At 41.8% G+C, this 116,098-nt stretch overlaps 2 protein-coding genes across 2 annotated transcripts; both read left to right on the top strand.

Annotated features, from left to right (window-relative positions):
- Positions 1-12,422: 12,422 nt before the first annotated feature.
- LOC109898820 (ATP synthase F(0) complex subunit C1, mitochondrial-like) lies at positions 12,423-14,046 on the top strand (the record flags this gene model as incomplete). Its single annotated transcript, XM_031835009.1, is given in 3 exon segments — positions 12,423-12,513; positions 12,516-12,639; positions 12,820-14,046. Coding segments are annotated over 3 exon segments (330 nt in total), but the record flags the coding sequence as incomplete, so codon positions are not given.
- A 1,452-nt stretch (positions 14,047-15,498) lies between these two features.
- On the top strand, positions 15,499-69,368 carry LOC109899556 (N-chimaerin). Its single transcript, XM_020494895.2, has 14 exons — positions 15,499-15,588; positions 15,917-15,991; positions 17,723-17,761; positions 17,851-17,906; positions 36,487-36,518; positions 36,612-36,725; positions 38,960-39,248; positions 50,472-50,549; positions 53,076-53,160; positions 61,699-61,872; positions 62,064-62,141; positions 62,495-62,632; positions 62,735-62,840; positions 65,739-69,368. Exons 2-14 carry the CDS (start codon positions 15,973-15,975, stop codon positions 65,908-65,910), a joined length of 1,380 nt encoding a protein of 459 aa, XP_020350484.1. The 5' UTR covers positions 15,499-15,588; positions 15,917-15,972; the 3' UTR covers positions 65,911-69,368.
- The last annotated feature ends 46,730 nt before the right edge of the window (positions 69,369-116,098 follow it).

Raw genomic sequence — 116,098 nt, 5'->3', positions numbered from 1 at the left:
GTACTGCGACTCAGAAACACGATAGTGTTGGTGTTCAAATACTGGAGAGTCGAGACCAAATCACGGACGCTGGACAGAGTGGATTTCAGTTGTAACAAAAGGCAGTTTTAATGAGTCAAAAGATATCTTGTCCTGCAGTTTTACGTGCACGGACCTAGTTCAAATAACTCATTAAGTTAGTCAGGTGAAAAAGGGACCTAGACATTGGTCACAGCAGATTCTATACATGGAATATGTAGGTGGAGTCTTGTCGTGTTGGTCTTCTGACTGGTCCCGAAGGGTTGGAGGCGGACCTGCTCTAGCCAGAGCAGGAGCCCCATTGGTGCACAGCAGAGTCTTGTTCTGAGCACCCAACCAGTAGAGGGGGGTGAGATGTGTGTTTATACAAGGAGATATTTGTGCCTCAGGAAATCTGCTACAGGAGAGCAGAGGGGGTCAGTTTTATGGCTGGGTGTATGTGTTCTTGCGATGGAATGTCTTTGTTTCCTGGGGTGGTAAGAGAACAGAGCTGAGGGGGGGTAGTTTTATTGCTGGGTGAGTGAGCTGGTTCCTGTTTTAGCAGGGGTACGTAAGATGATTTGAGTCAGGCGGTTTGGCTTGGCGCTGTATAATATATGAGCTATGTGTATGAATGTTTACATATATATATATATATAACAATAGCTCACTGGCTAACATTGTCAAACAAGCTCGGAATGAACACCCTCAAGCCGACTATCATAGGCTTCGTTCAACTTACTTTGGCCTACTCACTGAAACGGGAATGGAAGAGCTGTTACTATTCAAACAAATGTTTGTCGAACATGTATCCCACCTTCATTACCTACTTGGGCCGTACAGCCCACGTTGGCTTGCCTATCTTACAACTCAGAGCTTGCAAGCACAGCTTTTGAGGCATCAAAATTTCGCAATGCTAAGAGCTCTGGCAATTCGGTTTTGAAGTTTGACCACTCACTCCAGTTAGAGGGTGTATTATCAGGTATTGGAGCGTTGAGAGATGACGCAGAACAGGTTTCTTCCATGAAACCACGATTCCAATAACAACCGCGGTCGAAATAACTAAAGTATGTAGCCATTGAAACGACTATCGCTACAATCGACCTGTTCCATACGTTCCTTCACCCAACCCACACAGTGTCAGAGTAGGGTAACAAAGGACGATCAAAACGTAGACCAGTGTTCTCTAGAAGTTCCACTATGTCAAGAACTAAAGCAAGAAACATTTGAGAAAAGGGTAAAAGATTAAGGACTAGACGGGGAATTGCCGGACACCGGGTCCGCAGGAATTAACACCCTTAGAAAGGACGTTGAAAATCAAATTTCTCTCACTCGAGACCCTATCCAGGCCCACTCGATCAAGAAACACGCCCATGGGCTTTGACTATAGACTGTTACAAAGGTTGCGAAGAAAAAGCTAAAAAGCTTCGCTAAAGCCCACTCAAAATCCGAAAAGTCTCTGCTTTCACCTTGAACAGAAATGGCACGTCCCATCATTGCGAATGACCACTCCACTTTGTGGGGAATATGTCCACTAAACGCTACTCTAAACGGCCATACCTGGAAACGCTTAATTTGTCCTGTGCTAATTGATTCGGGCGCGACAATATCGCACATCTCTCAAACATTGTTAGATGAACTCAAAAGGTTTTTGAAGCCAACTAAACGTTGGTTAAAAGTGGAACGATGCGACACTACACTTCAGGGGTTTCACGACATCGTCTCTCACATTGAGAGTGATGCTGAAACTACACTTCCAGGACGTATCGCTTGTTCACCCTGTGTATGTTACCAGCCTCGAATCTGAGCCCCTGCTACTCGGAGCCGATTTGATGTATCGGTTATTCCCACTGAAGGATTGGAAAACCAACCATGTATGGTCACAGTGCCTTCTTCTCAGAGACTGCTGGCTCAAAATCATGAAAAGAATGGTCAATCAGCAAACCTGATTGACCATTCTTTTCATGATTTTGAGCCAGCTGTCTCTGAATGAGCGACTTCCCTCCTCCTTGAAGTCGTGCAATACTGTAGTTGAGATGAACTTCTCTTGCCCTTCAGACACTTCCGCAAGCACTGCGGCTTTCGTAGCAAGTAAAACATTGACGTGCAGAGTGCACTCTGCTTCCGATGATACATCTTCCTCTTTGTGGGGGACTGTCACCCCTTACAATGATGCTAATGGCATAAGTCCAGCAACTGACCCAATGACTGGTGAAACACCTTGCGATATCACAGACAGATATCCTTGTCTCAGTTCGCAGGTACTGAAGAGGTTGCCACACGCGGACACTGTGGTGACTGACAGGCCTCGACATCCACTGAGCATTTTGAAGCACAAACACCAGGAGATTTGGTTGAAAGGTTACAGCCATTCTCATAACAATGTGGCCGCTGACAACTCGTACATGGGGTCCAACCTTTTCCTTGGTGCTTCGGATTCTGAACAGGTTGCAGCCTACCTGGATACTGGTTTCTTTCCCTTGGTATGTGCACTTGTGTAAGCACCAACACACACGTACAACAGAACACTTAATGAGAATGTATTTCTTGGATCTTCTGAAGGGTCCGAACAAAATACCAGCCTTAAAGTTGAAAATTGACTCTGAGGCCTTTGACTCTACAGCTACATTACTCACAAGTTTCTCCACGAGGTCATCCCTGCAGACTGCCTGAAACCATAATTAGTCATTTAGGTCAACATTGTATCATTCAGAGATCCTCACTGAACTTCTGGAGAGAGTTTGCTGCACTGAAAGTAAAGGGGCTGAATAATTTAGCACGCCCAATTTTTCCGTTTTTTTTTCTTTTTTTTTTCGTTTGAAATATCCAATAAATGTCGTTCCACTTCATGATTGTGTCCCACTTGTTGTTGATTCTTCACAAAAAAAATACAGTTTTATATCTTTATGTTTGAAGCCTGAAATGTGGCAAAAGGTCGCAAAGTTCAAGGGGGCCGAATACTTTCGCAAGGCACTGTAGATGATTATGGTGTGATAGCTATATTTTGTATATGTTTTTGTTTTCATTCCTTTTTGTTTAATTTCCCTTGACAAGTTCCCCATACAACCATCACTTAGTGCCACAACACCGCTCATTTGGGAAGAAATTTTATTATATATTTCATGAGTGTGCGTTGTTAATATCTTCCTAAGTTACTGCCTAGATCCACCAGCCTGGACGACCAGACGACGGGTCCGGAACGTCGATCCCAATCGGCCTGCTCCATTTGCAGAAATCCTACCCGGGTTGACCACCAGAGGGGGACTGTAACGACGTTCATCAACCGGACATCCACTGGCCATCCTTGTGGTGGACGACTTCACTTTCAGAGAGCTTACCAAGGGAAACCACCAGAGGGGGACCGCAATGGCGATCATTAATCGTACATCCACTGCCCATTCTTGTGGTAAACTGCTCCACTCTGAGAGCCTACCAAGGTCGACCACCAGAGGGGGACTGCAACGCTGATCCACAACCAGGACTTCACATGGTCGTTATTTTTGTCGGTTTGCAACTTGCAGGATAATCACAAGATTGAACCCACCAGACTGTCACGATGTGGCCCTTTTGTGTGTATATTGTGGATCCCCCCTCTCCCACCACAGGTTTTACAACTGTCATAAATTATTGGTAGAAACTCTCTTTGTTGCCATGGAATATGGAGTGAGAGAGCCTATGGAGAACAAATACATTTTTCTTGCCCAAAACTCTTAATCCCCAAAATTGGAGAATTAAACAATATTTCTATTTTTGAGAATGTGGGAATTGTCCGGGGGTATTTAAAGAACAATCCTGTTGAATTGGTTTAATTGTGTGACATAAGGAAAGACAGTAGAACAATATACGGTGCCTTGCGAAAGTATTCGGCCCCCTTGAACTTTGCGACCTTTTGTCACATTACAGGCTTCAAACATAAAGATATAAAACTGTATTTTTTTGTGAAGAATCAACTACAAGTGGGACACAATCATGAAGTGGAACGACATTTATTGGATATTTCAAACTTTTTTAACAAATCAAAAACTGAAAAATTGGGCGTGCAAAATTATTGGGTTGTGCAATGGGACTCCCAATCACGGCCGGTTGTGATACAGCCTGGAATCGAACCAGGGTGTTTGTAGTGACGTGACGCCTCAAGCACTGAGATGCAGTGCCTTAGACCGCTGCGCTACTCCGGAGCCCCAAATATATGTCTTAAATATCTTTATTTATATATGCGTTATCTAATTTAGATTGGACTGTGGCATCTGACCACAGTACCCGTAGGGCATACCCATAAAACTTAGCGGTCAAAACATGGAAATGGTTCCAATTGTTTTTCCACCATTAATTTCCACCATAGGGGATTTTAGAAACACTTCAATTAAGGGGTGTTTAGTGTAGGCTTGCTCTGGCGTGCTAATTTGATAACCATGTAAATCTCTCTTGGACAAGGTGATTTTTATCCATATATGTGGCTCTATTTACTCTCTAATTTGAAAATGCTAATTAGCATCAAATAAGTTATCATGCAAAACTACAAATCACTGCATGCTCCTGCACGTCATCTCGAGCTGACACCTTTGCTAACAGGTATTGTCATTTTAAAACTTGCACAAGACAGTTCACAGAATTGTCCATTTAAATAAATGTTGCCAATTTATTCATTACTACATTTAACTAACATTAGATAGTTAATCCAGAGATTCTTACCTTTGCCTCAATTAGTCAGTCTCGTCCAGATCATGACATTTGTAGTTAAATTAGTAGCTAATTAGCATTTCCTTTTTGGGGGGGTCAATAAAGGCAAATATATTGATAAGTCACCTTGTCCGAGAGTGGCTATTCCCTAACTGGGGTATGTGTACCTCCGTCGGGGGTATGCCAAAAAAATGTGATTCACATTTTCAAACAGTCCATTTAGATTTTCCAACGGGGCTATACATTTGGCTGATGTTTTTCTCGCCTGAGTAGCCTTGTTTCACTGCCAAACAAAACATTAAACCATCTAGTGTAGAGCGAAATAACAACACAATGTCTAATACAGGTAGCCTAGTCAAATAATTAACATCCAACCGTTACCCTCTCGTGGGAATTCCACTAATAGTCCGTATGTAGCCAAACGTAGCTGCTGCTAATTCCATTTGCTCGAAAATTGATAAATCGTTAAAAAACATTAGACACATACCAGCTGTACTGGTCGTACTGCTACTACTAGCAGTACGACACCGATCGACGACACAAGTTGTTCTGCCTCCATGAGCACGTCCAATGCTAGCATCAGTAATTCTACATTTGTTGCTAGCCCAGCTAGCATGGACACTGACAGTTGTGAATCTGATGCAGCCGAAGAGCTACTGCCCCCTTACCCGGGAAAGCACCGAACAGACCGGGACGTTGGACCATCGAAGAGGTGCAAATATGATGAACTACATTGATTTGGGGTTCAATTATATTCCTCAGCCACAGTGTTATATGTGCAAAAGTACTATCTCACAACTCGATGAAACCTTCACTCTTGCGCAGACATTTAGAAACAAAGCATGCCAATTTGAAAAATAAGCATTCACGGGAGTGAAAAGCATTGTATACTATTAATAAGAGGCTAGAAGCAGCTTATATGGTGAGGTACCGAGTGGCTAGGACAGGCAAGCCCCATACTATTGTGGAGGACTTAATTCTTCCTGCTGCCGTGGATATGGCTGGGGTGAAAAGACGATCAAAACTGTACAGACAATGCCTCCATCAAACAACACTGTTTCACGACACGTCAGTGACATGGCAGGAGATGTTTTGAAATAATTACTGCTTCGCAAAGAAGTCAGTGAATTCTATGCGTTACAGCTGGATGAGTCAACAGACGTGGCGGGCCTGGCACAGCTCCTGGTATATGTCTGTTACGTTTAATGGGGGGTAATTAAGGAAGACATCCTCTTCTGCAAACCACTGGAAACCAGGACAACAGGAGAGGATATTCTTAAACTACTGGATAGCTTTGTGACATCAAATGGACTTTGGTGGTCAAGATGTTGGTATCTGTACTGATGGTGCAAAAGCCATGACGGGGAGACATAGTGGAGTGGTAGTTGCTCCCGACACCACTTGGGTACATTGCAGCATCCACCGAGGGGCTCTCCACCGAGAGGCACTTGCTGCCACTGGAATGCCTGACAGCTTGAAAGACGTTTTGGATACTACAGTGAAAATGGTTAACTTTGTTAAAGCAAGGCCCCTGAACTCTTCTGTATTTTCTGCATTATGCAATGATATGGGCAGCGACCATGTAACGCTTTCACAACATACAGAAGTGTAGGGGCAAAGTATTGATATGTTTTTTTTAAAATTGAGAGACAAGCCTAAAGTTTTCTCTACTGACCATAATTTTCACTTGTCTGACTGCTTGCATGATGAGTTTCTCACACGACTGGCCTATCTGGGTGATGTTTTTCTCGCATGAATGATCTGAAATTAGGATTACGGGGACAACTCAACTATCTTCAATGTGCGGGCTATGATTAAGAAATTGAAGCTCTTGTCTGTCTGCATTAATTGCCTACCGTCTGTAAGCTGTTAGTGTCTTAATGACCGTTCCACAGGTGCATGTTCTTTAATTGTTTATGGTTCATTGAACAAGCATGGGAAACAGTGTTTAAACCCTTTACAATGAAGATCTGTGAAAATACACAAGAGTTCAGGGGCCTTGCTATTTGGATTTTTAGGAATTATCTTTGAAAGACTAATAAAGGGACATTTCTTTTTTTGCTGAGTTTACATAGAGGTCCTCAATCAATAATTTAAACTGCCTGAGTGGCACCAGTACATTTAGCTGCAGTGAACTCTGCATATTGTTCCACAAATTAGGGGGGAAAAAACTAAACACGGATTTTCCGACATTTGTTGAGACCGAAGGGATCTCTAGTGTTATCCATTCCAGTGAACGGGTTTGGTAACTTCTTCTTATCTTAATTAATGAATTTACATGTGGAGGGAGTTTCTGTAAGATTGCTTTGTAAATAAATAAAAGAGAATGCAGCTCTCTTAGACAGAGAGGTCCGTCCCACATTTTTATACAGACTACAATGATGAGTCCTAAAATTGTCCCCTGTGATAAAACATATTGCGGAATGATAGACGTCCAAGACGTTACCGCATGCATGTAAACAGGGAGAAGTGGGGCGGCAGGGTAGCCTAGTGGTTAGAGTGTTGGACTAGTAACTGAAAGGTTGCAAGTTCAAATCCCCGAGCTGACAAGGTACAAATCTGTCGTTCTGCCCCTGAACAGGCAGTTAACCCACTGTTCCTAGGCCGTCATTGAAAATAAGAATTTGTTCTTAACTGACTTGCCTAGTTAAATAAAGGTAAGAAAGTGATGCTTGAACAATCTTTCTCCTATTTTTAATACTAAGGCATGATTTATTTCAATATAAAACACCTATCTTGGATCTTAGCTTCTTAGATTTTTTATATGCGTTACGAAGGATAACTTGTCATCAACCCAGACACCCAGGTACTTATATTGAGAAACAAGCTCAATTTGGGCTCCATTTATAGCGCAAATATGCAGGTCCTCAGGGTCAACATTTTGTAACCTAGAGAACAGCATGAACTGTTACTTGTATTTAGCACTAATTTTCTCTGTATATATCAACGATGTCGCTCTTGCTGCTGGTGATTCCCTGATCCACCTCCGCAGACGACACCATTCTGTATACATCTGGCCCTTCTTTGGACACTGTGTTAACTAACCTCCAAATGAGCTGCAATGCCATACAACACTCCTTCCGTGGCCTCCAACTTCTCTTAAACACTAGTAAAACCAAATGCATGCTTTTCAATATGTGGACAACTACAAATACCTAGGTGTCTGGCTAGACTGTAAACTCTCCTTCCAGACTCGTATTAAAACATCTCCAATCCAAAATAAAATCTAGAATCACTTTCCTATTTCTCAACAAAGCCTCCTTCACTCACGCCACCAAACATACCCTTGTAAAACTGACTATCCTACCAACCCTCAACCTCTGTGATGTCATTTACAAAATAGATTCCAATACTATACTCAGCAAACTGGATGCAGTCTACCACAGTGCCATCCATTTTGTCACTAAAGCCCCTTATACCACCCACAACTGCGACCTGTGTGCTCTCGTTGGCTGGCCCTCGCTACATATTCATCGCCAGACCCACTGGCTCCGGGTCATCTATAAGTCTATGCTAGTTAAAGCTCCGCCTTATCTCAGCTCACTGTTCACCATAGCAACACCCACCCGTAGCACGCGCTCCAGCAGGTATATCTCACTGGTCATCCCCAAAGCCAACTCCTCCTTTGGCTGTCTTTCCTTCCAGTTCTCTGCTGCCAAAGACTGGAACGAATTGCAAAAATCGCTGAAGCTGGAGACTTATATTTCCCTCACTAACTTTAAACATCAGCTATCTGAGCAGCTAACGATCGCTGCAGCTGTACATAGCCATCTGTAAATAGCCCACCCAATCTACCTACCTCATCTCCATTTTGTTTTATTTACTTTTCTGCTCTTTTGCACATCAGTATTTCTACTTGCACATCACCATCACCATTAATTCACTACTATGGCCTATTTATTGCCTTACCTTCTCACGCCGTTTACACACACTGCATGTAGACTTTTTTTCCTATTGTGTTATTGACTGTACGCTTGTTTATTCCATGTGTAACTCTGTGTTGTTGTTTGTGTCGCACTGCTTTGCTTTATCTTGGCCAGGTCGCAGTTGTAAATGAGAACTTGTTCTCAACTAGCTTACCTGGTTAAATAAAGATGAACTAAAAAAATTAAATAAAAAATGTATGATCTGTAAGTGATTTCTGAATTGAATCAAAGTCATGCTGAAGTTCACAAATGGCCAGCTGCACTGAGGTGGCACAGGAATACAAAATGATGTTAACTGCATAGAGATGAATGCTGCAAGAATTAACAGTGTTTCCTAGGTCATTAATATACAAAGTGAACAATAATGGACCCAAAATCGAACACTGAGGAACACCTTTTTAAATCTCAAGAAATTCTGGTTTAGCCCCATTTATCAAGATGTCCTGAGTTCTGTCGCTAATATAATTTTGAAACCTTATACAGGCTGTATATCCCAGGCCTACTCTTGATAATGTCTTTAGCAAAAACAGAATGATAAACAGTGTCGAATGCCTTTGACAGATTAATAAACAAGGCAGCACAGCTCTTTTTAGCATCCAAGGCATTGACAAGATCATTAATAACAACTAGCACGGTTGCTGTGGTAGTACCATGCCCGGGCCTAAACCCTGATTGGTTTATATTAAGAATACAATTATCAGATAAAAAGGAACAAAGTTGTACATTAACCAAGGATTAAAGAATTTTAGCTAAACAGTAGTCTTGAAATGGGGCAATAGCTGTCAAGATCATTTGTAGCCCCACCCTTATGGAGTGGCAATCATTGGAAAATAAAATTGATGACCTATGATTACCCTACCAACGGGACATTAAGAACTGTAATATCTTTTGTTTCACCGAGTTGTGGCTGAACGACGAAACGGATAATATAGAGCTGGAGGGATTTTCAATGCACTGGCAGAACAGAAATGCTCCGTCTGGTAAGATGAGGGGTGGGGGTGTCTGTCCTTTTGTCAATTACAGCTGGTGCGTAATGTCTAATATTAAAGAAGTCTCGAGGTATTGATTGCCTGAGTTAGAGAACCTTATGATAAGCTGTAGACCACACTATCTACCAAGAGAGTTCTCATCTATATTATTCGTAGCTGTCTATTTACCACCACAGACCGATGCTGGCACTAAGACCGCACTCAACCAATTCAAAAAAGGCCATAAGCAAACAAGAAAATGCTCACCCAGAAGCTGCACTCCTAGTGGCCGGGGACTTCAATGCAGGCAAAGTTAAATCAGTTTTTACGTCACGTGCAACCAGAGGAAAAAAACCTCTAGACCACCTTTACTCCACACACAGAGATGCAAACAAAGCTCTCCCCCACCATGGATTACAGGCAACATGGGGCTAAATCAGAATTTCTTGAGATTTAAAAAGGTGTTCCTCTGTTCGATTTTTGCAGTCCAAAACGATGTCCTCTCCGTTCAAAAGAAATTCCTCCATTTGGGAATCAAAGCTATGCTAGCTAAATGAATCGTCCTCCAACAATCTGTCTCACTTTCCCGTGTGTGTACATCTGTATATCTAGACTTAGATTTAGCTTTCCCTGACTTAGTCGCCATACTGATTGATATATAAACAGCTGAAGATGCCGGCTCCTTCCAGTATGAATCTTCAATGGTGAATGACCCTCTTTACGCCGGAGTTTACTACATGGGTTGGTCTTCCAACACATAACCATTACATATTGCCGTTTACCTCAGCTCATTGGCTATCGACCAAGCTAAATTTCAAGACGATCAGTGGTCAGTGGGTTAAAATACAGTCAATCAACGAAACAGTGGTCATATCATTGGTGCACAATGATGTCATTACTTGTTGTCTTCAAATCGGTTTCTTTCAGTCAATACGTCCCGTGAAATGACCCATCACGTTTGGTTGTGTTACAAACAACCAGTTAATTGCAATGAAACCAAACATGACTGGAAAAGTCACGTTTAGTGTGTGCATTTACATCAAATGTGTTGGCGCAAATTGAATGAGACGGAATTCACGACACAAGCGGTTCACAAAATGTTTCGTGTTAGGCTATAAAAATGGATTTTATCAAACAAAACACCATTCATTGTGTAACAATGAGCATTGGGATTGCAAACAGAGAAAGATAAAGGAAGACAAACAGGAAGAAACTATTTATTTTATTGCAATTTGTGATTTTGTTACGCCTGTGCTGGTTGAAATAGTTTTTTTTATGGGGCTCTGTCCTCAGATAATCGCATCATATTCTTTCGCAGTAAATCCTTTTAAAAATCTGACAACAGTTGGATTAGCAAGATTCTAGGCTTTCGAAACATGTGAGATACTTGTATTTCCATGAATGTTTAATATAACTATTTATGTAGCGATCAACGTATGTTGTCGAATTTAATCCCGCTAACGGGTTCGGTGCGCAGAGAGGTTAACTAGTTGCAAGGTCTTACTCACATCGGCTATGGAGAGTGTGATCACACAGTCATCCGGAAAAGCTGGTACTCTCATGCATGGTTCAGTGTCACTTGCCTCGAAGCGAGCATAGAAGGCATTTATCTTGTCTGGTTGGCTCGTGTCACTGGGCAGCTCCGGCTGGGTTTCCATTTGTAATCCGTGCTAGTTTGCAAGCCTTGCCATATCCGACGAGCATCAGAGCCCATGTAGTAGGATTTGATCTTAGTCCTGTATTGATGCTTTGCTTGTTTGATGGTTCGTCGGAGGATGTTGGTCTCTTTTCCAAATGTGCCCTGTATAATGCATTATAAAATACACATTAAACACAATATAGAGTACCAGTCAAAAGTTTGGACACACCTACTCATTGAAGGGTTTTTCTTTATTTGTACTATTTTCTACTTTGTAGAATAATAGTGAAGACATCAAAACTATGAAATAACACATATCATGTAGTAACGTGCTTCTCCACCTGCATTGCTTGCTGTTTGGGGTTTTAGGCTGGGTTTCTGTACAGCACTTTGAGATATCAGCTGATGTACGAAGGGCTATATAAATAAATTTGATTTGATTTGATTAGTAACCAAAAAAAGTGTTAAAACAAATCAAAATATATTTTATATATGAGATTCTTCAAAAGTAGCAACCTTTGCCTTGTGTTCTCTCAACCAGCATCATGAGGTAGTCACCTGGAATGCATTTCAATTAACAGGTGTGCCTTGTTAAAAGTTCATGGAATTTCTTTCCTTCTTATTGCGTTTGAGTCATCAGTTGTGTTGGACATGGTAGGGGTGGTATACAGAAGATAGTTATTTGGTAAAAGACCAAGTCCATATTATGGCAAGAACAGCTCAAATAAGCAAAGAAAAATTACAGTCTATCATTACTTTAAGACATGAAGGTCAGTCAAAGCGAAACATTTCAAGAACTTTGAAAGTTTCTTTAAGTGCAGTCGCAAAAACCATCAAGTGCTATGATGAAACTGGCTCATATGAGGACTGCCACAAGAAAGGAAGACCCAGAGTTACCATGATTACCAGCTTTAAAGCTGCCAATCATGTTGAGGACAGATCTTTGAGGGAGGTAGGGCATGAAAATAGTAGTTTATAATTATTTCTCTCTCATCTCTTGGTCCATTCATTTCATTTCAAACAACCCTCTGCCTCTCTTCTAAATGATACTGAACCTCTCTGCAATGATCTGAATGTTGTCTTAATCTTACATGTTTGTAATATTTATCTTCAAGCTGTTTTTATGGTCAATTTGGTCATTTTAGTCCCCCCAAAAATATATAAAAAAATATGATTTAAATTTTAAATAATTATTTAAAAAATTATTTAAATTTACAAATATATATTTTTTGCTCCCTGGTTAGTACTGCCCTTGTGCCACAGAGCACCTTTTTCCAGGTAGCACTGAGGGGTTTCCAGACTAGCGCGTGAGCAGAGACATTGACACAGCAGCCAAGTTCATTGGCGCTAGAGCTGCCACAGTTGGAGTGGCCGGTTCTGGTGCTGGAATCGGGACTGTGTTCGGCAGCCTTATCATCGGATATGCAAGGTAAATATTGCCATTAGTAGATATGGTGCCCTACTATATACCCTCAACAATGTGCATCTTTGCTGATTTTTCTCATATGCTTTTTTGACATGTTTAGGAAAATGGTTAACAATTGCTATGGCTGCAAGTCTCTCCCACAGCTTTGATTCATGGATCTAACAAACTTGTTTTTCTCCCCAGGAACCCCTCCCTAAAACAGCAGCTTTTCTCTTACGCTATCCTGGGATTTGCCCTCTCTGAAGCCATGGGTCTGTTCTGCTTGATGGTTGCTTTCCTGTTCCTGTTTGCAATGTAAATATGTCTTCTGCAGATGGTGATCATGATTTTGAAACTACAGCTGTGACTACCTATTTTACTCGAGCAACCAAAATTGTTCCGTGTTGGTCATGAAATTGTACATTTTCCAAGTTTTTGTTGAAGGATGACAAATCAGAAGGCATGTATTGTAAATATGTTACCAATTACAGAAATTTCACTATTTAAAATGTGAGTTATTTTGTATATTTCCTTGCAAAACACTTTCAAAGGAACACCAGATTTTGGATTAAGATGTATTTCTCTATAGTGTGTGCCCTTGAGCTCAAAACAAAGCATATAGTTATGTTAACTGCAGGTTGGTTGCAATCAAGTGAGTTTAAGTAAATTACACTACTTTTGGTTATCATGTGTTTCTTAATTGCAATAAATCAACTTTCACCGGTGTAATACAATTTCCTCTATTGCTGTTCCATGAAGATAAATGGTCAACATGTTTCTGCTTTACATTTATTTTTGGGGCTTTTGGAACTTCCATTTGATGTATGTTAAAGTTGCCCAGAGATGCTGATCTTGGGTCAGTATTGCATTAGAATTGGCGAAGTTGATCTGAGATCTAGGGGAAAATGTATTCTGACGCCATACATTCCTCTCGATCTTGGAAAATATTTTAGAGTTGAGATGAGATTTAGTTCAACTGTTGGATTGCATATGAATAGACACTTCCAATCTCTTTGTAGTGAAGTAGATCACAAACTTGCATTTTGAGATTATAAACTTCTTGAGCGCTATATTAATAGCGGTAAGTAAATTTCTCACAGCGGTTAGATCCTGTGCAGAGACATGAGCACTAGGCTTACTCCCTGTGACACAAGTGCCTGGGCTTTGAATTGACCCCGTGTAGATGGTGCTATACTGCACCACTGTAACTCTGCGTTGTGTGTGGTTGATAGAGACTATAAATGTGGACTTTGGAGATCAGGTAGTTTTAATCAAACAGAACTCACTCTCTGCATCCTGCATCTGCATCCAAAAGGAAATAAAACATTTGTAGAGCACGTATGTTCTGAGAATCGTCGCCTCTTTCTCTCTCAGTGCATCAAAATTATTTTTGAATACAAAAATTAATACACTCTCTCCTTATTATACATAACATATTTTACATAGATAAAACCACATACCTGCATCCAAAAGGAAATAAAATATTTGTAGAGCATGTATGTTGCCTCTTTCTACAACAGATGCACAATAAGGAGGGACTGGGATCATTCGAGGAGCTAGCCATCGTTCACACATACAATAGCCTGCTAATACCTTAGCTAGCTATTAACCACATGTTGAATTCAGAATGTTGATATGATCCTAAAAAGTACAATTACAAGTGCATCTTAACAATACCATCCACTTATAAGTAACCTCTAAATATACATCATTATTCATGAACAAAACACTGTGTGTATGACTTTGTACTTAAAATAATCAAACTTTTCTGGAGACAGAAAAAGTGTGCCTACCTCTCTCAGTGCATCAAAATGATTTGAGCACGAGCACGCAGGGCAAAACGTAAGTACACACTCCCCTTCTCCCAGGATGCAGGCATGCATAACAAATCAACACAACATATTAATATATGAACCTGGTGAAATTCACATAGTACTTTAACAACTGTTACACCCGTATTATCGCTTGCATTGCTTTGTAGTACAGGGATACCCTTTGTTGGAGCATACCTGTTAGCTTTGGCTTGGCACAAAGGAGGATGCTGTAAGACAGGGAAGGGGTGATTATTGTAACTGGCTGTATGTGAGTGGACGGCGAGCTGTGCTGATAAATGGCTTTGGACCTGTCTGATCATGACCCCCCCCCCCCCTGGCTATGACCATTATTCTTCAACCGCTCAGCCCATTCACACTTCCAAAAACAAACTGCTTCGGCTCCCATCCTGATTTTTAACTGTTTTTGTTTAAATACTTATATGCTTTGTATCTATTTCAGCTCTTAGCTGCCAACTACAGCCTACATGTGTAATAAAACGACTGCTATTATGGTATTATGGCACAAGGCCTGGGCTTTATCTGGCTATCCTGCTCATGATCCTACAAGATCGAGTTGGTAGCACACACCTTCCAAAGGTATTTTGCATTTCTGTTCATCTTCCTGGGGTCCAGCAAAATGAAGGCAGTTATACAACTTTTTTAAAACATTACAATGCACACAACAGATTTCACGACATATTAAGTGTGTGCACCTCAGCCCTCTACTCTACCACATATCTACAACACAAAATCAATGTGTACGTGTGTATGACCGGTGGCACAGGAAGTAGTGCTCTTGCCTCCGCATTGCAGGATCTATGATTCGATAGCTCAAACATTGCCTGTACTAGGCAACATTGCACGCATTAGGCTTATGGATCCTCTCCTTCTCACATGGTGGAATTAACTGGATTGCTGCTGATGGTCCATGCTTTCCGGGATCCTTGGGACTTCCCAACTCTGACGTTACTCCGTTGAAGTTGACATTTAAAATGGGTAGGGACATCCTAAGGATCCCAGATAGAACTAACCCTGCCCCATCCTATTCTGAGCAGCGTCACATGGTAACCATGGGAACACTTTGGCCTAAAATTGAGTGTGATGGTCACGTGATATCACAAGATGGCGACTTCGTTATAGATGGATACGGTGATGTGGTGTAAGTACAATGTGTTGGGCTCAACTATATTGTCTATATGCATCGGATAGAGTACATATTGGCTTTATCCCCAATGCAGATAAATTTATGTTTGCATCTACGCCTGTTCGCGATCTTTGTATTTGTTTATTTTTGCCATGAAGTCGGCGGCTCTAGCGTAGCGGTGACTCACAGTGTGAGCAAACGCGTTAACGTTAAGTAGTTAACGCTAGCTAGCCTGGACTGGCTCTGTTATTGTAGTAGAAACGGTTTATACAGTTTAACATTTTCTTGTTTGCCTAATGTTTTCTCGCAAATTAATATGTATTCACTGTATTCCCATTATCAGCTTTCTAAACTGCGGTGGAAATTGTCATCTATTGCGCATCAGTTAAAGCACCAAGAATGGCTCTAAATGTCTTTGGTAAGTTAAGTTCAGCTAGTAAACTGTTCGCTTCTGTCAGTTTGATACATTTCTATTTCCAATGCCAGCTTTAACGTCATCTTCCAAGTAATGCATGTGACAGATATGCAAATGTTATGCTATCGAAATGTGGTCAGTGTTTGGCTATCCAGCTACCTTTTTTGGCCTTGTCGGGAGGCCTGTATAGAGTTCTTTCGCGCGAGATGAAAACGTATTTTGGGTCAGCAGATTTGTAGATACGATGTTGGCTAGCTAACTAACAGTTTAGTCTAGTCATTATTAGCGTTACAGCCCTTTAGGTCATGTCAAAACCTCTTGATCACCAGAGGGCATCACAAGGTGTTGAATGACACACTTTGTCAGCTTGTCTGTGATGATTGGCAAAGGACACTTTTCAAGAGCTGGAATAGTAGACTACAGGCTATTGCCGTGTTTTTTGTTGTTGCATCAAACAAAAAATATTGGCAATTTAGCGACAATGATAGGGGGATGCTATACAGGGGTAGGCATCGACATGTCTGTCACTTTTGGTCCGACTGGGAAAGGGAGATAAAATGCATAAATAAGTTAGGGGACAGGAAATGTATTGCATTTCAAGTTTAAGATAGATCTGACATCCAGGCTGTGGGGGATGAAACGGGAAGCTCTGTGCTTCCGACAGATCCAGTGTATTCTGTTGGAACACGCATGCCATAGTCCTTTCAGGATGTGGGTTGTGGTTAAAAGCACAGTCTGCAGTAGTCTGTAGTGCATTCGTTTTTTGAAGGTCAGAACATCCTTGAAGTAGCCTAATTCAAATCTTTGGCAGTAGTAAAGTAGTAGCTATCTTTTGAAGGTATCCTAGGCAATGTTATTTACCCAAACTGCATGTGCTACAGTAGTGGTACGGTTTAGTATAGAACAGTGGTAATTTTTTGTAAGGATGTGTTCCTATGAGTGGAGACAGAGCGACCATATCAACAATGCCAGACGTGTTAGAATAGTTGTGTTCTGCCTCTTTTTTATGTTTATGCTTCCTACACTGCTATGTGGCTGAGGCATTAAAGGAGAGCATAACTATCCCTTGAACTCTGCTCTATGAGTTAAATGACAACAAAATGGTGCATTTACTGCCAGTCCACCACCAACATGGATGGATGTGCGGAGGCTATGTCATAACTCCATGGCCAGATACTGCGTCTTGGGGCCAGCTGCACCTCCTTTTTAGCGAGATGAGCTGCGCTGAAAAAAGTGTAATATGAAAAGTCAATTCCATGCCCCCATAAAACAGTTTGGTTTGGCACCATGATGTATAAATGTTTTAATGTATGCATGCTCTTACTTCTCTTGTACAATAAGTGTAAGCTAATATTAATGCTAGATTTATTGTGAATGTGCATAAAATCCACTGCATTAGTTTGGTATTGTTGATTAGGCTAGTCTCAAAGTATCTTGCGTGTAGCCTAAAATGAGTATCCTATATTATTCTCAAAGGCAATTCAGATGTGCTAAAGGCCCGCTAGTGTAATAATTTTTTTTTGTAAAAAATATGATGTTTGTGTTACTGAATCTGTTCACTTGCTGTCGATGTAGCAAATCAAATTTGTCAGGGTGGCTTAATCAGCACAGTTTAAGTGTAGTGTGATACAATGGCCACCTGGAGGCACTGTAAATCAGGAAACAAAGATTTTTGTTAGTCTGTCAATGTTGATTTAAAAAAAATATATATATATTATGTTCTTCCTTCCTCAGACCATGATGAATACAGACCACCAGTGTGGAAATCTTACCGTGAGTATAAATGTATTCTAATGATTAAAATATTGTAGGGAGCACTGTAATCATGATGTTTTACTGACTGTGTTCTGTTTTTGCACCAGTGTATCAGCTCCAGCAGGAGGCACCACATCCACGGCGATTGACCTGCACCTGTGAGGTAAGCAAACAGATGGAGAATAGAGACAAATTTCAGCTATTCGTAATAGATTCTCAACCTTAATATAATATTATTAAACAAAATGCTTCCAATATGACAATTTTATATGAACTGAAAACAATTTTCTGCAACAATTTACTGCAACTGTGACAATATAGGTCTGCACAGGACTCATTTCTTCATCCTGCTCCCGCAGCTTTTTTATACCGCACCCACCACTTCCTCCTGTTTTTTTGGTGAACTCCCACCTGCTCCTACAACAACTGGTCCCACCCAACAGCAGTTCCAAAATGTTATTTTAGGCTTAGCTAACTTGGGAGCCCTGGTCCCAGCAATTTTGCCACCCTAGGCAATATCAAAATGCACAACAGCTAAATAAACAGGTTAAATGATATTCTCACATGGCCAATTTTTCATGTTAGGCTACCGGTAGGCTATTATTGGGCTACATATCAGCCAATAGGCTAGGGGTAATTTGAAAGAGATCCAGAGATGGAGAGAAGTAGAATAGATTGGGTACTTGACTTGAGCTACATTTTGCATAATTTTTAGGAGCGGGACGATTTTCAGGCGGAGACGTGTTAATGTAGTAAACTACACTCACTGGCCAGTTAGCAGGTACACCCACCTAGTACTGGGTCGGACCCCCACCCTTTGTCTCCAGAACAGCCTGAGTTCTTCGGTGCATTCTACTAGGTGTCGGAAACATTTCACAGGGATGTTGGTCCATGCTGACACAATGGCATCATGCAGTTGCTGCAGAATGTATGCCAGTACATTCATGCAGTGAACAACCCGTTCCATCTCATCCCAAAGATGCTCTATTGGGTTGAGGTCTGGGGAGTGCGCTGGCTCCTCAAATAAACTGAACATGCTGTCATGTTCTAGCCAATTTTTTACTCCTCAATTATCCAGTGTTGGTGATCGTGTGCCCGCGAGCTGGTTCTTCTTATTTTTAGCTGATAGGAGTGGAACACTGTTCACACCCCTCTTGTTGGGGAAGGTAAAATGTTGCAATTTTAACCTAATTTCGTGCAATTCAACACATTTTGCATGGGGCAGAGATTTTGTTGTTGCTGTTTTTTAAAGCTAATTTTCTGTAATTCTATGGGTTCTTCCACACCTTTTGGGTGTTTATATGATACCAGGTAAGCCCGGTATGTATTGACCCCGTTATGGATCCGGTCCACAGTCCGCCAGTTGATTATGGAGGTCCGAGATAGACACTGTCATGCTTGAAAAACTCGGGAGGGTGGCAGTTTGGCCGGCAGCGACGATCATACCACGCTCAAAGTTGCTTAGGTCACTAGTTTTGCCCATTCTAATGTTCAAACAGTAACTGGATGCTTGTCTGCCTACTTTATATAGCAAGCCACAGCCACGTGACTCACTGTCTGTAGGAGCGATCCATTTTCATGACCTGGGTGGTGTACCTAATAATCTGTTTGGTGAGTGTTTTTACGTCATTTAGCAGACTCTTATCCAGAGTGACTTACAGTTATTGCTCATATTTAGGAAGTTTCAGAATCGCAGAACTAAATCGTATGTAATTGTGGCAGATGCTCAAATGTTCTAGGAGGAGATTGGGGCTTGGCGTATTTAAAGTTATATCTGTATGGATTCACATACCAGTATAGATTTTTACAATACTGTCTATAATGGTATTTTAAAGGTGCAATATGCAGAAATCGCTCCACCATTTCCTGGTTGCTAAAATTCAAATAGTTCTCCTATTTTCAATTTGTGTGACAAAACAAGCGTTTGTACATCTAAACCGCTGTGAAATACAGTATTTTCCATAACCAAAAATATTGTGCTTTGAAGATGGTGTAAAAGACACAAAAACTAAACTTAAGAACATGAAGCATAGAAATAGTGCACCGAGAACAGAAATGGCGCCGGAGAGGAAGGCAGACGTTTTACATGTCCCCAACCGATTGTGTTTTTTTGTTTGTTTATTTGCCTTGTTTGTAACTCATTTTTAAAACTTATTTTGTACATCATGTTGCCGCTACCGTCTCTTATGACCGAAAATAACTTCTAGACATCAGGACTGCGAATACTCACCACGGACTAGCAGAATCCTTTTTTCCCTTTTCACAAGTCTGACGAGCTCGATGCGAAGGATATACTGCTTTCTCGGGAGGCCCTGATCCCCGTGATTTGCGGAGAAAAAGGGGCTGAAGGGCGGGCTGCCTTCTGAGAATTCGTAGGGGATCGAATAAACCACTTGCAATCTTTGGGGAATAAAATCGATGACCTACGCGGAAGATTAAACCACCAATGGGACATTTAAAACTGTACCTTATGCTTCACGGAGTCGTGGCTGAACGACGACACTTAGCTAGCTGGCTGGTTATACGCTGTATCAGCAGGATAGAACAGTGGCGTCTAGTAAGACGAGGGGCAGCGGACTATGTAAATAACAGCTGGTGCACAATATCTAAGGAAGTCTCGAGCTATTGCTCGCCTGAGGTATAGTATCTCATGATAAGCTGTAGACTACACTACCTACCTAGAGAGTTTCTGTATATTTCGTAGCTGTTTTACATACCATCACAGTCAGAGGCTGGCACTAAGACAGCTTTGAATGAGCCGTATTTCGCCATAAGCAAACGCACACCCAGAGTCGGCACTACTAGTAGCCTGGGACTTCAATGCAGGGAAACTGAAATCCGTGTTTACCAAATTTCTGTCAGCATGTTAAATGTGCAACCAGAGGAAAACAAATTCTGGACCACCTCTACTCCACACACAGAGACGCATACAAAGCTCTCCCTCGCCCTCCATTTGGCAAATCTGACTAACAATTAAAGCGTGAAGCACCAGTGACTAGATCAATTAAAAAGTGGTGAGATGAAGCCGATGCTAAGCTACAGGACTGTTTTGCTAGCACAGACTGGAATATGTTCCGGGATTCTTCCAATGGCATTGAGGAGTACACCACATCAGTCATTGGCTTCATCAGTAAGTGCTTCGATGACGTCGACATCTCAGTGACCGTATGTACCCCAACCAGAAGCCATGGATTACAGGCAGCATCCGCACTGAGCTAAAGGGTAGAGCTGCCTCTTTCAAGGAGCGGGACTCCAACCTGGAAGCTTACAAGAAATCCAGCTATGCCCTCCGACAAACCATCAAACTGGTAAAGCGTCAATACAGGACAAAGATGGAGTTGTACTACACCTGCTCTGACTCTCGTCGGATGTGGCAGGGCTTGCAAACCATTACAGACTACAAAGGGAAGCACAGCCATGAGCTGCCCAGTGACACGAGCCTACCAGATGAGCTAAACTACTTCTATGCTCGTTTCGAGGCAAATAACACTGAAACATGCATGGGAGCACCAGCTGTTCCAAGAGACGGTGTAATCACGCTCTCCTCAGCCGATGTGAGTAAGACCTGTTAAACAGGTCAACATTCACAAGGCCCCAGGGCCAGACGGATAACCAAGACGTGTACTGCGACCATGCGCTGACCAACCTGCAAGTGTCTTCGCTGACATTTTCAATCTCTCCCTGTCCGAGTCTAATGCCAACATGTTTTAAGCAGATCACCATAGTGCCTACGCCCAAGAACACTAAGGTAACCTTCCTAAATGACTACCGACCTGTAGCACTCAACTCTGTAGTCATGAAGTGCTTTGAAAGGCTGGTCATGGCTCACATCAACACCATTATCCCAGAAATCTTACCCCCGCTCCAATTTGCATACCACCCCAACAGATCCACAGATGACTCAATGTCTATTGCACTCCACACTGCCCTTTCCCACCTGGACAAAAGCAACACCTATGTGAGAATGTTATTCATTGACTACAGCTCACCGTAGTAGCTAAGGACCCTGGGACAAAACACCTTACCTCTGCAACTGGATCCTGGACTTCCTGACTGGCTGCCCCCAAGTGGTAAGGGTAGGTAACAACACATCCGCCACACTGATCCTCAACACAGGGGCCCCTCAGGGGTGCGTGCTCAGTCCCCTCCTGCACTCCCTGTTCACTCATGACTGCACGACACCAACACCATCATTACATTTGTGATTGACACAACAGTGGTAGGCCTGATCACCGACAACGATGAGACAGCCTATAGGGAGGAGGTCAGAGACCTGGTTGTGTGGTGCCAGGACAACAACCTCTCCCTCAACGTGATCAAGACAAAGGAGATGATTGTGGACTACAGGAAAAAGAGGACAGAGCACGCCCCACTTCTCATCGACGGGGCTGCAGTGGAGCAGGTTGAGAGCTTCAAATTCCTTGGTTTCCACATCACCAACAAACTAACATGGTTCAAGCACAACAAGGCAGTCGTGAAGAGGGCATGACAAAAACCTATTCCCCCTCAGGAGACTGAAAATATTTGGCATGGGTCCTCAGATCCTCAAAAGGTTCTACAGCTGCATCACTCCCTGGTATGGCAACTGCTCCCCCTCTGACAGCAAGACACAACAGATTAGTGCGAACGGCCCAGTACATCACTGGGGCCAAGCTTCCTGCCATCCAGGGCCTCTACCAGGCGGTGTCAGAGGAAGGCCTAAATAATGTAAAAGACTCCAGCTACCCTAGTCATAGACTGTTCTCTCCACTACCTCACGGCAAGCGGTAACGGAGTGCTAAGTCTTGGTCCAAGAGGCTTCTAAACAGCTTCTACCCCATAGCCATAAGACTCCTGAACATCTAATCAAATGGCTACCCAGACTATTTGCATTGCCCCTTCTTCCCCTCTTTTACACTGATGCTACTCTCATTTTGTTATCATTCTTTTATTTTACCTTTGTTTAACCTGTCTAGGGGCAGTATTTTCATTTTTGGGGAAAAAAACATTCCCTTTTGAAACGGGATATTTTGTCAGGACAAGATGCTAGAATATGCATATAATTGACAGCTTTGGATAGAAAACACTAACGTTTCCAAAACTGTAAAGATATTGTCTGAGTATAACAGAACTGATGTTGCAGGCGAAAGCCTGAGAAAAATCCAATCCGGAAGTGCCCCATATTTTGAAAGCGCTGCGTGCCAATGAGTCCCCATTGAGCTGTGAATGTGCCATCAACCAGCTTGCGCTTTCTACGTATTCCCCAAGGTGTCTACAGCATTGTGACGTAGTTTTACGCATTTATGTTGAAGAATACCCGTAGAGGGCTACATTGCGCAAGTGGTCACATGATGCTCCCGGAGAAAATCTTGCGTAAAGTACAGAGGTAGCCATTATTCCAACCACTTCTACTGAGAAACCAATTGTCCCGGTTGATATATTATCGAATAGATATTTGAAAAACACCTTGAGGATTGATTCTAAACAACATTTGCCATTTTTCTGTCGATATTATGGAGCTAATTTGGAATATTTTTTGGCGTTGTTGTGACCGCAATTTCCGGTCGATTTCTCAGCCAAACGTGAAGAACAAACGGAGTTATTTCGCCTACAAAAATTATATTTTGGGAAAAAATGAACTTTGGCTATCTACCTGGGAGTCTCGTGAGTGAAAACATCTGAAGTTCATCAAAGGTAAACTATTTAATTTGATTGCTTTTCTGATTTTCGTGACAAGGTTGCCTGCTGCTAGCAGGGCATAATGCTATGCTAGGCTATCGATAAACTTACACAAATGCTTGTCTAGCTTTGGCTGTAAAGCATATTTTGAAAATCTGAGATGTCAGGAGGATTAACAAAAGGCTAAGCTGTGTTCCAATATATTTCACTTGTGATTTTTCATGAATAGGAATATTTTCTAGGAAGATTTGTCTGTTGCGTTATGCTAATTAGTGTCAGGCGATGATTACGCTCCCGGGTTTGAGAGTCACAAGAAGTTAACCAGGTAGGCAAGTTGAGAACAAGTTCTCATTTACAACTGCGACCTGGCCAAGATGAAGCAAAGCAGTTCGACACATACAACAACACAGAGTTACACATGGAGTAAAACAAACATACAGTACAAAAACAAGTTTATATACAATGTGAGAAAATGAGGTGACATAAGGGAGGTAAATGCAATAAAAAGGCCACGGTGGTGAAGTAAATACAATATAGCAATTAAAAACACTGGAATTGTAGATTTGCAGTAGGTGAATGTGCAAAGTAGAAATACTGGGGTGCAAGGGAGCTAAATAAATAACAGGTACCACCTCCCCAAACAGTTGGGGAGGAGGTAATTGTTTTGACTATTTATAGATGGGCTATGTGCAGTGATCTGTGAGGTGCTCAGACAGCTGGTGAGGGAGATAAGCGCTTCCAGTTTCAGAGATTTTTGTAGGTCGTTCCAGTCATTGGCAGCAGAGAACTGGAAGGAGAGGCGGCCAAAGGAGGAATTGGCCCTGGGCGTGACCAGTGAAAATGGTGGGTGCTGCTATGGTAACCAGCGAGCTGAGAGAAGGCGGGACTGCAGAAGTCAGGGCATTCTTATTTCTTGCCCTTTGCGGAGCAGCACAGAGCTGTCGAGCATAGCTGTTGTGAAGGTAGTGAGTTTGTGTTTATACAGGACCTCCTGCCCCAACCTACCGTCAAACATTCATGTCAATGGGGAGCTATATGGTGCCCTCTGCATTGTTACAAAATTTGAAAGGCGCACAGCGATGCTAAAGAGATCAATTTGGCCTATGTATGCATACATTGGTTTTTAGTTCCCTCTACACCGACACAAACAGTATCCCGCAGACACTAACACACACTGTTGTTCTCAGCCATATTTGTCTTGAATACTTTGGCCTTTACTATTATTAGATAAAGAAGCCCAGATGGGATGATTTCTAAATAATTGAATTGCATGTGTATTATTTGGAATTGAAGGGGCTCAGTCACACAGGCCATTCTCTCAGTGACACAATTGTGCCATGACCCTCTATTGACATTCTGAGGAGATGGGGACTCCATTTGCATTAATTGTATCTAAGAAGCCAGTTTACTGGGTTTGGAGTGGGGGTCAATTATAAATAATTCAGTCAGAACAGTAGCTTTAGAATATAAAGTTGAGAGAGTAGCCTATATTATAGCAATGTGAAGTTTAAAATTAAATACATTTCCTAATATGGGTGATTGTTAATGGGACAATTTATGGCCACAACTATTCGACTAGTCGTTTTTAAAGGATAAAAAAAAAAACTGTTGCAGATTAATGTTCTAAACTTATTGTTCTATTTGTTATCTCAATTCAGGCAATTTATCACAATATAGATTTTTGTCCATATTGCCAAGCTCTATTAAGTAGTCTGCTCTTTTGCGCATACTGTATATAGCACTTTCTCTTGTCTAACACTACTGTATTTTAGTTTGTAATATGCTAAATGTTTTAATCGCAAATTATCATAGCAGACTATGCCTATTGTAGTTTTGTCTATGTTGCTTGCTGCCAGATTGGAAGTGATGGAAAGATTCAGACTTTGTCTGGTTGTTTTCTGCTCATTGCTGTATGTCTGCCCGAAGGTAAATTGTTAGCTGACCTCTCCTGTGGTGTTTTGGAAATTTCCTTAATTACCAAATGATGAGAGAGCAAATCACACACCAGTCAGAGTTATGCTTAATATTCACCTTTAATAATAAGTCAGCTTTTTGACTTTGACAACCCATTCGTTTCTTCCTAGTTGGAATGTTGTTCATTAACTTTAATTACTCCTTGTCCGTGTCTCACAATCCCACCTTATGAACTCACATTGTTAATCAGATATAATAAAACAGAGTATAAGTTTACTTAGTTACAATTCTATTTAAAATGGGGATATTGTTTATTAATTTATTCATAATAATTTTAACAGTCCCCCCTCAATCATCCCTTCACATGGTTTAAAAGATATGTTTACATATGAAGACAAGCCTGCCCTCTCCCCTCTCTGGGGCCCAAGTAACTGAACCCTGACAGAGAAAGGATAACTGCAAACGGCTAACACTATAGTACAAAAAAATACATTCTAAATGGCAAGTATCTCACAAGCATATTATGAAAATTAAACATCTTATCTATGTTACCCAACTAATTCTGATTCATCCCCAACAGTGGACATGCACTCTACTGGGAATGTAAACACATGCTGGTGTAAGTGGAGGATTCAAGGGTGATTACCCTGCCTGTATCTAATAGCTTGTTCTGCCTGCACCAATAGAAATCAGATGCCCTGAAATCAGATGCTCTGATGCAAACTACAACGTCCGTCTGTCCGCCCGCCCAGTACCGGTCAAAAGTTTGGACACATACTCATTCCAGGGTTTTTCTTTATTTTTGACTATTTTCTACCTTGCGTAATAGTGAAGACATCAAAACTATAAAATAACACACATTGAATCATGTAGTAACACAAAAAGTGTATAACAAATCTAAATATATTTTAGATTCTTCAAAGTGGTCACCCTTTGCCTTGACAGCTTTGCACACTCCTGGCATTCTCTCGACCAGCTTCACCTGGAGTTCCCACATATGCTGAGCACTTGTTGGCTCAATTGGGTTGAAGTAGAGTGATTGTGGAGGCCAGGTCATCTGATGCAGCACTCCATCACTCTCCTTGGTCAAGTAGCCCTTCCACAACCTGGAGGTGTGTTGTGTCATTGTCCTGTTGAAAAACAAATTATATTCTCACTAAGCGCAAACCAGATGGGGTGGCATATCGCTGCAGAATGCTGTGGTAGCCATGCTGGTTAAGTGAAGCTTGAATTCTAAATAAATCAACAAAGCACCATCTCACCACCTCCATGCGTCATGGTGGGAACCACACATGCAGAGATCATCCGTTCACCTACTCTGCATCTCACAAAGACACGGCGGTTGGAACCAAAAATCGAATTTGGACTCATCAGACCAAAGGACAGATTTCCACCGATCTAATGTCCATTGCTCGTGTTTCTTGGCCCAAGCAAGTCTCTTCTTATTGGTGTCCCTTAGCAGTGGTTTCTTTGCAGGCATTTTGACCATGAAGGCCTAATTAAACTCAGTCTCCTCTGAACAGTTGATGTTGAGATGTGTCTGTTACTTGAGCTCTGAAACATTTATTTGGGCTGCAATTTTGGAAACTGGTACCTCTAATGAACTTACCGTCTGCAGCAGCAGTTACTCTGGGTCTTCCTTTCCTGTGGCGGTCCACATGCGAGCCAGTTACATCACAGTGCTTGATGGTTTTCGCGACTGCTCTTGAAGAAACTTTCAAAGTTCTTAATGTTCCTCATTGACTGACCTTCATGTCTTAAAGTAATGAAGGACTATTGTTTCTCTGCTTATTTGAGCTGTTCTTGCCATAATATGGACTTGGTTTTTTAACAAATAGGGCTATCTACTGTATACCACCTCTACCTTCTGACAACTGATTGGCTCATCAAATCAAATCAAATCAAATTTATTTATATAGCCCTTCGTACATCAGCTGATATCTCAAAGTGCTGTACAGAAACCCAGCCTAAAACCCCAAACAGCAAGCAATGCAGGTGTAGAAGCACGGTGGCTAGGAAAAACTCCCTAGAAAGGCCAATACCTAGGAAGAAACCTAGAGAGGAACCAGGCTATGTGGGGTGGCCAGTCCTCTTCTGGCTGTGCCGGGTAGAGATTATAACAGAACATGGCCAAGATGTTCAAATGTTCATAAATGACCAGCATGGTCGAATAATAATAATAATAATAAGGCAGAACAGTTGAAACTGGAGCAGCAGCACAGTCAGGTGGAAGTTGAAACTGGAGCAGCAGCATGGCCAGGTGGACTGGGGACAGCAAGGAGTCATCATGTCAGGTAGTCCTGGGGCATGGTCCTAGGGCTCAGGTCAGTTGAAACTGGAACAGCAGCATGGCCAGGTGGACTGGGGACAGCAAGGAGTCATCATGTCAGGTAGTCCTGGGGCATGGTCCTAGGGCTCAGGTCCTCCGAGAGAGAGAAAGAAAGAGAGAAGGAGAGAATTAGAGAACGCACACTTAGATTCACACAGGACACCGAATAGGACAGGAGAAGTACTCCAGATATAACAAACTGACCCCAGCCCCCCGACACATAAACTACTGCAGCATAAATACTGGAGGCTGAGACAGGAGGGGTCAGGAGACACTGTGGCCCCATCCGAGGACACCCCCGGACAGGGCCAAACAGGAAGGATATAACCCCACCCACTTTGCCAAAGCACAGCCCCCACACCACTAGAGGGATATCTTCAACCACCAACTTACCATCCTGAGACAAGGCTGAGTATAGCCCACAAAGATCTCCGCCACGGCACAACCCAGACAGGATGACCACAACAGTGAATCAACCCACTCAGGTGACGCACCCCCTCCAGGGACGGCATGAGAGAGCCCCAGCAAGCCAGTGACTCAGCCCCTGTAATAGGGTTAGAGGCAGAGAATCCCAGTGGAAAGAGGGGAACCGGCCAGGCAGAGACAGCAAGGGCGGTTCGTTGCTCCAGAGCCTTTCCGTTCACCTTCCCACTCCTGGGCCAGACTACACTCAATCATATGACCCACTGAAGAGATGAGTCTTCAGTAAAGACTTAAAGGTTGAGACCGAGTTTGCGTCTCTGACATGGGTAGGCAGACCGTTCCATAAAAATGGAGCTCTATAGGAGAAAGCCCTGCCTCCAGCTGTTTGCTTAGAAATTCTAGGGACAATTAGGTGGCCTGCGTCTTGTGACCGTAGCGTACGTGTAGGTATGTACGGCAGGACCAAATCAGAGAGATAGGTAGGAGCAAGCCCATGTAATGCTTTGTAGGTTAGCAGTAAAACCTTGAAATCAGCCCTTGCTTTGACAGGAAGCCAGTGTAGAGAGGCTAGCACTGGAGTAATATGATCAAATTTTTGGGTTCTAGTCAGGATTCTAGCAGCCGTATTTAGCACTAACTGAAGTTTATTTAGTGCTTTATCCGGGTAGCCGGAAAATAGAGCATTGCAGTAGTCTAACCTAGAAGTGACAAAAGCATGGATTAATTTTTCTGCATCATTTTTGGACAGAAAGTTTCTGATTTTTGCAATGTTACGTAGATGGAAAAAAGCTGTCCTCGAAATGGTCTTGATATGTTCTTCAAAAGAGAGATCAGGGTCCAGAGTAACGCCGAGGTCCTTCACAGTTTTATTTGAGACGACTGTACAACCATTAAGATTAATTGTCAGATTCAACAGAAGATCTCTTTGTTTCTTGGGACCTAGAACAAGCATCTCTGTTTTGTCCGAGTTTAATAGTAGAAAGTTTGCAGCCATCCACTTCCTTATGTCTGAAACACATGCTTCTAGCGAGGGCAATTTTGGGGCTTCACCATGTTTCATTGAAATGTACAGCTGTGTGTCATCCGCATAGCAGTGAAAGTGTACATTATGTTTTCGAATAACATCCCCAAGAGGTAAAATATATAGTGAAAACAATAGTGGTCCTAAAACGGAACCTTGAGGAACACCGAAATTTACAGTTGATTTGTCAGAGGACAAACCATTCACAGAGACAAACTGATATCTTTCCGACAGATAAGATCTAAACCAGGCCAGAACATGTCCGTGTAGACCAATTTGGGTTTCCAATCTCTCCAAAAGAATGTGGTGATCGATGGTATCAAAAGCAGCACTAAGGTCTAGGAGCACGAGGACAGATGCAGAGCCTCGGTCCGATGCCATTAAAATGTCATTTACCACCTTCACAAGTGCCGTCTCAGTGCTATGATGGGGTCTAAAACCAGACTGAAGCATTTCGTATACATTGTTTGTCTTCAGGAAGGCAGTGAGTTGCTGCGCAACAGCCTTCTCTAAAATTTTTGAGAGGAATGGATATAGGCCGATAGATATAGGCCGACTATAGGCCGATAGTTTTTTATATTTTCTGGGTCAAGGTTTGGCTTTTTCAAGAGGCTTTATTACTGCCACTTTTAGTGAGTTTGGTACACATCCAGTGGATAGAGAGCCGTTTATTATGTTCAACATAGGAGGGCCAAGCACAGGAAGCAGCTCTTTCAGTAGTTTAGTTGGAATAGGGTCCAGTATGCAGCTTGAAGGTTTAGAGGCCATGATTATTTTCATCATTGTGTCAAGAGATATAGTACTAAAACACTTGAGCGTCTCTCTTGATCCTAGGTCCTGGCAGAGTTGTGCAGACTCAGGACAACTGAGGTTTGGAGGAATACGCAGGTTTAAAGAGGAGTCCGTAATTTGCTTTCTAATAATCATAATCTTTTCCTCAAAGAAGTTCATGAATTTATCACTGCTAAAGTGAAAGTCATCCTCTCTTGGGGAATGCTGCTTTTTAGTTAGCTTTGCGACAGTATTAAAAAGGAATTTCGGATTGTTCTTATTTTCCTCAATTAAGTTAGAAAAATAGGATGATCGAGCAGCAGTAAGGGCTCTACGGTACTGCACGGTACCGTCCTTCCAAGCTAGTCGGAAGACTTCCAGTTTGGTGTGGCGCCATTTCCGTTCCAATTTTCTGGAAGCTTGCTTCAGAGCTCGGGTATTTTCTGTGTACCAGGGAGCTAGTTTCTTATGAGACATTTTTTTGGTTTTTAGGGGTGCAACTGCATCTAGGGTATTGCGCAAGGTTAGATTGAGATCCTCAGTTAGGTGGTTAACTGATTTTTGTCCTCTGGCGTCCTTGGGTAGGCAGAGGGAGTCTGGAAGGGCATCAAGGAATCTTTGTGTTGTCTGTGAATTCATGAAGTTGGTTGAGAGAACGTGCAAATATGTCAGCAAGGCAAAGGTTGGCTACTTAGCGTAATCGAAAATTGTGTAACACTTTTGGTTGAGCTTAGCTGCATCCTGTTTCCATTGCTCATCCTTGAGATGTTTCTAAAACTTGATTGGAGTCACCCTGTGGTAAATTCAATTGATTGGCCGTCATTTGGAACTGCACACACCTGTCTAATATAAGGTCCCACAGTTGACAGTGCATGTCAGAGCAAAAACCAAACCATGAGGTCGAGGGAATTGTCTGTAGCGCTCCGAGACAGGATTGTGTCTACCACTTCTGGGGAAGGGTACCAACAAATGTCTGCAGCATTGAACATTCCCAAGAACACAGTGGCCTCCATAATTCTTAAATGGAAGAACTTTGGAACAACCAAGACTCTTCCTCGAGCTGGCGGCCCGGCCAAACTGAGCAATCGGGGAGAAGGGCCTTACAATTTTTAAAACATTACAATATATTCACACATTTCACAACACTGTGCACCCTCAGGCCCCTACTCCACCTCTACCACATATCTATAGTACAAAATCTGTGCGCAGAGTGCGTATGTTATCGTGTGTGTATGCATGCGTTTGTTGCTTCACAGTCCCCGCTGTTCAGTAAGGTGTATTTTAGTTTTTTTTAAATCTAATTTTACTGCTTTCATGATTTACTTGATGTTCAGTAGAGTTACATTTAGTCATGGCTCTATGTAGTACTTTGCGCCTGCCTTAGATTTTTCTGGACTTGGGGACTGTGAAGAGACCTCTTGTGGGGTATGCATGAATGTGTGCCAGTAGTTCAAACAGACAGCTCTGTGCATTCAACATGTCAATACCGTTCATAAATACAAGTAGAGATACAGTTAATCTCTCCTCCACTTTGAGCCAAGAGAGATTGACATGCATTTTAATAATATTAGCTCTCTGTGTACATCCAAGGGCCAGCTGTGCTGCCCTGTTCTGAGCCAATTGCAATTTTCCCAAGACCCTTTTTGTGGCACCTGACCACACGACTGAACTGTAGTCCAGGTGCGACACAACTAGGGTCTGTAGGACCTGCCTTATTGATAGTGCTGTTAAGCAGGTAGAGCTTTGCTTTATTATTGACAGACTTCTCCCCATCATAGCTACTGTTGTATCAATATGTTTTGACCATGACCATATACAATCCAGGGTTACTCCAAGCAATTTAGTAATCTCAACTTGCTCAATTTCCACATGATTTATTACAATATTAAGTTGAAGTTTAGGGTTTAGTGAATGAGTTGTCCCAAATGTAATGCTTTTAGTTTGAGAAATATTTAGGACTAACTTATTCCTTGCCACTCACTCTGAAACTAACTGCATCTCTTTGTTAAGTGTTGCAGTAATTTCAGTTGCTGTAGTAGTCATGTATAATGTTGAGTTATCCGCATACATAGACACACTGGCTTTACTCAAAGCCAGTGGCATGTCATTAGTAATGAGTCTAGACAGCTGCCCTGGGGAATTCCCTATTCTACTTGGATTATGTTGGAGAGGCTTCCATTTATAGAACACCCTCTGTGTTCTGTTAGACAGGTAACTCTTTATCCACAATATAGCAGGGGGGGGGGGTGTAAAGCCATAACACACAAGCTTTTCCAGCCGCGAACTATGATCGATAATGTCAAAAGCCGCTCGGAAGTCTAACAAGACAGCCCCCACAATCTTTTATCAGCAATTTCTCTCATCCAGTCATTTGTGTAAGTGCTGTGCTTGTTGAATGTCCTGCCCTATAAGCATGCAGAAAGTTTTGTCAATTTGTTTACTGTAAAATAGCATTGTATCTGGTCAAACGCAATTTTTTCCAAAAGTTTACCAAGGTTTGGTAACAGGCAGATTGGTCGGCTATTTGAGCCAGTAAAGGGGGCTTTACTATTCTTAGGTAGCATAATGACTTTTGCTTCCCGCCAGTCCTGGGGGCAAACACTTTCTAGTAGGCTTAAATTGAAAATGTGGTTATATCGTCCACTATTATCCTCAGTCATTTTCCATCCAAGTTGTGACCAGACAGAAGCCACTCCTCAGTTTTATATATTTTACCTTTATTTAACTAGGCAAGTCAGTTAAGAACTAATTCTTATTTTCAATGACGGCCTAGAAACATTTGGTAACTGCCTTGTTCAGGGGCAGAATGACAGATTTGTACCTTGTCAGCTCGGGGATTAGAACTTGAAATGTTTTGGTTACTAGTCCAATGCTCTAACCATTATGATACCCTTCTGTAAAAGGCACACTAAAGACTCTGACCATGAGAAACAAGATGTTCTGGTCTGATGAAATCAAGATAGAACTCTTTGGCCTGAATGCCAAGCATCACGTCTGGAGAAAATCTGGCGCCATCCCTACGGTGTGCTATGGTGGTGGCATCATGCTGTGGGTATGTTTTTCAGTGGCATGGACTGAGAGACTAGTCAGGATCGAGGGGAAAGATGAACAGAGCAAAGTACAGATATATCCTTGATAACCTGTTCCAGAGCACTCGGCACCACAGACTCGGGCCAAGGTTCACCTTCCAACAGAACAACGACCCTAAGCACATAGCCACGACAACGTAGGAGTGGCTTCGGGACAAGTCTCTGAATGTCCTTGAGTGCCCCAGCCAGAGTCCGGACTTGAACCTGATCAAACATCTCTGGAGAGACCTGAAAATAGCTGTGCAGCAATGCTCCCCATCCAACCTGACAGTGCTTGAGAGGATCTGCAGAGAAGAATGGGAGAACTCTCCAAATCCAGGTGTGCCAAGCTTATAGTGTCATACCCAAGAAGACGTGAGGCTGTAATCGCTGCCAAATGTGCTTCAACAAAGTACTTAGTAAAGGGTCTGAATACTTATGTAAATCTGTTTAAGGTAAAATATATAAAATAGCATAATGTCTGAACCTGTTTTTACTTTGTCGTTATGGGGTATTGTGTAGATTGAAGGAAGAAAATAAAAATAAAAAATCTTAGAATAAGGCTGTAACCTAACAAAGTGGAAAAAGGCAAGGGGTCTGAATACTTTCCGAAGCACTGCATTTTTTAAATATATTTTTTAATGTCCTGCCTTGTGTGCACATTCGGTAGTACTGTATATCCTGGTATGGTACAGAAACGTTCCGAAAATATGTATACCACCCAACTCTAATTGCAACACAATAGTAATACATTTTCAACACATTTTGATATGTGAATTTCAAGTAGGATAGGCCTAGACAACTGCACTCGATTCTCTGTGACGTTGAACAGAATGATAGTCACGTCAGGCACTTCTCGCAAACACTATCATTAATGTGAGGATGGCTGTTCATCAAATAATTACATACCAAATTCAATTACACAATTAAATTAATCATAATTAAGTAATCATCTGTGGCACCATGGGAAATGTATTTAACGAGTTTCCGTTTCTCGAATTAACTCAATATCAGAATATCTCTATACTATCCGTCATCCATCAATCATTTGCTCCTATTTCCGTCTCATTCTGAACGTCGTAATATTCTATAAATCTACACAAACCCTGGTCTACATAATGACTCAGCGATACACAAATTGGCTTAGTTAATTTATTTACTAAATAATCACACAGAAATACTTTAACACACACACAGGAGATATTATACGTTGATTACTAACATAATGCAATGCAAAGTCCCTGGTGGACTTTCCCGAAATGACAGCTGGTTACACAATGAAAGGGTGAGAGGAGAGGCAAAGGAATTCAACTATCGTACATAATATGCTCATTGTGTATATTTAGCACCCTAACAATCGCTCATTCGGATTTAGAAATGCAATGTACATATTTACGTGTATGTCTTTGTCGTCTCTCTTTGTTGAAATCGCCAGGCCTATTTTATGGGCAGTCAGTCGACAAAGTCTTTGGTTGTCCACCAGAGGTCACCATGCTGTTTGTAGTCGTAACTTCTTGGTCTCGGAGTGTCTGTTAGAACCGTTCCTCCAAAGGTGTACCACGCGGTGTTCAGAGATGCTTGTTAGAATAGATCATTTTGAGGTATCTATGGTGGTGAAAGGAATTATATTACATATACACCTGCTGACTGAATGTGTAGTCTAGTTTTCACCGCCACTCGTTGAGAGTTTGAGGGATGTTGTGGAAATTTCCTGTATTTACCAAATCATGAGAGCAAACTACACACAAGTCAAGAGTTAGTTATCACAAAATCCATCTTTAATTATATGAGCTCCATCACAACCCTGTGACTCTCAGATCAATTCAGTGTCTATAAATGAATTCTGTGAGTCCCTTACACATTGCAACTGAGATCCTTTATAGCAAAGACACACATAGCCAGACAGCATTAGGCATAATTTATCGTTCAGCTTTGTCTCCTAAACTATGTTCTTTTCTCAAACTCAGAACCTAAACAAATCCTCCATATCAACAGGCATATATCAAATCCACCCTATCTTGACAAGATCACAGAGACACATTGACTGGCACACAGACATTGTGGAGCCAAGAGATACACGCTTGACCTCTCCCCCCCTCTGCGGCCCAAATAACTTAGTCTTGACAGAGACCAGATAACTGCAAACCCCGCCACAGTATTATACAAAAATAAACATTCTGATGAGAAGTAACTTACAAACATATGATGAATATAAAACATCTTACCTATGTTACCAACTAATTCTGATTATTCCCCAACAGAGCCTTACCATTTTCTGGTCTAGTAGTTTTAAACCATTTTACACGCCAGTAGCAACCCGGCATGTTTTGGTCTGGTGGAGTCTAACCATTCATGATGTTCGGCTCAACACCTTCCGCCTGCTTGGTCTCTAGAGAGAGAACCATTTGTAACGTAACTGGTCCAAATGGTTGATTATTCAGGGTACAGCTAGAACCACTACACACCGGTAACAACCCGGCAGCTTTTGGTCTCTATTTAAATGGCAAGCATTTCAATGTGTAGCCACCGCTCCACGTTTTCTGGTGTCATGTAAATTTCATTAGGAGTCCTTTTTATAAGCACTCTGGAAAAAGGGGTGTTCCATCCTTTTGGCATAATGTCCATGTCCGTGTGGTTACTGACATGGCTAAAATCCCATTTCATCTTCTCACAAATAGTTTCATATTTAATCATAAGTTTTACAACATTTAGATGTAACTCTGACATACATTGTGAAAGCTTGTAAAGTTACAATGTTTCCGTTATAACGTCTTTAATGATATCACAAATGATATGACATAATCATTGTTTGGATCACCACCGACCATTTCCCACATTCTTTATGTTAGGAATATTGTTTCATTATCCATTTTTGGATGTTTAAGTTCTTTGGGCAAGAACCTCTGTAGAACCTCTCACATTCCATTCTTGGATACTGAGAGGGAGAAAGTTAGAAACCATTTGCGACTGGTCGATAAGTCGTTATTCCTCAGGTGGGGGGGCGGGGGCTGCTGCGATCTTTGATCCTCACCCGTGAGGGAAAGTCATGACAGTCTTGTCACTTTTCCATAGAAGGGATGACAGATATTTCACAGATATTTATTTTACTTCATAGCCAGTTGAATATATAAAAGCAAAGGCTTGCATGAGTGTGAGAAGCGATGCAAAATGTGTTCTGTTCTCGCCGCCACATTGAGTATTACATTCCGGCTTGGCCAGTCCCTAGATGGACACCTGTGCCTGCTAGCATTCTCTGACTATGGTGCTTGGCCAGTGACCTTCCTCTGAAACACTAGATGGGCTAGTGGGCATTAGATCCTGTTAAAGTTTGCTATACGTCTTCACAGTAGTCAAGTCGCACAGCATACGGTGGATAATTCTTTACTTTATCCTCCATGACGTTAAATAGTGCCCTACGGTAATGCATCACAGTGTTATAGCTGATGCAAGTAGAGTACTATTGGAATGACTTAGTTCTCATCTGGTTGTCTAACTTTGACAATCCGAAAACGAGTCTGTCTATTTTTTACTTAACAATGGAATATTTATTTGCTTTCAGGTGGATAACCGGCCCAAATACTATGGGAGAGAGTAAGTTGGCTTATTTCCATTTGGAATTTATATACAAAACTAGCTGTTTATCCAGTCAGTATCAGTATTTCCAATGTTCTGTCTTCTCCCCAGGTACCATGGGATGGTCTCCAGAGAGGAGGCTGACCAGCTGCTGAGTGTGGCAGAGGGCAGTTACCTCATCAGGGAGAGCCAGAGGCAGCCTGGGACCTACACACTGGCCCTACGGTTAGGCACACGCACAACCTTTCTACAGATTAACTTTCCAAAAGAGTGTGATTCATGACTTGTTTTTGGTTAGTTTTTAAACTTAATTTTTTTGTTTGTTTGGAGTTTCACCACTTTTTTTCTCCCCAATTTTAAGGGAGGTTTTGGCCGGCCAAACCCTCCCTTAATCCGAAAGACGCAGGGCCAATTTTACGACGCCTCATGGGTGTCACGGCCACCTGTGAGAGAGCCTCGAATCCGGGTCTGTAGTAAATGCCTCAAGCACTGTGATGCAGTGCCTTAGACTGCTGCGCCACACAGGAGGTCATTTTTAAAATGATTAACACATTTTTACAACTTTGTTATTTAACCTCAAGTCTAAGTAATTTGGTAGGGCTGGGGTTCTACTAAGCTAACATATGGAATTGCTTTAAGATCATCATAAAATGAATCATTTCGTTATTTGATTTTGAATTTTAGGAACCCGTTAGGTACGCTATATATACAAAGGTATGTGGACACCCCATCAAATGAGTGGATTCAGCTATTTCATCCACACCTGTTGCTGACAGGTGTATACAATTGGACACATAGACAAACATTGGCAGTAGAATGGCCTTATTGAAGAGCTCAGTCACTTTTAACGTGGCACCGTCATAGGATGCAACCTTTCCAACGAGTCAGTTAGTCAAGTTTCTGCCTTGCTAGAGCTGCCCCAGTAAACTCGAAGTGCTGTTATTGTGAAGTGGAAACGTCTAGGAGCAACAACGGCTCAGCCGAGAAGTGGTAGTGAACGGCCGTGACCGGCCAGTGCTTAAGCGCGTAGTGCTTAAAAATCGTCTGTCCTCGGTTGCAGCACTCACTACTGAGTTCCAAACTGCCTCTGGAAGCAACGTCCACATAATAACTGTTCGTCGGGAGCTTCATGAAATGGTTTTCCATGGCTGAGCAGCCTCACACAAGCCTAAGAACATCATGCGCAATGCCATGCGTCGGCTGGAGTGCTGTGAAGTTCACCGCCATTGGACACCGGTGCAGTTGAAACGCGTTCTATGACGTGATGAATCACGATTCACCATCTGGCAGTCCAACAGACAAACACATAGTGCCAACTGTAAAGTTTGGTGGAGGAGGAATAATGGTATGGGGCTTTATTTATTTATTTTTCGGTCTGAGGCTTCCCTCAAACACTTTCCATCCCTATCTCCTTTGGTCATGCTAAAGCAGAGGTAATGAGTGTTTTGGGCTCTGAGTATTTTTATATACTAGGGCAGCGTTTGAAATTCTCAAGCAATGAGGTTTTGAAATGCCAATAAACCGCATTGCTTCCTCCTGGATATCTGATAGAAGAACAAGAAGGTGTTCTTTTCTCTCTGCTTAAGTGCCTCACCCTTGCTGATTCTCTGCTATAGTTGATTTCCATATATAATCACCTCCTGTGTAAGGGTGGGTGGAAAATGGTGCCCCACTATGGGCTGCCTTGGTTCTGAATTTGGAAAGGTTGTATTTTGGGTTAGGTAATGAACTTTGGGTCTGGTAAGGATTCTTAGCTAGTTCGTTTAGTCCCCTGAGTTCTTTGAAGCATCTCCCCTTATTTCCCATTGACAGATGAGATTGAAATATTGGTCTCTGGCTTCTACCCAATGATGAAGAATTCCTTGCATTGTTCTGGCTCATGTTGTGCACAGTGATGGGATATACTGATTTGTTGTTTGGCTCTTTTGCGGCATGAGAGGCCTTTTTCCTGTGAGATGAGGATGTACTTATTTTTATTTTATTTTTATTTTTTTTGCATTTGCTATACACTTGCTGTATTGACCAGCTCTAATAAAGGTCTCCATTATTTATAACCACTAAATTCAGGGAATAAATTATTTGATCTAGCTGCATTAATGGATATAAAAACCTCTTAGAGCTTTTGTGAAAATTATTTCATTTTGTTTTCCACTGATCTAGGGTATGAGGAAACGGAGGCAGGCAAAGGGATTTTATTCCTTTAGTGTCGGCTCTTCTCAGGTGTGTGTGTGTGTGTGTGTGTGTGTGTGTGTGTGTGTGTGTGTGTGTGTGTGTGTGTGTGTGTGTGTGTGTGTGTGTGTAATCATCCAAAGATTTTCCTTTTTCCACCCAGCTGTACGGCCTCCTTATTCTCCCCGGCTAAGACAGGGTGTAAAAACGCTCTCCTACCCATGGAAACTGATTGTCACAGATTTTTTACAATTTTTTGTCTTCCTCTTCCTCTTCTATCCTGGATCCAGCTTTGGAAATCAAACCAAGAACTTCCGCCTCTACCATGATGGGAAACACTTTGTCGGGGAGAAGCGCTTTGAGTCCATCCATGACCTTGTGACAGATGGGCTGATCACACTCTACATCGAGACCAAGGCAGCAGAGTACATCGCTAAGATGACCATTAACCCAATCTATGAGCACATTGGCTACACAACACTCAACAAGGAGCCCACGCTGAAGAAACACTTGCCCGTGTGCAAGGAGGTTCCCGATGGGCCTGCTCCACAGGGAGAGCGGGTTGACGAGGAGAAAGGGGTAAGGAACAATCTCACACTGTCCTGAAAATGTCAGTATTTTACTGTACTAGAAAAGGAAACAAATGGAGCAGATGCTGAAATGAATCCAATGTGAAAACCAGGCAGAAGTAAAAAATGTTCCATGTCAAGTAATTCCCAGCTCTACTAGAAAAAAAGTAGACAACTTTTGCTGGTGTGTGGTTGTGTGTATACAGTGCATTCTGAAAGTATTCATACACCTTGACTTTTTCCTCATTTTGTTATGCGACAGCCTTATTCAAAAATGTATTAAATAGTTTTTTCCCCTCATCAATCTACACACAATACCCCATTATGATGAAGAAAAAACAAATGTATTAAAAATATAAGACTGAAATATACTATTTACGTAAGTTTTCAGGCCCTTTACTCAGTACTTTATTGAAGCACGTTTTGGCAGCAATTACAGCCTCAAGTCTTCTTGGGTATGACGCTTCAAGTTTAGCACACCTTTATTTGGGGAACCTCTCCCATTCTCCCATACAGATCCTCTCAAGCTCTGTCGGCTTGGATGGGGAGTGACGCTGCAGAGTTATTTTCAGGTCTCTCCAGAGATGTTTGATTGGGTTCACGTCCAGTCTCTGGCTGGGCCACTCACGGACATTCAGAGACTTGTCCCGAAGCCACTCCTGCATTTTCTTGGCTGTGTGCTTAGGGTTGTTGTCCTGATAGAAGGTGAATCTTCGCCCCAGTCTGAGGTCCTGAGTGCTCTGGAGCAGGTTTTTGTCAAGGATCTATCTGTACTTTGCTCCATTAATCTTTCCCTCGATCCTGACTAATCTCCCAGTCCCTGCTGCTGAAAATTATCCTCATAGCGTGATGCTGCCACCACCATCATTCACCGTAGGGATGGTGCCAGGTTTCCTCCAGATTTGGCATTCAGGCCAAATAGTTCAAACTTGGTTTCATCAAACCAGATAATCTTGTTTCTCATGGTCTGAGAGTCCTCTAGGTGCCTTTTGGCAAACTCTAAGTGGGCTGTCATGTGCCTTATTCAGATCCTTTGCTATGAGACTCGAAATTGAGCTCCGGTGCATCCTTTTTCCATTAAGCATCCTTGATGTTTCTACAACTTGATTGGAGTACACCTGTGGTAAATTCAATTGATTGGACATGATTTGGAAAGACACACAGCTGTCTATATAAGGTTGCACAGTTGACCGTGCATGTCAGAGAAAAAACCAAGCCATGAGGTCAAAGGAATTGTCCTTAGAGCGCCGAGAAAGGATTGTGTCGAGGCACAGATCTGGGGAAGTGTACAAAAAATATTCTGCATAATTTGAAGGTCCCCAAGAACACAGTGGCCTCATTCTTAAATGGAAGTTTAGAACCACCATAAGACTCTTCCTAGACCTGGCCGCCTGGCCAAACTGAGCAATTGGGGGAGAAGGGCCTTGGTCAGGTGACCAAGAACCTGATGGTCACCACGACAGAGCTCCAGAGTTCTTCTGTGGAGGTGGGAGAACCTTCTAGAAGGACAACCATCTCTGCAGCACTCCACCAATCAGGCCTTTATGGTAGAGTGGCCAGACGGACAGCCGCTTGGAGTTTGCCAAAAGGCACCTAAAGGACTCTCAGGCCATGAGAAACAAGTAATGGGACTGAATATTTATGTAAATGTAATAAATTAGCAAACAGTAAGAACAGTGAGAACCTTATCAACGGTCAAGCATGGTGATGGTTTGGGGTTGCTTTGCTGCCTCAGGATTTGGACAACTTGCCTTAATAGAACAGAGCATAATTCATGATTATATATTGAGAATTCTACAGGAGAATGTCAGACCATCAGTCTGAACTGAAGCTGAAGCGCAGCAGGGTCATCCAAAACACTATCAAGTCTACATGAAAATGGTTAGTTGCAGCACAAGCTGCAACTATGTAATGATCATGCTGTTTAATCAGCTTCTTGATATGCTAACCCATCCACCTGACGGGTGTATCTTGGCAAAAGAAAAATGCTCACTAACGAAGATGTAAACAAATCTGTGCACAAGATTTCAGAGAAATAAGCTTTTTGTGTTGAACATTTTAACATTTAATGGAAGCCTATCCAACAGAATCCAGGTAAGGAAGGTGGGTACCTGGCTTCACAGTCCAGAACAGACTATGGGAGGTAGACAGTACTACATAGAGCCATGACTACATGGAACTCTATTCTACAGCAAGTAACTCATGCAACTAGTAAAATTAGATTTTTAAAAAATTATAGAAATACACCTTATGGAACAGCAGGGACTGTGAAGCAACACACGCATAGGCACAGACGCATGCATACATACACAAGATAACATACTCGCTATACACACCCGTACACATGGCTTTTGTGTTGTAATTATGTATTGAAGGGGCCTGAGGGCACACACTTAATGTGTTGTGGAATGTATTGTTTTTAAAATTGTATAACTGCCATGATTTTGCTTGACCCCAGGAAGAGTGCAGCAGCTAATGGGAATTTATAATAAATACAAGTTCCTCCACCCCAGAGGTGTGTGCTCAGCCCCCTGCTGTACTCCCTGTTCACCCATGACTGTGTGGCAACTCGATCATGAAGTTTGCTGATGACACAACAGTTTGTAGGCCTGATTACCAACAATGACGAGACAGCCTACAGGGAGGAGTTTAGAGCCCTGGTGGAGTGGTGCTATGAAAATAACCTCTCACTCAACAAAAAAAAGGAGCTTATTGTGGAATACAGAAGACGAAAGAGGGAGCATGCCCCCAACAATGCCTCTAAAACCTCAGGTAGCTGAAGAAACTCAGCATGACCCTCACAAACTTCTAGAGGCTCAGCATTGAGAGCATTCTGTCAGGCGGCATCACCTCCTTGTCCAGCAACTGCTCCGCCCTCAACCGCATGGCTCTCCAAAGGGTAGGTGCGGACAGCCCAATGCGTCACCGGCGCCATGCTGCCTCCCAACTAGGACTACAGCACCCGGTGTCAATGGAAGTACTTTTTGGAGTCGGAAAACGTATGGGAGTAAAAAGTCCATATTTTCTTTAGGAATGTAGTAGAGTAAAAGTTTTCAAATATAAACATGAAGTACAAAAGCTCTAAAAACGACTGAAGTAGGACTTTAAAGTATTTTTTACTTAAGTACTTTCCACCACTGTTCCAATATTACTTGAGATATTAAACCACTAGTCACTTCCCGTTTCACACTTTAAATACTGTATCCCCAAACATAGCTTGTTCTAATATTTCTACTAATGTACATTGTATTTTAGTTACACTGTTTAACCTCTTACAGCTACCCCCCTACTTTTTTCAATTTCCGCCTGAAGACGTAACCAAATCTAACATCCTGTAGCTCAGGCACAGAACCAAGGATATGCATATTCTTGGTACCATTTGAAAGAAAACACTGAAGTTTGTAAATGTGAATTGAATGTAGGAGAATATAACACAATAGATCTGGTTTAGATAATACAATGAAAAAAACATGTAAAAAAAAAAATCTATACTTATTTACCACCATAGTTTGCAAATAAATTCATTAGAAATCCTACTCATTTTGTCTGTCATAGTTGAAGTGTACCTATGATGAAAATTACAGGCCTCTCATCTTTAAGTGGGAGAACATGCACAATTGGTGGCTGACTAAATACTTTTTTGCCCCACTGTATATATAGAGTACAGGGAACATAAGGTTGAATATATTATTATGACCTGCTAGATCTACTGTCTCCTTTTTATATTATGACATTTCAGCTAGATCTACTGTCTCCATTTTACTTTGGCCATTGTTGTGGGCCTGCCCTCCCCTCAACAGCCTCAAATAGGCTATTTTTCATTTGGGGGTGGGGTGGGGTGGCAGACACACACATCTCACATTTCATGACATTACATGTTTATATATTGCTTCTAAAATGTAAAAAAAATCACATAAAATTTTATAATATTAATTTCAAACAAGGGCATTGGCATGATAAGAACTTTTCCAGTCCAAAACGATGTCCTCTCCCGTTCAAAAAATATCGCTAAATGAATCGTCCTACAACAATCTCTGTCTCACTTTCACCAATCAATTAATTCTAAAATTGTGTGTACATCTGTATATTTAGACTTAGATTTAGCTTTCCCTGACTTGGTCGCCATAATGAATGATATGTAAACAGCTGAATCTGCGCGTTTACCAAACAATGCAGTGCGTAATATGTGTTTCTCCTTCCGGTATGAAACTTCAATTGCGAATGACTCACTTTACGCTGGAGCTTACTACATGGGTTGGTCTTGCAACACATAAACATGACCTACTGCCGTTTACCTCAGCTCATTGGCAATCTACCCAGCTAGATTTCAAGACGATCAGTGGTCATTGGGTTAAAAGACAGTCAATCAACGAAACAGCGGGCAAATCATTGGTGCACAATCATGACTGGTTGTCTTCAAATCGGTTTCTTTCAGTCAATACGTCCCGCGAAATGACCCATCAGGTTTGATTGTGTTACAAACAAACCAGTTGATTGCAGTGAAACCAAACATGACTAGGAAAGTCACGTTCTGTGTGGTTTATTTACCTGGAATGTGTCGTCGTCAAATGGAATGAGATGGAATTCACGACACAAGCGGTTCACAAAATGTTTCGTGTTAGGCTATAAAAACAGATTTGATCAAACAAAAGATCATTCATTGTGTAACAATGAGCATTATAATTGCAAACAGACGAAGATCGTCAAATTTAAACAATTTATTTTAATGCAGTTTGTGATTATGTTACGCCTGTGCTGGTTAAAATAGTTTTTTATGGGGCTCTATGCTCAGATAATCGCATCGTATTCTTTTGCAGTAAATCCTTTTTTAAATCTGACAACGCACTGGATTAGCAAGATTCTAGGCTTTCGATACATGTGAGACACTTGTATATTCATGAATGTTTAATATGACTTTATGTAGCGATCACCGTATGTTGTGGAATTTCAGCCCCGCTAGCGGGTTCAGTGCGCAGAGAGGTTAAACACAACACACATTTATTTATATACTGGACTCACTCTAGTGTATCTACTGCTGTGTATATATATAATTCTTAGTTTATCTTGTGTAAATTCCCCTGGTGTTCATACACTATATATGCAAAAGTATGTGGACACCCCTTCAAATTAGTGGGTTCGGCTATTTTCGCCACACCTGTTGCTGACCGGTGTATAAAATTTGAGCTGTACAGCGGAACTATATTTTAAAAAATCAGTTGAACAGCTATGCAATCTCCATAGATGGAACATTGGCAGTAGAATGGCCTTACTGAAGAGCTCGGGGACTTTCCAACGTGGCACCGTTGTAGGATGCCACCTTTTCAACAAGTCAGTTCGTCAAATTTCTGCCATGCAAGAGCTGCCCTAGTCAACTAAGTGCTCTTATTTTGAAGTGGAAATGTCTAGGAGTATCAACGGCTTAGCCGCGAAGTGGTAGGCCACACAAGCTCAGAGAATGGAACCGCCGAAGCGTGTAGCGCGTAAAAATTGTCTGTCTTCGGTTGCAACACTCACTACGCAGTTCCAAACTGCCTCTGGAAGCAACGTCAGCACAATAACTGTTCGTTGAGTGCTTCATGAAATGGGTTTCCATGGCAGAGCATCCGCACACAAGCCTAAGATCGCCATGTGCAATGCCAAGTGTCGGCTGGAGTGGTGTAAAGCTCGCCGCCATTGGACTCTGGAGCAGTGAAAATGCATTATCTGGAGTGATGACACACTTCGCCATCTGATGACAGGAGAACGCTACTTGCCCCAATGCATAATGTCAACTGTACAGTTTGGTGGAGGAAGAATAATGTTCCAGTTAAGGGAAATCTTAACGTTACAGTGTACAATGACATTCTAGACGATTTTGTATTATGGATCCCCATTAGCTGCTGCCAAAGCAGTAGTCCAGGTGCCACAAAACTAGAGCCTGTAGGACCTGCCTTGTTGATAGTGTTGTTAAGAAGGCAGAGCATCACTTTATTATAGACAGCCTTCTCCCCATCTTAGCTACTTCTGCATCAATATGTTTTGACCATGACAGTTTACAATCTAGTGCTACTCCAAGCAGTTTAGTCATCTCAATTTCCATATGATTTATTACAAGTTTAAGTTGCGGTTTCGGGTTTAGTGAATGATTTGTCCCAAATACAATACTTTGAGTTTTAGAAATACTTCGAGCAAACTTTTTCCTTTGCGTCCCACTCTGAAGCTAACTGCAGCTCTGAGTGTTGCAGTCATTTCAGTTGTTGTAGCTGACGTGTTTAGTCATCCACATACATAGAAACTCTGGCTTTACTCAAAGTCAGTGGTATGTCATTAGTAAAAATGTAAAAAAGCAAGGGTCCTGATTTTGACTTGATTATATTTGATAGGCTTCCATTCAAGAACACCCTCTGTGTTCCGTTAGACAAGTAACTCTTTATCCACAATATAGCAGGGGGGGGTGTAAAGCCACAACGCATACGTTTTTCCAGCAGCAGACTATGATCATTACTGTCAAAAGCTGCACTGAAGTCTAAGAAGATGGCCCCCACAATAATTTTGTAATCAATTTCTCTCAGCCATTCATCAGTCATTTGTGTAAGTGCTGTGCTTATTGAATGTCCTTCTCTATAAGCATGCTGAAATGCTGTTGCCAATCTGTCTACTGTGAAATAGCATTGAATCTGGTCAAACACAATTTTTTTCCAAAAGTTTACTAAGGGTTGGCAACAGGCTAATTGGTCGGCTATCTGAGCCAGTAAAGGGGGCTTTACTATTCTTGGGTAGCAGAATGACTTTATCCTCCCTCCAGGCCTGAGGGCACACGCTCTCTAGTAGGCTTAAATTGAAGATGTGGCAGTATAGTCTGCTATTATACTCAGTAATTTTCCATCATGATTGTCAGACTCTGGTGGCTTGTCATTGTTGATGGACAATTATTTTATTTTTTTACCTCCTCCACACTGACTTTACATAATTCAAAAGTACAGTTCTTGTCTTTTCATAATTTGGTCCGATATACTTGGATGTGTGGTATCAGCGTTTGTTGCTGGCATGTCATCCCTAAGTTTGCTCATAAGTAATTAAAGTAGTTTGCAATATCAGTGGGCTTTGTGATGAATGAGCCATCTGATTCAATAAATGATGGAGCGGAGTTGGCTTTTTTCCCCCCAACATTTAATTTAAGGTAATTTCAGTTGTTGTATCTTTTTACTATCATTCTTTTATATAATTGATTTGTTTCATAGTGTAGTTTATTTAGTTTAGTCACATGATTCCTTAATTTGCAGTACGTTTGCCAATCAGTTGGGCTGCCAGAACTTAATTGCCATACCTTTTGCCTCATCCCTCTCAACCATACAAGTTTTTAATTCCTCATCAATCCAAGGGGATTTAGGTTTTTACTCTCATTTTCTTAATGGGTGCGTGCTTTATTAGTAACTGGAATAAGTTGTTTCATAAATGTGTCATGTGCACCTCACTCACCTTACATCCGCATATGAATCACTTCAAAACTTATTGTATGACCTCTTATACTATATCAGGCCCAGCCTATGGAACTTTGTTTTTCCTAGATGGCTATTTATATTGTGATCATTACGTGATTTGGATGCTGCTTTAAAGCAAATATATCTGCAGCGTTTTTAAAAATGTGATCAATACATGTTGATGATTGAATTCCTGTGCTGTTTGTAAAATACCTTGGTAGGTTGACTGACAACCTGATGCAGGTTGCAGGCACTGGTTACAGTTTGACTTTTTTTTTTTCCTTAGTGGGCAGCTTTGATAGCCAGTCAATATTTAAATCACCCAGAAAATATACTTCTGATCACATAAATGATCAAGCCTTTCACTATCCAAATACTGGCTGTTAGCAGTTGGTGGTCTATAGCAGCTTCCCACAAGAATGGACTTTAGGTGAGGAAGATGAACCTGTAGCCATATTACTTCAGCAGTATTTTAACATTAGATCGTCTAAGCTTTACAGGAATGTGGTTCTGAATGTAGACCGCAACACCACCTTCGTTGGCATTTCTGTCTTTTCGGTAGATGTTATAACCATATTGCTACCACTGTATCGTCAAAGGTATTATCTAAGTGAGTGTCAGAGATCAGAATGTGAGTCATCTCACATTCTTCATGGACCTTGTTTCTTAGGCTACATATGTTAGTTATGGGCAATTGTTTTTAGCACTTTTCTTGGTTGCTTGATTGTTTTTAATGCTTTACTGGGAAGATTATCAGAGGTAGACTTTCTTATGTTATTTACATTGGAGCTGATAGTGCAGCTGCATAAAGTGGTCTTCCTACGATTGCACACCACCTCAGTGCTAACAGTGTAACTCTGGTTTATAGGTTCGTGATTTCTGCTTACAATAGCTGTAGGATAAAAGGATGTTTTGGCTGCAATTAGGTGTACATATATTAAATCATGTGCTTGCAACAGTTTGGGGAAGGCCCTTTCCTGTTTCAGCATGACAATGCCCCCGTGCACATAGCGAGGTCCATACAGCAATGGTTTGTTGAGATCGGTGTGGAATAACTTGACTGGCCTGTACAGAGCCCTGACCTCAACCCCGTTGAACACAGTTGGAATAAATTGGAACACTGACTGCGAGCCAGGCCAAATCGCCCTAAATCAGTGCCCGACCTCACTAATGCTCTTGTGGTGAATGGAAGCAAGTCCCCACAGCAATGTTCCAACATCTAGTGGAAGCCTTCCCAGAAGAGTGGAGGCTGTTATAGCAACAGAGGGGATCAAATCCATGATTTTGGAATGAGATGTTTGATGAGCAGGTGTCTACACACTTTTGTATTCTAAGTCATTCAAAGGTTTGTATCCTTCACAACTAAAGTTGCCAAATAACTCAAATTATCACTTTTACGCTCAGTATAGCCACTCTTGCTCCAGAAAGGGGGAAATATGCTTTTTTATTTTATTCAGATAAAAACAAGATTCTCTGGTCTGATGAAACCAAGATTGAACTCTTTGGCATTAATGCCAAGTGTCACGTCTGGAGGAAACCTGGCACCATCCCTACGGTGAAGCATGGTGGTGGCAGCAACATGCTGTGGGGATGTTCTTCAGTGGCAGACACTGGGAGACTAGTCAGGATTGAGGGAAAGATGAACGGAGAAAAGTACAGAGCTCCTTGATGAAAACCTGCTCTGGACCTCCGTCTAGGGTGAAGGTTCACCTTCCAACAGGACAACGACGCTAAGCACCCAGCCATGACAACGCATGAGTGGCTTCGGGACAAGTCTCAATGTCCTTGAGTGGCCCAGCCAGAGCCCGGACTTGATCCTGATCGAAGATCTCTGGAGAGACCTGAAAATACTTGTGCAGCGATGCGCCTCATCCGGCCTGACAGAGCTTGAGAGGATCTGCAGAGAATAGGAGACTCCAAATACAGGTGTGCCAAGCTTGTAGCGTCACACCCAAGAAGACACGAGGCTGTAATCACTGCCAAAGGTGCTTCAATAAAGTAAATGGTCTGAATACTTATGTAAATGTGATAATTATATTTTTATTTTGAAAACATTTTGAAAAACCTGTTTTCTTTCATGTTGTATTGTGGGTAGATTGATGGGGGGGGGGGGACAATTTGCTACATTTTAGAAGGCTCTAACGCAACAAAAAGTCAAGAGGTCTGAATACTTTCAGAATGCACTGTATATCATTTATATTGGATCATTGTTTATTCATAGCAACCCACCTTCTAAATCCAACTATTATATGTGGGAACTGAGTTTTCCACATTGTAGTGGATGCAACAATCCACAGTCTAGCACTCAATTTCATCATGATGACCTTATATTCCCATTGAGACTAATTCTGTTCTGCCACATTGGACTGGAGTGGAGCAGCACTGTCTGATTTGAGTGCCATTTTGAGTGGATGGCTGCTCAGTCATTGAGGCATTTTAAACAGCACCACTTTGCATTATAGCCCTAGATCAACTGTAATAATAATATAATAATTAGGGGGTGCTTATATAGTCCTGTTTCACTTATTTACAAATGGGTAACCTGTACAGGTGTGAAATGTAAATGTTTTTCCATTTTACACCTCACACAGAATGGGTTCGTTCACAGCCAGGGGATCAGCCATTATTGAGCAATTACGTGGAGAACACTAAACACTAACACATTTGTTTAAAATTATATTCAGGGAATGCATGGTGTTCTTTAACTAATAGAAAGGAAGCTCTGTTGTGTAACATGACATTTTTTGGTAAATAGCTGTTTTGAATACATGCAGATCCGATATGGTTGTTTTTCACTCTGAAAGTTACAACCATTTAGGACTTAGTAGATTGCACCATATCCTAACATTTTGGGATTTGTAATGATTTTTTTCTGTATGTGGTAGATGTGTTTTTGTAGCATTCAGATTATTAATGCTCAGTCTCAACCCTGGAACGACAGTGGCAGCGTCAAGCAACATTGAGCTGCTCTCATATCTCACTCTACCTGTGGGGTAATAGGAATATACTATAGCACTGTTGATAAAGCCGAGCCTGTTCTTTTCTCTGATTGGACTTTTCTTAATGTGAGACAAATTCCACAGTGACACAATGCTCCACCCGCGCTCACTCTCTTGCTTTCCCCCCCATGGCCTGTATTCACTCTGGGTTTTGTCTGAGCACCAGTGACAGTATCACTGCAACATAGAGAGGAGCGGGTTAACTCCTCCACACCTCCTCTGCATAGATGCACACAGTCAAGCTGGATTTTTTTAGGAATAATCTTGTTTCAAACATAACCCTGTGCTGGTCAGGGTAAGGACAAAACTATGTGGCACTGTTATTTAAAGGAATACTCCAACTACTTAAATTTTTTTCCTTTCAGATCTTTGCATTCTTAGTGGATTCTACCTGCTGCTGTTGTGATAATGAGTGCGTTGGCTTGTTTTGGTTTACCTGCTGCATTGATTTTAATGATGCCAGCAGCGGTGCTGAGTACAGGCTAGCTCTGAGCTGCTCCGAGTTGACTTCTCTGAGCTTGCGCTCCAGTTCTGTCAGTCCTCCAAGTAGGCATCACTTCAGCTGTTCTCTGAGAAAACAGGGGGAATTTCTCTTTTAGTATCCACCCACCATGTTGTACATAGTCAGGGAGGGGAAGACGTCTCTGGTACACAAGGCTAAGAATGGTGCGCAGAATGACCTTCTGGCCACAGCATGGGTTTGAGGATGGGGTCAGGGACCCAGAAGTCCCCTGCCACCTTCTGGAAACCTCTCAAACTGTTTGCCTTTCACAGCTCACCTCGCTGGTACGTCGAGCCACCCTGAAGGACAATGTCCACACGACCAAGTATGAGAAAGTCCACAATTTCAAGGTAAGACCTGAACCTACCTGTTCAGCGCTTCTTACTTTTCCTCTTCCGCTCTTCCTTTTTCACTGCCTTTACGGTGGTTGTATCACATTTGAGGATTGTTTGATTGGCATATTCTACATTTTTGGAATGACAGAGGTGGAGAATTGCCAGGAACTTAATAAAAAAATATATCTGATCGGCTTTCCGACCAGTGAGCAGGATTTTGAATAGTCGTGAAGGAGGAGGGTTTGTATTAGTCCTCAGCAACTGTCCTCAGTCTGACTTGCTACCGGACCTGTCGTGGGTAGCTCATATAAATGTGGAGAGGGCGAGGTAGCAAAGCTACCTGACAGAACACAACACAGCCCTTATTTCCATTCTGCCTAGGCAGATGCTTGGGAACCCTCACAGAATTCAGCCTCATCTTGCTAATCACGTCTCTTACCAGTCAAACGCAACAACAACAATTCTCCTAAAATAATCTCAGCCATCAGCCAGATATAATTTCACTAGAGCAGTGGTTCCCAAACTTTTATAGTCCCGTACCCCTTCAAACATTCAACCTCGAGCACTCTCAAATGTTGTTTGTTGCCTGCCACACACACTATACGATACATTTATTAAACATAATGAGTGCGTTTTTGTCACAAACTGGCTCGTGGGAAGTGGACAGAGCATTTAGAGGACCAGGGCGCACATAATAATCAATAGTTTTGCTCTTTATTTAGCTATCTTACATAACAAATACAAGCTAATTGAAAATTGTGAATAACTCACCACCGGTGAGAAGAGTGTGCTTGGAATCATGCACATAACTCTGCAATGTTGGGTTGTATTGAAGATTCTGTCTTAAATCTTTTCCCCCACACAATCTTTGCCTGTATTTAGTTTTCATGCTAGTGAGGGCCGAGAACCCACTCTCACACAGGTACGTGGTTGCAAAGGGCATCAGTGTTTTAACAGCTCGATTTGCCAAGGCAGGATACTCTGAGCGCAGCCCAATCCAGAAATCTGGCAGTGGCTTCTGATTTAAATTCAATTTTCACGGAACCACTTGTTGCAATTTCGATGAGTCTCTCTTATTCAGATATCGGTAAGTGGACTGGAGGCAGGGGCATGAAAAGGATAACAAATCCAGTTCTTTGTGTCATCCGTTTCGGGAAAGTAATTGCGCACTCAACTCACTCAAGTGCTTCGCTATGTCACATTGTCCGTAAGCTTGAGTTCATTTGCACACAAAAAATCATTCAATGATGGAAAGAACTGTGTGTTGTCCTTGTTAATGCAGACAAAAAGAGCTCCAACTTCTTAATCATAGCCTCAATTTTGTCCCGCACATTGAATATAGTTGTGAAGAGTTCCTGTAATCCTAGATTCAGATCATTCAGGGTTAGAAAAAACATCACCCAGATAGGCCTGTAGTGAGAAACTCCTTATCATGCAAGTGGTCAGACAAGTGAAAATTCATGATCAGTAAAAACTTTAAGCTCGTCTCTCAATTTTAAAAAAGCGTGTCAATACTTTGCACCTTGATAACGAGCACACTTCTGTATGTTGTAAAAGCTCTACATGGTCGCTGCCCATATCATTGCATAGTGCAGAAAATACACGAGAGTTCAGGGGCCTTGCTTTGACAAAGTTAACTATTTTCACTATTGTGTCCAAAACGTCTTTCAAACTGTAAGGCATTCCCTTGGCAGCAAGAGCCTCTCGGTGGATGCTGCAATGTACCCAAGTGGCGTCTTACACGCGCTTTCACTCCACTATGTCTCCCAGTCATGTCTTTTGCGCCATCAGTACAGATACCAACATGAGCAGCAGCTACATACGGACCGTTAGTGGAATTCCCGCAAGAGACTAACAGTTAATGTGATTGGATGTTAATTATTTGACAAGGCTACCTGTATTTGACATTGTTATTTCACTGAACACTAGATGGTTTAATTTTGTTTGGCAGTGAAACATGGCTACTCAGGTGAGGAAACATAAAAAATATGTATAATTTAAAAGGTTTCATTTTCACAATAATTAATTTTGTTTTGTGAGATTTTAAAAAGCAAGACTGCATTAACACCAGTCCATTAGGTTTTCTCATTTGTTGTTTATCTTGTCATTTGCACAAGAGGCCTATCCTCCACGTTCCCATTCCCAAAATAACAATGTAAAACCAGGTGTGATTTTATTATTTATGTTTTTGGGTAATCATGCTTTTCACTGGAGATAAATGTTGAACATTTCTGATTGGTCTCGCCATTACCTGGCAGAACTAGGCATTTGTTTGATGTGGTCTCGTTTTAGATTTCAATGATAATCCTGGCATTGTCAACCATGGTACTCACAAACACTCCTGCCACACTCCAACCACCATTAAGACTTGCCAGTCTGCTTTCTAGCGCTGCTTATCTCTCTCACAGGGATAATTACCAATTGGCTCCTTCAGTGTGCGCAGGCTGTGGAGAGCCAGGGGAAGGCCAAGTATGTCCATCTATCCTTCCATCCAGTAAGAAAGTGACCAAGTTTTCCATCCTTTCTTCCTCTCCCCTGCAGGTGCACACCTTCCGGGGACCCCACTGGTGTGAATATTGTGCCAACTTCATGTGGGGCCTCATCGCTCAGGGAGTGAAATGTGCAGGTAAAGGGAGGGTGGGAAGCGAACTGTGATCTTTGTGTTTTGTCTTTTTACACACAGCTAATTTGAACCTGGTTTTGAGGAGATGTCACATACAGCACCATACAAGTGTCTACAGGGTATTTGTAACTTCACTCTGGTCATCTATTTTGAGTACAGAGCTCTCTGGTGTGAGAGTGGCAGAGCGCAGAATAATTGATGAATTAACCCTCTTGATAACATGAAAATAGTCTAACCAGCTCTGGAAAGATGAGTAAAATGGTCAGTGTGATCTGTTCTCTCATTTTTGTATTTAAAGTAGCTAGCAAGCTAATCAATGTTAGCCAGTTAGCTTGGGTGCTTGACTGCCGTTGTTTTATTTTTGTTTAGCCTTTTATTTTAGGGAAAACAAATTCAAACCAACGGCGCATTCGGAAAGTATTCAGACCCCTTGACTTTTTCCACATTTTGTTATGTTACAGCCTTATTGTAAAATTGATTAAATTGTTTACCCCATAATGGCAAAGCAAAAACAGGTGATTAGAGATGTTGGCAAATGTATTAAATAAAAAGCTGATATCACATTTGCATGGGTAAGGGTAGGCATCAACACATCTGCCACACTGATCCTCAACACTGGGGCCCCTCAGGGGGGTGTGCTTAATCCCCTACTGTACACCCTGTTCACCCATGACTGCGTGGCCAAACACGACTCCAACACCATCATTAAGTTTGCTGACGACACAGCAGTGGTCGGTAGGCCCTTAATGTGAACGAGACAAAGGAGTTTATTGTGGACTACAGGAAAAGTGAGGCCGAACATGTTCCTTGGTGTCCACATCACCAGCGATCTATCATGATCCAAACACACAAAGCCAGTTGTGAAGAGGGCACAACACATTTTCCCCTTCAGGAGACTGAAAATATTTGCCAAGGGTCCCCAGATCCTCAAAAAGTTACACATCTGCACCATCAAGAGTATCCTGACCGGTTGCTTCACCTCCTTGTATGGCAACTGCTCGGCATCTGACCGCAAGGCGCTACAGAGGGTAGTGCATATGGCCCAGTACATCACTGGGTCAAAGCTTCCTGCGAACCAGGCCCTATATACTAGGCGGTGGAAGAGAGCACAAAAAATTGTCAGACTCTAGTCACCCAAGGCATAGACTGTTCTCTCTGCTACCGCACGACAAGCGGTACCTGTCTAGGACCAAAAGGCTCCTTAATAGCTTTTTCCCCCAAGCCATAAGACTGCTGAACAATTAATCAAATGGACACCCGGACTATTTAAATTGACCCCCTCCACCCCCATTTTGTTTTTACACTGCTGCTACTTGCTTTTTATTATCTATTATCTTTACCCCTACCTACATGTACGACTAACCTGTACCCCGCACATTGACTCAGTACCAGTACAGTATATAGCCTTCATTATTGTTATTTTATTTAATCAAGTGGTAAATTGCATTGTTATGAATGGTAAAGCTTTTTTATGATGCCTTTCACAACCAAAATTACTACAACTACTTGTATCTGCTTGGCTGGGTAATTAACCTACTTGTTTAAAAAACGTTATTTGTTTTTTTAATACAACTTTTCACATAACACAACTGTTGATGAAGCCGTCTGTCATCAGGGCAGTAACTCAAGTCAAGCTAATTCTAAATCCTTACCACAACCACAAAGTTGTAAAGCACACCTATTTCTATAATTTGTCTTCTTAAAATGTGATTTTAACCCCGGCCTTAACCACACCGCTAACCATATTCCTAAACATAAATTAAGGTGGTGATCTTGTCTTAGAGTAATGTTATACTATGCTATTACAGTGATTCTTGGGGACCTTCAATGCTGCTGACATTTTTTGGTACCCTTCCCCAGATCTGTGCCTCGACACAATCCTGTCTAGGAGCTCTACGGACTATTTCTTTGACCTCATGGCTTGGTTTTTGCTCTAACATGCACTATCAACTGTGCAACCTTATATAGACGTGTGCGTGCGTGCCATCCCATAACATCAAAGATGATCAATGAAAACAGCATGCACCTGAACTCAATTTCGAGTCTCATAGCAAAGGGTCTGATACTTACAATACCAGTCAAAGGTTTGGACACCGACTCATTCAAGGGTTTTCCTTTATTTTTACTATTTTCTACGTTGTAGAATAATAGTGAAGACATCAACTATGAAATAACACATGGAATCATGTATTAACCAACAAATTGTTAAACAAATCAGATAATGTTAGGTTCTTCGAAGTAGCCACCCTTTTGCTTTTTTATTTGTAATATTTATTTAGGGTGTAGATCAGCTTTAATATTGCAGATTGTTGCTTCCATCAATGTAATTGTCTGCATAACTTCCAATCCCCCATATTCTTTTTACATACATAAATACATATCTATAAAAAAATATTTCCTTTATTACCCTTCCACCCCTCCCCCAATTGGAGCAAACTAGTGAACAACTCTTAGGCCTGTTATTTCAAGCTTTTATGGACAGTATTTTACAATACATAACATTAGTTATCTTGTTGTTATTAGTCCCAACCTTCAGCTCCATTCAACCCCTCCCAAATATCTCTTAACACCATCCATATTGGATTTCTATTTGCCATATGTTTTTCAACTATGCTGTGATGTTTCACAAAAGTTCTGAACCTTTCTCTTCTCATTGTTTCTACAGATTGAAAATAAACGTTTTTACTAAAAGTATTATTATATTATTGACTGACTTTTCAGATCGCCCAGTAGTGCTATCTGCAAGGTTAGCTCCAGGTAAATATTGCAATTCTTCAGTCATTCCTGGACCTGTGACTAAAAACAGGCTACATATGGACAGTACCAAAACAAATGATCTAATGATTCTGTCTCTTCGCAGCAGAATCTGCAGAGCTGGGAATGTTGCATCCTCCATATAAATAACATTCTGTTAGTTGCAAGAATTGTATATCATTTAAATTGTGTTTTGAATCTGGCGTCGTATTACCATAAACCATGTCATGGAATCGGTGAGTCAAAAATCTCTTCCCAACTATTTAGTTATCTATATGCCATGGCTGTCAATTTTTTGGTCCTTACAGTAAATTAAACTGGTATACTTTTTTTTATTTATCACAATTTTCTTGAATCAATTATGGTCTTTAAAGCAGGGCCACCAGACTTTTCCCCACTTCCACTTTCCCCTTACATGTTTGCGGTAATGCCGCAGTTAGTTGGTTGTAATTATGGGTAGAGCAGACATTTTCATATGTTTTAGTTAGCTGCATGTATGACAACTCCACCACTTATACCTTTTTTTTCTTTTCTGGACGATTTAAATTGAAATTGCAACCAACTTTCTATGGCTTGTTTTAAAAATAGCAATATTCAGGAGATTTCCTTTTCAAATTACTGAAGGTGAGAGTTATAATCAGAATAAAGGGGAAAAAGGTGTTTCTTGAACAAAGGATGAGACATTCTTACTAATTTGCTAGAGAACCATTTTGGATTTAAGTATAACTTTTGTATGACAGAAGCCTTTAGTGAGAGGTCTAATGCTTTAACGTTTAATAATTTATTCTCTCCAAATTCATATTCATTTTATAAATAGGCGTGTTTTAATTTTGTCAGGCTTGCTATTCCAAATAAAATGTTAATGTTTTTCCTCATACTTTAAAAAACTGTTTGCTAGGTGTAGGCAAGACCATAAGCAAATAGGTAAACTGAGACATGACTATAGAGTTAATCAGGGTGAGGTTAGTAAAATTATCTAGATCCTCTGAGGCATACAATTTGTGGATTTAAAAGAACATGAATCGGCATATAATGACACAATTGTTTTTAAGCCCTGTATTTCTAATCCCTTCATATTATTGTTGGATCTGATTTTAATAGCTAACATATCGATGGCCATAATAAATAGATATGCCAAACCTCCAAACGAGCTTCAATGCCATAACACTCCTTCCGTGGCTTCTAACTGCTCTTAAATGCTAGTAAAACTAAATGCATGCTCTTCAACCGATCTCTACCCGCCCGCCCACCTAGCATCACTACTCTGGACGGTTCTGACTTAGAATATGTGGTCAACTATAAATACCTAGACTGTGAACTCTTCTTCCAGACTCATATTAAGCATCTCCAATCCAAAATTTAATCTAGAATTGGCTTCCTGTTCCACAACAAAGCATCCTTCACTCAAGCTGCCAAACATACCCTCGTAAAACTGACTATCCTGCCGATCCTCGACTTCGACGTCATTTACAAAATAGCCTCCAGCACTCTACTCAACAAATTGGATGCAGTCTATCACAGTGCCATCCGTTTTGTCACCAAAGCCCCTTATACTACCCACCATTGCGACCTGTATGCTCTCGTTGGCTGGTCCTCGCTACATATTTGTCGCCAAACCCACTGGCTCCAGGTTATCTATAAGTCTTTGCTAGGTAAAGCCCCACCTTATTTCAGCTCACTGGTCACCATAGCAACACCCACCCCAGCAGGTATATTTCACTGGTCATCCCCAAAGCCAACACATTCTTTGGCCGCCTTTTCTTCCAGTTCTCTGCTGCCAATGACTGGAACGAATTGCAAAAATCACTGAAGTTGGAGACATATCTCCCCCACTAACTTTAAGCATTTGCTGTCAGAGCAGCTTACCGATCGCTGCAGCTGTACACAGCCCATCTGTAAATAGCCTATCCAACCAGCTACCTACCTCATCCCCATGTTTTTTTTCTGCTCTTTTGCACACCAGTATTTCTACTTGCACATCTATCACTCTAGTGTTAATTGCTAAATTGTAATTACTTCGCCACTATATGGCCTTTCACCTGCCATATCAATTGTGTTATAGTCTCAGACATTATTGTAACATTTCTAGAAACTTCAAAGTGTTTTCTATCCAATGCTACCAATATATGCATATCCTGGCTTCTGAGTAACAGGCCGTTTTCTTTGGGCACATCAGTCAGGCAGAAATTCAGGAAAATAGACCCTACCTCTAAGAAGTTTTAAATAAAGGTCAAATATTTTTTGTTGTTGTAAAAGACAGTACATATTATGGCAAGAAAAGCTGAAATAAGCAGAGAAACGACAGTCCATGAACCTTCAGTCAATTTGGAAATGTTCAAGAACTTTGAAAGTTTCTTCAAGTGCAGTCGCAAAAACCATCTAGCGCTATGATGAATCGGGTTCTCATGAGGACCGCCACAGGAACGGAAGACCCAGAGTTACCTCTGCTGCAGAGGATAAGTTCATTAGAGTTACCAGCCTCAATTGCAGCCCAAATAAATGCTTCAGTGTTCAAGTAAGACAGCTCAACAACAACTGTTCAGAGGAGACTGTGTGAATCAGGCCTTCATTTTGCAACCGCCTTGTCTTTATGAGACAGAGTTTGTGAAAGGATTATCTCCTCATGTGTGGTTCCCACCGTGAAACATGGAGGAGGATGTGTTAAGGTTTGGGGTGTGCTTTCCTGGTGACACTGTCTATGATTTATTTAGAATTCAAGGCACACTTAACCAGCATGGCTACCACAGAATTCTGCAGCGATACGCCATCTTTTCTGGTTTGCGCTTAGTGGGACTCTCATTTGTTTTTCAACAGGACATTGACCCAACACACCTCCAGCATGCGCAAGGGCTATTTGACCAAGAAGGAGAGTGATGGATTGCTGCATCAGATGACCTGGCCCCCACAATCCCCCAACTTCAACCCAATAGAGATACTTTGGCATGAGTTGGACCGCAGAGTTAAGGAAAAGGAGCCAAGAAGTGCTCGGCACATGTGGGAACTCCTTCAAGACTATTGGAAAAGCATTCCAGGTGAAGCAGATGGAGAGAATGCCAAGAGTGGGCAAAGCTGTCACCAAGGCAAAGGGTAGCTATTTGAAGTATATTAAATACATTTAGATTTGTTCAATACTTTTTTTTGGTTACTACATGATTCCAGGTGTCATTTCATAGTTTTGATGTCTTCACTATTATTCTACAATGTAAAAATAAAGAAAAACCCTTGAATGAGTGTGTCCAAACTTTTGACTGGTGCTTTATCTAAATAAGGTATGTTTTTAATTTAAAAAGTCAACTTTATTTCAGTCAACTGAAATAAATTCATTAAGTCCTAATCTATGGAATTCACATGACTGGGAATAAAGATTGCTGGATATTGGTAGGAACTGGAACACGCTGTTGTACTCATCGATCCAGAGCATCCTAAACATGCTCAATGGGTGACATGTCTGAGTATGCAGGCCATGGAATTGTGTACAGATCCTTGCGACGTGGCTGTGCATTATCGTGATGGTGGTGGATGAATTGCATGACAATGGGCCTCAGGATCTCATCACTGTATCTCTGTGAATTCAAATTGCCATCGATAAAATGCAATTGTGTTGGTTGTCTGTAGCTTATGCCTGCCCATACCATAACCCCACCACCACCATGGGGCACTGTTCACAACATTGACATCAGCAAACCGCTCGCCCACACGACGCCATACACGCACGCCATACACGCTGTCAACCATCTGCCTAGTACAGTTGAAACCGGAATTAATCTATAAAGAGCACACTTCTCCAGCGTGCCAGTGACCATTGAAGGTGAGCATTTGCACACTGAAGTTGGTTACAATGCCGAACTGCAGTCTGACCCTAGTGAGGAAGACGAGCACGCAGATGAGCTTCCCTGAGATGGTTTCTGACAATTTGTGCAGAAATTCTTTGGTTGTGCAAACCCACTAGTTTCATCACCTATCCGGGTGGCTTGTCTCTGACAAGTGAATGTTCGTGATGGAGTGATGAATCACGCTTCACCGTCTGACTGATGAATCTGGGTTTGGCGGATGCCAGGAGAATGCTATCTGCCACACGGCATAGTGCAAACTGTAAAGCTTGGTGTGGTCTGGGACTGTTTATCAAGGTTTGGGCTAGGCCCTTTAGTTCCAGTGAATGGAAATATTAACGCTACAGCATACACTGACATTCTAGACTGTTCTGTGCTTCCAACTTTGTGGTAACAGTTTGGGGAAGGCCCCATGACTGTGCACAAAGCAAGGTCCATACAGAAATGGTTTGTCAATCGGTGTGGAAGAATTTGACTGGCCTGCACAGAGCCCATTGAACATCTTCGGGATGAATTGAAACGCCGACTGCGAGCCAGGCCTAATCGCCTAACATTAGCAGTAATTGTGTGATGGCGGGGGTGCAGGGCTTTGTTCCAAACAAAAAATGACAAGTGTTCTTGCTCTATTTCTTCAAAGTTAATGCTAGGAGAGGGAAAAAAAGATGAAGGCTCTTTCCTTTAGTAATAAAAGTGCTTTGGAATTAGATTGGAGAGGTGTGTATGGCCACTTTGAGACACCAGTTAGACCTCTCACTCAAACCCTTGTAATCATTTTTTATCTTGCACCTCTGTCTCATTTGTTATACGCCGGAACTTTTACAGATGTGTAAGCTGGAGCATTGGTACATTGTGGGAGGCAAAAAGTCTGTCTGGAGAGACTAATTTCAAGGATTAATATAACTGTTTATTACGGCTTTTCCTAGCACGGAGGCTTGCTACACTCACACATGCAACTTTCACTCCGTTGACGGAAGTCTCCCTCTGTGATTTCGGCTTAAGGATATGAGTGATTTGATCTGGAAACTCTTTTTGGGCTGGTGCTCAGTGGGCTAGCCTCTACCAGTATGTACCAGTTTGCTGTGCCCTACTCCTTCAAGACCACACACCTTTAGCCCCTACTGCATAGCAGCCTGTGAGGAACAACACCAAAACGTGTCAAATTAAATGAAAAAAGCTTGTCATATAAACGTGTGTATCTCAAGATCACATGGTGGTCATTAGTTCATTGCCTACTAGCCTTTTCATCATTGAGATGCCATCCTTAAGATGCCAAATCATATCAGAGCATCATCTCACTACTGACCTTGCACTGAGAAAGAAGTTGACGTCACAGGATTTAGACTGCTGTCTGTGTGTGCTGTATTCTAGGTTCTTTATCGGCCAACACAAAATACCACTCCGATAGTAATTTTTCTCAAAGTTGGCAGAATGTCAAGTGCATTCACTAACGCCAGTACATTGGTGCTGGCATAAGTGACTGTAACAACCTAAGCATTATGAAACTTTAATTCTTTCAAATAGCCCTATCGTAGCAAGTTAGCAATAAATGTATGTTTGACACTTTCCCATTTGCCCTCCATACAACAACAACAAAAACTACCACCATCAGCAGCCTTGGCAAACCACCCGACATGCTCTAGTTTTCAATGCCACTTTTAAAGGCAAATTGATCAGAGACCTTAAGAAATGATGTGCATGATAGTTTGGGTACTTACTCTTGTACTTTTCTTGATTAGAAGTATTTGTCTCTTTCTAATGTGTAATTGCTTGATGCTCTTGTAATACAGGGCTCCCTTGCAAAGGAGACTGGTCTCAATGGGACCGCTTGCATAAATAAAGGTTCAATTAAAAAAAGACACAATCTCCTTTTGGAAATAACATTGAGGACAGTCTTTATGCATTGTTAAATTAAATGATACAGCATTTTTGCTAATCCCATCTTTTTTTTTCTCCCCAGATTGCGGTTTGAATGTCCACAAGCAGTGTTCCAAAATGGTGCCAAATGACTGCAAGCCTGACCTCAAGCATGTCAAAAAAGTATACAGTTGTGACCTTACGACACTGGTAAAAGCCCACAATTCCAAGCGACCCATGGTGGTGGACATGTGCATACAAGAGATTGAGTCTCGAGGTGAGCAGTGGAAAATGACCCACTAGGGATGTTTTTTTGCTATAGGGTGATGGTTTGACAACCTCCAGTAACAATATTCATGTTACTTTGTTCAAATTTCCTGATGAGTAATGGAGAGACGTTAATTTGATGAAAATGTAAAGCTGTTTAATTCGTCATTGTCTTTCTCTCCCCTCCTCCTCTAACTGGAGGTGTTCAGTCTGAGGGCCTGTACAGAATTTCAGGCTTCAGTGATCTGATTGAAGATGTGAAGCTGGCTTTCGACAGAGGCAAGGTCCTTTTTTCTTTGCCACCGTATCTCATTCAGTTGCCTGCTTTCTGGGTGGGGCAGTCAGTGGGTATCAATTGGACTTAGGCCTGGACAGCATTTTTCAAGCACAAGATTTGGGAGAACTAGGTTGGACAAAAACTGATTTCATTGTTTATTAATTACAGTTATTTCATTGTTGATTGGCCTTACCTGATAACTGCCATTGAGTGCCTACTGAGTTTATAATCTCTAGACCGACTGCACAACCACAGAACTATGTCATTCTAAGTTATCCTTTTGGATGCTTGGCATCTTTTTAATTAACTGCCCCATCTATAGCCAAGTTAAAATCCTCCCTCTGTCTCCCAATAGATGGTGAAAAGGCGGACATTTCTGTGAATGTGTATGAAGACATCAACATAATCACTGGCGCACTGAAACTGTATTTCAGGGATTTACCCATTCCTCTTATCACGTACGACGCCTACCCAAGGTTTATGGAGGCAGCAAGTTAGTCCTAAACTTAGCACGTTTTATGAATTTTTGTTATTGGGTACTGTATTATGGTTCCTGTACTGCAGACGCTGACTGTGTGCGTTTGTCGGGTTCTAGAGATAACGGATCCAGACAAGCGGTTGGAGGCCCATCATGAAGGTCTGAAGCTGCTGCCACCTGCACACTGTGAAACACTGTGTTATCTCATGGCCCACTTAAAGAGGTGAGACCAGATATCGTTGTATATTATGGTAAAACAGGCATACCAGTTCCTAGTCATTGAGAAGAGACAATGATTAGATGTACAAGTCTATTAACAACAATAAAAACAAAAACATCTGGAGACGTCTGGATTGCATAAATATTTGCGCCCTTGAAGCAATACTTGGTGGAAGCACATTTGACAGCCATTAGGATGTTCGTTTTTTGGCCACAATTTAAAAATGGCTAATATTTGTAATTTTCACACCACTTTGCACTGAGCTGGAGGCAGTATACGTTTTTAAAGCATATACTGTGGCTACTTCGTAGTTTGAAACCTGAGCATTTTATGACATAATATGATGGATGTTTTACCTTGCTTCAATGTAGCCGAGACAAAATCTCACTATCAGTGGACGCAATCATTTTATTACTGACATTAAAACTAGTAGCTTATTTCTCGTGTTCTATTGGTTTTCAACTTTGTTTCATTGTCCGGTAGCCAAATACAAACTTGTGCGTAGCCTACTGCCTTGTGCGTATTGCTGCCGTAATAATGTAAAGAAATAGTTTATCAACGTTTTAAGCTAAACATTCTGATCTGTTGCATCAGATTCATTGCTTTAAAAAATGTATGGCACCTAGGCCTACTGGTTTTATGAATTTGAAATATATCGTCCCACAACTCTCCCAGAGTCTGTTTGGGCTATTTCTTTCTCGACAAGCTGACCAATAGAGTAGAGAAACTTTTCTACTATGGGGGATCGTAGATTTCCTTAAGTAATTTGAATTAAATTGATAAAATAATATTGCCTAATTAGCCTACTCCTTGTCGACAATAATTCAAAATGGACTACTAAAGCATGATTTGGCCACAGAGGATCATTAACTTCAGTCGGAAGGAAAGGCAGTGAGCGCTGCAAATACAAAATAGATGATTGTTGAGTTGCAACTGTCACTGAAAAGCAGAGGCCCAGCCAGGCATATTACAGTATTTCTAAATTCAATCACAGGAAAACATATATTTTGGAAAGCAAATGGCTATTCCTGTAAAGAGAAGCAATGAAAGACAGTAGTATTTTAGCTATCAAAATGTTCAATTTAATTCAGAAACAACAGTAGGCCTATAGTCGATCTTATTGGCACCAGCGGAGAGCATCGGCCACCAGCTGAGAGCATCGGCCATATGAATATATGTACCACTCGAGTTTGTTTTTGGACAATAATTTCCTCCTCCAGTTTAGATGGACGTCATATTCTATTTGTCTCACCTTATCGTTGGCCTATTTTAATGGACAAAGTCGTTTTTATTGCTTGTGAGTTTCAGCAGAGTAGGCTAAATAGATTCTGCTAACGTCTCCAGATATAAAGTGTAGTCGAATTGCATTAAATGTGTTTTTCATATGCAAAGAAAGAAATGTATCTGATATAGCCCAGGCCCTTACACTATATTTGCTCAGCCATGCATTGATTGGTCTTGTTTTGCAAACAGTGATTGCGTTATGATTGAGTCATCACATTTCAAATAGTAGGCTAACTTACACACGTCTGCAAATGTGATGATGCATGGTATTTTATATTATAAAGGTGCATTTTTATGGTGAACATTTGCTTCCCCAAACTTTAAACTCGTAAATTGTTTATTTTACCTTTATTTAACTAGGCAAGTCAGTTAAGAACACATTCTCATGTTCAATGACGGCCTAAGAACAGTGGGTTAACTGCGTTGTTCATGGGGCAGAGCGACATATTTTTACCTTGTCAGCTTGGGGATTCAATCTTGCAACCTTCCGGTTACTAGTCCAACGCACTAACCACTAGGCTACCTGCCGCCACAATAATAGTATAACGTACTGAACTAATTTCTTATGAGATTTTAGGATGATTGTGTGACTGGTCACATTTTTCTCATGTGGTCAAAAATAAAGGTAAAATGAACAATATTAGGTTCTGTAATATAGAATGCTATCATTATGTGACCTTGTAGACATTGATTCAGCTTTGATCTAACTTTATTAAACAAGCATAATTCGCCAGAGTAGCTTGTTCTCTGGGCAGCTGAACGAATAGATCAGAGACTGTTTAAAGTAGAGAATCCAGCACATGCGCAGACGCTTCGGACCTTCAGCTTTCGTGAAGAGGGGTGCAGAGAAGATGGGACTGCAGCCACTCCATTAAAATAAATCTGCAACATCGTCCTCCTTCCCTGACCTTTCCTAAGTATTTGTATTTTACAATGCTCTTAGAAGACAAACAAAATTGTTTTTAGGATGTTTGTTTGTTGTAACACCTTGTCTATTGGCATGTGCCAATAGACAAAATATGTGCATTTATTGAAACAAAACACAGGTATGCTACAGTTAACACCATCTGCTCTAACATTTGCTCACTGTACATGATTCAAAGCAGCACTGTAGGCGTACATAATTGAAGATCTAAATATATTTTCCCATGAAACTGATGGAGATCAAATGGTTGGCATGCAGATGCTGCATGGATGTTTCAATGGTAAAACTTTAAGAATTATCATTCACAATTCACAATTGACAATGAGAAATGTGGTGGGTGACCACAAAAATGTGTGCGTAAAGTAGATGTAAAGAATCACATGCACAACGTGTTTCGGATCTTCAGAGACCATCTGCCAATGGCGGTTCTAGTGTTAAAATGAGTAAATGTTTGTTTAGCAACTTATTGTGTGACCTAGGGAAATTCTTAGCACAAATACTTATGCAATAAAGACCAAGGCCTTTTTTTTAATTATTAAATGTTCATATTTTTTACTAGGCGTGTTATGTTTAACAGTAGGCAATAATTGTTTTATGGTAGAAAACTCAATGGTTTTGAATGAGCATTGAATGAGCATGTCAATGACACTTTTTTGTTTGTTGCTGTTACCCTTTCCTGCTCCTCTTCAAAGGGTAACCCAAAATGATAAAGACAACCTGATGAATGCAGAAAACCTTGGCATTGTTTTTGGGCCCACCCTCATGCGTGCCCCAGACTTGGATGCGATGACGGCACTCAATGACATCCGCTACCAGAGACAGGTGGTGGAGACGCTCATAAAGAACGAAGACATTCTGTTCTGAAAGGGGATGACAAACAATGAAGGAAACTTAAATCATGAATAAGTGATTTACTCATAATTTAGAATGGAGGAAGTGACAATTGTGTTTTTGAATATTTTCCCTTTGTTAAACCAAGACTTTAATAATAATGGAGTATTTGAGCCATTGTATATTCTCTCCCAATCTCAGTGAACCCTGTCTGAAGAGATGTCTGTTGGGTTTGGATCACGTACCTTAGACTTGTCTTTTGCATGTTCACCCCCCCCCATTTCTGTCGGGGGTAACTGATGGAACACACATTCCTTCTGGATAGCTAGTATGTGTTTTGTTTTCAGATATTTTCAGACACCAAAGAGATAGAGGACTCATCTTTATCTCTGACATTATAGTGTCTGTGACAGCATGGGCAGTGCCATTGAAGCTACAAGCCATAGGAATCCCCACCCTGTTGGCTACTTTTACTACTTTAAAATGGTGTAAGCCCTCAATGTCCATGCCAAAACGGGTTATGTCCATGATGAGTCCTATCTATTTTCACAGGTCACACTCACTCATTAACGGCTCTCTCTGATCTTGTACTGTAGATGTGTCTCATTGTTTCATGATGGGGTTATTCTTCTTGTGAATCACTAATGTACCTGGGTATAACATCGGTTAAAAACCTTTTTAATTTTGTTTAATGTTGTTTATGTTCTTTTACATTCAAACACCTTTTTGAGGTGACTTATTTTTTAAGAGATGCAGTGGGATATTTATATAATTTCAGCCAGTAGTCCTAGCACTCAAGCCATAATGGGCGCCTTAAATGTACTATGTCATATTAGCGGTGTGTCCCGGTACATCTCAACGGCATTTACATTATAATGACATGCCACACAATTGGCACTCACTGCCCCTACTGTCAAAGAGCAGCCAATGTGCTCAAGCCTCCCACTTTTACCTTGCAGCATCATTGTATGTGATGGTGCCTTTCAACCTTCCTATCAACATTGTCTATCTGTTTTGGTTGTTTGAAGTTTATTTAACTAGGCAAGACAGTTAAGAACAAACTCTTATTTTCAATGAAGGCCTAGGAACAGTGGGTTAACTGCCTTGTTCAGGGGCAGGATGACAGATTTTTACCTTGTCAGCTCGTCAGACTTGAAACCTTTTGGTTACTAGTCCAATGCTCTAACCACTAGGCTACCTGCCGCCCCAGTGTCTGTGTCCCTTTATTCCCCGGGTCAGACTATGGCAAAATAACTTAAACTGTATATTTCCTGAAAAAAATGTGTGCTTTCTTTAGCTGTCTAAAAGTAGTAGTAGCGACCGTAGTAGTGGTAGGTTTGATTGATTGTAATTAATATCAATAGCATTAGTGACAGTGGGAAGTTTATGTTGAGTTAAATCTGCAAAGTTTGGTCATCATCAAAGTTTGGTCATATGCGCATCCTTAAAAACATAGGCGTTGGGCTAATAAAGAATACTAGTATAGAACAAGAAGGCCTACACACTGTTAAAGCTCCCAATTCACCGCTTTATTGACAACGTTTCGATCTGAAACGGATCTTTGTCAGGTCAAACAAACTGAGTGTTCACATCCCAAATACAGTCGTGGCCAAAAGTTTTGAGAATGAGACATTCATTTCCACAAAGTTTGCTGCTTCAGTGTCTAGATATTTTTGTCAGATGTTACTATGGAATACTGAAGTATAATTACAAGCATTTCATAAGTGTCAAAGGTTTTTATTGACAATTACATGAAGTTGACCCAAAGAGTAAATATTTGCAGTGTTGACCCTTCTTTTTCAAGACCTCTGCAATCCAGCCTGGCATGCTGTCAATTAACTTCTGGGCCACATGGCAGACACAATGGCAGACCATTCTTGCATAATCAATTCTTGGAGTTTGTCAGAATTTGTGGGGTTTTGTTTGTCCACCTGCCTCTTGAGGATTGACCACAAGTTCTCAATGGGATTAAGGTCTGAGGAGTTTCCTGGCCATGGACCCAAAATATCGGTGTATTGTTCCCTGAGCCACTTAGTTATCACTTCTGCCTTATGGCAAGGTGTTCCATCATGCTGGAAAAGGAATTGTTTGTCACCAAACTGTTCCTGGATGGTTGGGAGAAGTTGCTCTCTGAGGATGTGTTGGTACCATTCTTTATTCATGCCTGTGTTCTTAGGCAGAATTGTGAGTGAGCCCACTCCCTTGGCTGAGAAGCAACCCCACACATGAATGGTCTCAGGATGCTTTACTGTTGGCATGACACTGGACTGGTGGTAGTGCGTGCTCACCTTGTCTTCTCCGGACAAGCTTTTTTCCGGATGCCCCAAACAATCAGAAAGGGGATTCATCGAAGAAAATGACTTTACCCCAGTCCTCAGAAGTCCAAACCCTGTACCTTTTGCAGAATATCAGTCTGTCCCTGATGTTTTTCCTGGAGAGAAGTGGCTTCTTTGCTGTCCTTCTTGACACCCGGCCATCCTCCAAGTCTTCGCCTCATTGTGCGTGCAGATGCACTCACACCTGCCTGCTGCCATTCCTGAGCAAGCTCTGTACTGGTGGTGCCCTGATCCCGCAGCTGAATCAACTTTAGGAGACTGTCCTGGCGCTTGCTGGACTTTCTTGGGCGCCCTGAAGCCTTCACCACAATTAAACCGCTCTCCTTGAAGTTCTTGATGATCTGATAAATAGTTGATTTAGGTGCAATCTTACTGGCAGCAATATCCTTGTCTGTGAAGCCCTTTTTGTGCAACGCAATGATGACGGCACGTGTTTCCTTGCAGTTAACCATGATTGACAGAGGAAGAACAATGATTCCAAGCACCACCCTCCTTTTTGAAGTTTCCAGTCTTATTCGAACTCAGAGTGATCTCCAGCCTTGTCCTCGTCAACCTGTGTTAACGAGAGAATCACTGACATGATGTCAGCTGGTCCTTTTGTGGCAGGGCAGAAATGCAGTGGAAATGTTTTTGGGGGATTCTGTTAATTTGCATGGAAAAGAGGGACTTTGAAATTAATTTTAATTCATCTGATCACTCTTCATAACATTCTGGAGTATATGCAAATTGCCATCATACAAACTGAGGCAGCAGACTTTGAAAATTAATATTTGTGCCATGACTGTACACATTTCACCTCACATGACCATTGCCGACATGACGCATGGTGGGTACAAAAAACATTTGTATATCTCCAATAATTAAATAACAATGAGATGGGTGCATTTAATTGTTCCATAAAATATATATTTACAAAATAACCAAGTGGGTAACCTGGAAGGCAAAACAAATCAAAGTAAAGTAACATTCACGTAATAAGTGGTCTGATATCAGACCTCTAGGAGAGACAGTACACAAACGGTGAATCAATACAATTCCCTTCTCAATAATAGTTATCGGTATCTCCGCCCATCCTAAGAGTCTTAACACGTTCAATGCCAATGTATCTCAGAGTTAATGTTGTGACGAGCCTCCATGAAATGCGCAGCAACAGGGTTTCTCTGGTCAAGGGTTCTGATATTAATGTTCTGTGTTCTGCCATCCTTGTTTTCAGAGGTCATTTTGTTTTTTTCTAGATAGCATATACCACAAATACTTTTGATCGGGTATATCACATTTTTTGAGGAACATGTAATGATGATAATCTTAATGGCCTTGCCCGTAAAATGGTGATTGAACATTGTGCATTTGTGGTTTAGTAAGGTACTCTGTCACCACTTCTTTGCTCCAGACCAGTGCAAGGGGGAGTTAGAGCACTGATTGTGCTTTTGGGTCCTACTGTGTGTCTAACTGAAAATGAATGGGTGACATAAACCTAAATAGAAACTGATAATTGTGCACGACTTCAGTATTACTTACGAAAACTGTTGTTACACTAAGGTTTTTATAATTTTATTTTGTTCTTACTGTAGGCCACTCCCGACCAATCACATTGTACAGCGCCTAAGTAGTGCAACGGTCTAAGACGCTGCATAGCTATGACGCTACAGATGCTGGTTCAATACATGTGCTGGCCTCGACTGGGAGACCCATGAGATGACTGAAGGTTTTTGGTTTCTCTCCCTCTAAAAACATAAATCATTCTAAATAACAAACTGGCTTTCTTTACAAATTATTAACTGTCTCACCCCATTTTGAAGAATTGCATTTTTCTCACTCATTTTATGTTATTTGAAGACGAAATCATATAAAAAATATTGTTGTTTTCTGAACAAAGTGATTATTAATTTAGAATTAAATAAAAGCCCATTGGATATCTCACAGATGTATTATTAACCCTGTTATTAGCAGGACAATATATTGGTCATGGCTTCCGAGTGGCGCACAATGGGCTGCCTTGCAGTTCTCCAGCTGTATCCACTGAAAGCGCACAGGGTTCAAGGCACAAGGGCACGGGATGGGCCGCAGAGCCCCACACAGAAGACTGACCTAGCCCATAGGGGAGGGGGTGGACCCACTGGCACCACTTCAGGGGTCATTGCACTAATAATGGCGCTGACTAAGGACATGTTCCCTCTGTTCTTAGTGCCAGTCTGCACATTCAAACTAAAACAATGTAACTAATAATGACATCTTTATCATTATTTTATTAATGAAAGCATAAAAATACTCTTTCAAACAGCCAATGTTTATTTAGTTATGGATCCATAACGAATTACTATGGGAATAAATATGACTGAATTACAGAAATATTCTCTGTCATTTTTGGCGGAGAGTCACGTCATATTTTTCAATATACTGTAAGCCTACAGTAGTGTTGAGTAATGTGCTGTTAAAAGTGGTGTAGGTCTTATTTATTTAAAGAGCATATTGAAGTTAGAAGCAATAGGATTTGAATTTGCCTACAACTATTTTAGCACCGTTTCGGGATGCTCTGAGACAAGCATTGGGGACTAGTCTTGATAAATCAATGAGATTTTTATTTTCACTGAATCTCCGTTTGGGTGTTGGTTAGACTAGAATTAGATAATGAGGGTGTAGAAATGTTACGCTCTTAGTGTAACCTTTATTTAACTTGGCAAGTCAGTTAAGAACCAATTTTTATTTACAAGGACAGCCTACTCCTTACTCCCCGTCGGGGAATTGAACCCCGGTCTCCCACGTGCCCGCAGGAGATTTTTTATTTTTTTGCTAAATAGCCAGGCACTGTACTCCCGACCGCCACGTTGTACATATTTTCTGTTCCATCCTAACGGAAACACAGGGTTTTTCATTTTCCTTGGAATAGAAACACCATAATATTAATCCAATTAATTAAGAAAGTACCAGTCAAAAGTTTGGACACATCTACTCATTCCAAGGTTTATCTTTATTTTTACTATTTTCTACATTGTAGAATAATAGTGAAGACATCACAGCTATGAAATAACACATGGAATCAGTTAAGGACACATTCTTATTTACAAGGACAGCCTACTTTTCCTCCATTTTGGGGAATTGAACCCCGATCTCCCGCGTGCCTGCATTCTCAAGTACAGCCATTATTGAACGCTATCAAATGCTTCTCAAAGATGCCCTTTGGTGGTCAAGCTAGCACTTGCCCTCTGGTGGTCAAACAAGCACTAACTACCATTAATAGTACCATTGGTTCATACTTAAATAACATGCCATAGAATTCTGCGGCACCGTGCAAGCTGCGCCACAGTACGCTGCAACTTTTAATGGAGGAATGACTATTCTAAGCCTGTAACAAGGTCTGTGAGAGGGTTTTAGTCATGTATGCTTAGTCATGTATGCCATGTATGTTTTTTTGGCAAGAATTAACCAATATCACGACATGCCTTGCTCATATTGCTATCAAAATATTTGATTCCTATCGAATTGTCAATATTGGTGCCCACTACCAATTTTCCAAAATGTAGGGCCCTATAAAATCTACTTTTTTTTTTCTCTTCTCATTTTTTTCCCAAATTCGTTTTGGTTTCAGTTTTTCCCCTTTTTTATTATTATTATTATTATTTTTATTTTTTCGCTCTCAAAATGTCTAGCACTCGTGATTGTAGAGTTTGCTAAACAAATGGCCACTGGATTGATGCAAATAATCATATAATTCTGCCAGGTAGGCATACTGTAGGCTACTTTGTAGTAACATTTAATTGAGAAGGTTTTTGGGAAAGCCTTCCCATCTCTACCAGAAGACGGTTATCATTAGCATCATCGATAACGGCTACACAAAGTGTGGACATAACCTCGCACCACATACATCTGGGGGCATTCCTGTGCTATTTCAGAAAGTTGCAGGAAAATACGAATCACTGATGAATTTTGTTCACGTCTTATTAATTTAGTATAAAAGTTATTCATTTGCCCAAGTCCAATACATTTTTTAACACTGTTGAATTCTGTTTTAATGTTTGTATTCCGTTTCCTTCCACAATCTCCGGAACACAGATTTGATAGAGCCCTAAAGATTATACCAAACCACGGCAAGACTGCCTTCCTCGAGCGAAGAAGTGGGACTTGTGGCGGGATAGTGTAATTAAAATGTTTAAGAACAAACACTAACGGATCAGTTATACTAGGCACTATCTCTAGCAATCAAACTACTGGAAACCAGTCATTTTCTATGGGGGGAGGAGACACGAGGATACATTCAGCTACTTAAGTCGGAAGCTATGATCTCAGAGGAGGGATGGTCTTGCTAGCTTTAACACCGTGCTGGACAGGCTAATCACAAATGTGACGTTGTGCAAAGGAAGATCTTGGTGATTTCAAGTCTTGAAGGGACAATCTGCAGTTGCTACATCCATTTATCGACTTTTAAATGAATGATATGCTCATTGATTCTTCAAGAATATAACTTGTAGATGCCTCATGAACCTAGTTCAACTGTTGAGCTTGTTTTACTAGTTTGTAAGCAATGTAAATGTAAACAAACTGTAGCCTCAATATGATCAAATCAATCAAATCAAATTGTATTTGTCACATGCAGTGTTGCCAACTCGGTAAGGAAAGTAGCTATTGGCTGTCCTAAAAGTCGCAAGAAGTCACTAAATGACATCACCTAATTTGCCATGTAATTGTGATGGACGCTGTAGGAGAGAGGAATAATGTCATGGGAGAGACAAAAAGTTAGTAAAAAAACACCCTAAATATGTTTAGAACTACAAATGAACTTTCTTCTGTCAATTCTTGTTATGTCACAATTCCAACTCTCCTTTATCCAGGCTTGGGACTGGCAAAAGCACTGGTGGAGTTACTTAGTTTTATAATTTCATTTTTTTGTGTTGTTTTCTTCATTTGGTTTGGTTTTTACCATTATGGTCCGCGTAGGAGCCTACAACAAGTCAACATGAACATTTTTAACCATAACATTGTTTACATTTTTTTGTATACACTCTAAATGGACCAAAAAGAGACAATAGAAAAACTGTCAATGGCAATGTGAGAAAATTATGGTAACTAGTCAGGTCCTAATTCAGGTTAATTGTTGTTTTTTCCAGACCCCCCTCCACACACACAGGCTGTGCTGGCTCCACAGAAAGAGTGGGTCATCGTCATTTTGGTCAAGGCTCTCTATGGCAGGTTCAGCAACTGAGGGATCTGACTTAAATGAGTAAGCAGCTGATGTTCCAAAAAGCTGCAAAACATTATCAGGCAGCTGGTGCTCATGGCAAGCCTTACCAGACAGCTTCAGTCCATATCGAATGTACTGTACACATCAATGATGTCGCTCTCGCTGCAGGTGATTCTTTGATCCACCTCTACGCAGACGACACCATTCTGTATATATCACTAGCCACTTTAAACAATGCTACCTAATATAATGTTTACATACCCTACATTATTCATCTCATATGTATACATATATACTGTACTCTATCATCTACTGCATCTTTATGTAATACATGTATCACTAGCCACTTTAACTATGCCACTTTGTTTACATACTCATCTCATATGTATATACTGTACTCAATACCATCTACTTCTATCTTGCCTATGCCGCTCTGTACCATCACTCATTCATATATCTTTATGTACATATTCTTTATCCCCTTACACTTGTGTCTATAAGGTAGTAGTTTTGGAATTAGCTAGATTACTTGTTGGTTATTACTGCATTGTCGGAACTAGAAGCACAAGCATTTCGCTACACTCGCATTAACATCTGCTAACCATGTGTATGTGACAAATAACATTTGATTTGATTTGTATATCTCTGGCCCTTCGTTGGACAACTCTCCTTTCGTGGCCTCCAATTGCTCTTAAATGCAAGTAAAACTAAATGCATGCTCTTCAACCGATTGTCGCTGCCCGCACCTGCCCGCCTATCCAGCATCACTACTCTGGACGGTTCTGACTTAGAATATGTGGACAAATACAAATACCTAGGTGTCTGGTTAGACTGTAAACTCTCCTTCCAGACTCATTAAACAGCTCCAATCCAAAATTACATCTAGAATTGGCTTCCTATTTTGCAACAAAGCATCCTTCACTCATGCTGCCAAACATACCCTCATAAAACTTACCATTCTACCGATCCTCGACTTCGGCAATGTCATTTACAAAATAGCCTCCAACACTCTACTCACAACAAATTGGATTCAGTCTATCACAGTGCCATCCGTTTTGTCAACAATGCCCCATATACTACCCACCACTGCGACCTGTATGATCTCGTTGGCTGGCCCTCGCTTCATACTCGTCGCCAAACCCACTGGCTCCAGGTCATCTACAAGTTTCTGCTAGCTAAAGCCCCGCCTTATCTCACCTCACTGGTCACCATAGCAGCACCCACCCGTAGCACACGCTCCAGCAGGTATATCTCACTGGTCACCCCCAAAGCCAATTCCTCCTTTGACCGCCTCTCCTTCCAGTTCTCTGCTGCCAATGACTGGAATGAACTGCAAAAATCTCTGAAGCTGGAGACCCTTACCTCCCTCACTAGTTTAAGCACCCACCAGAGCAGCTCACAGATCACTGCACCTGTATATAGCTCATCTGTAAATAGCCCATCCAATCTACCTCATCCCCATACTGTATTTATTTATTTATTTATCTTGCTCCTTTGCACCCCAATATCTCAACTTGCGCATTCATCTTCTGCACACCCTACCATTCCAGTGTTTAATTGCTATATTGTAATTACTTTGCCAACATGGCCTATGTATTGCCTTACCTCTTTATCCTACCTCATTTGCACATGCTGCATATAGATTTTTCTACTGTAAAATGTTGCAAAAGGGGTAATGTTTGAAAAACACGTGGTATTGCAGTTAGTAAAACTGATGTAGAGCATGTTCCATACTGAATAAACCGGCTCCGCTTTTGACAATCATAGAAGTAGAGGACGACCCAATTTTTAAAGCGTTTCTGCCCTTGAGAAGTAGAGGAAGATTTTATGCCAAAGTATGTTTGTGTAACTGTTTGTTTAGTGGTCAAAACGATAGTTGTTTGGGAAAGTAATAAATTGCCTTGCTGCTGGCATGATTTACAGACACTTGAAAGAGAGGCGATGGGTTACGAAAACGGCTCTAGTTACAGATTGCTAGCCCCGAATTGAAATCCGACATCATATTTGAAAAGCAGAGACGTTGGGGAAGATTTTTAATTTCATCCTTTTTTTCTCTAAACTTTTGCGAAAGGGGTCAAAGCGGCAGTTGTTTGGTAATGTTTGAAAAAAAAACGTTGTATTGCAGTTAGCAAAACTGATGTAGAGCATGTTCCATACTGAATAAACCGGCTCTGCTTTTGACAATCAGAGAAGTAGAGGAAGGTGTTAAATCAAAATCCCTTTGTCTAACTCTTTGGTTTAGTGGTCAAACTGAAACTTTATTGGAAGTGAATGAATCTGCTTTTTTTCTCTAAAATGTTTTGCGAAAGGGGTCAAAACGGCAGTTGTTTGGGAAAGTTTGAAAAACACGTGGTATTGCAGTTAGTAAGTCTACTGTAAAGCAAGTTCCATACTGAATAAACCTTCTCCGCTTTTGACACGCAGAGAAGTAGAGGAAGGTGATAAATCTAAATCCTTTTGTCTAACTCTTTGGTTTAGCGGTCAAAATGAAAGTTGTTTGGAAGTGAATGAATCTGCTAACTTCTGACATGATTTACAGATGCTTGAAAGACAGGCGATTGGTTATGAAAACAGCTCTAGTTACAGATTGGTAGCCCCGATTTGAATTCCGACAAGTAGGGGAGGATTTTTTATAGGCAAGCCTTTTTTCTCTAAAATGTTTGCGAAAGGGGTCAAAACAACAGTTGTTTGGGAAAGTTTGAAAAACACGTGGTATTGCAGTTAGTAAAACTGCTGTAAAGCATGTTCCATACTGAATAAACGGTCTCCATCTTTTGACAAGCAGAAAAGCAGAGGAAGGTGTTAAAGCAACCGCTATGTCAGATTTCAAAAAAGCTTAAGGAAAAAGCAAATCATGTAATAATCTGAGAACGGCGCTCAGAAAACAAATAAATATATCCGCCATGTTGGAGTCAACAGAAATCAGAACTAACATTATAAATATTCACTTACCTTTTGATGATCTTCATCAGAATGCACTCCCAGGAATCCCAGTTCCACATTAAATGTTTGATTTGTTCGATAATGTCCATCATTTATGTCCAAGTAGCTACTTTTGTTAGCGCGTTAGGTATACAAATCCAAACGCTCATGCCGGTCCCGCATAACTTCAGACAAGAAATTCAAATAATTATATTACAGGTCTTAGAAACATTTCAAACTATGTATAGAATCAATCTTTAGGGTGTTGTTATCATACATCTTCAATACCTAGCAGACCAATTAAGGGCAGGAGAGGGTTGGCGGTTTTTGGGAAGATTAGTGATTCTGAGCTGCATCATTGATAAGAAGTAAGAGATAAACTATATTATACACTGACCATCAAGGATGAGTGACTTACAGAATAAGGAGTCAAAGATGGTCAAGATGTAGGATTTAATGTAAACATAAAAAAATTCCCTCGGAAAGCAAATAACTTTACAGGGATTGTGTTGGCCAGATTTAAGTACTCGGCCAACCCACCTCGGTTCACTTTAACTCCTGATGAGTACCAGTGTTATAGATACAAGAAGGGCACTGAGAACATAGGTGATTTTAACTTCTCTAGGGTAGGGGGCAGCATTTGGAATTTTGGATGAAAAGCATGCCCAAATTAAACAGCTTTCTACTCAGGCCCAGAAGATAGGATATGCATATAATTAGTAGATTTGGTTAGAAAACACTCTAAAGTATCAAAACCTGTGAAAATAATGTCTGTGAGTATAACAGAACTGATTTGGCAGGCGAAAACCTGAGAAAAATCAATTCAGGAAGTAGGATTCTTTGTTGTTGTTGTAGTTTTCTATTCAATGCCATTACAGTATTCATTGATTTAGGACTCTATTTGCTGTTCCTATGCCTTCCACTAGATGTCAACAGTCTTTAGAAATTGTTTCAGGCTTGTATTCTGAAAAATTAGGGAGTAAGAGCAGTCTGAATAAGTGGACCCTGTCGTGTCGAGTGCCTTTCTTGTTTACCTTTTATATTGACAACATTATTCTCCGGTTTAAATATTATAGATTATTTAGGCTATACACAACCTGAGGATTGAATATAAACATCGTTTGACATGTTTCTATGAACTTTACGGATACAATTTGGATTTGCTGTCTGCCTGTTGTGACTGTGTTTGTGCCTGTTGATTACTGAAAAAAAACACTGGAACAAAACAGAGTTTTTCGAATATAAAGAGAGACTTTAAATAAAAGGAACATTTATTGAATAATAAATGAATGTCTTCTGAGTCACCATATGAAGATCATCAAAGGTAAGGGATTAATTTTATCTCTATTTCTGACTATTTTTACACAGTTACAACTATTTTTGTAACTCTTCTACTAAGTTCATCTTTAAACCATTGTAAAATAGTTGAATATTTTCTGAATTTTTATAATGGGTATTTCTGTATTTGATTTGGTGATCTGCAATCTCACTGGATGTTGGCCAGATGGGACAATAGCGTCCCACATACCGTAGAGAGGTTAATTTGGGATAGGGGGCAGCATTTTCACTTTTGGATAAATAGCGCGCCATATTTCAACTTCCTGCTACTCATGTCACAATTCCAACTCTCCTTTATCCAGGCTTGGGACTGGCAAAAGCACTGGTGGAGTTACTTAGTTTTATAATTTCATTTTTTTGTGTTGTTTTCTTCATTTGGTTTGGTTTTTACCATTATGGTCCGCGTAGGAGCCTACAACAAGTCAACATGAACATTTTTAACCATAACATTGTTTACATTTTTTTGTATACACTCTAAATGGACCAAAAAGAGACAATAGAAAAACTGTCAATGGCAATGTGAGAAAATTATGGTAACTAGTCAGGTCCTAATTCAGGTTAATTGTTGTTTTTTCCAGACCCCCCTCCACACACACAGGCTGTGCTGGCTCCACAGAAAGAGTGGGTCATCGTCATTTTGGTCAAGGCTCTCTATGGCAGGTTCAGCAACTGAGGGATCTGACTTAAATGAGTAAGCAGCTGATGTTCCAAAAAGCTGCAAAACATTATCAGGCAGCTGGTGCTCATGGCAAGCCTTACCAGACAGCTTCAGTCCATATCGAATGTACTGTACACATCAATGATGTCGCTCTCGCTGCAGGTGATTCTTTGATCCACCTCTACGCAGACGACACCATTCTGTATATATCACTAGCCACTTTAAACAATGCTACCTAATATAATGTTTACATACCCTACATTATTCATCTCATATGTATACATATATACTGTACTCTATCATCTACTGCATCTTTATGTAATACATGTATCACTAGCCACTTTAACTATGCCACTTTGTTTACATACTCATCTCATATGTATATACTGTACTCAATACCATCTACTTCTATCTTGCCTATGCCGCTCTGTACCATCACTCATTCATATATCTTTATGTACATATTCTTTATCCCCTTACACTTGTGTCTATAAGGTAGTAGTTTTGGAATTAGCTAGATTACTTGTTGGTTATTACTGCATTGTCGGAACTAGAAGCACAAGCATTTCGCTACACTCGCATTAACATCTGCTAACCATGTGTATGTGACAAATAACATTTGATTTGATTTGTATATCTCTGGCCCTTCGTTGGACAACTCTCCTTTCGTGGCCTCCAATTGCTCTTAAATGCAAGTAAAACTAAATGCATGCTCTTCAACCGATTGTCGCTGCCCGCACCTGCCCGCCTATCCAGCATCACTACTCTGGACGGTTCTGACTTAGAATATGTGGACAAATACAAATACCTAGGTGTCTGGTTAGACTGTAAACTCTCCTTCCAGACTCATTAAACAGCTCCAATCCAAAATTACATCTAGAATTGGCTTCCTATTTTGCAACAAAGCATCCTTCACTCATGCTGCCAAACATACCCTCATAAAACTTACCATTCTACCGATCCTCGACTTCGGCAATGTCATTTACAAAATAGCCTCCAACACTCTACTCACAACAAATTGGATTCAGTCTATCACAGTGCCATCCGTTTTGTCAACAATGCCCCATATACTACCCACCACTGCGACCTGTATGATCTCGTTGGCTGGCCCTCGCTTCATACTCGTCGCCAAACCCACTGGCTCCAGGTCATCTACAAGTTTCTGCTAGCTAAAGCCCCGCCTTATCTCACCTCACTGGTCACCATAGCAGCACCCACCCGTAGCACACGCTCCAGCAGGTATATCTCACTGGTCACCCCCAAAGCCAATTCCTCCTTTGACCGCCTCTCCTTCCAGTTCTCTGCTGCCAATGACTGGAATGAACTGCAAAAATCTCTGAAGCTGGAGACCCTTACCTCCCTCACTAGTTTAAGCACCCACCAGAGCAGCTCACAGATCACTGCACCTGTATATAGCTCATCTGTAAATAGCCCATCCAATCTACCTCATCCCCATACTGTATTTATTTATTTATTTATCTTGCTCCTTTGCACCCCAATATCTCAACTTGCGCATTCATCTTCTGCACACCCTACCATTCCAGTGTTTAATTGCTATATTGTAATTACTTTGCCAACATGGCCTATGTATTGCCTTACCTCTTTATCCTACCTCATTTGCACATGCTGCATATAGATTTTTCTACTGTAAAATGTTGCAAAAGGGGTAATGTTTGAAAAACACGTGGTATTGCAGTTAGTAAAACTGATGTAGAGCATGTTCCATACTGAATAAACCGGCTCCGCTTTTGACAATCATAGAAGTAGAGGACGACCCAATTTTTAAAGCGTTTCTGCCCTTGAGAAGTAGAGGAAGATTTTATGCCAAAGTATGTTTGTGTAACTGTTTGTTTAGTGGTCAAAACGATAGTTGTTTGGGAAAGTAATAAATTGCCTTGCTGCTGGCATGATTTACAGACACTTGAAAGAGAGGCGATGGGTTACGAAAACGGCTCTAGTTACAGATTGCTAGCCCCGAATTGAAATCCGACATCATATTTGAAAAGCAGAGACGTTGGGGAAGATTTTTAATTTCATCCTTTTTTTCTCTAAACTTTTGCGAAAGGGGTCAAAGCGGCAGTTGTTTGGTAATGTTTGAAAAAAAAACGTTGTATTGCAGTTAGCAAAACTGATGTAGAGCATGTTCCATACTGAATAAACCGGCTCTGCTTTTGACAATCAGAGAAGTAGAGGAAGGTGTTAAATCAAAATCCCTTTGTCTAACTCTTTGGTTTAGTGGTCAAACTGAAACTTTATTGGAAGTGAATGAATCTGCTTTTTTTCTCTAAAATGTTTTGCGAAAGGGGTCAAAACGGCAGTTGTTTGGGAAAGTTTGAAAAACACGTGGTATTGCAGTTAGTAAGTCTACTGTAAAGCAAGTTCCATACTGAATAAACCTTCTCCGCTTTTGACACGCAGAGAAGTAGAGGAAGGTGATAAATCTAAATCCTTTTGTCTAACTCTTTGGTTTAGCGGTCAAAATGAAAGTTGTTTGGAAGTGAATGAATCTGCTAACTTCTGACATGATTTACAGATGCTTGAAAGACAGGCGATTGGTTATGAAAACAGCTCTAGTTACAGATTGGTAGCCCCGATTTGAATTCCGACAAGTAGGGGAGGATTTTTTATAGGCAAGCCTTTTTTCTCTAAAATGTTTGCGAAAGGGGTCAAAACAACAGTTGTTTGGGAAAGTTTGAAAAACACGTGGTATTGCAGTTAGTAAAACTGCTGTAAAGCATGTTCCATACTGAATAAACGGTCTCCATCTTTTGACAAGCAGAAAAGCAGAGGAAGGTGTTAAAGCAACCGCTATGTCAGATTTCAAAAAAGCTTAAGGAAAAAGCAAATCATGTAATAATCTGAGAACGGCGCTCAGAAAACAAATAAATATATCCGCCATGTTGGAGTCAACAGAAATCAGAACTAACATTATAAATATTCACTTACCTTTTGATGATCTTCATCAGAATGCACTCCCAGGAATCCCAGTTCCACATTAAATGTTTGATTTGTTCGATAATGTCCATAATTTATGTCCAAGTAGCTACTTTTGTTAGCGCGTTAGGTATACAAATCCAAACGCTCATGCCGGTCCCGCATAACTTCAGACAAGAAATTCAAATAATTATATTACAGGTCTTAGAAACATTTCAAACTATGTATAGAATCAATCTTTAGGGTGTTGTTATCATACATCTTCAATACCTAGCAGACCAATTAAGGGCAGGAGAGGGTTGGCGGTTTTTGGGAAGATTAGTGATTCTGAGCTGCATCATTGATAAGAAGTAAGAGATAAACTATATTATACACTGACCATCAAGGATGAGTGACTTACAGAATAAGGAGTCAAAGATGGTCAAGATGTAGGATTTAATGTAAACATAAAAAAATTCCCTCGGAAAGCAAATAACTTTACAGGGATTGTGTTGGCCAGATTTAAGTACTCGGCCAACCCACCTCGGTTCACTTTAACTCCTGATGAGTACCAGTGTTATAGATACAAGAAGGGCACTGAGAACATAGGTGATTTTAACTTCTCTAGGGTAGGGGGCAGCATTTGGAATTTTGGATGAAAAGCATGCCCAAATTAAACAGCTTTCTACTCAGGCCCAGAAGATAGGATATGCATATAATTAGTAGATTTGGTTAGAAAACACTCTAAAGTATCAAAACCTGTGAAAATAATGTCTGTGAGTATAACAGAACTGATTTGGCAGGCGAAAACCTGAGAAAAATCCATTCAGGAAGTAGGATTCTTTGTTGTTGTTGTAGTTTTCTATTCAATGCCATTACAGTATTCATTGATTTAGGACTCTATTTGCTGTTCCTATGCCTTCCACTAGATGTCAACAGTCTTTAGAAATTGTTTCAGGCTTGTATTCTGAAAAATTAGGGAGTAAGAGCAGTCTGAATAAGTGGACCCTGTCGTGTCGAGTGCCTTTCTTGTTTACCTTTTATATTGACAACATTATTCTCCGGTTTAAATATTATAGATTATTTAGGCTATACACAACCTGAGGATTGAATATAAACATCGTTTGACATGTTTCTATGAACTTTACGGATACAATTTGGATTTGCTGTCTGCCTGTTGTGACTGTGTTTGTGCCTGTTGATTACTGAAAAAAAACACTGGAACAAAACAGAGTTTTTCGAATATAAAGAGAGACTTTAAATAAAAGGAACATTTATTGAATAATAAATGAATGTCTTCTGAGTCACCATATGAAGATCATCAAAGGTAAGGGATTAATTTTATCTCTATTTCTGACTATTTTTACACAGTTACAACTATTTTTGTAACTCTTCTACTAAGTTCATCTTTAAACCATTGTAAAATAGTTGAATATTTTCTGAATTTTTATAATGGGTATTTCTGTATTTGATTTGGTGATCTGCAATCTCACTGGATGTTGGCCAGATGGGACAATAGCGTCCCACATACCGTAGAGAGGTTAATTTGGGATAGGGGGCAGCATTTTCACTTTTGGATAAATAGCGCGCCATATTTCAACTTCCTGCTACTCATGCCGAGAATATAAGATATGCATATTATTACTAGATTTGGATAGAAAACACTCTGAATGTTCTAAAACTGTTTGAATCATGTCTGTGAGTATAACAGAACTTATGTAGCAGGCAAAACCCTGAGGACTAACCGTTCAGATTTTTTTTTAGGTCAATGTCAATTCAATGAGTTTTCATTGGGGAACTAGATTTCTAAGGCACTTGTTTGCGGTTCCGACCGCTTCCACTGGATGTCACCAATATTTGGAAATAGGTTGAGGTTATTCCTTTGTGAAATGAAGAAGTACGACCATAGCTCACGCTGACATTGGCTTCGTCCGTAGTTATTATCTGAACCATTCTGACATAGGACCGTCGTCCTATATCGTCAAGGGCTTATATAGGAAGGGAGAGGAGGGCGTGTTTGAAAAGTTTTATAGCCCATGTCCCGTCACAGGGCGGGCCCCTGATTGAGCAGCCCTATCTTATGAAAACCCACATCTCACATTTTAGAAGCTAAAATCACATTTCATACCATCACAAATAATTTCATATTCAAACATTTAAATTGAACAACAATTCCATGTGAATCTGATAACTCTGATGTGTAGACTTTCCACTGTAGAGTTTGTCATCTTATCATTGATGAGAATGTCTCAGATGACAACCGAACTGACATCATATTCATTAAGTACCACCGCATATGGTATTCGGGATTACCAGAATATAGTTCATTTCCCCCCACCTACTGATGTTCCCAGAATCTCTATGTTAACCAAGTGTTTTGCAAATGTAACCTCAGTAGGGTAGAGAGAGGAAAAAGGGGGAAGAGGTATTTATGACTGTCATAAACCTACCCCCCAGGCCAAAGTCATGACACAAGCCACTCAATCAAATAGGAGATTGACCAAGGTGGCATAGCAGTTCAGACGTCTTTTGTCCTCGTCTTGTCGTGTCCTGTATATATATATATTTACAACTTTTTTCACATACATTTTATTTTTATTTTCCATCAACTCATCTTCAAAACACTCTCCTGCAACCCGCCTCACCAATGTATATTTATAAAAAAGTATTATTAACCTCAAATCTGTAATCCTCCAAGAAGCTAGCCAGAAACTCCAAGAAGCTAGCCTGAAACTAGCCAGAAGCTAATCCAGAAGCTAACCAGAAGCTAGTTCAGAAGCTAGTTAGCTCCTTTACTGGCAAATCGTTAGTATTCAGCTAAGTATAGTAGTTATAGTTAGTATTATAGTATTATAGTATTATAGTATTATAGTATTATAGTTAGTAATAGTTAGTATTCCACGGTTTGTGGTCATCAGCTATCCTTTAGCTCGAAAATCTATCGCCAGTTCTGTACGGCGCAGCGCGGCTCGGAACGGAACATACCGGACCAATTTTTCTCTCCATGTCCCTGGATTTCGACTGCTCTCTGGACATTCATACCCGGATCTCACAGCTAGCTAGCTGTGTGACTATCGGCCTTCGTCGATTCCGGAGCAAACATCAATTATTCCGGAGCTAGCCAGCTCCGTCAATCACTCCTGAGTTCCATCAATCACTCCTGGGCTGCAGTCACCTATCCGGACCCGTTGTACTACGCGGAGCCCCACCGGGCCTTCACAACTGGACTGCCGACGTTATCTACCCGAAGGAGTTATCCGGCTGGCTCCTCCGTCACGACGTTACCTGAACGACAATCTGCGGCCTGCTAACCGTTAGCTGTCTTACCGGCTGCTATCTGAATAGACAATCGGACAATTTCTTTATTTTTATTATTATTATGTTTTCTTCTTGGGCCTCTATAACTATATCTATTGTTTTTATTTTTGTTGTTGTTGTGTGATTTGGATTAATCCCCGCTACCACACGGAACCCCACTAATCTACTGACAGAACGCAAGAGGTGGCTAACAACAGACCTCCATCCTATGCTAGCTTGCTACCGATGCCCTGGCTAGCTGTCTAAATCACCAACCCACCTCTCCACTCACTGGACGCTTTTGATCACTCGACTAAGCATGCCTCTCCTTAATGTCAATATGTCTTGTCCATTGCTGTTCTGGTTAGTGTTTATTGGCTTATTTCACTGTAGAGCCTCTAGTCCTGCTCACTATACCTTATCCAACCTATTAGTTCCACCACCCACACATGCAATGACATCTCCTGGTTTCAAAGATGTTTCTAGAGACAATATCTCTCTCTTCATCACTCAATACCTAGGTTTACCTCCACTGTATTCACATCCTACCATACATTTGTCTGTACATTATACCTTGATGCTATTTTATCGCCCCCAGAAACCTCCTTTTACTCTAAGTTCCAGACGTTCTAGATGACCAATTCTCATAGCTTTTAGCCGTACCCTTATCCTACTCCTCCTATGTTCCTCTGGCGATGTAGAGGTGAATCCAGGCCCTGCAGTGCCTAGCTCCACTCCTATTCCCCAGGCGCTCTCTTTTGACGACTTCTGTAACCGTAATAGCCTTGGTTTCATGCATGTTAACATTAGAAGCCTCCTCCCTAAATGTGTTCTATTCACTGCTTTAGCACACTCTGTCCTACTATCCAGGTCTGTACCCAAACAATTTGAACTTCTACTTTTAAAAATCCACCTCTCTAAAAACAAGTCTCTCACCGTTGCCGCCTGCTATAGACCACCCTCTGCCCCCAGCTGTGCTCTGGACACCATATGTGAACTGATTGCCCCCCATCTATCTTCAGAGTTCGTGCTGCTAGGCGACCTAAACTGGAACATGCTTAACACCCCAGCCATCCTACAATCTAAACTTGATGCCCTCAATCTCACACAAATTATCAATGAAACTACCAGGTAACCTCCCCAAAGCCTTAAACACGGGCACCCTCATAGATATCATCCTAACCAACTTCCCCTCTAAATACACCTCTGCTGTCTTCAACCAAGATCTCAGCGATCACTGCCTCATTGCCTGCATCCGTAATGGGTCAGCGGTCAAACGACCTCCACTCATCACTGTAAAACGCTCCCTGAAACACTTCTGCGAGCAGGCCTTTCTAATCGACCTGGCCGGGGTATCCTGGAAGGATATTGATCTCATCCCGTCAGTAGAGGGTGACTGGTTATTTTTTTTAAATGCCTTCCTAACCATCTTAAATAAACATGCCCCATTCAAGAAATGTAGAACCAGGAACAGATATAGCCCTTGGTTCTCCCCAGACCTGATTGCCCTTAACCAACACAAAAACATCCTATGGCGTTCTGCATTAGCATCGAACAGCCCCCGTGATATGCAGCTGTTCAGGGAAGCTAGAAACCATTATACACAGGCAGTTAGAAAAGCCAAGGCTAGCTTTTTCAAGCAGAAATTTGCTTCCTGCAACACTAACTCAAAAAAGTTCTGGGACACTGTAAAGTCCATGGAGAATAAGAACACCTCCTCCCAGCTGCCCACTGCACTGAAGATAGGAAACACTGTCACCACTGATAAATCCACCATAATTGAGAATTTCAATAAGCATTTTTCTACGGCTGGCCATGCTTTCCACCTGGCTACTCCTACCCCGGACAACTGCACTGCACCCCCAACAGCAACTCGCCCAAGCCTTCCCCATTTCTCCTTCTCCCAAATCCATTCAGCTGATGTTCTGAAAGAGCTGCAAAATCTGGACCCCTACAAATCAGCCGGGCTAGACAATCTGGACCCTTTCTTTCTAAAATTATCTGCCGAAATTGTTGCCACCCCTATTACTAGCCTGTTCAACCTCTCTTTCGTGTCGTCTGAGATTCCCAAAGATTGGAAAGCAGCTGCGGTCATCCCCCTCTTCAAAGGGGGGGACACTCTTGACCCAAACTGCTACAGACCTATATCTATCCTACCGTGCCTTTCTAAGGTCTTCGAAAGCCAAGTCAACAAACAGATTACCGACCATTTCGAATCTCACCATACCTTCTCTGCTATGCAATCTGGTTTCAGAGCTGGTCATGGGTGCACCTCAGCCACGCTCAAGGTCCTAAACGATATCTTAACCGCCATCGATAAGAAACATTACTGTGCAGCCGTATTCATTGATCTGGCCAAGGCTTTCGACTCTGTCAATCACCACATCCTCATCGGCAGACTCAACAGCCTTGGTTTCTCAAATGATTGCCTCGCCTGGTTCACCAACTACTTCTCTGATAGAGTTCAGTGTGTCAAATCGGAGGGTCTGCTGTCCGGACCTCTGGCAGTCTCTATGGGGGTGCCACAGGGTTCAATTCTTGGACCGACTCTCTTCTCTGTATACATCAATGAGGTCACTCTTGCTGCTGGTGAGTCCCTGATCCACCTCTACGCAGACGACACCATTCTGTATACTTCCGGCCCTTCTTTGGACACTGTGTTAACAACCCTCCAGGCAAGCTTCAATGCCATACAACTCTCCTTCCGTGGCCTCCAATTGCTCTTAAATACAAGTAAAACTAAATGCATGCTCTTCAACCGATCGCTACCTGCACCTACCCGCCTGTCCAACATCACTACTCTGGACGGCTCTGAATTAGAATACGTGGACAACTACAAATACTTGGGTGTCTGGTTAGACTGTAAACTCTCCTTCCAGACCCATATCAAACATCTCCAATCCAAAGTTAAATCTAGAATTGGCTTCCTATTTCGCAACAAAGCATCCTTCACTCATACTGCCAAACATACCCTGACCATCCTACCAATCCTCGACTTTGGCGATGTCATTTACAAAATAGCCTCCAATACCCTACTCAACAAATTGGATGCAGTCTATCACAGTGCAATCCGTTTTATCACCAAAGCCCCATATACTACCCACCATTGCGACCTGTACGCTCTCGTTGGCTGGCCCTCGCTTCATACTCGTCGCCAAACCCACTGGCTCCATGTCATCTACAAGACCCTGCTAGGTAAAGTCCCCCCTTATCTCAGCTCGCTGATCACCATAGCATCTCCCACCTGTAGCACACGCTCCAGCAGGTATATCTCTCTAGTCACCCCCAAAACCAATTCTTTCTTTGGCCGCCTCTCCTTCCAGTTCTCTGCTGCCAATGACTGGAACGAACTACAAAAATCTCTGAAACTGGAAACACTTATCTCCCTCACTAGCTTTAAGCACCAACTGTCAGAGCAGCTCACAGATTACTGCACCTGTACATAGCCCACCTATAATTTAGCCCAAACAACTACCTCTTTCCCAACTGTATTTAATTTTTATTTATTTATTTATTTTGCTCCTTTGCACCCCATTATTTTTATTTCTACTTTGCACATTCTTCCATTGCAAAACTACCATTCCAGTGTTTTACTTGCTATATTGTATTTACTTTGCCATTATGGCCTTTTTTGCCTTTACCTCCCTTCTCACCTCATTTGCTCACATTGTATATAGACTTGTTTATACTGTATTATTGACTGTATGTTTGTTTTACTCCATGTGTAACTCTGTGTCGTTGTATCTGTCGAACTGCTTTGCTTTATCTTGGCCAGGTCGCAATTGTAAATGAGAACTTGTTCTCAACTTGCCTACCTGGTTAAATAAAGGTAAAATAAAATAAATAAAAATCAAAAGTATTGAAGCCATTCATACATCTGCTGATGTCACAAAGCGCTGTACAGAAACCCAGCCTAAAACTCCAAACAGCAAGCAATGCAGGTGTAGAAGCACAGCGGCTAGGAAAAACTCCCTAGAAATGCCGGAACCTAGGAAGAAACCTAGAGAGGAACTAGGCTATTAGGTGTGGCCAGTCTTCTTCTGGCTGTATAGACTGTTGTCTTTGCTACCGCACGGCAAGCGGTACCGGAGCACCAAGTCTAGGACCAAAAGGCTCCTCAACAGCTTCTACACCCAAGCCATAAGACTGCTGAACAATTAATGAAATCGCAACCAGACAATTTACATTGACCCCCCCTCCCTTTTGTACACTGCCTCTACTTGCTGTTTATTATCTATTATTATTCACCCCCACCTACAAATTACCTCAACTAGCCTGTACCCCTGCACACTGCCTCGGTACCGGTGCCCCCTGCATATAGCCTCGTTATTCTTATCGTGTTACTTTTTATTATTACTTGTTATCTCAGTCTACATGGTAAATATTTTCTTAACTCTTCTTGAACTGCACTGTTGGTTAAGAGCTTGTAAGTAAGCATTTCATGTTGAAGTCTACACTTGTATTCGGCGCATGTGACGAATAAAGTTTGATTTGAGATGTGAATAAATGTTTTATAAGTCCTACAGTTGCCTACGCCTGCATGACGCAAACATGCACAAAGCAAGCTCAGCCCTGTGAGTTCTATTATCTATCAGTTGTTGTCTCTGTGTTTGGGTAGAGGAAATCCCCTTCCTAATCTAGTCTAAATATAATTAATATGAACAAGTATAAGGTTGCTGTAGTTTGACAGTGTTGTCATCCTTCCCAGGGCCAGGAGTTTTCTTTCATAAAAAAAAAAACATGTGACCGGATTAGGAAAAACTGGTGCCATCATAGCCCATATAAAACCTTTTTACAACTGATAAATCACTGTCATACCTTATAGGGTCCAGAGTTTTCCTGGTTTGGTTAAAAGATAAGGAAGAACTCCAAGCCCATGGGGTTAAAAATCCCCCCCACTCTTGGACCTATGGTGCCACCAGTCAACTTGCAGTTATCGTTGGGTATTTGGATGATCAGGGCATTATTCAGGAAAATGTATGGGGCTACTTTGATGTGTCAAGTGGGTGAGATGTGCAGTCTTTGTTTAACTTTATGGAGAAACTTGTTGTTTAAATCTTCAATGGCGCAGCTGTAATAGAACGTTTCTGCTATTTGTATTTCCTGCTAAGTCCCCTTCTGTTCCCTGATTATGAGCTGATGACCACTGCCATTGTCAACTCTCTCCTGACATCAACTGAAGGCACGTCTCATGTGCCCTCTCATTCCCCATAATATTGTACTATACATGTCTTTATTAAATGTTTTAGGTTAAAACAATTACTCTGACAATTTTTGAAATACATTTTGACGTCTCTGTGCATTCCACGCCTATACCGTGGGTCTTCCATCCTCCTCAATTTTTGAAGTCACCAGCTTCCACTGGTGTATACACACGCTCTGTTAGATCTGGAAATAGCAGTGACAGAGCTGCTAGTGACAGAGCTCTCCAAATGTCTGCTCGTTACTGCCCACCTCAGGGCAGAAAGAGGAAGTGCATCTGTGCATCTGACTTGCCATGGAAAGGGAATTCTTCAGCTCAGTTGTCTTTAGTGTGCTCCAGTGCTTAAAAATAGTTTTTAGACAATTTTGTGAAAATGGCCTCAGAAAACATACCTTTTCAGTCATAAGAATAAGCGGTACTTTCAGCCTATAATATTATCACATGAAGTTAACTAAGGCTCCCGAGTGGTGCAGTGGTCAAGGGTACTGTATCTCAGTGCTAGAGGTGTCACTACAGACACCCTGGTTTGAATCCAGACTGTATCACAACTGGCCGTCATTGGGAGTCCTATAGGGTCGTACGCAATTGGCACAGCATCGTCCAGGTTTGGCCTGTGTAGCCCGTCATTGTAAATAAGAAATTGTTCTTAACTGACTTGCCTAGTTAAATTAAAAACTATTTTAAGGTTATTATTTAACATGTTATAAGAAGTTGATTATGAAATGGATTTCAGTATGATACCTTTTTTTTGTGAGTCTAAAGCATTACCTCATCATTGGGTCAGTGCGCTCCAATGTGTAAATGTGTGTGATAAAGCCAGAACAGAACCAAGCAGTGCCTGCTTTGACAATGACATCAGAGACATTGACCACTGGCTGTTTGTTTGTGTGTGTGTATCACACTGGCCCCAAGGAGAGGGATAGGCAGAACACTCTATCACTTTTGTCCAAATACATACAACAAAACACAAACCACTCGATATAGACAAAAGACTCACATTGTGCCAGAGAGATAGACAGAGAGTGAGCAAGAGACAGGAACCCCCCCACGCCTTGCTGACCCCCTTGTGTCTTATGTCTGAACCTCCACCCCCATCCTCCACTATCACATAGCCCAGACAACAGAAGCTTTTAGTGGGCAGAGAGTGCCTGTTTATCGGAGTCCTCATGGCTGACACACACACGCCTCCCTCATGTCATCAAAGAGCTCCAATCAGAGTGGGGACTGCCTTCTCATCCCTAGCTTTAATGGCTTTGACCCCCAGGACCCTGAGGATATGGAGACTATGAAGTCTATCTAGGTTTCCTCTCCACATGATGCAAACAGCCAGGCCCATATTTCATCTAACACACCTCTATATCTGTTCTCTGACTGGGATGCTTTGTGACTGTTGAAGAGTGCTCTGCTCACTCTCTCTCTCCTCCCTCTGCTTTACCTCCCCCTCACCTCTGGTTGCAGACATGACAGTATACCACACCATGGCACCTTCTCGCTAAATGCCTGACCTCATAGCAGGGCTCTCTCTATGACCAGACTCCCAGGATCATATGATTTGTCCTGATGGAGGATGGAGTCGTCGATGAAGAAACCTCGGAGGCATTCTGCACTGTCACTGGAGAATCAGGCTGTGACCTTGGGGCCGTGAGGATGCGTTAATGGGACTGCCTTATCTTTCCTGCTGGGGCATTGGCAGAGTTATTAACAGCCAGGTCAGGTTTGTGTTCCTTACTTCCATGCCATTCCCAGTCTGTCTGATGACCTCCCCCAGGCCAGGAGCTCTGTGCTTGGGCCAGGCGAACTGGCCCCTGCCCTCAGCAGCCCTGGATGAGACAGACTGACATGTTTATACCAGGCCTGCTGATTTATCTTCCCACCATGGATTCAAATCAGTGACAAGGGCATCATAGCACAGACTGGACTCCAGACTGATGAACCAGCTTGACTGGTTTCCAGTGGTTGGCCAAATTAAATTTGTGACATGCGCCGAAAGTGTAGACCTTACAGTGAAATGCTTACTTACAAGCCCTTAACCAACATTGCAGTTTTATGAAAGACAGGTGTTAAGTAAAAAATAGATAAGTAAAAAAATAAAAAATAAAATAATTATAGAGCAGTAGGAAAATAACAGCAGCAAGGCTATATACATGGGGTACCGTTACAGAGTCAATGTGCGAGGGCCCAGGTCAGTCAAGGCAAAAAAGGCAATATGTACATGTAAGTAGAGTTAAAGTGACTATGCACAGATAATAAACAGAGAGTAGCAGTGGCATAAAGAGGCGAGGGAGGGGGGGGGCAATGCAAATAGTCTTAGTAGCGATTTGATTAGCTGTTAAGAAGAAGTATGGCTTGGGGGCAGAAGCTGTTAAGAAATCTTTTGGACCGAGACTTGGCAGAGTTTTTTTTAAATCCAGAAAATCACATTGTAGGATTTTTTATGAATTTATTTGCAAATTATGGTGGAAGATAAGTATTTGGTCACCTACAAACAAGCAAGATTTCTGGCTCTCACAGACCTGTAACTTCTTCTTTAAAACCTCTTGAGCTTAGGGGGGCGCTATTTCATTTTTGGATAAAAAGACGTTCCCGTTTTAAGCGCAATATTTTGTCACAAAATGATGCTCGACTATGCATGGAATTGATAGCTTTGGAAAGAAGACACTCTGACGTTTCCAGAACTGCAAAGATTTTCACTGTGAGTGCCCCAGAACCCATGCTACAGGCGAAACCAAGATGTTTCTGCAACCAGGAAATGAACAGGATTTCTGAGGCTCCGATTTGCATCATCTCCTTATATGGCTGTGAATGCGACAGGAATGAGCCTACCCTTTCTATCGTTTCCCCAAGGGGTCTGGAGCATTGTGACGTATTTGCAGGCATATCATTGGAAGATTGACCATAAGAGACTACATTTGCCAAGTGTCCGCACGGTGTCCTGCGTGGAAATTGGTGCGCAAAACTCAGCTGCTGGTATTTTTCCATGGGATTCTGAGAAAAACCATGCTTCCACGAACAGCATATCAATGAAGAGATATGTGAAAAAACACCTTGAGGATTGATTCAAACAACGTTTGCCATGTTTCGGTCGATATTATGGAGTTAATTCGGAAAAAAGTTAGACGTTTTGGTGACTGAATTTTCGGTTCGTTTCGGTAGCCAAATGTGTAGTAACAAAACGGAGCGATTTGTCCTACACAAAGAATCTTTCAGGAAAAACTGGACATCTGCTATGTAACTGAGAGTCTCCTCATTGAAACATCTGAAGTTCTTCAAAGGTAAATTATTTTATTTTATTCCTTTGCTGGTTTTTGTGAAAATGTTATGTGCTAAATGCTACGCTAAATGCTAAGCTAGCCATCAACACTCTTACACAAATGATTGATTTTCTATGGTTCAAAAGCATATTTAGAAAATCTGAGATGACAGTGTTGTTAAGAAAAGGCTAAGCTTGAGAGCAGGCATATTTATTTCATTTCATTTGCGATTTTTAGAAATCGTTAACGTTGCGTTATGGTAATGAGCCTGAGGGTGTAGTCACGCTCCCGGATCCGGTATCGGTAGGATCAAGAAGTTAAGAGGCTCCTCTGTCCTCCACTCGTTACCTGTATTAATGGCACCTGTTTGAACTTGTTATCAGTATAAAAGACACCTGTCCACAACCTCAAACAGTCACACTCTAAACTCCACTATGGTCAAGACCAAAGAGCTGTCAAAGGACACCAGAAACAAAATTGTAGACCTGCACCAGGCTGGGTAGACGGAATCTGCAATAGGTAAGCAGCTTGGTTTGAAGAAATCAACTGTGGGAGCAATTATTAGGAAATGGAAGACATACAAGACCACTGATAATCTCCCTTGATCTGGGGCTCCACGCAAGATCTCACCCCGTGGGGTCAAAATAATCACAAAAATCTCAGAACCACACAGGGGGACCTAGTGAATGACCTGCATAGAGCTGGGACCAAAGTAACAAAGCCTACCATCAGTAACACACTACACCGCCAGGGACTCAAATCCTGCAGTGCCAGACATGTCCCCCTGCTTAAGCCAGTACATGTTCAGGCCCGTCTGAAGTTTGCTAGAGAGGATTTGGATGATCCAGAAGAAGATTGGGATGTTGTCAGATTAAACCAAAATATAACTTTTTCGTAAAAACTCTACTCACCGTGTTTGGAGGACAAAGAATGCTGAGTTGCATCCAAAGAACACCATACCTACTGTGAAGCATGGGGGTAGAAACATCATGCTTTGGGGCTGTTTTTCTGCAAAGGGACCAGGACGACTGTGTAAAGGAAAGAATGAATGGGGCCAAGTATCGTGAGATTTTGAGTGAAAACCTCCTTCCATTAGCAAGGGCATTGAAGATGAAATGTGGCTGGGTCTTTCAGCATGACAATGATCCCAAACACACCGCCTGGGCAACGAAGGACTGGCTTCGTAAGAAGCATTTCAAGGTCCTGGAGTGGCCTAGCCAGTCTCCAGATCTCAACCCCATAGAGAATCTTTGGAGGGAGTTGAAAGTCCGTGTTGCCCAGCAACAGCCCCAAAACATCACTGCTCTAGAGGAGATCTGCATGGAGGAATGGGCCAAAATACCAGCAACAGTGTGTGAAAACCTTGTGAAGACTTACAGAAAACGTGTGACCTCTGTCATTGCCAACAAAGGGTATTGAGTATTGAGATAAACTTTTGTTATTGACCAAATACTTATTTTCAACCATCATTTTCAAATAAATTAATAAAAAATCCTACAATGTGATTTTCTGGATTTTTTTCTTCTCATTTTGTCTTTCATAGTTGAAGTGTACCTATGATGAAAATTACAGGCCTCTCTCATCTTTTTAAGTGAGATATCTTGCACAATTGGTGGCTGACTAAATACTTTTTTGCCCCACTGTATATGTTTATTATACCTGTTGATACAGGGCTCATATGTTAAACTATTCTAACTGAACATTTTCTTTCACAGTGGCACTGACTCCGACTGGGAGCCCCCATTGCCAACTTGTCTATCCCCCTCTAAAGCTGGTTCATCCAGCTGTACCCCTGCTGTCTCTTGCTCCACACCTCCCGGGCCATCTAGAGGTGTGAAGGCACTGACAAAGAAGCGTAGGAGGGGAAGTGTGCCACCCGCTAACAGAGGGACAGAAGGGCGTTGGCACACCGTCCTAGAAGATGATGTGGAACCACCCCAACCAACTTTTAGGCCGTAAAGGAAGCCAGGACCTCAGGTGAACCCGACCACAACTTACACCCCCCTTCAGCTTTTTCAGCTGTTTTTCACACAATCTGTTGTCGATTCGCTCGTGACTAACACGAATAAGTATGGGGAGAGGAAGCAAGCAGGCAAAAAGGTAGCATGGAAGGCCATATCCATGTCAGACTTTTTCTGCTACCTTTCACTGGTCATCTACATGGGGCTGGTGAGGCTGAAAAGCCTGAAGGACTACTGGAAAACGTCATCTCTCTACCAACTGTCTTTCCCCATGACTGTTATGTCCTGCAAAAGGTTTCTGGTTCTCTCACAGGCGCTTCATATCAGTGACCCAAATGTTGATGAAGAGAATGAGAAGAAGAGAGGCACAGCAACGTTTGATAGACTACAAAATCAAACCTCTCTACCACAGCATTGTTGAGGGCTGCAAGACGTACTTTCAGCCAGCCCAGAACGTGTCAATCAATGAGAGGATGGTAGCCTCAAAGGCCAGAATTGGCCTCAAACAATACATGAGAAACAAACCAACCAAGTGGGGTTACAAGCTGTTTGTGTTAGCTGATTCTGTGTGTGCCTACATGTGCAATTTCTTTGTCTATGAGGGGAAGAACAGTTTTGCTACCGGTAAGGGACTTAGCCATAATGGAGTTATTGGATTTTCAACTGCTAGGGAAGGGCTACAAACTGTTTGTGGATAACTTCTACACAAGCCCTACAAGCCCCACAAGCCGATTGTTTGCAGACCTAAGGAAGCTGGATGTGTGGGCTTGTGGCACCATTCGTACCAACAGGGTGGGCTTTCCAAAGACGAAGGTGAACGACATGCCTAAGCGGGCTGAGCGGGGGACCATGTGACGGATCCGTGAAGATGGCCTGCTTTTTTAAAGTGGATGGACACCAGAAAGGTGGTGATGTGCACAACAATCCACAAGTCCTTCAATGGGGATCATGTTGTCTGGCGTGTGAAGGACAGTGCCGGGGTATGGACCACCAAAAATGTCCCCATTCCAACTGCAGTAAAGGACTACAACAAGATCATGGGAGGTGTGGACCTGTCAGATGCGCTGATATGCTATTACAATGTTCTACATAAGACAATGAAATGGTACAATACCTTTTATAATTTCATCGACATTGCTGTGGTGAATGCATTCATCCTACACAAGGAAATGGCTAAGAGCTGTGGAAAGCCCTTCCTCTCACAGAAAGCCTTCAGAGAGCAGCTCATCAAGGAGCTTGCTGGCTACAGAACCACTGCACCATGCCCTGTCCCTTCTGCTACTGCCACAAGTGTTCATCTGCCCAAATATATTTGTGCAGGCATGGATGTGCCTAAGGGCCAAAAGGGCACAGCATGGAGGGGAGATCCCAGATCTCCCCTTCTGGGGACAGCAAGTAGTCATCATGGTAGGTAGTTCTGAAGAACTACCTACCATGATGACTACTTGCTGTCCCCAGTCCACCCGGTCTTGCCGCTCTTCCAGTTTCAACTGTTTTGCCTGCGGCTATGGAACCCTAAACTGTTCATTTTTACTCTTGAGGTGCTGTCCTGTTGCACCCTCTACAACCACTGTGATCTCCACCCGGCACAGCCAGAAGAGGACTGGCCACCCCTCATAGCCTGGTTCCTCTCAAGGTTTGTATAAATGTATACCTTCACCAATTTGGCCACTTGGGTACATTTGGGCTACTTGTGTGGGACACCTGGGTGACTTCATGATAAATGTCATGTAAAGCACACTCATTTTGAAAGTTATCATTCTGAAACTTTGCACAAGTACTGTTGCCCGGCCTCCCGGGTGGCGCAGTGGTTAAGGGCGCTGTACTGCAGCGCCAGCTGTGTCATCAGAGACTCTGGGTTCGCGCCCAGGCTGTGTCGTAACCGGCCGCGACCGGGAGGTCCGTGGGGCGACACACAATTGGCCTAGCGTCGTCCGGGTTAGGGAGGGCTTGGTCGGTAGGGATGTCCTTGTCTCATCGCGCACCAGCAACTCCTGTGGCGGGACGGGCGCAGTGCGCGCTAACCAAAGTTGCCAGGTACACGGTGTTTCCTCCGGCACATTGGTGCGGCTGGCTTCCGGGTTGGATGTGCGCTGTGTTAAGAAGCAGTGCGGCTGCTTACCACGAAATTGGGGAGAAAAAAAAGTACTGTTGCCCTCGCAGCATTTCCACTTTTGGATAAATAGCGTGCACAATTTCAACTTCCTGCTACTCATTGCCAGGAATATATTATATGCATATGATTAGTAGGTGTGGATAGAAAACACTCTGAAATTTCTAAAACTGGTTCAATCATGTCTGTGACTATAACAGAACTTATGTAGCAGGCAAAACCCTGAGGAAAAACTGTTCAGATTCTTTTTTTTTGTGCCTCTGACCGTTCTCTCAGTTGTATTTGCCAAGGGATATTTGATAGCGACCATTTTACAGTTCCTACAACTTCCACAGGATGTCACCAGTATTTGGAATTGGGTTGGAGTTAATCATTGGTGCAACGAAGAAGAGGCACATCCTGGAACAACGTTACACTGTTGAAAGTTACGCAAGAGGGAAAAAGGGGCATGTTTTGTTTACTTGCTCTATTGAATACAGATTGCCCCATCTACAATTTGATTGATTATTAACGTTTAAAAATACCTAAAGTTGTATTACAAAAGTAGTTTGAAATATTTTGGCAAAGTTTATAGGCAACTTTTGAACTGTTTTGTAGTGACGTTGTGTTTTGGCAGGCAGTTTTTTTCCGGATCAAACCTGCTTTATAAATGGACATTTTGGAAATACATGGACGGAATCGAAAAAAAGGACCAATTGTGATGTTTATGGGACATATTGGAGTGCCAACAAAGAAGCTCGTCAAAGGTAATGCATGTTTTATATTTTATTTAGTTTCGTTGCGTTTTGTGTAGCGTCTGCTACGCTAGTTATTTTGTTTACAACTGGTTCAGGTGGGTGCATGCTATCAGATAATAGCTTCTCATGCTTTCGCCGAAAAGCATTTTTAAAATCTGACATGTTGGCTGGATTCACAACGAGTGTAGCTTTAATTGAGTATCCTGCATGTATCCTGCATTTAATGACATTTTGCGCTCTGCATTTCCCAAGGCTATTGGCCACTTGAGACGCTACCGTCTCACTATCCCCAAGAGGTTTTAAGTATGTAGTATACAGTATTTCAGTATGGGTATTCCAACACAACTCTGGAGAAGGTAGTTTCTTAACAGCTTCATCCCATCTGTCTTTGAATCAGCTGTACAACTTTGTCCAGTCTGGCTTCCGTTCCTTGCACAGCACTGAAACAGCTCTGGTGAAAGCTATCAATGACTTACGGATGGCTGCAGCTTCTAGGTCACTTAGCCTCTTCCTACTCTTAGATCTCAGTGCTGCTTTTGACTCTGTTGACCACAACATCCTCCTTCGGCATCTCAGAGGGCACACTGCAGTCTCTGGAACTAGTCTGAACTGGTTCTCCTACCTCTCCAATGGGAAGCAATACCCTGTGCCTGTGCATCGACTACTGAAGTCTCAACGTCATCAAGGATGAACCGCTACCCACTACCTCTCATCTCCTTGACCTTCGAGCCACTTCAGGGGGCCACCATGTTCTCCGAGCTGGACCTATCGAACGCCTACCACCTGGTGCGGGTACGGGAAGGGGACGAGTCGAAGACTGCCTTCAACACGGCCATCGGCCACTACGAGTACCTGGTCATGCCCTTTGGCCTTACCAAAGCCCCTGCTGTGTTCCAGGATCTGGTTAATGATGTTCTCCATGACATGCTGAACCGGTTAGTCTTTGTCTACCTCGATGACATCCTCATCTTCTCCCGCGCCACCATAGAACACCTGCTCCACGTCCAACAGGTTCTGCAACACATCCTGGAGAACCAGCTTTTTGTAAAAGCAGAGAAATGAGAATTCCATCGTTCCACCATCCCCTTTCTGGGATACATCATCACTGCAGGGAGCGTACAGTTGGATCCTGGGAAGGTGAGAGCGGTGGTCGATTGGCCCCAGCCTACGTCCAGATTACAGCTACAGTGGTTCCTGGGTTTCGCCAACTTTTATTGCAGCTTTATCCAGGGCTTTCCCCCCTGTCTGCATTCACCTCTCCCAAGGTTCCATTTATGTGGTCCCAAGCTGCTGATCGGGCATTCTGGGATCTCAAACATCGCTTCACCACAGCTCACATCTTGGTTCATCCTGACCCATCCCGCCAGTTCGTGGTGGAGAGCAATGCTTCCGGTGTCTGGAGTGGTGGCTGTCCTTCACAGCCGTCACAGCCGTCTGCCCTGGACCTCAAGTTGCATCCCTGCGCCTTCTTCTCCCACCGCCTCAACACCACGGAGAGGAACTACGATGTGGGGAATCGTGAGCTTCTCGTGGTGGAGATGGCGTTGGAGGAGTGGAGGCACTGGCTGGAGTGGGTGGAACATCCATTCATTGTGTGGACCAACCATAAAACCAGGAATATGTCTGCACCGCCAAAAGCGCTTCAATTCCAGGCAGGCTCGGTGGGCCCTATTATTCACCCGGTTCAACTTCTCTCTCTCTACCGGCCGGGATCCAAGAATGTCAAGCCGAGCCGAACAGAGCAGAGTGGCAAGAGAGAGAAAGCCCTGCAGTATTCTAGCCTCCTGCAGCTTGCTTCCCTCCTTCCTCTCCCTCCTTGGTGAAGAGATGTTTTATGAAATGCTCCAGTGAAGAGGAGTTTCCAACCAGGGGCGTTTGGTCAGGAGGGGAACATTTTAAGTCAATCACCACACTGTGAAGCATCAACTGTTATGTGGTGCTGGTGGCGCTCATAATATGCCTGTTAGAAAGCCTGTGGCTTGAGTTCCAAATGGCACCATATTCCCTGTATAGGGCTCTGGTCGAAAGTAGCGCACTGTATAGGAACTGAACAGTATAAAGTGCCATTTGGGACACTGTGATTTCATATTGCTGGTGTCACTGTTATTTTCCAATATGAGGACCAATATTGAAATGTTCACTCAGACAACAAAGACTATACAGTTCAAATCTATTTCCAAACATTCACATTCAAGTATATAGTCCAAGTTTGAAAGACAACTGAAGAAACACCTTGGGTGTCAGACAATTCTTTTGATCCAAGAAGAGAGAAAGAAAGAGAGACAGGTGACACGAGTGAACTATATGTGAAAGAAAATTATGGATGCTGCTGCTACTCGCTGTTCATTATCTATGATTTACCCCTACCTACATGTACATATTACCCCAATTGCCTCAACAAACCAGTACCCCCGCACACAGCCTCTTTATTGTTACTCTTTTCTTTTTTTACTTTAGTTTATTTAGTAAATATTTTCTTTAGTCTTATTTTTCTTACAACTGCATTGTTGGTTAAGGTCTTGTAAAGTAAGCATTTCATGTTAAGTTCTACACCTGTTGTATTCAATTTGATTTGACAATGATATTATCCTAACAAACTAAGAAACTGTTGGATGGGTATATTGACTGTAGGAGATGAGGGGTGAACTATGTTGTTGTTTTTGCCTCTCTCGCTGTCGCTTTTCTGTTATAATGAGTAACTTGCATAGTTTGCTGTGCCATAGTGTGCTATCCATGGAAACAGAATTGTATGGGTTGCTGTGCTTAATTAACAGTGCTACAATGGAAACAGAATTGTGTGATTTTGTATGCCAAATTTTGGATTTGCTGTGTTTTGGAATATTTACTTTTTGGCCATGAATTTGCCATTTCTTTTTTGATTTACACTGCCTGCTTTTACTTCTGGTCAGGGATAGTAAATAGGGCCTCTTTAGGACTGTTTTTGCCTCTGGACTTGTCTGTGCGCTTGCCAGGGTCAGTTCTTACTGCTGTAGGCCCCAGGTGGACCTGCTGTTCATGTCTGTTAGTTTTGATTTGATCTACCAAGGAGTACTGACTATGCCCTTTGTATGGATTTACTAGCTACAATAAAGATTGTGTATGTAAGTGCAACCTTTTGTGCTGTATAGTGTGTTCTGAGGATTGAAATGGACCTGGTGTCACTAGACAAGAGTAACTTACCTAACTAGTTATCCCCCTGACACAGATGATGCAGGAGGGGGTAGGCATGGAGAGGAAAAAGGGAGGAAACAGGAGGGAAGGTCACACTGTAAAAGTTAGAATACCTACTCTCCTTTCTTCTCTCCTGGCAACTCCTCTCCAATGTGTCGGCACAGACCCCAGATCTCATATGAATCAAGCTGCAGATAACCCCATCCTTCTCCTGTCTGTGGTATTTAACATAAGCATTTGAAATCACCATGCTCTCTCAGACAGAGTGAAACTCTGCACCCGCTTCCGTGTCAGACACTATACCCCTCATTCACTAAACAGTAAGGGTGGGGCTGGAAAAGGGACAAGGAGATGACAGTGGTGTACTGAGTGCGTGTCATATTTTGTCAGTCGGTAGAAGGGCTACAAAGCAGAGGCTTGTGTGCAACAAGACAATTTTATTTCACTGTCTATATTCTGCCTCCCTCCAACTGTGCTGAATAAGACAGGCATCTCCTGCCCTGGATATTATGAATGTTGAATTGTTTCTGTTTTCATTGAAAATTACAGTGATCTTTATTTTATTTATATTACACAGGTGTAGAAACAGCTTGATTTGTTTCATAATATTCACATATCATGGGATTAATCATAGGGGCTAATTAATGGAGGTTCTGTTCCATGTCAAGTTTACACTGAGCTAAAGCAATTACAGGAACGTTACTGTTTGGAATACAGTGTCAAATACATTTTATATTCTTAGCAGCACTTAAAGAGAGTAATAGTTTATCCATAGGGATGTGTGTGTGTGTGCTCCTGATGTGTGAACGAGATAAAGACTTGCATGGCAAAAGGAGGCCCAGGAAAAATGCCTCTGACTACTCCAACAGCATGTCTCTTAGCATTTGCTTCACTCATATGTGACTGACATTGCTTTTAAAATGTTGAATACAGATATTGTTTGGCGGAGTGAGGGAGAAAAAAAGAGGGGGTGGGAAGAAAAATACACGCATAGGGTAATAATTCTGGTCTTGTGACCAGAATTATTACCCTATGCGTGTTGCCTCGCTCCGCTTGCCTCGCTCACAAGGCATTGCAGCAAATCAAATGATCTGACTTATCTTGGAGTTATCGTTGCATTCCACAGTGTCTGTGTGTGTTTTAAAACTGCGGCATTTGTGGGCAACTAGCTCTCACAGTCTCACGTCAGGATTAGATGTTCATCCATATTTTTCAAACGTAAAATGTCAGTATTTATTTTTTTACCTTTATATAACTAGGCAAGTCAGTTAAGAACAAATTCTTATTTACAATGACGGCCTACCCTGGCCAAACCCTAACCCAGACGAAGCTGGGCCAATTGTGTACCGCCCTATTTGTGGAGAGAACATGGCGGTCGTGTTTAATTTTTTTAATAATAACTACAATGTCGGTCTGCGAAGGTGAGAAATGCCTGGCTTGGCTGTGTGTGTGTGTGTGTGTGTGTGTGTGTGTGCATGCGTGTGCTCGTGAGTGTTTGCCTGTGGGAAAGTTGTGTCCATCATGCACCACTGTGTGTTACCAAACCCCTAAACCTCAACATTTGTGGACGTTTTTTCCCTCTCTAGAATTATAATCTCATTTTCCACCTCAGTGTGACATCCTCTCTCAACAGCACTCTTAATTTAACTGGCCAAGAGTCAGAGGAATTAGCACATATCACTTTTAATGCTCTCCATGCTGAGTGTCAGCAAAACTAATGGACAACATTACTGACACAGCTAGCACCGCTAACATGCAGACCTGTGTTCAATTAGTATTTGAAATCTTTCAAATTCTTTGCGTGTTTGCTCTAACCTGCCTAGAAGGTCGCACTGTGTGTACTGAAACGATCTATTAGCTTTCCACCTGAAAGGCTGCTTCTAGTATATGATCACCAGTAGGAATTTGAGTTCACAGTTCCCCTTATGTGGTGAATGCCATACAACTAATTAAACATGGCAAGTTCAAACCCTCAGGAGCCCAGTGGCCGCAGAGGTGTCTGTGTGTCTGTGTTTGTCTCTGTGCACGCATGATCATTTGATCCTCTTGTCATCCTGTCTTATTTCCTTACACCTTTCAGCTTAATTTAACTAATTCAAATACCACAACATCTTTCACCAACATCACACAAACAAACAACACACCTATAAGCCTAAACTGTTGAGCCTCAATCAGTGTAACCCATCCGCTTCAGGGTATGTTTCCCAGATGAGATGTAAAGAAGGTGTCCAGGGTACCTCCCTCTGTGTGTGTGACCCTGACCTCTGCTCTAGGGGCCCCTATCCAGCTCTCTGTCACCCAGGGAATGGTCTTATTAAAGTGGGGAGGAAGAGAGAGAGAGACGGGGGAATGGTCTTGTTAAATAAATGGTCTTATTATAGTGGGGAGGGAGAGAGAGAGAAACAGAGAGAGAGAGGGGTGGGCTGGGCTGGGGGGCTTCCTGTCCTAGCCTGTCCTGCCTGTCCTTTCCTCTGGCCTTGGGAAGAGGAAAGCTTACTGAGTTCAACTGACTCCCTCACTCAGCGGCAGGGAGCGGCTGGGGAGACGGTGTTGGGAGGGTCTAGGCAAGTCAGTTCTGTTCAATGGTGACTTCACGTGGTTTTGTCTTGAATTACTGGTTTCTGTTGTCCCCGATGATCTGTGTACTGTTCCAAAAGGACTCTCTCCTCCCATGAGGGGATACCATAGACCATTGCACCCTGCAGCAGTCCCCCTCTAGTCCCAATGTCAGCACACACTTTAAGGGGTTCCCGAGTGGCGCAGCGGTCTAGGGCACTGCATCTCAGTGCTAGAGGTGTCACTACCCCGACTCTGGTTTGATTTCAGGCTGTATCACAACCGGCCATGATCGGGAGTCCCATAGGGCGTCACACAATTGGCCCAGCGTCATCCGGGTTAGGGTTTAGTCGGGGTAGGCCGTCATTGTAAATAAGAATTTGTTCTTAACTGACTTGCCTAGTTACCTAAATTTACCAAACACAAGAGTATAGCATCAGGCCAACAAACCCTGTGTCTCCTTATTCCTCACACTGAGTCAAGAGACAATCCACTGAACTTCAGCTTTCAATTCAAACTTACCGAAATCTCAACAGATTTGAGGAATATTTCAAGTTAAAATCTATAAAATTAAAATAAATAAGAAAGCAATCACTTCAAACTAAAGTTATTCTTCTCTTGTGATGCCAGTCTCTGCATAAAGCTCTCTTTCAGAGACTAAACTACAGCTCTGCCATGTTACTGTCTTCAGTGTGTGTATGACTGATTCTGTCGCTCTTCCTGGTCACACAAAGCCAGCATCTTGTGTTCTTTCTCCTCACAGGGAATCTGCTGCTTCTGCTGCTCTCTCTCTCTACCACTGGCTTTCTAATTGCCTTCTTGTCTGTCTTTCTCAACCAGCCTAAATGAAACTCTCTCTGTCTATCGCTCTCTATTACAATATTACATTTGTCATATTTAATTTTGGTTCAAAACTTCACTCCATAATTCTACTTATTTACTATAGAACCTTATCCTAAAATGTATTAAATAGTTTTTTTCTCTCATCAATCTACTGTCATGTCGTTGACAAACTAACCAATCCATCAAACCGTTACTGTATTGCATATTTCATTTTTTTTTAAAACTTTATGGTCATTTTATTTATGGTTTATGACAGTCATTAATTCCCCCCTTTTTCCTCTCTCTACCCTACTGAGGTTACATTTGCAAAACCCTTGGTTAACATAGAGATTTGAGGAACATCAGGTGGGGGGAAATTAACTATATTTTGGTAATGCGACCAATTGAACATATGCGGTGGTACTTAATGAATATGATATCAGTTTGGTTGACATCTGGGACATTCTCATCAATGATAGGATGACAAACTCTACAGTGGAAAGTCTACACATCAGAATTTTTGGATTCACATGGAATTGTTGTTCAATTTAAATGTTTTAATATTAAATTATTTGTGATGGGATGAAATGTGATTTTAGCTTCAAAATGTAAGATGTGGGTTTTCATAAGATTAGGGCTGCTCATTTATAGCCCGCCCTGTGAAGGGACATGGGCTATAAAACTTTTCAAACACGCCCTCCTCCCCCTTCCTATATAAGCCCTTGACGACAATATAACTTTCTGTTCCGATGATGTGAGGACGACGGTCCAATGTCAGAATGGTTCAGATAATAACTACAGAACGAAGCCAACATCAGCGTGAGCTTGGTTGCGAATGGTATGAACTTTGAACACTTATTCACTACCGAAGTGATACCTCCTAGCCGTTGAGTTAGCAACAGCCGCTGCAAATGAGGGTTAGGAAGGAACAGACAGAATATCCCGTCTACCACACAACGACGTTACTACAACGTATTCAATTTAACAGCAAAGGACAAAGGACTCGGTTGTGCAACACGGCCTTCCATCTACCACCAACCTACCGACGCGCAGCTCAGAGTAAATATTTATTGCATTTTCCTTTTCCAAATGGGCGGTAATTTAGAATGCATAAGATACTGTATTTACGATAGCACAGCTTCGCCCTTTGTTCCTCAGTCTTCCCGTTCTTTCACTCAAACCCAGCCCTTTTCTTTTGTGTAACCAGCTGTCATATCTGTTCCGCCCGCTAGGGACGTTTTCCTTTATGAAGTCATTTGTAATCAAGTTATGATTTAAATATGTGTATGTGTTATTCTGTGTGGTTAGTTAGGTATTTAGTATATAAATAATTAAACCCAATTTTGCATTGCAGAATCAACTTGTTAGCCAGGGTTCGTGGAGATAACCAAGAATTTACAACTTTCAGATGAGACTGAATTAAGATGACGATTAATATTGACTGCTATCGATGTAAAATATTACTAGGTCATTAAGAGTTTATTCGGAAGATAACAGCTCTATAAATATTATTTTGTGGTGCCCCAACTCTCTAGTTAATTATATTTACATGATAATTTCAATCAGGTAAAATTAATTACGGAGAAAGGATTTTATAGAATAGCATGTCATATCACTTAATCCGGCATAGCTAAAGACAAGACACTACACTAGGGCTGTGGCGGTCACCAAAAAAATTCAGCCGGTGATTGTCAAGCAGATAACTGTCGGTCTCATGGTAATTGACTGTTAATTATTATAAACACATCCAGCACCTCCTGGCTTTCACATGTAGGCTACAAGCCACTGATACAGACCTTTGAAACATCTACATTTAAACGTCTAATAAATCCATGTAATATCACTACACCTTCACAATATACACTGCTCAAATAAATAAAGGGAACACTTAAACAACACAATGTAATTCCAAGTCAATCACACTTCTGTGAAATCAAACTGTCCACTTAGGAAGCAACACTGATTGACAATAAATTTCACATGCTGTTGTGCAAATGGAATAGACAACAGGTGGAAATGATAGGCAATTGGGCAAGACACCCCCAATAAAGGAGTGGTACTGCAGGTGGTGACCACAGACCACTTCTCAGTTCCTATGCTTCCTGGCTGATGTTTTGGTCACTTTTGAATGCTAGCGGTGCATTCACTTTAGTGGTAGCATGAGACAGAGTCTACAACCCACACAAGTAGCTCAGGTAGTGCAGCTCATCCAGGATGGCATATTAATGCGAGCTGTGGCAAGAAGTTTTGCTGTGTCTGTCAGCGTAGTGTCCAGAGCATGGAGGCGCTACCAGGAGACAGAACAGTACATCAGGAGATGTGGAGGAGGCCGTAGGAGGGCAACAACCCAGCAGCAGGACCGCTACCGCCTCCGTGGTGCAAGGAGGAGCAGGAGGAGCACTGCCAGAGCCCTGCAAAATGACCTCCAGCAGGCCACAAATGTTCATGTGTCTGCTCAAACAGACTCCATGAGGGTGGTATGAGGGCCCGACGTCCACAGGTGGGGGTTGTCCTTACAGCCCAACACCGTGCAGGACGTATGGCATTTGCCAGAGAACACCAAGATTGGCAAATTCGCCACTGGCGCCCTGTGCTCTTCACAGATGAAAGCAGGTTCACACTGAGCACATGTGACAGACGTGACAGAGTCTGGAGACGCCGTGGAGAACGTTCTGCTGCCTGCAACATCCTCCATCATGACCGGTTTGGTGGTGGGTCAGTCATGGTGTGGGATGGCATTTCTTTGGGGGGCCGCACAGCCCTCCATATGCTCGCCAGAGGTTGCCTGACTGCCATTAGGTACCGAGATGAGATCCTCAGACCCCTTGTGAGACCATGTGCTGGTGCGGTTCGCCCTGGGTTCCTCCTAATGCACGACAATGCTAGACCTCATGTATCTGGAGTGTGTCAGCAGTTCCTGCAAGAGGAAGGCATTGATGCTATGGACTGGCCCGCCCGCTCCCCAGTCCTGAATCCATTTGAGCACATCTGGGACACCATGTCTCGCTCCATCCACCAACGCCACATTGCACCACAGACTGTCCAGGAGTTGGCGGATGCTTTAGTCCAGGACTCGGAGGAGATCCCTCAGGAGACCATCCGCCATCTCCACAGGAGCATGCCCAGGCGTTGTAGGGAGGTCACACAGGCACTTGGAGGCCACACATACTACTGAGCCTCATTTAGACTTGTTTTAAGGACATTACATCAAAGTTGGATCAGCCTGTAGTGTGACTCCAAATCCAGACCTCCATGGGTTGATACATTTGATTTCAATTGATCATTTTTGTGTGATTTTGTTGTCAGCACATTCAACTATGTAAAGAAAAAAGTATTTCATAAAAATATTTCATTCATTCAGATCTCATTCAGATCTATTTTAGTGTTCCCTTTATTTTTTTGAGCAGTGTAGTTATTTGTTTCAAAATGTATACCTTCACCAATTTGGCCACTTGGGTACATTTGGGCTACTTGTGTGGGACACCTGGGTGACTTCATGATAAATGTCATGTAAGCACACTCATTTTGGAAGTTATCATTCTGAAACTGTACTGTTGCCCTCTTATATTTTTCACTGAACTTGTCCCCATCATCCTAACTGAATGTTTGTTTTATCTTGTTCATTTAAAAGATGATGATAGAAAAAGAAAAAACGTATGTTTTTTTCATTTTTATCTAAACCAGATCTATTGTGTTATATTCTCCTACATTCCATTTACACTAACTTCAGAGTGTTTTCTTTCAAATGGTACCAAGAATATGCATATCCTTGGTTCTGTGCCTGAGCTACAAGGCTGTTAGATTTGGGTATGTCTTCAGGCGGAAATTGCACAAAGTAGGGGGGAGCTGTAAGAGGTTACGGTTTAATGCCACACGGTCAAGGTTAGGCTTGAACAGATCGGGAGGTTCTTAGGAACATTCCTGTGGTTGAATTGTCCTTCTAAACCTAACGTTCCCGCCGCTGTCCCCAAAATCCCCCTGAAATTTAGGGCCAGGCTTCATTTTGAGCCTGCTTTTTTCACGGATGCTGCACTCAGAGCGAGCTACGGTCAAGCGGGGCATCTCGTTGAACTCTGCACGGCCTTGAGAATATGGAAATGCCATTGTAGGCTCTGTGTGACTTTGAGCACCGCACTTTGTCACTCCATCCTTGGTGTGTGTGTGTGTGTGTGTGTTTGTTTGTGTGTGTGTGAGAGCTTTTCTTTGACATCTGTTGGGAGAAATTACTGACTTACAGTTCGAGGGTTGCCTAATCACACATATGAAGTTTTGAAAAGATCTGACCTTTTTAACCCTTTGAAACAGCACCTATGACACCATTTTAAGGCACTTCCGGTTTACACAGGAAGCTGAAAGTGAACACATATCCTCCTTGGGGTAGGCAATTATAGAATTTTGAGTTTAAGTCTTTACGTTAAGAACTGACTTATTTACGGAGTGTTTAGTGAGTGTGTTATTTCACAAAATCACAGAAGTCTCGCAGAGCTCCGAAGCACACTTTAAAAAGATTCATATGAACACGCTGCAACTGGATCTGTAACTGTTAAAAAATATATATATATATTTTTGAACATCACCAATTTGACATTGTACGATTTCTCTTAAATGACGTTAGATAAATGGCTGGTTCTTTTTTTATTGACACCGTAGGTTCATTTACTTTGACGTGAAGCGGAAAAATTATTGCTCTATTTTCATTTTGGACCTTTAATCTCAGAAAAATGGCCATAAGTCAAAAACCGTTGAGGCCTAGATGCCATCTTGTTCGGGGCCAACTGCCTATTATGCCAAACCTATGCTCACCATGTTTCGCCTTCGAAGTCTTTTCCGTTTAGGAGATAAGGCCACGTCGTGATTCGTGATGTTTTGTACATTTGCAATATGATTCCATTCGCCCTCTTGTGGTATTTACCGGGACAGCGGAAAAATGACAATTTAATATTTTATCAAACGGAAACCGAATGTCCGAGAGAGTTCGTTTGATGACTTCCTGGAAGATCCGGCCCTGCCGCACGGCCCGACGCCATCCGCAATTTATAGAAACGTTTTCGGACGTCTACTAACAGTACATTTGCCATATGGACTTTCTCACTAACCATATAGAAAGCGTCAAAATGTCCCCTTAGTTCCGTAAGACACCTGCCAGTTGGTCAGCACATGCCCGGAGCACATGTCCTGGAAATCCATCTGGGCCCGCGGCCTTGTGAATGTTGACCTGTTTAAAGGTCGTACGGAGAGCGCGATCACACAGTCGACCGGAACAGCTGATGCTCTCATGCATGCATTAGTGCTGCTTGCCTCGAAGTGAGCATTGAAGTGATTTAGCTCGTCTGGTAGGCTCATGTCACTGGGCAGCTCACGGCTGTGCTTCCCTTTGCAGTCTGTAATAGTTTGCAAGCCCTGCCACATAAGATGAGTGTCGGAGCTGGTGTAGTATGATTCAATCTTAGCCCTGTATTGGCGCTTTGCCTGTTTGATGGTTCGTCGGAGGGCATAGCAGGACTTTTTACAAGCTTCCGGGTTAGAGTCCCGCACCTTGAAAGTGGCAGCTCTACCCTTTAGAGCACGCATCTCTGTGTGTGTAGTACAGGTGATCTAGAATTTTTTTCTCTCTGGTTGAGGATTTAACATCTTGATAGAAGTTAGGTAAAATGTATTAAAGTTTCCCTGCATTAAAGTCTCCAGCCAGTAGGAGCGCTGCCTCCGGGTGAGCGGTTTCCTGTTTGCTTATTTCATACAGCTGACTGAGTGCGGGCTTAGTGCCAGCGTCCGTCTGTGGTGGTAAATAAACATCCACGAAAAGTATAGATGAAAACTCTCTTGGCAAATAGTGTGGTCTACAGTTCATCATAAGATACTCAGACGAGAACAATCTAGAGACTTCCTTAGCTTTCGTGCACCGGCTGTTTACAAATATGCACAGACCGCCCCCCATGTGCTGTTCTATCTAGCCGGTGCAGCGTATATCCTGCTAGCTGAATATCCATGTCATCATTCAGCCATGATTCCGTGAAACATAAGATGTTACAATTTTTGATGTCCTATTGGTAGGATATTCGTGATCGTACCTTGTCTAATTTATTGTCCAATGATTGTACGTTGGCGAGTAATATTGACAGTAACGGCAGCTTCCCCTTCACCTTCTCCGGATCCTTACAAGTCACCCCGCTCTGTGTCCTCTGTCCCTTCTTTCTCTTGCCAATAATGGGGATGTCGGCCTTGTCGAGTTTCTCTAATCCGAGGTGAGTTATCGCTGTCCTGATATCCAGAAGCTCTTTTCTGCCGTAAGATACGGTGGCAGAAACATTATGTACAAAATAAGTTACAAATAACGTGGGGGAAAAAACACAAAATAGGACAATTGGTTAGGCACCCGTAAAACCGCTGGCATTTCTACCTGCGCCATTTTATCAACTATTTAAAAAAAAAAAATACAATTATGCCACGCTTGTATCGTCCTACCGAAGAAGATCGAGTCTGTAATCACTGCCAAAGATGATTTTAACAAAAGTACTGAGTAAAGGGTCTGAATATTTATGTAAATGTAATATTTCCTTTTTTAAATTTTTAACAGTTGGAAACTTTAGAGTGTTTTCTATCCAAATCTACTAATTATATGCATATCTGATCTTCTGGGCCTGAGTAGCAGGCAGTTTAATATGGGCACTGTTTTCATCCAAAATTCTGAATGCCCTACCCTAGTGAATATAAAATCCCCTGATTAGCCTTGTTAAAATCCCAATTCTGAATTGTCCTTATGTTATGTCCTGATCTGGCTATGCCTAATGGCTGTGGGCTACACTAGTTAATTTAGCAGACAAGATTTGCTTAGAATTCTGTGGCATTATTTTATAGTATGAAGAATACAATTGAACAAAGTTGAATAAAATAGAAAGGATATTTTCTCCAAACGATTTGAGGGAGTGTGCACATATAGCTATTCTGTGTTGAGCGGTTAACAAAGAAATAGGTATATGCTTTATGCTTAATTTAGAGTTATTAATGTAACTTTAGTTGTTCTACAAACGTTGGGCTATAGGTTTTAATGTTTAATACATTGTAAGGCTGCATGATGCGACTAATGATGATTTTAAATAATTTGCTTGAAAGGAATGAGCTCTGCTTAGTTTTTTTTTGTGTAGGCTGTACACACTACATCAGATACTCATTCACAATTTGACAAGCACTTGATAACTTGCCTAGAATTTCACGGGGCATCCCCTTTGTCTGGCCATAATGCACCCCCAAAAAATCCATGCCTTTCGTGGCCAGCGGCCCTTGTTCCCTTCTACCTGTGTCACACCCTAATGTTTCACCTATCTTTGTGCTTGTTTCCACCCCCCTCAACAGGTGTCTCCAATCTACCCTCATCATACCCTGTGTATTTATATCTGCGTTTTCTGTTTGTTTGTTGCCAGTTCGTCTTGTGTCATCAAGTCCTACCGGCGTGTTCCTGTGTTTGCTGTGCTCTAGTTTTATTTTCTCTTGGTCTTCCCAGTTCTGACCTTGATCCTGCCCACCGTCCTGTACCTGTCTGACCCTTTGCCTGCCTTTACTTACCTTTTGCCTGCCCCTTAAGCTATACTAAACTCTGAAACTCGTACTATCTGCTTCCTGTGTCTGCATCTGGGTCTTAGCCTGAGCCATGATAACCTGCGTGCTGAGCACTCTGAATCACCTCACACTCACATAGCTCTCCATCACGTGATCAGGTCTTTCTCACAGGCTACAAGTGAAGACAGACACATCGGGGATGCAACTGTGCGTGTCCTTATCCAATTCCGAGGTGCATAGTGAAGAAATTGGAAGAACTGTCCACATTTACTCTTCGTCAGCCAACAAGACGAGTAGGTGTAATGAAAAGCACTAGCCTATGTCAATCTACTATCCCCCATAGTAGAAAAGTCAACCTATTCTGTGCAATAAATAAATATTCCAAACAGTCTGGGACAGTTGTGGAATCTGAGATCCCAAATTAATACAATCGCCTTTCATCAAAATCATGTTTTTACGCAATGTGGCTGACGCAACAGATCAGAACGTTTAGCTTAAAATGTTGATAAACTATTAAGCTATTTCTTCACATTCTAAGAGCAGCAATGTGCACATGGTAGTAAGCTATAAGCGCAAATGTTCCATTTAATTCAAATTGTATTGATCACATACACATATTTAGCAGATGTTATTGGGGGTTTAAACGTGTTAACCCTCGCAAGGCTGCAGGCCCAGACGGCATCCCAGGCCGCATTCTCAGAGCATGCGCAGACCAGCTGGCTGATGTGTTTACAGGCATATTCAATCAATCCTTATCACAGTCTGCTGTCCCCACATGCTTCAAGAGGGCCACCATTGTTCCTGTTCCCAAGGAAGCTAAGGTAACTGAGCTAAATGACTACCGCCCTGAGACACCACTTCCGTCATCATGAAGTGCTTTGAGAGACTAGTCAAGGACCATATCACCTCCAACCTACCTGACACCGTCGACCCACTCCAATTTGCCATCACACTGCACACTGCCCTAACCCATCTGGACAAGAGGAATACTTATGTAAGAATGCTGTTCATCGATTACAGCTCAGCATTTATCACCATAGTACCCTCCAAACTCGTCATTAAGCTAGAGGCCCTGGTTCTCAACCCCGCCCTGTGCAACTGGGTCCTGGACTTCCTGACGGGCCGCCCCCAGGTGGTGAGGGTAGGTAACAACATCTCCACCCCACTGATCCTCAAAACTGGGTCCCCACAATGCTGTATTCTCAGCCCTCTCCTGTACTCCCTGTTCACACACAACTGCGTGGCCATGCACGCCTCCAACTCAATCATCAAGTTTACAGACACTACTGTGGTCGGCTTGTTTACCAACAATGACGAGACAGCCTACAGGGAGGAGGTGAGGGCCCTCGGAGTGTGGTGCCAGGAAAATAACCTCACGGTCAATGTCAACAACACAAAGGAGATGATCGTGGTCTTCAGGAAACAGCTGAGGGAGCAGCCCCCTATCTACATTTACGGGACAGTTATGGAGAGGGTGGAGAGATTCAATTTCCTTGGCATACACATCACGGACAAACTGTAATGGTCCAGCCACACAGACAGCGTGGTGAAGAAGGCGCAGCAGCGCCTCTTCAACTCGGGAGGCTGAAGAAATTTGGCTTGTCATTAAAAACACTCACAAACTTTTACAGATGCACAATCGAGAGCATCCTGTCGGGCTCTATCACCTCCTGGTACGGCAGCTGCTCCGCCCATAACTGGAAGGCTTTCCAGAGGGTAGTGAGGTCTGCACCACGCATCACCGGGGGCAAACTACCTGCCCTCCAGGACACCTATACTACCCGATGTCACAGGAAGGCCATAAAGATCATCAAGGACAACAACCACCCGAGCCACTGCCTGTTCACCCCGCTATCATCCAGAAGGCGAGGTCAGTACAGGTGCATCAAAGCGGGGACCAAGAGACTGAAAAACAGCTTATATCTCAAGGCCATCAGACTGTTAAACAGCTATCACTAACATTGAGTGGCTGCTACCAACAAACTGACTCAACTCCAGCCACTTTAATAATGGAAAAATTGGTGTAATCAATTTATCACTAGCCACTTTATATTATGTCATGTTTACTTGCCCTACATTACTCATCTCATATGTATATACTGTACACTATACCATCTACTGCATCTTGATGTAATGTATCACTAGCCACTTTAAACAGTGCCACTTCATATAATGTTTTCATACCCTACATTACTCATCTCATATGTATATACTGTACGCTATACCATCTACTGCATCTTGATGTAATGTATCACTAGCCACTTTAAACAGTGCCACTTCATATAATGTTTTCATACCCTACATTACTCATCTCATATGTATATACTGTACTCTATACCATCTACTGCATCTTGCCAATGCCGTTTGGCCATCACTCATTTATATATTTTTATGTGCATATTCGTATTCATTCCTTTACACTTGTGTGTATAAGGTAATTCTTGTGAAATTGTTAGGTTATATTAGTGTGTGACGTAGAAGTCCGTCACTCGCCGCGGGCAGCATTTGGTACTTTAAAGCACGCACACATTCATCACTCCTCCCTGCTCCATTATCAGATAAGGTAACAATGTGGGTCGACACACAAGTTAACTTCTGTCTTAGTACATACATTTCACACTTATTTCAATGTTCAAAGTTAATATAAGCAATATATGTATTATACTTATCTATGTTGTGGATGAGCGCTTTGTTTGTTTGTTTGTTCTGTTCCTCTCTATCTCTGTAGCTTCCGGGTATGCTGGATAAGGGCCCGAGCTAAGGGAATTGGGCTGACTTTGTAGTGCCTGTCCCAAATGGCTCATTAATGTAAATGGGTATATTAATAGACTTGCCTAGTTTAATAAAGGTAAAATAAAAAATACATTTAAACTCGTTTTTCAAACACTCCACAAATTTCTTGTTAACTTCTTGATGCACCTATCCCGTTAGTGGGATCATTTGTCAACATCCGCTGAATTGCAGAGCGCCAAAATCCAATTAAATTACAAAAAATATTAAATTTTCATGAAATCACAAGTGCAATATGGCAAAGCACAGTTTAGCTTGTTGTTAATCCACATGGTGTGTCAGATTTAAAAAAAAGCTTTTTGGCGAAAGCATACCAAGCGTTTATGTAAGGACATCTCTCTCAGCAGACAAAACATTACAAACAGCTAGCAGCAAAGTACATTGGTCACGAAAGTCAGAAAAGCAATCAATTAAATTGATTACCTTTGATGAACTTCAGATGTTTGCACTCACGAGACTCCCAGTTACACAATAAATATTCCTTTTGTTCCATAAAGATTATTTTTTATATCCAAAATACCTCCATTTGGTTGGCGCGTTATGTTCAGAAATCCACAGGCTGGAGCGGTCAAGATGGGGCATACGAAAATTCCAAGTAGTATCCGTAAAGTTCGTAGAAACATGTCAAACGTTTTTTATAATCAATCCTCAGGTTGTTTTTACAATAAATAATCGATACATTTTCAACCGGACTGTAGCTTTTTCAATAGGAGAGAGAGAAAATGTCTGCTCCAAGCTGGAGTGCAAAACTGTGCTGGCACCCAGCCATCCACTGACGCGATGTGATCTTTCTCGCTCATTTTCAAAATAAAAGGCTGAAACTGTGTCTTAAGACTGTTCAGACCATGTGGAAGCCATAGGAAAAGGAATCTGGTTGACATCCCTTTAAATGGAAGGAAGGCATACAATGGAACCGGGAGCTTTCAAAATAGAAGGCACTTCCTCTTTGGATTTTCCTCAGGTGTTTGCCTGTTATATCCGTTCTGTTATACTCACAGACAATATTTTGACAGTTTTGGAAACTTTAGAGTGTTTTCTATCCTAATCTGTCAATTATATGCATATTCTAGATTCTTGGCCTGAGAAATAGTCCGTTTCATTTGGGTACGTTTTTCATCTAACATCAAAATAATGCCCCCTACACTCAAGAGTTTGGGTCAAATGTTTCAGGTAGCCTTCCACAAGCTTCCCACAATAATTTGTAGGCCTCCTTGCTCGCACATGCTTTTTCAGTTCTGTCCACAAATTTTAAATAGGATTGAGGTCAGGGTTTTTTGATGGCCACTCCAGTACCTTGACTTTGTTGTCCTTAAGCCTTTTTTCCACAACTGGAAGTATGCTTGGGGTCATTGTCCATTTCAAAGACCCATTTGCGATCAAGCTTTAACTTCCTGACTGATGTCTTGAGATGTTGCTTCAATAT

Source organism: Oncorhynchus kisutch, linkage group LG11 (assembly GCF_002021735.2).
Source record: "Oncorhynchus kisutch isolate 150728-3 linkage group LG11, Okis_V2, whole genome shotgun sequence".
NCBI lineage: Eukaryota > Metazoa > Chordata > Actinopteri > Salmoniformes > Salmonidae > Oncorhynchus > Oncorhynchus kisutch.
This window is presented reverse-complemented; position numbering and strand designations above follow the sequence as displayed.

Excerpts from the sequence above, each read along its gene's own strand:
- LOC109899556 (XM_020494895.2), top strand. Across the intron at positions 61,873-62,063 it reads ACAAGAGATTGAGTCTCGAG|GTGTTCAGTCTGAGGGCCTG; the intron begins GTGAGCAGTGGA and ends CTCTAACTGGAG. Across the intron at positions 62,841-65,738 it reads CTCATGGCCCACTTAAAGAG|GGTAACCCAAAATGATAAAG; the intron begins GTGAGACCAGAT and ends TCCTCTTCAAAG.